The 144,179-nt window shown below is 41.7% G+C and overlaps 8 protein-coding genes, 1 long non-coding RNA gene and 1 pseudogene across 13 annotated transcripts; 2 read left to right on the forward strand and 8 right to left on the reverse strand.

The window, feature by feature from the left end:
- Positions 1–2,240: 2,240 nt before the first annotated feature.
- On the forward strand, positions 2,241–3,076 carry LOC132998875 (uncharacterized). Its single transcript, XR_009678009.1, has 3 exons — positions 2,241–2,317; positions 2,697–2,798; positions 2,890–3,076. It is a non-coding gene; the product is annotated as an uncharacterized LOC132998875 (long non-coding RNA).
- A 14,767-nt stretch (positions 3,077–17,843) lies between these two features.
- LOC132999015 (up-regulator of cell proliferation-like) lies at positions 17,844–31,048 on the reverse strand. The gene is made up of 2 exons (XM_061068784.1): positions 31,012–31,048; positions 17,844–22,530 (listed from the first exon to the last, which is right to left on the reverse strand). Exons 1-2 carry the CDS (start codon positions 31,046–31,048, stop codon positions 17,855–17,857), a joined length of 4,713 nt encoding a protein of 1,570 aa, XP_060924767.1. The 3' UTR covers positions 17,844–17,854.
- Positions 31,049–31,089: 41 nt separating this feature from the next.
- Positions 31,090–36,920, reverse strand: LOC132998653 (uncharacterized). Of its 2 annotated transcripts, XR_009677995.1 has the most exons (3): positions 36,850–36,920; positions 31,417–36,552; positions 31,090–31,119 (listed from the first exon to the last, which is right to left on the reverse strand). XR_009677995.1 is itself a non-coding variant. In XM_061068382.1 (2 exons), the coding sequence occupies exon 2, from the start codon at positions 36,381–36,383 to the stop codon at positions 31,692–31,694; it is 4,692 nt and encodes a 1,563-aa protein (XP_060924365.1). In that variant the 5' UTR covers positions 36,384–36,552; positions 36,850–36,920; the 3' UTR covers positions 31,202–31,691. The 2 variants fall into 2 exon arrangements, 1 of the variants encoding a protein (XP_060924365.1); XM_061068382.1 differs by lacking the exon at positions 31,090–31,119 and having other exon boundaries at positions 31,202–36,552.
- Positions 36,635–42,529, reverse strand: LOC132998654 (uncharacterized). Its single transcript, XM_061068383.1, has 2 exons — positions 42,283–42,529; positions 36,635–41,985 (listed from the first exon to the last, which is right to left on the reverse strand). Exon 2 carries the CDS (start codon positions 41,814–41,816, stop codon positions 37,125–37,127), a length of 4,692 nt encoding a protein of 1,563 aa, XP_060924366.1. The 5' UTR covers positions 41,817–41,985; positions 42,283–42,529; the 3' UTR covers positions 36,635–37,124.
- Positions 42,530–46,736: 4,207 nt separating this feature from the next.
- Positions 46,737–60,744, forward strand: LOC132998983 (up-regulator of cell proliferation-like). The gene is made up of 2 exons (XM_061068742.1): positions 46,737–46,773; positions 56,060–60,744. Exons 1-2 carry the CDS (start codon positions 46,737–46,739, stop codon positions 60,742–60,744), a joined length of 4,722 nt encoding a protein of 1,573 aa, XP_060924725.1.
- Positions 60,745–75,104: 14,360 nt separating this feature from the next.
- On the reverse strand, positions 75,105–82,414 carry LOC132998461 (ras association domain-containing protein 7-like). 4 transcript variants are annotated; one of them, XM_061068119.1, is made up of 7 exons: positions 82,308–82,414; positions 81,466–81,503; positions 78,548–78,673; positions 77,041–77,682; positions 76,522–76,793; positions 76,227–76,394; positions 75,105–75,170 (listed from the first exon to the last, which is right to left on the reverse strand). In XM_061068119.1, exons 3-6 carry the CDS (start codon positions 78,648–78,650, stop codon positions 76,242–76,244), a joined length of 1,170 nt encoding a protein of 389 aa, XP_060924102.1. In that variant the 5' UTR covers positions 78,651–78,673; positions 81,466–81,503; positions 82,308–82,414; the 3' UTR covers positions 75,105–75,170; positions 76,227–76,241. The 4 variants fall into 4 exon arrangements, with proteins under 4 accessions (XP_060924102.1, XP_060924103.1, XP_060924100.1 ...); XM_061068120.1 differs by lacking the exon at positions 81,466–81,503 and having other exon boundaries at positions 76,522–76,790; XM_061068117.1 differs by lacking the exon at positions 81,466–81,503.
- Positions 82,415–84,815: 2,401 nt separating this feature from the next.
- Positions 84,816–91,364, reverse strand: LOC132998460 (up-regulator of cell proliferation-like). Its single transcript, XM_061068116.1, has 2 exons — positions 91,328–91,364; positions 84,816–89,509 (listed from the first exon to the last, which is right to left on the reverse strand). The coding sequence occupies exons 1-2, from the start codon at positions 91,362–91,364 to the stop codon at positions 84,834–84,836; spliced, it is 4,713 nt and encodes a 1,570-aa protein (XP_060924099.1). The 3' UTR covers positions 84,816–84,833.
- A 6,618-nt stretch (positions 91,365–97,982) lies between these two features.
- Positions 97,983–106,021, reverse strand: LOC132998786 (up-regulator of cell proliferation-like). The gene is made up of 4 exons (XM_061068532.1): positions 105,910–106,021; positions 104,070–104,144; positions 98,278–102,974; positions 97,983–98,036 (listed from the first exon to the last, which is right to left on the reverse strand). The coding sequence occupies exons 1-3, from the start codon at positions 106,019–106,021 to the stop codon at positions 98,302–98,304; spliced, it is 4,860 nt and encodes a 1,619-aa protein (XP_060924515.1). The 3' UTR covers positions 97,983–98,036; positions 98,278–98,301.
- A 1,644-nt stretch (positions 106,022–107,665) lies between these two features.
- LOC132998788 (up-regulator of cell proliferation-like) lies at positions 107,666–115,693 on the reverse strand. Its single transcript, XM_061068535.1, has 4 exons — positions 115,582–115,693; positions 113,742–113,816; positions 107,950–112,646; positions 107,666–107,708 (listed from the first exon to the last, which is right to left on the reverse strand). Exons 1-3 carry the CDS (start codon positions 115,691–115,693, stop codon positions 107,974–107,976), a joined length of 4,860 nt encoding a protein of 1,619 aa, XP_060924518.1. The 3' UTR covers positions 107,666–107,708; positions 107,950–107,973.
- A 28,149-nt stretch (positions 115,694–143,842) lies between these two features.
- LOC132998789 (up-regulator of cell proliferation-like) overlaps positions 143,843–144,179 on the reverse strand; it is a 5,003-nt pseudogene continuing 4,666 nt past the window's right edge.

Genomic DNA, 144,179 nt, shown 5'->3' on the forward strand with positions numbered 1-144,179 from the left:
CCCTATGGAAGACCTCTGGTGCCAGGTTCCGAGCTGGTGTGTGGTATGGTCCTGACAACAAACCCTGTTTGCCAAAACATTTCTTCCCCCATTATGTTAAGTTAGCTCGGGGTAAAGATCACACATCAAAAGTGGGCATGTTATCTATGATCACAGAACATTGGTTTACGAAAGGTTTTTCCACCTTAGCTCAAAAACTGTCAGGCATGCGTAATCTGCGGCACACACAATGTTGGCAGGCCAGTGGCTGTAACCAGCCAGGCAGCGCACCCACCACCTGCATGACCTTTTGAACATCTGATGATGGACATCATAGAGCCATCACCATCAGAAGTTAAATCTCACTGCTTAGTGATGGTTGACATGTGGTCAAAATGGGTTGAAGCCTTTCCTGCCTTAAAACAAAGTGCGTTGTGGTCACCAAGCCAGTGGTGGAGCTGTGGAACGAGAGAACGGCTCGCTCAAAAACTAAGCTCGCGGAGTGCTGTGAAGACACAGGTCTCACATGGACAGAGGTCCTGCCTCTGGTGCTGATGTACATGACACTGCATGAAAAGAAGTATTTGTGTCATTAAGTGTCATGGAAATTGTTGGCGCATTTTCCAGTTAACAGCTTTTCACACGAATCTGCAGCCAGCAAAGGAAACTCTCCTGTCTCCTGCAGTTTTCAAGCCTGAGATCTGTTGTGAGGTGACCCCCCTGCTCCTACGCCTAGAGGAGGCTTTCACATGCAAATGACAATGCTCTGTGCTTCACAAATGCAAATCAGGATACTTCCCCTCAGAGCAGATAACACCTTTAGAGGCACCAACTAAACTATCTGGCTGAGTACACCAGGCTTAAAATATATATAAAACATGAAATTGTAAATTGTTCTTAAATAAGTAAGTGTGCTATAATGAATTACATTGTATACCACGAACAAAGGTCAATGCTGTCAAATGAAACAATGCACTTTATTTCAAAATTTTATTGTCATGCAAAACAATCCTGAATCTCAACAACTGTACAGAGTGGCATGATTACAGTCACTTTTTCAATTGTGCTGGTTAAATGCACAGAGGATTTGTTAACCACACATCTACCAGCAATCTGCTCAACAGCAAGAAATGATGCTGGGTATGATGTGTCTGTGTCCTGTAATCTCCAAACTTCTACCGGCTTTCCATAAAATTATCTGTCCTCCCAAAATACTGGCATCATATTCACATGTCAATGGCAAACTAAGCTGTTTTCCATGAATTATAAATGCTACCTTTTCACCACTACTTTCAAAATTGCTACGACACATTCATTGATTTAATGATTTATTTTTTCAGTGTTATATTTAATCCCCCATGGACTGCACAGTGACAAAACACAGCAGCCGGCTGTTTGGATACAACATACATCTCCACTCAGTTTGATTATTATTGATTTAAATATAAAGAAGACACAATATAGAGCTGAAATTCCTTCATAATTTGAACTTCAATTGTCTTTTTGTTGTTATTAAACTTTCTCAGTATTCCATTAAAACAGTCAACACTTTTATCCAAAGCGACTTACAATAAGTGCATTCAACTATGAGGGTACAAACACATCACAGCGAGAATCATGTATGTAAATTTACTTAACACCAGAAGGAATAAACTGGGCCTCAGTCACATACTCATCCCATATGAAGTAACCGCTGCTTTAATATGACAAGGACAGTTGTGGAGATTTACTGTGAAAACCTCACGTCCCCCGCTTGCGTCATCACCTGATGGGCTCGTCCAATCACAGCCTCGTAAATGCAATGCAGCGTCGAGTGTCCCGCAGACATGAAACCTCCTGCTCGTGTTAAGCTTGTTCTGTCCGAGTGACTCTGTTTTCGGGGTAAATAACTTGCTGAAGTCGACACGACGCTTTTCCCTGGAGGAGAAGATGAGTGCGTGTGTAAGCAGAGCCGCTGGCCCGGTGTGGACGAGTCGAGGCGGAGAAGACGGACGCACAGTCCCTGAGTTAAGGTAAGAGCTAAGCTAGGAGACGCCATTGCTAACTGCTAAGCTAACTCGTTCATCTGAAAAGCACGCCAGCAACTTTGGGATAGCGAGAAAGTTGCTAAAATACGAATACAGCATCGAGTGCTTTAGCAGAACTAGTGCATGTGTAAATATGTATGAATTACTTAGATGTAACGGTTTGTTCTCGTTAAGTTTTTTCATCAACGTGACTTTTCTCTATGTTTTCTCAGCCCCCCCCCACACACACACAAACAAAGAGGCGGCCACTGCGCGTTAGGCTGAGACGCTGAAAGTCCGGATTTAAAGTGCAGAAAATTAAGCCATTGAATGTAAGTAAGTGTTTATGAATTGTTTTGGTGTTTTTTTGCTGTGGATCTTCTAATGGTGATGCAGCACGGCTATTTCCGTTTATTAATAATAAAATCATGTTACTCATGTTGTTACTTCACTTTTTGTATATTTTTATTCAGAAATCTTTATCTCGAAATAAATGTTACTTTGTATAAATATTGGTAAAAAGTGAGTAAATAAGAAGTAAACAGTGAGTAAACATATACTGGTTTCCCATTTTTTATTGCTCTCCTATGCATGTTGTATTTATTGCGTTTTTATGTTTCTATGTTCATTGTTTGCACCAATAACTAGAGCAAATCCCTTGTATGTGTGAACGTACTTGGCATTAAAATACTTCTGATTCTGATTTTCCAGCTGCCTGTCCATGACGTAGTAAGACGCACTATGAGCCAGTTTGATCCAACAAGACCTTACATCAGCATTGAGGAGTTCAGGAGTTGTCGGAGAAGAAAGAGGGTAAGGTTATATTCATTAAATAATTTTCCAGTTACATGTTAAGGTGTATGTTGTCATTGAACTGTGCCAATTTTACTGAATGTGTTTACAGCTGATTGAAGCGGGACAGATGACATGGATCCATCCTTCCACAGCCAGGAGTGCACCGACCTGTGTCCCACACTTCATATAAGACTGGAAGCTACACTGATCTCACAGCTACACACCACAGACGTCTACACACTGGAGAAGATTCAGACAGAGTCCCACAAAGAAGTCGTGACCCAGAGGCTGCAGAGAAACATTTCAAGCCTCATCTGAGTTTTTGTACAATATTTTTGCTGTGTGTAAATACAGCTTTGACTCCACATGTACCTTGTTCACATTTGTTCCCTGTACAATATGTTCACCTATAACATCAAGCATCACATGAATGTATAGTTTTAATTAACTGCAGTGCTTTTGGTAAAGGCTTACTAGTAAATAATAATAAATATTAATATATACATTTTTTTTATTAATATTGTGTGGGAGGGGCTTACCTCACGTGTGGAATGCTGTGACCCCACGTGTGCACTGCAATGACCCATAGGGTGACCAATAGCAACACTTCTACCAGCCAATCACGTGTGACTTCGTTTCAAGGGTCTGTGGTTTCCTCCAATGGTGAGTAGAGAGAGGCTCTGGCCAGCGGCCTGACTCCGATTCATATGCTAATTAGATCACACGTCGCGATCGGTCCTTTGTTCTCCATATCCCCCTTAAGGTTCGCAAACGCCGCTTGACTCAGCTTATTGTCACTGGCGAACGCCGAGGTAACTTCATGAAAAGAGGTTCCCTGTGACAATAATACTGCTTTTCGTCTAGTGTTTACCAGGGATACCACAGCAACCTGAGCATCACTACTTCCAGCTTCCATTTCTTGAACAGGGACTTGACTCTGAACTAAAACCAGGCTCCTCCCATCAAATCAAATCAGACTTTATTGTCATCTTGCCAGACATACAACAGCAGTGCAGGCAGAATGAAATGGCGTTTCTCTGGGATCCCTCGATAAGATAAAGAAACTAAAGGAGATAACACGTACAAATACAGAATTAAGAACACACATTGTCACACTCCAGGCAAGTTGTGTGTGTGTGTGTGTGTGGGGGGGGGGGGCTGTGCTGATTGGATAAATTGGAGATGTGCCTTGGGTGCCCCCGTGGCTGTTTTACCTCAAGTGGCAGGTGAGTGATGCTGCAGAGTTTCCTGTGTGTCCCACCATGTTGCATCAACAGCGGATACAGACTGAATGCAGAAAGCTAACCAACATGATTTTCATGGTATCATATGATAATTTATGATTCAAATATTGTTTATAGCTATTTTCTTTATTTCAAAACATATTGTTTTATTTCATATGTCCTTTTACATAATATCTCTACTCATTATGCAAAAAACATTTGTGATCAGAAAAAGTCAAACACAAACTGAGATCAACTGAATCATTTATTGTAGCTTGTAAATTTGTCACATTATCAAATGTCATTCGCTTATTTAGTCGACATCTAAACATGAGCAAAAAGTCCCAAAAATAAGAAATGTAAAAAGTCAATTTGTGCTTCATCATCATTGTCTGTGGTAGTACTGTACTTATCATTTAAAACGGAGTATGTAAATAATGGAAAAAAACATTTTAAATCAGAATAATATGAATCAAAAATGAATCCTTAACAATATGTGAATAACAATATTTCCTTGAGCAAACTTAAACAACTTAAAAAATAAAAGTAATGATATAAAGGGCAGTATATTACAGAATATTTCATCACATGGTCTTAGTGTATTGTACATCACCATTGTTTAGTTTATAGTCATTACATACATAGAGATAATACATTCATAACTTAATTATCCACATCACCATGCACATCTGTTTCTCTGCCCTGAACTACGTAAAGTTACATAAAAGATAAGTCATCATATACATTTCTCGTTTATCTATTTAGGGCCCGAGCACAGACATCAAAGGTGTCTGGTGAGACCCTATTGAAATTGTAAGGATTATTATTTCTTTCTTATTATTATTCAGGCAAATGAATTGGCTTTTTGAGGGCTTTAACATGCTCAACTTCTTACCAAAATTTGCAGAAAGTTAGAAAGTGGTGAAAATTTACGTATTCTGAAGGAATTTTAAATGGGCGTCGCAAAATGGCTCAACGGTGCCCCCCGAGACCCCCGGAAGGTGTTCCCATTGACCTATCTTCACAAAAATCGATACACAGGTGTATCATGACCAGACAAACAAAAAAGTCTCAGATGCAATTGGAAAAACAAAACAGGAAGCCTGCTATTTTGTATTTAGTGGCCATTTGGGCCATATTCCACATTTTTTCTTTGATACACTTGTACCAGGGTTTTCATCGAATCAACTTCAAATTGAGATGAGTGTCATCACGACAAGATGGAGATAAAAACTGACTGACGGATTTTTTTTTAATCACACGGTGTGACCGTGGCGTGGCGTCAAAGTTTGATTACACGCCATGAAAACACGATGTCCTGGATATTAAAACACGATGTTCTGTACATACATCAACCATGAATCCTTTGATGCTGAGCCGGTCAAATATCAAAGGAATCTTTGTTTTTTTATTATTTTCAGGCAAAACGCATGCAACGCTTCAAAATGCATGTGCTCGGGCCCGCCCAGTGCTGCTTTGCAGCCCTAGAAATTTTACATATTTTGATACTGTATTTTTGCTATCATATTTTTATTTTGATGTTGGATCTCTAGGAATAATTTTATTTTAAATCACTTTTTTAAGGTAAAAATCCTATAATAATAACTGTGCTTAATCCCAGGATTCCTTATTGTCATTATTACAGCAGTGTTTGTCTTCCTTTGTTTGCAGGTGTTGGTCTCGGCCCCACAATGGACTTTGTCATCGCCATCCATCCGATGTGTGTGAAGCTACTCAGTGCACATGTGATGTTTTGAGGTTGTGTACAGGTCCTAAGGAAATTAGTGTCTTTACTGAGAACTCACAGTTTTTCTGGTTTGTTTCTCCTCACCTACATTGTGACGGCTTTCCTCTGGACCTCGGTGATCTTTGTCTGCTTCACCTTCAGCGCCCTGTACGCCAAGCGCAGGAGCTACCTGTTCCTGGGAGGTAAATCACCTTCTCATGGTTGTGACCTTGTACAAATCATCTTTTAATGTTTTATTTTGTAAATAACGCTTTTTTTGTCCACCAGAGAAATTATATTTTTGGTCAAACATACGTGAAGGCAAAGTGAATATCGAGGACCGGCTCTCATGTTGGATTTCTTCTCTTCTTTATGTTTTTGTATGAACCTGTTTTTTCCTCTCAGTCACCCTGATGTCTGGTCTCTCCCTCCTGTTCCTGTTGTCCATGATGAATTTGTTCGACGGAGATTTGATGCTGTTAAAGGTTGTTAGATCTCACCCACACTGAAGCTTTGATGGGTTGTGTGTCACAGTGGACGTGTCACTAACGTGTGTTTTTCTTTGGGACAGGTTCACATGTACGTGGGGCTGACCACCATCTTCATCCTCATGGAGCTTGACGCTCCCATCGAGGAGGAGGCAGAGAGCGGAGAAAAGGACTGCGTCTTGTGAGGATTTATACTTTATCATCAACACGTCTGGTTGTATATTATTTCTTTAGAAATAAACTGATCTTGGTTCTTCCCTATCCCATAATCGCAGCCTTCCACCACGTCCTGTTGTATCTGTGCAGTGTTTTTTTGTGTAATGCATAAACATGACTGAATGCCTTGTAAAATTCCTGGTTTATTTTATACTTTAATCACATATCGGCAAATTTAAATGCAAAAATCCTGTTTTATCAAAGTTCTCAGAAAACAATCCTGATGACTTTGTTGTAACTCCTCACATTGACTGAAATAAAACAGCAAAGAGGATCAAGCAAAGCAAAGTATTCAGTGTCTTATCTTCAGGCTTGTGAAAGCTCAGTTGACTTGTTCTGCTTGTTTGCAGAAGCTCTGTGAAATCATTTTCAACATTTCCTTCATGCGCAATTGTTGCAGTAGTTTCAGAGACTTCAACACACTTTCTTTGAAATTGTGGCCAAAAAGGTCCTTACCCTGTTTTTGTTTTTTTTAAATCACACAGTAACTTCTGTGTGATGAAGATTGCTCCAGACCACTATCTCCTGTATTTAATTTCACAGCCTACTTATTTACACTTTACTCAAACAACCACTTCATAGACTGTGACCCCCCCCCTGCTCTCACCGATGCTCCCATGATGATGAAGACATGAACGTCGGACTGATGGAACTCTTCATCTTCATGTAGCTCCTTCCTTAGCTCCCCAAACACCTCAGAGCGAGAGAGAGGGATGCCACTCATTTTCTCTACAAGCAGAAAAACAGAAAATGCAGTTTCACAAGTTAAAACCACCTTACTGTTGGGATTTTTAATGTTAGCTTCTCTGTGTGTGTGTGTATGGCAATAGAACTGTACTTAAACAAAATAAAGGAGGGTGGGGGCAGGAGCAGTTTGGGCCAGATATATGGCCTTCACGCCATGACTTATGATAACCTTTGCTGCTTAGTGTTAATCTTGAAGTTGGCTAGAAATGTTTGTGCGTCACATCGCTGGTCAGTCTCACACCTGTCTTGATAAGAGGTCTGATAAGCTAAATTGTAATTAGCTGCACCTCCATAAATGCCTCAAACAGTAGGAAATACAGATTGCAACAGCATTGTTTGAAAAAATGATTTGTAAATGTGCAAAACCAAACCATTTCCTTCTTTACTTCCTCCTTCATTATCCAACATGTGAAGATAAGGAAGGAGGAGGACATATTCAGTTTAGATTTACCTTGAGTCACTTAAAATTAAAGATAGCCTGAGCGTAGCATTTATTTCAATACTAGACTCAATTGGTTTTAGTCAGTGTGTGCATCAACCTACTCATTGTTGTAACCACACACTTGACCTTGTGTTATCATACGGTGTCAAAATTGAACATTTAACAGTACTTCCGTGCAATCCAGTACTATCAGACCATAATTTAATAACCTTGATTTTTCACTATCTGAATATATGCCCCTAATAAAAAACTCATTTTCTAGATGTCTACCTGATAGTGCTGTAGCTAAATTTAAGGAAATAATTCCGATTACATTTAAACCCGTATTATCCGTCGACGTAAACAACAAATTCTTTAAAAACCCGAGCTCTATTGAGATTGACCACCTCGTAGAAAGCTCTGCAGACTCATTACGATTAACATTAGACTCAATAGCGCCTCTAAAAAAGAAATGTGTAAAACATAGTAAATTAGCTCCGTGGTATAATTCCAAGACACATGAGTTGAAACAAATATCAAGAAAACTAGAAAGGAAGTGGCGCTCCAGCAACAGTGTTGAAAATCTCCTAGACTGGAAGAGTAGTGTTACAGAATATAAAAAGGCTCTCCACAAAGCAAGAGGTGCCTATTATTCAAAACTAATAGAAGAGAATAAAAACAACCCCAGGTTTCTCTTCAGCACTGTAGCTAGGCTGACAGAGAGTCACACCTCCACCGAACCCAGTATTCCTCGATCCCTAAATAGCAATATCTTTATGACCTTTTTTAATGATAAAATTCTAACTATTAGAAATAAAATCAATCATCTCCTGCCCTCAATTGGCACTAATACCCTCCCAACAATAGAGATCTCAGAAACAGCTGAGAATCCTTCCCATTACTTAGACAGCTTCTCTCTGATCACCCGTGATCAGTTTACCAAAATAGTCTCAGGTTCTAAACCAACAACCTGTATCTTAGATCCGATTCCAACTAAATTACTTAAAGAAATTCTGCCCCTAATAGATAATTCGTTACTTAACACAATCAATCTGTCATTATCATCAGGTTATGTACCACAGTCTTTTAAAATAGCTGTAATCAAACCCCTACTCAAAAAACCCACCCTAGACCCAGAGGTTTTAGCAAATTACAGGCCAATATCTAATCTCCCCTTCCTATCTAAAATCTTAGAAAAAGTTGTAGCCAATCAGCTGTGTGAGTTTCTCCAGGAAAATAATATATATGAAGACTTTCAGTCTGGGTTTAGAACCAATCACAGCACAGAGACAGCCCTGGCAAAAGTCACTAATGACCTTCTAATAGCTTCAGATCAGGGACTTGTGTCTGTCCTCGTTCTGTTAGATCTCAGTGCAGCATTCGACACAATTGACCATCAAATTTTATTAGAGAGACTAAAACAGTTAATTAACATTGAAGGAACGGCCTTAAACTGGTTTAAATCTTATTTTGCTGATCGCTCCCAATTCGTTCAAATCAATGATGAGTAATCGGTGCGCACCAAAGTTAACCATGGTGTCCCACAGGGGTCTGTGCTCGGCCCAATTTTATTCTCATTATATATGCTTCCACTAGGAAACATTAGGCGCTCGAGGCACGAGGCACTCACCCAACTAACTTCAGTCTCATCTTTCTTTTGAAATGGAATCTGGTGAAGTAAACGTTGTGAACAGAGCTGGACCACGACCGACCATCGCCTCTTAAAACCACCTGAAGCTCCAGATCCTTCACAGAACACCGGTTCTCTCTGGATGTTCCTGAACTCACCACGAAGAGTGAATGAATCCTGAAAAGACGTGAGATGTTCTTCTGCACGTTTCACAAACCACTCGAGCTCAGCTCCTGAATATTCACTTTCAAGTTGATGATCGGTGTCACCAACCGCTGCTTTAATCAAGTGAGAGTGTCACACACACACACACACACATACACAGACACACACAGACACACACACATACAGACACACAAACACACACACATACAGACACACAAACACACACACACAGACACACAAACACACACACACAGACACACACATACACACACACACACAGACACACGCACACACACACACTGACAATGACTTAATGTTTAATTACTAATTGGAGTTTGGTAAAATTGTTTAAAATTCAATCTGACTTAAAAGAAAACTTTTGTTGTCGTGACCTCAGACCTTGAATCTGTTTTATTTTTAAATGTCTTGACAGAAGTTTTTAACAGTGCAGCCTCTCGTCATCACCTCGATCAGAGACCCCTGCTGTGCACGCTGCTCTGTGCGCATGCGCGTTCCCTAACCGAGCAGCTGTGACAGGATGGCCCAGCACCGGAAGTTAGAATAACTGGCCTTCAAAATAAAACCCCAGCTTTCTGACAACGAAAAGACAAAGCCAAAGGGAGGATTGATACCAAGTTAAAATACGTAAAAATCTGAGAACGAGCAGAACAGAAACATTTTCGTTCATCCATATTCATAATGTAATTATTATGATTGTGTATTTATACTTTATTAATTCATAATTCATAATATATATATATATATTTGTGTTCAGTAAACTGAGTTAAGACTTGTAAAGACATTATCAATTTTAGATTATAGGACTAGATGTTAGAGGAGTTAGCAGGAGGGCGGGCTGTTCTAACTCGTCACACAGACATAGAAGATGTGAAGAGAGTTTGTGAAAGGCAGCAGCGGAAGTGGTGGTGGACACAGACTCGCACTGACGGAGCAGCAGAGTCCTGTCCCACATCCAGCTCCAGCTCTCATCCCGCACACGTCCTCATCATCTTCATCATCTTCACCTTGACTTCCTCATGAGTCATTTTGGTGAAGGAACAATCTGCTCAGCTCCAGTTTAAGGTGTCGTCAGCAGAGATGGTTTCACTGGTTTCACACGTTTAGCCACTCGCTCTCTGTGAATCCTCTGGACATTCACCTGCTCTATTCTCACATGGACTCACCCAGAAACTTGACTTGACTCAGACTTCAGGTCTGGAAACAGAGACAATGATGTTTAGTCAAAGTCCTTTATTTTCACACATGGACTCAGTTTAATTTACAGTGAAGTTTAATCCTTTATACTTTATACTAGTCTTCTCTGGACTGGACGACTGTAACTCCCTCCTCTCTGGCAGAAGCCAAAAGTCTCTCTCCTGCCTCCAACCAGTTCAGAACGCAGCAGCTTCTCACTGGTATTAAACATCAACATCACATTTTCCTAATCCTCGCTTCTCTCCATTGGCTCCCTGTCCGTTTTAGAATTGATTTTAAGATTTTACTGATCACTTTTAAAGCATCTGGCCCCAAACTACATCACAGAATTATTGAGCCTGTATGTTCCTGCACGCAGCCTTAGATCCTCAGGTGGATCCTGCTGTTCCAAAGTCCAGGTCGAAAACTAAACCGTGACCGTGCTTTTACCATCATCAGGACACACACTGAGCTCTTAGCGTGTTCATTCCAACACGTGAACATGAAGCAGAGAGGAAGCTGCTCCACCTCTGAACAGGACTGAAGTCCCTGCTGCTCTTTCTACTGGATGAGCTGCATCACTGACTCACAGCTGATGAAGTGAGTCTCTGGAAACACTGATGTCTTCTTCTCTCAACAGGTGGGTAGAGTCTTAGTGGACGTGAGTGTGAAGAGGACAGTGTGTGTGGACGGAGGCTGAGCTGTGTCCTGAGGATCCAGAGGCTGAAGCAGCAGCAGCTTGTGTGTAGAGCGGCTCTGACTGGGCCTTGTTGCTGGGAGGCAGAGTGGAGACAGAGCTCCAGAGGAATCAGAGCTGGTTGTAATATGTAACTTCACCACTAGATGGCCCTCCACACCAGTTTTTCTCAGTTGTTAACACACAAAAAGCAAAAATTCGGCACAATTTGCACAACATTCACTTCATGTACCAATAGCTTAACCCAATTTGGCACTACTTCACACTCCCTTATCTCATTAGACTCTGACTTTCCTTCTTTACACTCTGATTTCAATTACACATCACCTTGTTGTCAAAACACTACACACAATGTTCAGTTGTTGCACACACTTCTCAAGTAAAATATCAAAGCATCAACCTACAACACACAAATACTCAAATCTCTAAACATTCAGGTCTGTTGAGCAATTTGCAATCAGGACTGCAGCATAAAAGTGTCTTCAGCCTCTGTTTTGTTTGATGAACAATGGAATAGAATAGAATACAGTGTGCTCACAGTATTTATATTTTGCAGGACTGAAAGAGAACCACACCGTGGAGGAAGAACACGCATGTTCACAGCCGAACAGGAGACTGAAATTGTAGATATGGTTCGTGAGAACAACTCTATCACACTCACAAAAATAAAAACAAAGATCCTGGCTGACCATGCTACATTTAGAAACGTCCATACCGTCAGTTCCTCTACATTGGACCGTATTCTTCATAGGAATGCCATGTGGATGAAACATGTGTGTACTGAAATAAACCTTTTTTTGCTGCATATTTGTGTGCTGTTTTATGTTTGACTATGAAAAAGGAGGCCTACACTGAGACAGTTTACAAAAGGAGAAATGGCTAATCTCCAGAGTCATTGTCATTCATATGGTGTGTTCCATTCCGATGATTGTGTTTTCAATTTTGCACTTCAGTGTGCTGTAAATGCTTGGAAGTGTGCAAGCAAATGCTTAGTTGTGTGTAATCAATAAATGGTATGTGTGTGTCATTTGAAAATATGGCTGTGTGTACCAAATGGTAACACAAGGTCTATTTTGTGAACAGTGAAGAGATTTGATGGCAAAGAGCCATCTTGCAAAGGGAGTGTCAGGTTAGGGTTAGGTTTAACATTTTGTGTGTGAGGTTTTGAGTTTTCTGTGTGCATTTTTGAAAAAAAAAACTGTAATTCTGTTTGAACCAGTTACTCACTGCTGCTGCTAACCTATAACCTAACGAATATCAGACAAGCAGAAAATTCTGTATCCAGTTCAGGTTTCAATGAGGACTACCTGAGCCTGGGGCCGGAGATCGTAAACCCTCCACCGCCATGCAGAGAAAAACTCTTTGATTGGGTTTAGAGAGGGAGAGTATGGTAGAAGGTATAGTTCTGTAAACTGTGGATGGTGTTGAAACCAGTTCTGGACCAGAGCAGAGCGGTGGAATGACACATTGTCCCAGATGACAACGTATTGCATCTGGTGCATGTGGTTTACTGCTGTGGCGATGTTGTGCAATCAGTCCAAAAATGTGAGAATGTGAGGTGTGTTGCAAGGGCCCATACTGGAGTAGGCCGCCTTTCTGTGTAATGGCAGCACAAAGGGTGATTTTACCCCCACGTTACCCTGGGACACTGATTATAGCCCCGTGGGCAATGATATTTCTGCCTCTCCTTCTTGCTTTTGTCAGGTTGAAACCTGCCTCATCTATATATATGAATTCATGCAGGATTTTCTCAGCATCCATCTGTCTCAGAAATACAGTGAAAGACAAGATTGTGTAGTTCAGCTTAGGTCTGGAATACAGTACATTTACATTATAAAGGTTACGTGTGCAGTATGCAACATCACAGTGCTAAAGAGAACAATACATCCCTCAACATACTAATGCCGCAGCCTTCTCCTCCTCTGTGGATTCCCCCTCTCTCCCTCACTCTTCTTATTCTGACTCCTTCCATTTTGGTTAAAGTCAGGTGAACTCATCTGCTGCATTTGTATAGTTCTTAAACCTGATCGGTGTGTCTACAATTAAGAAATCATGTGTTTGAGAACCTGATGGCTGTTGAACCAATCGGCTAATAGGGGGGGGGTCATTTGACAGGCAGTGCTTTGGAATTGCAAGGAAGTGACATCTTGATATACTTCTGTGTCTAATGCAGAGGTCTTCAACAGGGGTCCGCGAAGGTACTTCAGGGGGGTCGCGAAATCTTTGGTTGATAAGACAATTTAAAAAAAAAAATGAATTAAAAAAATTGTTTTTATTCATTTTCAAACCAATTTTTTTCCCACAAGTTTAAATGTCTTTAAACACACATTAACATGCATCCAACATATTGTGAGGCTGATTTGAACCTCTGCCTCACAACCTCCATCCGTCCAAGGTTAGATAAGTGGTGTGCTGCCTATCAGGGTCCGGTCCGACATCTCACTAATGTGGGAGTATATCCACTCCCACATGCGCTATCCACAGATGGCTTGAGGATTCACTGTCTCTTCTACATGTATGTTTAAAATAAAAACATACATCATTTGAATTACTTTATTAGCTCATTGTTGTATGCAAGAATTATGTTTATAAATGTCAATGGCATGGCCACCCTGTACCTTGCACATGTTTAAATTAAAAACATGAATATATGAACCTGTGTAATATTTGAATAGCTAAGTATTGAATGCACAATAACAGGGTAGCTATGTTTATACATGGCACTATGCCCAGTTTAATATAAAACACAATTTTATACAATATATATATAGTAGGGAGTCCCTGCTCCATCTCTCCACCAGTTTGGGGGTCCTTGGCCTGAAAAACGTTGAAGACCTCTAATGTATACAACTGTGTTTAGTGTTTTGCAAATCACTGTGTGTATTGTTTTGCAAAAAGTGTGAGGCTGACATTGTGCTTATAGTGGTGCAGATCTGGGCCCATGATTTGCTCCCTGAGTGTAAGGTTTTGATAATTGTGTTATACTTTGGATTTTAGTGTTTATGCAATCGAAAACTGTAGTACTTGAACCCCCCCATACTGGTGTTGTGCAATAACACATCAATACATTTGGTTATCAAAATAAAATATTGAATATTAATATAAAATATATTAATATTAAATAATAACTGTAATTGATTCAAGTTACCTCGGGGCACCACCTTTCAAAGGCAGGGAAAAGAAAGACAATTTATTGATTTAGTCTCATGAAAGTAAAGTAACAACAATTTGGAACTCTGATTAACAATTCAATTAATAACGATAACCTTGTCCTCATTAGTGTTTGATTCATGTTGACAGCTTCTGCATTTTGCATTGACCTCAAACAGTTTTCTTAGAAAACACCAGGGCAGTTTCTCCACTGACGCTCCAGGTTCTTCATAGAAGCTGTTTTTGTTGATCTCCAAGAGAAAGTGCAGAGTGAGCTTGCTGGGATAAAATCTCTCCAGTCCCACTTTTGACAGAAAGTCCAACAGGTTTTTAAAGATAAGAGCATGTTTTAATATAGACAAAAGGTGTGTGTGTGTGTGTGTGAGTTTGTGTGGACAGAGACTGTGTGTGTGAGAAAGACTGTGTGAGTGTGTGTGCGTGAGAGAGAGAGAGAGAGTGTGTCTGTGTGTGTGTGTTCCTCTTTTCAAGTTGTGAAGGTCTAAAATGATCAGGATCCTTTTCTGTGATGTAACGATGAATCTAATAAGTCGTCCTCTTACTTGTTATATTTAGTGACTTATTATCACCACTCACTGACACAATTCTGCTGCTCTGTTGTGTGTCTGCTGCTGCACAGAGACTGTGGAAGTGATATCCTGAACCTACAGGATCTCTGGGTGCAGGGTATTTTTTATGGAGTTTATTTTTATCAGACGTTCCACTTGAACAAATTCCTCGTGGAGAATAATCAGATCTCAGATTGGGTCTGTGACTGCTAGCATGTCTGCGGTGGCACAGCGAAATTTGATGCTGCTCCATGGAACTGGTAAGTTGTTGTAACTTAAATGATTGTTGTCCATAAGGGTTATCAAATTTGAAGTGTAGTGTTTAGTATGTCTCATAAAGAGAAATAAACAGTACCTCAGGGGTGTACCTTTGGCTTCTGGTCTTGTGTCCATTGAACATGTGGTCTGACTCAGGCCTCATTCATTAAATGAAATATGTCCTGAAACAAATCAACTGTTGTTTATCTCAGAAACAGGAATCAGCAGTGAAAACATTTCCTTCAGTTTAACTCTGTTCCTTCCAAACGTGTGACAGGGCAGTTAGAGAGGAGCTGGAACACTCACCTGTGGATTCGAGCTTCTCTCAGTTTCATTGATGATTTTCCTCAGCGTCGGGAGCTCAGTCTGGAGAGCGGCTGGGACTCGAACCCTCCTCCTACCGACACACTGCAGCCAGGGAGAGGAGTGAAGCTGAGGAATGCAGCTCTTCTGGATCCACCTCCTGACAAGTGATGACGCTCAGTTGTGGGAGGTAATTAAAAGCATTTAACCTCAGTAGGATTTTGAGTTTTGTGCTTTCATCATCCTGAGAGGAAGTTATTGTTCATCTCCTTTTATCTTTCTTACTGAATCTACGTTTCACATTTAGATTTTACCTTTCAGTGAAGTAAGTGCAGAGAAAATCACAGAAATCACCTTTTTCTTTCCTTCATTTCTTACATCTTTGTTTTTACTTCCCCTCATGACATTCGCACCAAACTGGAAAAATTAAGTTTTCACCTCGGCCCAACAGCTCTATGAAGCTGCACCACATTACACACACTCATAGATGTCCATTAAAACACTCAGGTGAACAGTAATAAAGAAGATACTTTTTAATTTGATGAAAAACATTGAGCATAAAATCTTCAGTGCAGATAAACCAGGTAGGATGAACACAAACTATAAAAGTGACAGAATATAAGAGTTTGACGACTCAGGAATAATTCTGAAGAATCAACACAGGACAAGAGAACACAACATTACAGACACACATCTGTACTATATAATAAAACAAAATAAAATAAAATATAAAATAATATAATAAAATACAATACAATATAATATAATATAATATAATTAATACAACAAGTCACTCTCCAGGTAGATTATTTTTTTATTATTCTACTTGACTTATACACAGTACATATATTCAGCACATTTATACAGTAATATACAGAATACATATTTACAGTATACAGTAATATTCTGCTCTCATCAGATAATAAATTCATGGTATCATATGATAATTTATGATTCAAATATTGTTTTTGCTATTTTCTTTATTTCAAAACATATTGTTTTATTTCATATGTCCTTTTACATAATATTTCTACTCATTATGCAAAGAACATTTGTGATCAGAAAAAGTCAAACACAAACTGAGATCAACTGACTCATCATTTATTGTAGCTTGTAAATCTGTCACATTATCAAATGTCATTCGCTTATTTAGTCGAAATCTAAACATGAGCAAAAAGTCCCAAAAATAAGAAATGTAAAAAGACAATTTGTGCTTCAACATCATTGTCCGTGGTACTGCACTTGTCATTTAGAACAGAGTACGTAAATAATGGAAAAAAACATTTTAAATCAGAATAATATGAATAAAAAATGAATCCTTAACAGTATGTGAATAACAATATTTGCTTGAGCAAACTTAAACAACTTAAAAAATAAAAGTAACGATATAAAGGGCAGTATATTACTGAATATTTCATCACATGGTCTTAGTGTATTGTACATCACCATTGTTTTCTTTATAGTCATTACATACATAGAGATAATACATTCATAACTTCATCATCCACATCACCATGCACATCTGTTTCTCTGCCCTGAACTACATAAAGTTATATAAAAGATAAGTCATCATATACACAAACATACGACAACATAAAGGAACAAAAATACAGGTACATAATATACATATATACATTCATTTTTACATTTCTCTTTTATTTCTTCTATCATTGTCATTTCATTCAATCAAGTCGTTCTGCTGGAGGGCGAGTGTCTGTTGACACCGTAAAAAAACGACCAAAAAATAAATCATCGAAGAGTCGCAAAGAAAAGAAAATGCACAGACGTCCAAACTAACTCTGTTGTTATTTCTTAATTTTCACCGAAACAAATTGGTTGTTTAGTCACATTAACAAGAAAGATACACAAGAGTAAAACAAACCAAACAATAATCTCTTGCCCAGATTCCCCCAAAAATAGTAATCTTTCCTGAAGCTGAATTAGTCTGAAGACTTGTAGTTCTCTGAATTTGCTTTCAGACCTGCACGGAGGTCCAGACATGTTCCTGAGACTTTCTGGAGAGGCTGTAAGTGAGAACGTAGAGAATGTGAGAACACAGCAGGAAAATGTCCTGAACATTCACAGAAAGTGATTGGGCGTGTTGATGACGTTTCTAATGTAAGATGTGAAACTGGAAGAAAACAAATACCTATAATCAAAGTCTGGACAATTTTCAGAGTCTATGTAAAAAAATAGTTGAGTAAAGGTAATATTTCATCCAAGTAAATGTGAATCTATTGCTGAATATTAAATTGGACTGAATTACCTGATGGGTTCAGTTGTACTTTGTTCACTTCATGTTGAAGGCGTCGTTCAAACCCTTCAGAGCTTGTTCCTTTGTGAGTCTCCTCCAGGCCTCTGGGACATCAGCTGGTTTGACTTTGTATTCTTCAGCAAATCTGTCATTGTATTGCACCAGGACGTACTTCCAGTAGTCAGATGCCTCTGTGGTGCGGTCTGGAGGAATGATCCAGTCTGGATAGTACTTGTTGTAGTCCTTGTAAGGATGCCACTCCCCTTTGGTGTCTGAGTTTCTGAATGAACGATCACTGTGAACTTCAGTTGTACACAGTGAATTAACCAGCCTCCCACCTGACTCATACTGGTGTCTGCCAAGACCTTGTGGCCGATGAATGGCTGCATGATGCTGCTTGTGTTCTTTGCCACCGGCCTCACAGGGAGCCTTACAAAATGGACACTGTCGTCCACAACCAAACACTCGCTTGAAAAGCTGATCCTGTGGTTTGATTGGAAGCTTGTTCAGAGTCTCAGTGATGTCATCAGAGTTTGAGAACTCCTCTTCCAGTTGGTCCTTCAGCTCCTTCATTGAGTCCTTGAGACACTTGATGAATGAATGACATGAGCTTTGGATTTGAAATAAGGGTTTTTTTTCATCCTCCACTGAAACTGAGATGTCTTTGACCAAATGTTGGCGCATGTTGCTGATTAGCTTTGAGATGCTTTCCTTGTTATCTGGCAGCGGAGCACCATCCTCTCCTATTGCTGCCCGATCTATCGCTTCTGATATTTTTTTGTAGATGACTTGTAGATTGTTGTTCTTCAGTTTGTACAAAGTTTTGTCCACTGACATCTTTTGCAGGATTTGCTGAAATATCCAATCCTTAACATATGTTTCATAGTTAGCAATGTACCTGACAAACCTCTTGAAATCTTCCTGTTGCAGCAACTCTTTCAGAATGTTGTACTGGAAGATTGTGCGAGAACTATACTCTGCTGAATGGGAACCTGTCAGAATCTCATCCACAATGTTTACTCCCAGAGATCCACAGATGAACTGTTTCACAGCAGGTTTGATACAAGACTGGACAAAATCTTTTGCTTTGCGTTGGCAGGGATCTTGGTTTTGGTATAAATCAAGAAAATCTGACAGGTACTGAGTCTTGTATTTTTCCAGCTGAGTGTGAGGATTATTATCTGACAAGAATCGTTTGTGCATTTCGCCAAATTCCCTTGCAGCAATTCCACAAATGTGAAGTTTCAGGTCAATCTCAAACTGTATATTTGTTTTGTGATGGTCGTAACATTGTTTAAGGGATTCATCAATTTGTTCTAGAAGATCCTTTGTGAAAGAGTCCTGGTAATCTCCATCGGTCTTTACCTTATCTCGTACAAACCTTGTACAAGAGTCAATGATTCTGTCTGCAACGCTCTGCAAATCTTTTTTCCGCAGATGTTGGAGCTTCTGCATAACAGTGTCTTCGTGATCATGTCTAGTTTCAAATGGACCTGTCCCCATTTCCTTTAGGTCTGTTACTTTCTTCAAAGCCTCATTGACGTTTCTATTACAGAAGTCTTTCCTCAGCTGCTTCAGGACGCATGCTGCAATGTCTCGCTCTTCCAGGCCGGACACGTTTCCAGTGGCTTCAGCCCACATCTTTTCAAACTCTTGTGTCAGATCTTCCTCAGTCAGAGTTGACGCGTTGCAGTCACTCAGAAGCTTCATGACCTTCTGTTCAATCACACCTTTGTATTCTCTCTGAATGTCCTGAAGTTTTATTGAACTTAGTTTTAGGTCATGGATGTCATCCAGTTTTACCCACACAGAATGTTTGATTTCATCTGCAAGGCCTTTGACACTGTTTAAAAAGTCCACTTTGTATTTCTCTATCAGATGAACTTGTTTCTCTGTCATCTTGTAGAAGTCGAAGATTTGTTTCCTCCTTTTTGTTTGTTGGTCTGTTATTTTGTCTGACACCTCAGATTTTTTTCCTCCAACTAATCTGTTCCAAGTTTCTACCTCAGATTCTTTGTCAGCATTCAAGATTTCTACCTCTGCTTGTGTTTGCCAGGTCAGAATCTCTTTTCTGAACTCTAATTTCCACTGATTGAACTCTTTGCACAAGTTGTCATAGGCTTGAGCCACAAGAGTGTTTCTGAAACTAAAGATGAAGTTCTCATATTTCACTGCCTTCCAGAGACTCTTCATCCATTCCAAAAACTCTGGGATCTGAGACACTTCATTGCACTGGTCCTTCTTCACTGTTTGCAAAAGGTTTCTCTTGAAATCTGCTACAGCTTCACTGTAACCTGTGTTCACTGGGGCCATTGGTGGAGTTCCATGCCAGAGTCCTGGGATGTTCCAGTTGTTCTTGTCCATGTCATAGTCCAGCACATCTGTGAACTCTTTGATAGAAGGTTTCTTTTCCATTTCAGCTGCGATTTGAGTCATTTCATTGAGTTGGTCCAGGAGATGTTTTCTTTCTGTCATGGTCTTGGCATGAGCTGAAACTGATGAAACATTCTGGTGAACAAAATGACAAACTGGCTTTTTTCCAATTTCCTTCATCCTCAAGAATGCGTGCACTGCAATTTGCAGGACATCTTTCATTTCTGCTGAGTTTTCCATTGCGATGTTGATGATGGTGGCATCACTCAAGCCAATGACAAAGGTTGCTAGCTGGTTGTCGTGCTCGTAACTGTCCTCTAGTTGTGCCAGATCAGGAGCCTTAAGACCCTCTGTGTCAATGAGGACAATAAAATCACAGTTTAACTCGCTTTTCAAATCCTCTCCAACTTTGAGGAAGAGCATGAAAGCTCCTCTTGTGCATCTGCCGCTGCTAACAGGAAACTGCACACCAAACATGGTGTTGAGGAGCGTTGACTTACCGCTGCTCTGAACACCCAACACAGTCAGTACCAACAGTCTGCTCCTCTGTCCAACCTTCTTGTGAAGCTCCATCAGTACGTCTGTCACCCATCTCTCTGGGACGTTGGAGGCATCTCCGTCCAAAAGCTTTAAAGGATATCCATCCAACAGCATTTCAGCTGCCAAACCAGGGAGCTGGGATATTTCATCAGCTGTTGTTGAGCTGCTGGTTGAGAACTCGTAGATCAGTCCCATCTCTCTCATGTAATGCTCTGTTCCTAAAGAGCTGTCCACCAAAGCTTGGTGTAACTCTGCTATGAGTTTGGTGTCTTTCTTCTCGCATTGCTCTTTGAATTTGTGACGTAACTTAGAGAGTTCGACTCGTGAATGTGTATTAAACTTCAGTTTCATCCACTTCAGGAAAACATCTCTTTTTTCTTTGTCATTTGTAGATAAGCACTTGATGAAAATCTTCATTCCTTTGGAGGCGTCAGAATTTTGTTGCTTCTGTCTGATTTGTCTTTTTTCTTCCTGTAGTTGACATTTATATTCTTCAGGGCCAGAATCACCAGATGTCTTCAGTCTACACTCTTCCTTTTCTAACTTTGACAACCTTTTCCAGTTCGCTCCTTGCAAACTCAGATTTTGTTTTTTATAGTCTGGTATACTTCGCACTCTAATGCCGTCCATGATCTCCTCAGCTGCTTTTCTTTGTGCGACAGTTTTGCTTTCGTCCACAGACAGACCAAATTCAACAGCTTTTCCAACCATATTTTCAATGCTCATGGTGTCTTTCATATTTAACAGGGATGCCTTGATGACCTCACAAAGTTTCTCTGAGAAATCTGCCACATTAAGCCTCTGGTTTTTTACCTTCACTCTGTTCTTTGGTAAACCTAACTCATCCACCAATCTCTGCACAGACATCATCTCCTCACTGGCATTCCCTCCCTTTCGATTAATGACAAAGAAGAGTTTGGATTTCACATCTTGAAGAGACGATAGATTCCTGTGCTCACTCTCTTCAACACTGTCCAGGAACACAAAGGTAGCTGTTGATACTTGAAAGAGAAAGTTGAATTGTGTGAGTGATTCACTAATGTCCCCTCGCAAATTTGCGAAGGCTACTGGCCCTGGGAAAACATCTAAACTTTCATTACCGCAGGGAAGGTACCAGCTAACCTCAACAAGCCCATCTGCAATTTCTCTTTTGACTGCACCCCCTTTCACATCTCTGTGTATGAAGATGTTGCAGTTCTGTTGCCCTCTGCTGAGGACATGATTCAAAATCTGGGACTTGGATAAACTGCTGTTCTTCAGCCTCACAAAGGAGAAGAATGGTATTTTTGCTTGGACAATGTTGTCTTCAACAAACCCTCTTGATTCAGACATATCATGTGGACGCCACTCTTTGACGATATCTCTCAGAGCCCACAGCATCAGGGTACACTGACTCTTGTGGCCATAGGGCAACAGCAGTGGAAGAGAAAACTGGCACATTGACATCTTGAGGGCCATTTCCTGCTGCAGGAAGCTGTCAGCGCAATGGAAGAGAGCGACTATGAGGTCGAGGGGGTTAACCTCATCGTCTCTAGAGTCATCATCGCTGTCAAGGTCTTCATCAAAGAGATCATTGTCTTCCTCAATGTTTTCTTTTGGCCTGATTGATGATTTTATTGAGCTCCTGCATTCTGCATTCATTTGCAACAGTTTTCTGAGGAAACTCCATGGTATTTCCTCCAGTGATAAAACAGCTTTTTCCTCAATATTATTTTTGTTGATCTCAAAGAGAGACCGTAGATTGAGCTTGTTGGGATAAAAGTCCTTCAGTCCAAGTTTGACGAGAAAGTTCAAAAGGGCTGTCAAAGAGAAAGAGAACATACATTTTAGAAATTCACGACTGGCACCACCTATTGGGTTGTATATGGATTAACTGGCGCGCCGTAGAGAAAGGTTGCACTTACAATGACTCCGCATGCACTACGCAGTTTTATGTTTCCTATTATTATTTTTTGTACACACTGCACTGTCGCTAATACGGTATGATCGACTAACCCTTTTGAAATACGTTTGCGCTAAATACAGAGTTTTTGACCGCCTCTCTGTTTACCAATACCTCGCCGGAGGAGAAAGAAGTGAGGGAAGCGCGCCGGTATCTGCTGTGTGCTGGCGTTCACTGAGACCTGGCTGGATCCTATGGTGCCTGATTCGGCCGTCACTCCGGCCAGTTTTTCCATCTACCGGCAGGACAGAACCTCTGAGTTGGGTAAGAGCAGAGGTGGAGGGGTATGCTTGATCGGAACTCTCGCTGGGGCTCGAAAATTTTTGCGCTTTCAGCACACTGCTCACCAGACCTGGAGCTGCTATCGGTAAAAGTCTGCCCTTTTTACCTTCCCCATGAGTTCAGCTCCGTTATAATCACAGCTGTTTACATTCCACCGCAGGCAGACAAAACGTGCCCGTTAGGGGATCTGTACGGATTTATTAATGGACTTGAGGATGCACACCCTGAGGCAGTCTCTATTGTTGTTGGTGACTTCAATAGGACAACCACACATCCTCCTCACTGACCCTGAATACCGGGGCCCCTCAGGGCTGCATACTCAGTCCCGTCCTGTACTCCCTGTTCACGCAGGACTGTGTGGCAACACACAGTTCCAACATCATCCTCAAATTTGCAGACGACACTACCATTCTGGGTCTCATCTCTAACAATGATGAGAACGCCTATTGTTGAGATATCTATGATTTGTTCTTTATCTTATGACTATATTTGACCAATATCTTGTGAATTAATATTAGCTGTATAGTCTATAGAATCAATAATGCTACAACTGTTTCTTTTAATTGGAATGATGATCTTTTTGACTCAGACGCAGGGTCAGACACAGAGCACAACCACAGAACCATGCACATGTTGGGGAAGAGGCCCCAGTGATCTGAGTTTCCAACAATGAGTCATAAAGCGTGACACTAGCCTAGGGAAACCCCTCACAATAAAATTCCAGCATGGAGATCTTATCTCCATGTGAGAGAAAATCAATTCCTGGGTCCCCCACTGTAAGCCACTCCCTGAGACTTGACTTCTGACCTTTCAATTGGCCGAAGGCCACACTGACCCCTGACCCCTCCTCCCAGGGGGGAGTCACCTGGAACATGACTTAAAAAGGCTGAGCTCACAGAAACCTTCCTCTCTTCACTCAGATGCCCAAGCGACAACAAGGCCCCTAGGGGTTTTACTAGTTAACTCGGTATTTTTTTAAGAGACTCTCTCTCTCTCCACTGCTCAAGTCGTATTCGACCTCCAGAGGCCGAACTACACGACTCAGCAAGCTAATGGAGGCGATAAGACGTTTGTTTTATTCATTTCATTTCATTTCCTTTATTCTGTTATCTCAGTCGACAGTTTATTTTGAAAGGACATTTTCCTGTTTTAACTTGAAAAGACCAAACAGGAATCTCACTTGCGAGACGAGTGAGACACGGACTTTACTATTCTTCTTTTTCCATACGAGCTACAACGGCTACAAGCAGCTGCACATCCCTGAAGAAGAAGGACGACGTCATCCCGTCGAGGCAGCAGGAGAAAATCCGCTCTTTTTCAGTCCTGCGCGACGCCCGCTGCTCCAGGCGGAACAGCGGGAGCCCGCCTAAGAGACTACGAGCTATTCACTGGACTTCCGGGCTATTCGCGCGGAACGCGCACGCAACCCACGAAATCACAGTCACAGTAAGAGGCTTTATTGTCTGGGCAGATGTTAGTTAAATACGTAGCGTATTATTTAATACTTGAGTATATTTGTTTTGTAGGAGACCGCTGAGTCTCCAGTGTTTGGCTACTCCGAGCCGCTACTTCCGGTTCCGGTTTGACGGAAATGTTTTGTGTTACAGTGAATAGGGCCGCGAGGAGCGCTTCCGGCCGCACTGTTAACGTCTGTGTGCCCACAACGTTCGTTTGAGGGCTGAGTGGTTAAATCACTGTTAAACTTATCTACGGCGTATTTTTAAGAGCTTTGTTCTCTCTCTCTCGCTCTCTCTCTTTCTCTCTCTCCTTCTGAACCGACCTATACACCTGTTCCGATCTGTATTTAGAATACAGTTCATGTAACATAGTTAAATCTATATTTAAAGGGCCTGAACGCATCTGGCCGCCATTTTGAAGCCAAAACTAAACTAGAACAAAGAACCCTTTTGTTCTGCCTCCTCCTTGTGTCTCACACGTGGTCTGGCGGCCATTGGAGAGAATTCATCTCTAGACCCGCCCTCAATTCTGGCTCTAAATTCATAACGAACCCGCCATTTTGTTTTGTAGTTTTAAGCCTAACATTGTCGGCCTCCATCTTAGATGTGATGTCACTACGTGACTGCGTCATCGCCACGCCCCCTTCTTTTTCTCTCTCTCTCTCGCACACACACACACACACACATACATCCACACACACACACCCACACAGACACTTTGATAGACACAGACAGATGCACACACACACACAGATACACATAGATGAATACATGTGTTTTCTAAATTGTGATAAATGCTGCTGCTGTTGTGATCTTTGAAATATGGGAGTTTGTTAAGATGATGAATCATTAAATAACACTAACTTTATTTCAAACACACATAGACACATACACACAGAGAGACACTTTGACACAGACACACACACACATAGAGACAGACATACATAGGTAGACCGCAGGTTACATGTATTTTCTGAATTGTGATAAGTGCTGCTGCTGTGTTTATCTTTGAAATATCGGAGCTCGTTAAAATGATGAATCATTGAATAACATTATAACTTTATTTCCCCTTTTTAATAAATGCTTTTGTAATTAAAGTATCTGTAGTCTGTGATTATTTGTGCATAAGTGTGTGAATACAGCTGGATTATGATTGCCTGTGCTCGAACTTAGAAGCCTTCACTGTTTATTAAGTAATCAGAAAGCGCCCCCTCTCTTTTTATCTTTATGACTGCTTGTGTGGCTGTAGTGGGGGGGCAGAGGGGGACATTTAATAATGTGATCGGTAAAATTGGTAAAATTAAAACTCCAGGACAACAGAAGGGGAATACAAACTATGGGATGCATATTTGATCATTTATATCATATAAAATTTGTCATCAATATGGTTTAAAATCATTTTTTGCTGTGTTTCCCGGAGCGATATGCTCGCGTCAAGCGCAAAAAATAGACTCGACGCCGAAACAATCGCTGCACTGCGCGAGGCTGCCTTGGCGCAGCGCTGCACTTCAGCGTCCTGTGGGACCGACACAGAGGATTAACCTGGGAGTGGATGGGAGTCAGCTGTTATTTAAGGCATGGCGCTGCGCTTACGCAGTAAACCCGGCGTGAGGAGACTCAAGAAGTTTGGCATGGCTGCAAAAACACTGACAAACTTTTACAGGTGCACCATTGAGAGCATCCTCTCAGGCTGCACTACTGCCTGGTATGGTAGCTGCTCTGCTGCTGATCGCAAGGCCCTGCAGAGCATATGATCGGCTGCCATCTCCGGAAGATCATCAAGGACCACAGCCACCCAGGCTGTGGAATTCTCACACTGCTGCCGTCTGGCAGACGTTACCGGAGCATCCGAGCACGGACCACCAGACTCAAAAACAGCTTCTTCCCCCAGGCCGTAAGGCTTTTGAACAATCAACACTGACCCTCGGAACAGTTACCATTCACATTCTGCTCCACCACCCATACAAGTACACTTACTACGTACTTACTACACATATATTCATATTATTTAATTTAATATTCCCCACTCCTTCACCCGGTAAACTGCTGCTTCCTTTTGCTATGTTATATGTTATTTGTTAGAGGTTATATGTTATATGGTCTGTTATTTTTTTATTTTTTTTTATTTTGTATAGCCCGTCTACTAAGTAGATGTTGCCTGCCAGGTCACAATATCACAGGTCACACTTACTAGGTACTTACTACACATATAGTCATATTATTTAATTTAATATTCCACACTCCTTCACTCTGTAAACTGCTGCTTAATTTGACTATGTTATATGTTATGTCATTTTTTTCATTTTGTAAAGCCTGTCTACTGCGTATATGCTGCCTGCCAGGTCACAAGAATTTCACTGCTCCGATGACGCTGTCATTGGTGCATGTGACAATAAACTTTGATTTGATTTGATTTGGTTTGGTTGTTTGGGTATGTGTTATTTTGCAGTTTTTCACACTGTAAATCTTTCTTGTGAATAACATTTGGGAGCAAGACTTAATTTACATGAAACCAAAACTATTTATTGTTACGTATAGGAATCCCCAGATGTCTGAGCAACATGGGCCTGAAGGGACATGTCCTCCTCGAGCTGCCTCTCTCATGTCTTGTAGTGGAGTTTAAATTCACCAAAACAAGGCTGGAGACTCTCTCAGAGTCCAGAGACAAATACATATGGGCTGTTGAGCCATCATTGACAACAGGACAGAAATGGAAACCAAAAGAAGCAACCCAACAGGTAAGAGCAGCACTCAAGCACACTGAGATTGCCGGTCACGTTAAACAGGGAAGAGGAGGTTTGGGCCTAAGTCAGATTAGTCCCCTGTGGAACAAGGCAACTCCTTCAGAGCGGAGACAATTGGTAGTCCTGGAAATCTGGCATCAGGAAGAGGCAGCAAGATGTGTGAAGGCTGTCACTCAAGCAAGACAGGGGAAGTGGATGAGATGGGACCTCATAGAGAAAAGACAGATTAGCTGTAAGGACCTGTGGGGAATGGAAGCTAGCAGTACGCTACCCTCATCCTCACTGGTTGTAAAATAAGTCTCTCCTAAAGGTATACGTGGAGACACAACCAGGTACTCACATGCCTTGCAGCAACCATAGACACAAAGATAACTGCTACCAATGCCTTGACATCAAAAACATCAAACACATTTCCAAGGAAAACATTTGTCTGTGAGGGGGAACAGGGACAGAGAGGTTCTCCGTCATCTGACCAGAAATGGTCAGATAGAGCAAGCCAGAGACTGGAAGATGTTGATGGACGTGGACCAACGGCTTATAGTCCAATCACATATTGTTACTACCACTGTAAGACAGGATCTGATACACTGGTCCAAGCTCATCGTCTACTTCGTAGAATTAACCCAAGTTTTTAACGTCCTCAGCTGGAGGACAGACTTCAGTATAAATTTGGTAGCTACAGCTTTGTGCCCATTCACGCAACAAGCATACAGATCTCAACATAATGCTTTGTAAGCTCTCTGTGTCCATACACAAATAAAAGCTGAATGAGTTACCTGCAAGCTCTTCACTTTCTGGTTCTGTTGTAGACATGGTCAAAGCCTTCCCTTTATTCCTCTGTGCGTCAAAATCTGGAGAAAAATATATATTAACTCGTAAGTTTAACAGAACAATTGTTTACAGAATCAAACAGTTTATTTTTGGATTAGTTTGTGGCCAAGATGTTTTAGAATTGAATTGATTTTGGTTACCAACTACAGGTGGAAATCACAAATCACTTTGTCCATTTCAAAGATTAATTGTCCGACTTGCAGCACTGACCCAGATTGTGTTTATTTGAACATGTTGCTAGTCTAAACCATAAAATTAAGTTCAGTACATAACCACAAAAATATTTCTCATTGAACTATCTATTGTATAGTGACTTTCGTCATTTTCTTAAGAATGTCCTGTATTGTACGGATGGACCAAGATTCTGTGTGACCTGCACCCACTGAGCCTGTTGTGAAAGCCAACCTGCACTGCCCACAGAGAATTGTATTAATCTGTGACCTGAACTGAATAGAGTTTTTGTGGTGACAGTAGACTTTATGAAAAGATAGACAACATGTCTCCACTTCCTCCCATTGTGAAAAACTGAGGCCAAAATATCTTCGGTGCTATGGAATCTTACTCCTGATCATTTCCGCTGCTTATGTATTTATTTAATTATTTATTGAGATTCATGTGATTCTAAAGGCCTTGGGATCTCATTTATAAAGCAATGCGTGGGATTCATACTAAAAGTGTACGTGCGCACAAAAGCCGGAAATGGAATACAAAAAAGACAATTCATAAAACCGTGCGCACGTACACCTGAACGCAATGTTCACTTTATAAATCCCAGTCCACCTGGAAACGTTCGTACGTGGATCCGCCTCCAAATCCGCCCTCCACTCGCCCACTTTCAACCATAAATGGTCAATGCAAAGCCCGGCATGAATATTAAATGATGCTGCTGACCAATGGGTTTCCACCGTGAGTCCTGACGGAGTCACGGCATCAAGCGATGAGAAGAGGAAGTGAAACTTTCTGACACTGACATCAAGGTGTTTGTTCGTGAGGTGGAGGAGAAGAGCGACTTTATGGGACAGTAGTGATGTCACTAATAAAGAAAATACACTGAAACTCTGCTGCTGCTGCTGTGGATAACACACTGTGTGAGAGTGAAGATGAGAGAAAGAACCGAGCTTGAAATAAAAAAAAGATCCAATTCAAAAGTGGAGGCAAAAATAATTTAATCATCCAAAACTGCAGGATTATTAAATTCAGAGACTGCTGAGATTTCTTCAATCTTTAAAATTTAACAGAATTATTATTATATGCTCGTGTTTGTACTGGGATGGTTTGGATCTGTGTGATACTGGACTCATTTCAGCACAAAGTTCACAGATCACAGATCAGCGGAATCTATGTTAGCTGATCAGACCTCGCTTCCTCCTCCTCCTTCTATTCACCTGCACACATGCACAAGTGTCAAGCAGTATTTCATTATTTAGAGCAGTGGTCACCAACCTCCTCGAACCCAAGATCACCAGATCTACCACCCTGATATCTTCCAAGAAACCAACTTAGGAGGGTCAGATTTATTATTATTATTTTTTGCAATTTGTGTTAAAGGCTGAATATACAAGAAATACATATACACAAAGAGAGGCAGTTATGCAACTTTTTCTATTCAATTCCCAATATTCAAATGAATATCTATTCATAGTTACAATATGTAGCTTCTCAGTTCCACATCATGTTCTGCAGAGGAGCTGCTACTGCAGCACAATGTTTTTACAAATAGGCTTTAGTTGGATATGGCCACAAATATGATTATTGCCTTGTATGAAAGAAGTCCCTTGTACTCAAATAAATACCAGAACTACGCAGTCTGTAGCTGTGCATCTTCTGCGCTTGCAAATATTTCACAATAAAACATACTTTTTAAACAAGGGAATGGATTCCATTAACAGAAACGCTGGAGTGCTTTTATTTTGAAAAGACATACAGAAAGTGTTGCAACCATTTGTTTGAGACATAAATTCATCAGAAAACATTAAAACTCTGGTGAAAGATCATTTTCTCAGTTTATTCTTCTGTGAACCAACATGTTTATCTGTTTATGACACAAACGTATTCACATCACTTCCCGAACACGTTTCAAAGTGAAAGCACTCCAGGATTTCACATTCTGAATTCACTTATTTGTTCCAACAGGGCTTTGATTGTTATCAACAGACCGAAAAATGCGCATCTTCATACCTGACATTTAGTTTGGTACATAAACCAACTTGTTCTTGAAGGAAATGCTGAGATAAACCAGCAGCTCAGACGCCAGCAGGCGGACACACAGCGCGTGTGAAAAACAGACAACCGACACACAGAGGATCTGCGCAGCGACGACAGCCAGTGAGTCCAGAGAGTTGGGGGATCGACAGTGAAGACTGGGAGGTCTCGATCTGCGGGTTGGCGACCGCTGCTTTAGAGCATCGGACCGATTCCCTCACATCAGTGGATCATCACCTCCTCTGGGATATTATTTGGAAAGTTGCTTCATTTCCTGTAAGTAATCTCCTGTGCGCTCTGTGCTCCTCGTGGCACAGTCACGTTCACTGCAGCGATCTGATGATACACTCAGTGTTAGAAGTTATTATTAAAACCTATTAATGACTCAGCTCCGTAACTCCGCTGTTAAATGGAATCTGAACATAATTTGCTGTAAGTTGTTTTATATATATTTTTTAATTGAAAGGCTCGTGTGGAGCAGATAGGTCGCGCGAGCCAAACTAAGCTGTTGGTTTTAATGTAAATTAGGAATTGGATCTATGATCTGGCTTCAGTTCACCACCTCACGTCTGCATCGCCACTTTCCCGTCTCCAAAACGTTCGTACGCATGGGTCAGAGTTTGAGCGGAAAGACGCAAATTTTCCCGTCAAGTTTGTTTTTATAAATCCCTGCGTTGGCGTGAGAAGTGGCGTCCTCACGTTTCAGGCCCCGTTTTGTGCGTAAGCAACGGTTATAAATGAGACCCCAGATCTTTCAAAGTCCTATCATAGCTAAACTGATATTGCACTAAATTATGCATGTAAGTATTCAAAGGAATTTACCTGTAAGCGCTCCTTCTGCCGTGTTCATTGCGGACATGGTCTGACTTCTCCTTGTCGTCCTTGACTCCCTTGTGCCTGTTACGGCTCCAGGATGTTAGCTTGCTACGTCTAGGGGGGGAGTAGGGGAACCATAACACATGTTACTGTTAGGCTGACTCGGAGAACAACAAAACAGGGCACAACAGCAAACTGGATCAGTAAGTGTGTTTTATTTAGCCAGCGATCCGCCAAGGGGAATAGGGAACTATAAGCGGAGCCAAAGCAAAGAAAACAAGATAAAGTGACAACTAACTAGTGCACACATACAACCTAGCTAATACATACAGAGGGTGGCCCCGCTCCTAACCTGATGTGATAACAGAGTATGGTCTACGTGAGGGCAGTGTAAACCCAAGGGTGTCTTACCTATTCACCTAAACCCCGGTGGCATCTCACAAACAAAAAGCAACAGCTCCACACAGCCCACACACAGGCAGACAATGGCCTCCTTCCATGGAGACAAAACAGGTGCAAGTTATCAAGGCCTGACGACACTAATTGGCCAACAGACAGCTCCCAGATTGGACAGGGGGTTGGACGATGGTGGAGGAACAGCCAATGGTGTGAGACCTGCAGAGAATGAGAGGGGAGACACAGGAAAACAACCACACACGTAACACCCCCACCCATAAGAGCAAACATCACACACGAGAAAGGGCATCCGCACACATATTCTCGGAGCCCTTCTTGTGACGAATCACCAGGTTGTACCCCTGCACAATCAGCGCCCACCGCATGAGGCGCTGGTTCTGATTATACATCCGGTGGAGAAAAACCAGCGGATTGTGATCCGTGTAGACCACAATTGGCCTAGAACTCGATCCCAAATAAACTTCAAAAAACTGGAGTGCCATCAGCAAAGCCAGAGCTTCCTGCTCAATAGTAGAGTACCGTGTCTGGCACTCATTGAACTTCCGTGAGAAGTAGCAGACCGGATGGTCCAGCCCGTTGGAATCCTCCTGGATAAGAACGGCACCGGCACCTACATTGCATGCGTCTACCTCCATCTTGAATGGCTTCTCAAAGTCAGGAGCCACCAGAACAGGGGTACTACATAGCAGAGTCTTAACAGAAACAAAAGCGTGTTGACAATCTGGAGACCACGCAAACGGGACCAAGGGGCTCAGCAGACTAGTCAGAGGGGCGACAACAGAGGAAAAATTCCTACAGAACCCACGATAATACCCAGCCATACCCAAGAAGCGGCGCAGCTCACGCCGGGTGATGGGCACTGGGAAGGCAGTGATAGCAGTCACCTTAGCCTCCACGGGGCGCACCTCACCACCCCCAACCTGTTTACCAAGGTAAGTAACGGTAGCCCTACCAAACTCACATTTTGCCAAATTCAGCGTCAAGGAAGCCCTCGCCAAACGCTGGAACACTGTTGTCAAGGTATCTACATGAGCAGCCCAATCAGACGAATACACAACTACATCATCGAGGTAAGCAGCACAGTGTGGGACGTCAGCTAAAACAATATTCACTAAGCGCTGGAAAGTGGCAGGTGCATTCCGCATCCCAAACGCCATCACTGAGTACTGCTGAAACTTGTCTGGAGTGACAAATGCGGAGATCTCCGAAGCACGAGCAGTAAGTGGGACTTGCCAATATCCCTTTAACAGATCCAGCTTTGTCACATACCGGGCAGACCCAATGGTGTCCACACAATCATCAATACGCGGCAACGGGTACGAGTCAGGAACCGTGACTGCGTTCACCTTCCTATAATCCGTACAGAAACGGAACGTGCCATCAGGCTTGGGTACCAAGAGGCATGGTGAACTCCAAGGACTAGAGCTCGAAGACGCCAGACTATTCTCTACTAAATAAGACACCTCCTGCGACATGATCAACCTTTTCGTAGCGTTAATGCGGTATGGATGCTGCTTGATAGGTGCTGCACCTCCCACATCTATATCATGCTTCAAAACGTTGGTCAGGGAAGGAACATCACCGAACAGACAAGGGAACCCACGTATTAGGGCTACCATGTCAGCCCTACGTTCCTCATCCAGATAGGCCAGATGCGAGTCCAGAGATGACAGCATCCGAGAGTTCAACAACCGAGGGGTCTGTTGAGGAGCACTCCGCAACTCCAATCCATCCTCGTCACCCTCAGGAACCTGGTAGGAGCCTGGAACCAATACAGCTGGAACGGCAGACTTGACTGTGGGACCCGTAGACCCTTCTACGGAGTCCTCAGGAGGAGTAACTTTTGCATGATACAACTTAAGCATGTTAACATGGCAAACTCTTGTCTTGCGCCTCCGATCTGGGGTCTGTATCACATAATCTGTGTCACTCAACTTCCGTCCCACACAATAAGGACCGGAGAAACGGGCAGAGAGGGAGGATCCGGGAATGGGAAGCAGAACTAGAACCTGGTCACCCGTCTGCAGTGAACGTGGGACAGCCTTCTCATCAAAGTGACGCTTCATCCGCTTCTGTGAGGCGGACAGAGCTTCCCTAGCGAGGGCACAGGCACTGTGCAACCGTTCACGGAACCGGCTCACATAAGTTAACACATTTTGAGAAGAAGCACTACCCGAGATAAGCTGGTCTTTCAGAACTCTGAGAGGGCCGCGTACCGTATGTCCAAAAACAAGGTCAGCCGGACTAAACCCTAAGGACTCCTGAACGATCTCACGAACCGCAAACAAGGCAAAAGGAACACCCTCATCCCAGTCTCTCCCGGTCTCGAGACAGTACTTTCGCAGTATGGATTTAAGCGTTTGGTGCCAACGTTCGAGAGCACCCTGAGACTCAGGGTGGTAGGCACTGGAAACTCTGTGTGTAATAGACAAAGATGTCAGCACCTGCTCAAAAAGGTTAGAAAGGAAATTACTTCCTTGATCAGTTTGCACCACTTTCGGGAGCCCAAACGTCGAGAAAAACTTAACCAAAGCCTTGACCACTGCCTGAGCAGTGATTTTCCGAAGGGGAATAGCCTCAGGATACCGTGTAGCAACACACATAATCGTCAATAAAAACTGGTTACCAGTCTTAGACTTAGGCAATGGGCCAACACAATCAACTAACACGTGCTCAAAAGGTTCACCTAACGCGGGTATCGGACAGAGAGGAGCGGGTGGAATAACCTGGTTTGGTTTTCCTGTGACCTGACAGGTATGACAAGTACGACAGAATGCAGCTACATCACGTTTCAGTCCAGGCCAAAAGAAGTGCCTTAGAATCCTGTCATAGGTTTTCGTGATACCTAAATGACCAGACCATACGTGACTATGAGCAAGTGATAGAATATCCTGTCGATATGCAACAGGCACTACAATCTGATAGATCACACTCCAGTCACGTTCTGAATCAAGAGATGAAGTCCACTTACGCATGAGAAGAGCATTATCTAGGAAGTAACCCACCTTACCGTCGATATCCCCACCCGGAGTAACAGCCTTCCCATAACACTGCTCCAGTGTAGAATCTATCTTTTGCATAGCAACCAGCTTATCACGAGTTATCGGTAGAGGCAATGGGTCGAGACTAAGGCCAGCACTCTCAACGGCACTGTTCTTATCAGGCTGTGGAGGGGGCACAGAGGTAGAACCAGTAACCTCATTTACGTCCCCCACTGGGACAAGAAAGGAGTCAGACAGGTCAACCACATTACTCAATGGTCGGGACTGCGCCCGTGTAACAGCCCCCACCGGAAAAATCCCAGGGAATCTCTCGGCTAACTCATCCTCAGCGTTAGCTTCGGGACAGTCCAATACCTCCAACATAGGCAGCACTCTGCCTCCAGCAATATCATTGCCCATGATAAACTGAACGCCTTTTACCGGCAGGTTATGACATACCCCGACTTTGAAAATTCCACTGACTAAATCACATTTTAAATGTATCAGGTGCAAGGGGACTGGCACAAATCCCATCTCTATGCCCTGAACCAAAACACTGGAACCACAGAATGAATCACCTGACAATGGCACTGCATCAGAGAGGATAAACGACTGGGCCGCCCCAGTGTCACGGAGAATCTGAACCTTTTGCTGTTCCTTTGGATCACCGGTCAGTGACACAAGACCACTCAAAATGAATGGTTTGTAGCTGGGGTCAGGAAGGTCAGAAATGCACACATTCGGCATAACTGCCACAGAGCGAGAAACTGTACTTATCAACCCAACCCCCTTTTGTTGTTGAACGGGCGGTGGATGATTTCTCATACGAAGCTGACAGTCAGCAATTAAATGGCCAAATTCATGACAATAATAACACTCCCGTTCCTCCCTAGAACGTAAAGGTAGCGAAACTGACCTGCGAAACTGAGTGGTTGGAGAGGTAGAGAACGAATGAGCGGGCTTGTGGGTGAGTACAAACTCGTCCGCTAATACAGCTGCCTGGGACATTGACACCACTTTTTGCTCATTCAAGTATGTTACTATACGTTCTGATACACTATTCTTGAATTCCTCCAGCAGGACTAATTCTCGAAGAGAGGAAAAATCTGTAGTTTTAGTGGCGGTGCACCACCGATCAAACAAGGTGGCCTTCTCTCGAGCAAACTCCATGAAAGTACGATCAGGAGACTTTTTGCAACTCCTAAATTTTTGTCTATATGCCTCAGGTACTAACTCATACGCACGAAGAACAGTGGTTTTAACAATTTCGTAATCTAGACTGTCCGCCAACGAAATGGACGCCAACACCTCCTGAGCTTTACCAGTTAGTTTACACTGAAGCAAGAGGGGCCACACCTCTTTAGGCCACTGCATAGAAACTGCGATGCGTTCAAACACACCAAAATAAGAATCGATTTCCGATTCCCGGAACTGCGGAACCAACGCCATTTGTTTAGTCACATCCAATGTGCAAAATGAGCTAGCTAGTGGAGAAGAGAGGGTGGTTTGGGGTGAACGTGCTGCACTTGCAGCCTCCAATTCCAACCTCCGTAGTTTCACCTCCTTCTCTGCCTCAATCCGTCGGATCTCCAGATGGTGCTCACGCTCAGCTTGCCTCTCTCCACGCTCAGCCTCCATTTGCAAGCGGGCCAACCTTACTTTCAGACGGGCGTCCTGAGACGACATTAATAAAGTAGGTGACAACGGATTAAAGCGTGGTAAGGTAGCGGGTGGCTTAGCCTCTGCCCCAGCCTGCATGTCCTCCCTATCATCACTACAAGGAGAAGCCGCATTCACACCAAGCACCTCCTTGCCCACCAGCATATCCACGACACACTCCTTAAGTCTCGCTTTGAGCAGGGTCCCCTGAACTGGAAACTCAAAATGAGCCGCTATGGCATATAAATCAGCCTTCCGGCATCTGTCAATTCGATCCATAGACGGATCAGCCAAAAAGACACCCAAATCAAAAGCCTCCATAACGAGCCCTACAAAAACAACTACTGCCTATCTTATACACACAAACCAGCTACACTATGTGCACACCTGCATCGAACACCTCTAAGCCAGCCCGACGTGGAGTCCTACAATGAGGATCCCGGACGAGCCCCCAAATATGTTACGGCTCCAGGATGTTAGCTTGCTACGTCTAGGGGGGGAGTAGGGGAACCATAACACATGTTACTGTTAGGCTGACTCGGAGAACAACAAAACAGGGCACAACAGCAAACTGGATCAGTAAGTGTGTTTTATTTAGCCAGCGATCCGCCAAGGGGAATAGGGAACTATAAGCGGAGCCAAAGCAAAGAAAACAAGATAAAGTGACAACTAACTAGTGCACACATACAACCTAGCTAATACATACAGAGGGTGGCCCCGCTCCTAACCTGATGTGATAACAGAGTATGGTCTACGTGAGGGCAGTGTAAACCCAAGGGTGTCTTACCTATTCACCTAAACCCCGGTGGCATCTCACAAACAAAAAGCAACAGCTCCACACAGCCCACACACAGGCAGACAATGGCCTCCTTCCATGGAGACAAAACAGGTGCAAGTTATCAAGGCCTGACGACACTAATTGGCCAACAGACAGCTCCCAGATTGGACAGGGGGTTGGACGATGGTGGAGGAACAGCCAATGGTGTGAGACCTGCAGAGAATGAGAGGGGAGACACAGGAAAACAACCACACACGTAACACCCCCACCCATAAGAGCAAACATCACACACGAGAAAGGGCATCCGCACACATATTCTCGGAGCCCTTCTTGTGACGAATCACCAGGTTGTACCCCTGCACAATCAGCGCCCACCGCATGAGGCGCTGGTTCTGATTATACATCCGGTGGAGAAAAACCAGCGGATTGTGATCCGTGTAGACCACAATTGGCCTAGAACTCGATCCCAAATAAACTTCAAAAAACTGGAGTGCCATCAGCAAAGCCAGAGCTTCCTGCTCAATAGTAGAGTACCGTGTCTGGCACTCATTGAACTTCCGTGAGAAGTAGCAGACCGGATGGTCCAGCCCGTTGGAATCCTCCTGGATAAGAACGGCACCGGCACCTACATTGCATGCGTCTACCTCCATCTTGAATGGCTTCTCAAAGTCAGGAGCCACCAGAACAGGGGTACTACATAGCAGAGTCTTAACAGAAACAAAAGCGTGTTGACAATCTGGAGACCACGCAAACGGGACCAAGGGGCTCAGCAGACTAGTCAGAGGGGCGACAACAGAGGAAAAATTCCTACAGAACCCACGATAATACCCAGCCATACCCAAGAAGCGGCGCAGCTCACGCCGGGTGATGGGCACTGGGAAGGCAGTGATAGCAGTCACCTTAGCCTCCACGGGGCGCACCTCACCACCCCCAACCTGTTTACCAAGGTAAGTAACGGTAGCCCTACCAAACTCACATTTTGCCAAATTCAGCGTCAAGGAAGCCCTCGCCAAACGCTGGAACACTGTTGTCAAGGTATCTACATGAGCAGCCCAATCAGACGAATACACAACTACATCATCGAGGTAAGCAGCACAGTGTGGGACGTCAGCTAAAACAATATTCACTAAGCGCTGGAAAGTGGCAGGTGCATTCCGCATCCCAAACGCCATCACTGAGTACTGCTGAAACTTGTCTGGAGTGACAAATGCGGAGATCTCCGAAGCACGAGCAGTAAGTGGGACTTGCCAATATCCCTTTAACAGATCCAGCTTTGTCACATACCGGGCAGACCCAATGGTGTCCACACAATCATCAATACGCGGCAACGGGTACGAGTCAGGAACCGTGACTGCGTTCACCTTCCTATAATCCGTACAGAAACGGAACGTGCCATCAGGCTTGGGTACCAAGAGGCATGGTGAACTCCAAGGACTAGAGCTCGAAGACGCCAGACTATTCTCTACTAAATAAGACACCTCCTGCGACATGATCAACCTTTTCGTAGCGTTAATGCGGTATGGATGCTGCTTGATAGGTGCTGCACCTCCCACATCTATATCATGCTTCAAAACGTTGGTCAGGGAAGGAACATCACCGAACAGACAAGGGAACCCACGTATTAGGGCTACCATGTCAGCCCTACGTTCCTCATCCAGATAGGCCAGATGCGAGTCCAGAGATGACAGCATCCGAGAGTTCAACAACCGAGGGGTCTGTTGAGGAGCACTCCGCAACTCCAATCCATCCTCGTCACCCTCAGGAACCTGGTAGGAGCCTGGAACCAATACAGCTGGAACGGCAGACTTGACTGTGGGACCCGTAGACCCTTCTACGGAGTCCTCAGGAGGAGTAACTTTTGCATGATACAACTTAAGCATGTTAACATGGCAAACTCTTGTCTTGCGCCTCCGATCTGGGGTCTGTATCACATAATCTGTGTCACTCAACTTCCGTCCCACACAATAAGGACCGGAGAAACGGGCAGAGAGGGAGGATCCGGGAATGGGAAGCAGAACTAGAACCTGGTCACCCGTCTGCAGTGAACGTGGGACAGCCTTCTCATCAAAGTGACGCTTCATCCGCTTCTGTGAGGCGGACAGAGCTTCCCTAGCGAGGGCACAGGCACTGTGCAACCGTTCACGGAACCGGCTCACATAAGTTAACACATTTTGAGAAGAAGCACTACCCGAGATAAGCTGGTCTTTCAGAACTCTGAGAGGGCCGCGTACCGTATGTCCAAAAACAAGGTCAGCCGGACTAAACCCTAAGGACTCCTGAACGATCTCACGAACCGCAAACAAGGCAAAAGGAACACCCTCATCCCAGTCTCTCCCGGTCTCGAGACAGTACTTTCGCAGTATGGATTTAAGCGTTTGGTGCCAACGTTCGAGAGCACCCTGAGACTCAGGGTGGTAGGCACTGGAAACTCTGTGTGTAATAGACAAAGATGTCAGCACCTGCTCAAAAAGGTTAGAAAGGAAATTACTTCCTTGATCAGTTTGCACCACTTTCGGGAGCCCAAACGTCGAGAAAAACTTAACCAAAGCCTTGACCACTGCCTGAGCAGTGATTTTCCGAAGGGGAATAGCCTCAGGATACCGTGTAGCAACACACATAATCGTCAATAAAAACTGGTTACCAGTCTTAGACTTAGGCAATGGGCCAACACAATCAACTAACACGTGCTCAAAAGGTTCACCTAACGCGGGTATCGGACAGAGAGGAGCGGGTGGAATAACCTGGTTTGGTTTTCCTGTGACCTGACAGGTATGACAAGTACGACAGAATGCAGCTACATCACGTTTCAGTCCAGGCCAAAAGAAGTGCCTTAGAATCCTGTCATAGGTTTTCGTGATACCTAAATGACCAGACCATACGTGACTATGAGCAAGTGATAGAATATCCTGTCGATATGCAACAGGCACTACAATCTGATAGATCACACTCCAGTCACGTTCTGAATCAAGAGATGAAGTCCACTTACGCATGAGAAGAGCATTATCTAGGAAGTAACCCACCTTACCGTCGATATCCCCACCCGGAGTAACAGCCTTCCCATAACACTGCTCCAGTGTAGAATCTATCTTTTGCATAGCAACCAGCTTATCACGAGTTATCGGTAGAGGCAATGGGTCGAGACTAAGGCCAGCACTCTCAACGGCACTGTTCTTATCAGGCTGTGGAGGGGGCACAGAGGTAGAACCAGTAACCTCATTTACGTCCCCCACTGGGACAAGAAAGGAGTCAGACAGGTCAACCACATTACTCAATGGTCGGGACTGCGCCCGTGTAACAGCCCCCACCGGAAAAATCCCAGGGAATCTCTCGGCTAACTCATCCTCAGCGTTAGCTTCGGGACAGTCCAATACCTCCAACATAGGCAGCACTCTGCCTCCAGCAATATCATTGCCCATGATAAACTGAACGCCTTTTACCGGCAGGTTATGACATACCCCGACTTTGAAAATTCCACTGACTAAATCACATTTTAAATGTATCAGGTGCAAGGGGACTGGCACAAATCCCATCTCTATGCCCTGAACCAAAACACTGGAACCACAGAATGAATCACCTGACAATGGCACTGCATCAGAGAGGATAAACGACTGGGCCGCCCCAGTGTCACGGAGAATCTGAACCTTTTGCTGTTCCTTTGGATCACCGGTCAGTGACACAAGACCACTCAAAATGAATGGTTTGTAGCTGGGGTCAGGAAGGTCAGAAATGCACACATTCGGCATAACTGCCACAGAGCGAGAAACTGTACTTATCAACCCAACCCCCTTTTGTTGTTGAACGGGCGGTGGATGATTTCTCATACGAAGCTGACAGTCAGCAATTAAATGGCCAAATTCATGACAATAATAACACTCCCGTTCCTCCCTAGAACGTAAAGGTAGCGAAACTGACCTGCGAAACTGAGTGGTTGGAGAGGTAGAGAACGAATGAGCGGGCTTGTGGGTGAGTACAAACTCGTCCGCTAATACAGCTGCCTGGGACATTGACACCACTTTTTGCTCATTCAAGTATGTTACTATACGTTCTGATACACTATTCTTGAATTCCTCCAGCAGGACTAATTCTCGAAGAGAGGAAAAATCTGTAGTTTTAGTGGCGGTGCACCACCGATCAAACAAGGTGGCCTTCTCTCGAGCAAACTCCATGAAAGTACGATCAGGAGACTTTTTGCAACTCCTAAATTTTTGTCTATATGCCTCAGGTACTAACTCATACGCACGAAGAACAGTGGTTTTAACAATTTCGTAATCTAGACTGTCCGCCAACGAAATGGACGCCAACACCTCCTGAGCTTTACCAGTTAGTTTACACTGAAGCAAGAGGGGCCACACCTCTTTAGGCCACTGCATAGAAACTGCGATGCGTTCAAACACACCAAAATAAGAATCGATTTCCGATTCCCGGAACTGCGGAACCAACGCCATTTGTTTAGTCACATCCAATGTGCAAAATGAGCTAGCTAGTGGAGAAGAGAGGGTGGTTTGGGGTGAACGTGCTGCACTTGCAGCCTCCAATTCCAACCTCCGTAGTTTCACCTCCTTCTCTGCCTCAATCCGTCGGATCTCCAGATGGTGCTCACGCTCAGCTTGCCTCTCTCCACGCTCAGCCTCCATTTGCAAGCGGGCCAACCTTACTTTCAGACGGGCGTCCTGAGACGACATTAATAAAGTAGGTGACAACGGATTAAAGCGTGGTAAGGTAGCGGGTGGCTTAGCCTCTGCCCCAGCCTGCATGTCCTCCCTATCATCACTACAAGGAGAAGCCGCATTCACACCAAGCACCTCCTTGCCCACCAGCATATCCACGACACACTCCTTAAGTCTCGCTTTGAGCAGGGTCCCCTGAACTGGAAACTCAAAATGAGCCGCTATGGCATATAAATCAGCCTTCCGGCATCTGTCAATTCGATCCATAGACGGATCAGCCAAAAAGACACCCAAATCAAAAGCCTCCATAACGAGCCCTACAAAAACAACTACTGCCTATCTTATACACACAAACCAGCTACACTATGTGCACACCTGCATCGAACACCTCTAAGCCAGCCCGACGTGGAGTCCTACAATGAGGATCCCGGACGAGCCCCCAAATATGTTACGGCTCCAGGATGTTAGCTTGCTACGTCTAGGGGGGGAGTAGGGGAACCATAACACATGTTACTGTTAGGCTGACTCGGAGAACAACAAAACAGGGCACAACAGCAAACTGGATCAGTAAGTGTGTTTTATTTAGCCAGCGATCCGCCAAGGGGAATAGGGAACTATAAGCGGAGCCAAAGCAAAGAAAACAAGATAAAGTGACAACTAACTAGTGCACACATACAACCTAGCTAATACATACAGAGGGTGGCCCCGCTCCTAACCTGATGTGATAACAGAGTATGGTCTACGTGAGGGCAGTGTAAACCCAAGGGTGTCTTACCTATTCACCTAAACCCCGGTGGCATCTCACAAACAAAAAGCAACAGCTCCACACAGCCCACACACAGGCAGACAATGGCCTCCTTCCATGGAGACAAAACAGGTGCAAGTTATCAAGGCCTGACGACACTAATTGGCCAACAGACAGCTCCCAGATTGGACAGGGGGTTGGACGATGGTGGAGGAACAGCCAATGGTGTGAGACCTGCAGAGAATGAGAGGGGAGACACAGGAAAACAACCACACACGTAACAGTGCCTCAGAACCTGGAAGAGAAATACATGTTGTTTCTTTAGTTTCAGAACCACTGTTAATATCAGACATTCAAATCAGATCAATCAAATCATTAAACTAAGTTTCCAGCATGTAAATTAAAACCTACCTGACATCGTGTAACAGGAGAGTGTGCGGCTGCTCGTGTCAGCTCTGCTATTTATACTAGACAATCAGAACCGAAAGCATTTGATGCACTGGAACAACAAGTTCATATAACTTATCTTGTTCTCTCCTATCTGTTAAATATGTCACCTTATCTTACTTGAGGGTCAAAATGTCACTAACTGATCCTCACAAAGATATCTGTACAGGAGCACACACGCACACAAAATCACTCACTGACTTATCAGCGATTTCACCAGTTATTTTTGTTTCCATGCACTTGTTTTGCTCATAATGTTGTTTAATTTGGTAACTAAGCTCAGTGGGAGGGGCTCAATGTATAAAAGGGAAGCTTCAAGCCCCTGGCAGGAGTGTGAAGCCGGGTTCACAACGGACGGGAAGCGCAGCGCCAAGCCAGAAGGCCACCTGGCTCCCATCCACTCCCATGTTAAACTTTTGTGCTGGTCCCACCGGACGCTGAAGCGCCGTGCTGCGATCGTTTCGGCGTCGAGTCTATTTTTTTCGCTTGACGCAAGCGTATCGTGCCAGTAAACACACTGAAAAATGATTTTAGACGATATTGATGACATATCTTATATGATATAAATGATTAAATATGCATTCCCATACTTACCTTTGGGGTGGGGGGGGGGCACAACGTATTCTCCACATAGGCTTAAGTGGAGAATACGTAATTTACCCTCCAAACCCGACATTGAACGTAGCAAACAGCTGAGAAGTTCTTGAGGATGGATGACATTAAATTAATAATTGAAGTGGAGAAGCACAGTGAGTTGTATGATCCTAAGCACATATTAGGAAAAAAGGCACATGTTGGGACGCTGTTGCACTTAATGTTGGAGCAACAAGTAAGTATATGCTTCAAAAAAATGATTAAATGCCGTTTTTACTGCAGGCTGATAACAGCAAAAGTATGTGATATTATTAGCACGGCGCGTCGCTTCGGCGTAGCTTCCGCGTCCGGTGTGAACCCGGTGTGAGTCTGACAGAGCAGGTAACATCAGAGCTGATGTGTGAGTTAGGGATGAAGTCTTGGTGTTTTTTTTGTTAACATCAGTATTTTTTCTTCCTCTGTTTTTGATTTCAAATGATTTGTTTTTATATTCTTGTAAATATGTCCACGTGCATGTCGGGAGGCCGGCTGTAAATTAATCGAAACCACCATAATTTTTTGACTACGCATGTGTTTTCACAACTTTATGAGCAGGTTGCATGGTTGGAGGAAGTAAATCATTCACTGAAATTTTGTCCACAGGTCAAGGATGCGTCAAAAAAGGATCCATGAGTCCAACGTTCATTTTATTAATACTTGAACTACCCATACCGGTTAGTATAAAACAATAACTGGAGCCGAAACAAGCAATTATCAACAATGGATGAATGTTAACTTTGTTTCACACAATAATCAGACACAGAAAATGTTAACAAATAGGACAAAATTTCAATTTTTTTCAACCTTCTGTTATCTTGTCTGAAATCTGTCAGAGGCCAAAGTCTTTTCTTCTGTTCCACTGATATACATATACCTTCCTTATAAACATTACACATTGATGTCTATATTAATACTTCAACATCATGATGTAAAGCGTCAGTGTCATGATCTTTAGTACTTAGGTACAGGGCTGTATAGCAAAGCAAATTCTTTTTTTAGATACATGAAGTACTTCCAAAGTACCAATATGTCAGGGATGACACAAGTTTTTCTAGCTGTTACTTGTTAAACATGAAGTGGAAATTTATCTTAATGTGAAATAAAGAGTTTCTCAGACCGGAGTTGTCTTTTAATTGTGAGCTCTGCAGAGGGTTACACAGTCAGCAACAACTTGTTAGGCTGCAACAACGAATAGTTAAAAAGGAAGGTTTTTATACATTGTAGCAAACAGGAAACATAACAGAGAGTCAGACAGGAAACATCTGCAGTCTGGCAGCACTCCTACAGAAAGAGGAATCAAACCGTCTTACGGGTCCTATTCATAGCTGATGTCGGAGATTAATTATTTGTAAACATCAGTATTTTTTCTTCCTATGTTTTTGATTTAAATTAATTGTTTTTATATTCTTGTAAATATGTGCATGTCGGGAGGCCGGCTGTAAATAAATCGAAACCTCCATAATTTTTGACTACGCATGTGTTTTCACATCTTTATGAGCAGATTTTAAGAGAGCCCCACCGCAATGTGTTCTTTTATGGTTGGAGGAAGTAAATCATTCACTGAAATGATGTCCACAGGTCAAGGATGACTACAGGTAAAGATCAACAGGAGGCGAAATTACCAAGTAAGGGCATGAAATTTGAGGTTGCATCCGCTAAGTGCACAAATAACAGTCAAACCAGTGGTAAGACATTGATCAGTGGAATTTTCCATTACAAACATTACTGTTAAAAAAGGTTTGTTACCATATTAAAGGATTTATGACACATAAAAGTAATTTTCATCAACATATAAGTAATTGAGGTTTATTTACTCTTTATTTTTAAATGTCAGACAACAAAGAGTTGAGCAGTGAGGAGAATTTTGTGGTCGTCTCACTCCTTCCAATCCTGAGAAACCATCAGGAACAAGGAGAATTTCCTCTTCTGATCAAGTTGCTCCTGTCTGATTTGACATTTCAAAATAAAGAACAAAGGACTTTAGGCTTTTGACTTCACATGTAGGCCGAACGGTAGTTCACAAATACCAGGTCCCAACTCCGGCTATTATAAAACAATAACTGTAGCCGAAATAAGCAATTACCAACAATGGATGAATATTAACTTTGTTTCACACAAAAATCAAACACAGAAAAATGTTAACGAATATGACAACATTTTCACATTTTTCAAAACTTCTGGGATCTAGACATGAACCACATGACAGCTAAAATAAAAAGTTAAAATGACGCTGTCCCACTGTATATTTAAACTTTTGGTTAAACTTTGGTCCACCTTTAGAGCACTAGTCTACAAACTTCTTGCCGAGATGTGGCCGCGGGTGTTCTTCATCTGATTTAATCTCAACTGGCTTTATCCATCACTAACCCTTGCCTTAAACTGTACTTCATATGTATCAATTACTTAAATGTTTTATTTTTTATTATTGCTAATTTTGCCTGTTTATCTATTCATACCCTGCACACAAAATGCACAACAAATCAAAGTTTTGATACATATAGACATCAATATGTGACGTTTATATAGAAGGTATATGTATATCAGTGGAACAGAAGAGAGCACTGTAGCCTCTGACTGATTTCAGACAAGATACAAGAAGGTTTCTTCATATTTGTTTACATTTTCTGTGTTTGATTATTGTGGGAAACAAAGTTTATGTTCATCCTTTGTTGGTAATTGCTTATTTCGCCTTCAGTTATTGTTTCATAATAACCGGTATGGGGGGGTTCAAATATTAATAAAAGTCACAAAATGCACCTTGGACTCATGGATCCTTTTTTGACGCATCCTCGACCTATGATTATCATTTCAGTCAATAATTTACTTCCTCCAACCATAAAAGAACACATCGCGGGGGTGTTCTCTTAAAATCTACACATCTTTATGATTATGGAGGTTTCGATTAATTTATAGCCGGCCTCCCGACATGTGTATTGTTTGTATGTGTGTGTGCTCCTGTACAGATATCTTTGTGAGGATCAGTTGGTGACATTTTGAACCTCAAGTAAGATAAGGTAACATATTTAACAGATAGGAGAGAACAAGATAAGTTATATGAACCTGTTGTTCCAGTGCATCAAATGCTTTCGGTTCTGATTGTCTAGTATAAAGAGCAGAGCTGACACGAGCAGCTGCACACTCTCCCGTTGCACCATGTCAGGTACGTTTTAGTTTACATGCTGAAAACATGTTATAACCTTGTTCTGGGTTTTCATTTAAATATGTTGCGGTAACCACATCCAATCAGTGACAGACTATTTATACTTAGTTTAATGATTTGATTGACCTGATTTGAATGTCTGATAATAACATTGGTTCTGAAACTAGAGAAATTTATTTTTCTTTATTTTTCTTCCAGGTTCTGAGGCACAAGGGAGTCAAGGACGACAAGGAGAAGTCAGACCATGTCTGGAATGAACACGGAAGAAGGAGCGCTTACAGGTAGATTCCTGTGAATACTTACATGCATATTTTAATGCAATATCAGTTTTTCTATGATAATAGTTCTTTGAAAGATCTAGGGTCTCATTTATAAGTTCCATTCACCTGCACACATCGAGCAGAACCCCGCTCCACTGTCACGGCAGTATTTATTTATTTAGAGCATCGGTTCGATTCCCTCACATCAGTGGATCCTCACCTCCTCTCTGGGATATTATTTGTTAATAAGTTTCTTCATTTCCTGTGATCTCCTGTGCGCTATGTGTTCCTGATGGCTCAGTCACGTTCACTGCAGCGATCTGATGAAACACGCACAGTGTTAGAAGATATTATTAAAAGATTATATATTTACGTGACACAGGTGCATGATTCTGCGTGATGTGTGCAGGTGAATGGAAGGACGAGGAGGAAGCGAGGGTTCATCGATGTCTGATCAGTTAATATAGATTCTATTGATCTGTGATCTGTGATCTCTGAGCTGAAATGAATCCAGTATCACACAGATCGACCGACGGAACCGAACTATCCCAGTACAAACACGAGCATATCATAATAATTATGTTAAATTCTATAAATTGAGGACATCACAGCTGTCTCTGAATTTAATAATCCTGCAGTTTTGGATGATGAAAATACGAACAGGAGATACAACAAGTTCCCTCAAAATCTGAGAGGGTGTTTTTTTATTTTTCTCCACCTTTTAATTTAATCATTTTTTTATTTCAGGCTCGGTTCTTTCTCTCTTCTTCACTCTCACACAGTGTGTTATCCACAGCAGCAGCGGCAGAGTATCAGTGTATTTTCTTTATTAGTGACATCACTGCTTTCCCATAAAGTCGCTCTTCACCTCCACCTCACTAACAAACACCTCGATGACAGTGATAGAGAGTTTCACTTCCTCTTTGCATCGCTTGATGCGGTGACTCCGTCAGGACTCACAGTGGAAACCCATTGGTCAGCAGCATCATTTAATATTCACGCCGTGCTTTGCATTGACCATTTATGGTGTAAAGTTGGCATGTGGAGGGCGGATTTGGAGAAAGATCCACGTACAAACTTTCCAGGTGAACTGTGATTCATAAAGTGAACATTTTGTTCAGATGTGTGTGCGCACGGTTTTATGAATCGGAATTTTCTTTTGCGTATTCCATTTCCGGCTTTTATGGGCACGTACACTATTGGTATGAATCCCACCCACTGTTTTGTAAATGAGACCCCAAGGCCTTTAGAATCACATGAATCTTAATAAATAATTAAATAAATATATAAGCAGAGGAAATGATCAGTAGTAAAATTCCATAACTCGCCGTACATTCCAACAAATGCAAAACAGGAACAGCAACTTACTGTGGTAGAAACGTACAGAGCTTCAATCAATTACATCACAACAAAGATATTTTGGCCTCAGTTTTTCACAATGGGAGGAAGTAGAGACAAGTTGTCTATCTTTTCATAAAGTCCACTGTCACCACAAAAACTCTTTTCAGTTCAGATCACAGATTAAGGCAGTTCTCTGTGGGCAGTGCAGGTTCGCTTTCATAACAGGCTCAGTGGGTGCAGGTCACACAGAATCTTGGTCCATCCGTACAATACAGGACTTCCTTAAGAAAATGATGAAAGTCAAAATACAATTGATAGTTTAATGAGAAATATTTTTGTAGTTATGTACTGAACGTAATTTGACCGTTTAGACTAGCAACAGGTTCAAATAAACACAATCCTGGTCAGTGCTGCAAGTCGGACAATTAATCTTTGAAATGGACAAAGTGATTTGTGATTTCCACCTGTAGTTGGTAACCAAAATCAATTCAATTCTAAAACATCTTGGCCACAAACTAATCCAAAAATAAACTGTTTGATTCTGTAAACAATTGTTCTGTAAAACTTAAGAGTTAATATACATTTTTCTCCAGATTTTGACGCACAGAGGAATTAAGGGAAGGCTTTGACCATGTCTACAAGAGACCCAGAAAGTGAAGAGCATGCAGGTAACTCATTCAACTTTTATTTGTGTATGGACACAGAGAGCTTACAAAGCAATATGTTGAGATCTGTATGCTTGTTGCGTGAAAGGGCACAAAGCTGTAGCTACCAAATTTATACTGAATTCTCTCCTCCAGCTGAGGACGTTAAAAACTTGGGTTAATTCTACGAAGTAGAGGACGAGCAGGATGTTGGAACAGTGTATCAGATCCTGTCTTACGGTGGTAGTAACAATATGTGATTGGACTAGAAGCCGCAGGCCCACGTCCACCAACATCTTCCAGTCTCTGACTTGGAGAACCTCTCTGTCCCTGTTCCCCCTCACAGACAAAAGTTTTCCTTGAAAATGCGTTTGATGTTTTTGATGTCAAGGCATTGGTAGAAGTTCTGTTTGTGTCTATTGTTGCTGCAAGGCATGTGAGTACCTGGTTGTGTCTCCACCAGTGTTGTGAAAGTTCACACCTCTCATGAACTAGTTCAAAGTTCAGTTCATACAAGTAAACATGAATAGTTCACGTTCATTTCATAGTTTTAAGGTGGAAAGTGAGAAAGAAAGACTTGTTTTTTACAGAACTGTATCCATCGCTACCCCTTGCCTTTACTGTCGGAATCTTTATCAGACAGTGTGTAAAGATCCCTCAGATAATAATAAGGTGCATCGGATGTAGTTGCTGAGTCTGCGTCTCTTTCTCTTGCCATTTGTATATGAGACCGAGAGCTGTTGTGTTGCAGGTGTGGCCTGCCCCTTTAAGGAAAGTGTGTAGTGTGTGACGTAGTGCACCTGGGTATTGTGGGAAAAGACGCTCAAAGTGTGTGTATAACAAGAAGTGACGGACCACCTAAAGGGGATGCGAGTGTTGGTCCTGCTGTTTATCCGAGAAATAAAGTGGCCGCATTCCAAGTAAAGAAACTTCTCCTCCTCTTTATCCACGGAGCGGTATCGGACGGCTGGTTACCGACAGACAGCGAGCCAAGATAACCAGTGAGCTGAGCCCCCCCACTACGCCTCTGAGCCGAGCCACTGGCCAGAGAAGAAAACACTTGGAATACGTCGCTTGTTTGGTCTACATGTGTGTGGATGAATTATGGGTAACGTAGTGCGAAGTCAATCAATCAATCAATCAAATTGTATTTGTATAGCCCATATTCACAAATCACAATTTGTCTCATAGGGCTTTAACATGGTGAGACATCCTCTGTCCTTAACTCTCAGCAAGAGTCAGGACAAACTACTAAAAACCCTTTTAACAGGTGAAGACACGTAGAAACCTCAGAGAGACACATGTGAGGATCCGTCTCCCAGGATGGACACAAGTGACACAGATGTGTAGAGGAGAACATCATCAGGAGAAAGGTTTCAGCAGCAATGATGAGGGGAAACATGTTGAAGGATAACTTCAATACTATATGTCAAGCAGTCCTGCTGCATCATAGTCTCTGGTCAGCAGCCAGCAAGATCACGATCCAGCATCAAGATGGGATCCACTATAGTCGACAGTTATTGTCCACTGCCGCCAGTTAGGATCCGTCATCAGCTGCCGCCTCTGTCGTGGTCCCTCATCATCCGATGCCAACGCGACAAAGGATCCTCCATTAGCACTACGATCAGCTGACACGATACAGAATCCACCAAACTGGATCCACCATTGAGACCTCTGACGCGCGATCCACAATCATAATCCATGGTGCGGCCCCAGCTGTGGCCCTGCATCTGAGGGGGATAAGGCACAGAAACTCCGGGAAAAGGGGTCAAGTTAGTAACATGTACTGATGAGATATGAATTACTTTGATGTGATAAGTATGGAGAAAAGGAAGGAGAAGCTGGAAAGAGAAGCTCCTTGTGTCTTGTGTCATGAATTCCCTTTGCGCTTTAGCGTCATCAGGGGTTTTTGCCTTGTAATCAATGATACAATGATACAGGCCGAACTTGAGGCTACACTGAGGCTCAAGGTAAATCTGACTGGTTACTGGTTTGTATGGTAGTACGATGAAAACCATGTGGCCCACTCAGTAGATCAGATATTAATACCTCTATGCCTATTTTAGAACATAGGACAAGTTACTTTCTGCCGCACTAATTAGCTCTAACTATAAGCTTTATCAAAAAGGAAGGTTTTGAGTCTACTTTTAAACGAACAGAGCGTGTCTGCTTCCCGAACTGAAAGTGAGAGATTATTCCACAGCAGTGGGGCTTGATGGCTGAAAGCTCTGGCTCCTACTCTACTTTTAGAGACTTTAGGGACAACAAGTAAACCTGAGTTCTGGGATCGGAGTGCTCTAGTAGGTTGATATGGAACTAACATCTCTTTACGGTAAAAAGGCGCCATATCATTAAGGGCCTTGAAGGTGAGGAGGAGAATTTTAAATTCTATTCTAGATTTAACAGGAAGCCAGTGTAGCGATGCTAATACTGGAGAAATGTGCTCTCTTTTCTTAGTTCTCGTCAGGACACGTGCTGCGGCATTTTGGACCAGCTGCAGAGTCTTTAACGACTTGCTGCTGGAGCCTGATAATAGTGAATTACAATAGTCCAGTCTCGATGTAACAAAGGCGTGGACTAGTTTTTTTGCATCTTTTTGCAAAAGGACATGTTGAATTTTTGAGATATTACGCAAGTGGAAAAAGGCGGTCCTAGAAATTAGTTTTAAGTGACTATTAAAGGACAAATCAGGATCGAAGATCACTCCCAAGTTCCTGACTGTGTCATTGGAAGCAAGGGCAATGTCATCTAGCGCAGCTATATCATTAGATAATGTATCTCTAAGGTGTTTGGGGCCAAGTATTATAACCTTAGATGGCGTCTCTCCTGAGGAGAAAGTATTGAAATGTCATGAGGGTCAGTGAACAGGTCGGGGTGGGGCACGTGACAGTTCTAGGCCAATGGCTGTAGGGCAGGGGTGCCCTACAGCCATTGGCCTAGAAGCGCTGCTTCGGTGTCGATGTGACACCGAAGCGCCGCGTTAATCCCTAGATCACCGGCACTTGGCTGTTCACACCGGACGCTGAAGCGCTGCGCTAATAATATCACATAATTTTGCTGATATCAGCCTGCAGTAAAAACGGCATTTAATCATTTTTTCAAGCATATACATATATATATAGCCTACTTACTTGTTGCTCCAACATTCAATTAATCAATCAATCAAATTTTATTTGTATAGCCCATATTCACAAATAACAATTTGTCTCATAGGGCTTTAACATGGTGAGACATCCTCTGTCCTAAACCCTCAACAAGAGTCAGGACAAACTACTAAAAACCTTTTTAACAGGTAAAAATATGTAGAAACCTCAGAGAGACACATGTGAGGATCCGTCTCCCAGGACGGACAGAAGTGCAATAGATGTCAAGTGTAAGAAAACATTTTTTAGCAGCATCGATGAGGGTAAACATTTTTCAATACTATATGTGAAGCAGTCCTGCTGCATCATAGTCTCTGTTCAGCAGCCAGCAAGATCCCGTTCCAGCATCAGGATGGGATCCACTATAGTCCACAGTCATTGTCCACCGCCGCCAGTTAGAATCCATTATCAGCTGCCACCTCGGTCGTGGTCCACCATCATGCGATGCCAATGCGACAAAGGATCCTCCATTACCAGTACGATCATCTGGCACGATACAGAATCCACCAAAGTGGATCCACCATTGCGACCTCTGGCGTGCGATCCACAATCATAATCCATGGTGCGGCCACAGCTGTGGCCCTGCATCCGCGGGCGCTAAGGCACAGAAACTCCGGGAAAGGGGTCAAGTTAGTAACATGTACTGATCAGATAAGAATGACCTTGATGTGTTAGGGATGGAGAAAAGGAAGGAGAAGCAGGAAAGAGAAGCTCCATGTGTCTTGTGTCATAAATTCCCTGTGCGTCTTAGCATCATCAGGGGTTTTTGCCTTTTAATCAATTTTAGAACATAGGACAAGTTACTTTCTGCCGCACTAATTAGCTCTAACTATAAGCTTTATCAAAAAGGAAGGTTTTGAGTCTACTCTTAAACGAACAGAGCGTGTCTGCTTCCCGAACTGAAAGTGAGAGATTATTCCACAGCAGTGGAGCCTGATGGCTGAAAGCTCTGGCTCCTCCTCTACTTTTAGAGACTTTAGGGACGACAAGTAAACCTGAATTCTGGGAGCGGAGTGCTCTAGTAGGTTGATATGGTACTAACATCTCTTTAAGGTTAAAAGGTGCCATATCATTAAGGGCCTTGAAGGTGAGGAGGAGAATTTTAAATTCTATTCTAGATTTAACAGGAAGCCAGTGTAGCGATGCTAATACTGGAGAAATGTGCTCTCTTTTCTTAGTTCTCGTCAGGACACGTGCTGCGGCATTTTGGACCAGCTGCAGAGTCTTTAACGACTTGCTGCTGGAGCCTGATAATAGTGAATTACAATAGTCCAGTCTCGATGTAACAAAGGCGTGGACTAGTTTTTCTGCATCTTTTTGCGAAAGGACATGTCTGATTTTTGAGATATTACGCAAGTGGAAAAACGCGGTCCTAGAAATTACTTTTAAGTGACTATTAAAGGACAAATCAGGATTGAAGATCACTCCCAAGTTCCTGACTGTGTCATTGAAAGCAAGGGCAATGTCATCTAGCGCAGCTATATCATTAGATAATGTATCTCTAAGGTGTTTAGGGCCGAGTATTATAACTAGAGATGAGCCGGATACTCGGCTGAAACGAGTATCCGGTACGGATAAAGCACTTTTGCCGAGCACGAGTATTATCCGAGTAATACTCGTCAATATCTGTGCTCGGACTGAATGAAAATCCTCACACAGCATCACAGCGCTCCTCCCCTTCACACACGGCTCTGCTCACTCACTCACAGAACAGCTCTCTGTCTCTCAGTCACTCAGGTTCCACGGGTCTTTTCCGTTAACGTTTAGGGTTTCTTCAGCTTGACGTTTGTTTTTATTTCAGTTTGTACTTACTTATTAACCAGTAGAGTTCTGTTAAACGTGGGTTCGTTCAGACGTGGTGCTGGTAGAAGCGACTCGCGTTGCGTCTCTGCCTGTCGGAGATTTTTTTTTTTTTTTCCGCTGCATCGCTCTAGTTCACATGAATGTGATTATACCGTGTTTGTCTTAATTATCCTCATCCGAAGCAGGAGAGACCCGCGTCTCCTGTCAATCTTGTCCCCGGGAAATAGCAAACAGCATCGGACACAGTCTCCCCGCCCCCCTGTCTCTCTCTCTCTCTCTCTCTGTCTCTCTCTTACTCACTCATACACACACTCACACACACACACACACTCACACACACACACACACACACACACCTGGTGTGGAAATAAATTTAAAAAAAATAAAAATAAAAAAATCATAAAAAAATTTCAAAGTAAAAAAAGAAAGTTATGTTTAACCAGCCCACTTCCGGGTTAAATCACACCCACTTCCGGGTTAGGCCCCGCCCACTCCGAGTACGGATACGGATACGGATAATTCATATGGTTAACAGATACAGTTACAGATACAGATAATGCTGTACTCGCTCATCTCTAATTATAACCTCTGTTTTATCTGAGTTTAATAAGAGAAAATTGCAGGTCATCCAGGTTTTTATGTCCTTGAGACATGCTCGAAGTTTAGTTAATTGATTACTTTGATCGGGTTTTATTGACAAATATAACTGGGTGTCATCCGCATAGCAGTGAAACTTTACCGAGTGTGTCCTGATAATGTTTCCTAGTGGAAGCATATATAATGAGAATAAAATTGGGCCGAGCACAGACCCCTGTGGAACACCATGGTTAACTTTGGTGCGCAAAGATGACTCATCATTGATTTGTACGAATTGGGAGCGATCAGCAAAATAAGATTTAAACCAGTTTAGGGCGGTTCCTTTAATGTTAATTAACTGTTTTAGTCACTGTAATAAAATTTGATGGTCAATTGTGTCGAACATTAACTGCAACACAGCCCAACATGTGTATTTTTGTCTCATATGTTCTGAGGATCATACAGCTCACTGTACTTCTCCACTTCAATTATTAATTTATTGTCATCCATCTTCCAGAACTTCTCCGCTGGTTGCTCCGTTCAACGTTGGGTGTAGAGGGTAAATTTACGTATTCTCCACTCAAGCCTATATGGAGAATAAGTAGCCAACCCTCCCTCGCAAAAAAGAAGAGGGGACACTGGAGCGTCCACGTGACTGCCTCTTGTCCAGTCGTGCAATCGACCCAGACTGCCTTCGCGATCGACGTATTGGGCCCCGCTGTAGGGTTTTGTGGGAGGACAGGCTCTCATCGGCTGATGAGTTGGCGTGTCAAGGGTGAATGAGGAAGCGGAGTGAAGAATACAGTGATGGATGATAGGAGTGTCGGAGTTACGAACAAGAAGTGTTTCGTGTTCGTTGGACTTTAATAAAGATACACATAAAGAGAGAAGTTCCCTGTCGTCTATAAGCGAGGACGCTACAATATGAACGTGTTCACCGTTCAAATTCATTATTTGTCACTGAGTTGCGTTCAGTTCATCGTTCTCATAAAAGTGAACGTGTTCAATGAATCGTTTTTTTGCGTTAGTTCATGCACAAAACTGGTCTCCAAGTATACCTACCTTGGGAGAAACTTATTTTACAACCAGTGAGGATGAGGGTAGCATAGTGGGCAGGATGGATCTTCGTTCAGCCACTGCTGTAGGTTTTTGGGTGAGGGAAGGACGTCATAGGTTGGTCGAGGCAGGAAGCTAATCCTGCTAGCTTCCTTTCCCCACAGGTCCTTCCAGCTGATCCGTCTTTTCTCTATGATTTCCCATCTCATCCACTGCCCCTGTCTTGCTTGAGTGACAGCCTTCACACATCTAGCTGCCTCTTCCTGATGTCAGATTTCCAGGACTACCAATTGTCCCCGCTCTGAAGGAGTTGCCTTGTTCCACAGGGGACTACTCTGACCTCGGCTCAAACCTCCTCTTCCCTGTTTAACGTGACCCACAATGTCAGTGTGCTAGAGTGCTGCCTTTATATATATATATATTTGTCTCTGGACTTTGAGAGAGTCTCCAGCCTTGTTTTGGTGAATTTAAACTTCTCTACAAGACGTGAGAGAGGCAGCTCGAGGAGGACATGTCCCTTCAGGCCGATGTTGCTCAGACATTTTGGGATTTCTACACGTAACAATAAGTAGTTTTGGTTTCATGTGAATGAAGTCTTTGCTCCCAGTTGTTATTGACAAGAAAGATTTACAGTATATAACACTGTAAAATAACACATACCAAAACAATCAAACATACATATACAACCAATAGGTGGTGCAAGTCGATACTTTCTAAAATGTATGTTCTCTTTCTCTTTGACAGCCCTGTTGAGCTTTCTCGTCAAACTTGGACTGAAAGACTTTTATCCCAACAAGCTCAATCTACAGTCTCTCTTTGAGATCAACAAAAACAGTATTGAGGAAAAATCTGTTTTATCGCTGGAGGAAATACCATGGTGTTTCCTCAGAAAACTGTTCAAAATAAATGCAGAATGCAGAAGCTCAATATTATCATCAATCAGGCAAAAAGAAAACATTCAAGAAGACAATGATCCTTTTAAAGAAGACCTTTACACTGCTGATGACCCTAGAGACGATGAGGTTAACCCCCTCGACCTCATAGTTGCTCTCTTCCATTGCGCTGACAGCATCCTGCAGCAGGAAATGTCCCTCAAGATGTCAATGTGCCAGTTCTCTCTTCCACTGCTGTTGCCCCACGGCCACAAGAGTCAGTGTACCCTGATGCTGTGGGCTCTGAGAGACATCGTCAAAGAGTGGCGTCCACATGAAATGTCTGAATCAAGAGGGTTTGTTGAAGACAACATTGTCCAAGCAAATATACCATTCTTCTCCTTTGTGAGGCTGAAGAACAGTAGTTTATCAAAGTCCCAGATTTTGAATCATGTCCTCAGCAGTGGGCAACAGAACTGCAACATGTTCATACACAGAGATGTGGAAGGGGGGGCAGTCAAAAGAGAAATTGCAGATGGCCTTGTTGAGATTTGCTGGTACCTTCCCTCTGGCGGCGAAAAACTTGACATTTTTCCTGAGCCTACTGCCTTCGCAGATTTGCGAGGGGACATTTGTGAATCACTCACACAATTCAACTTTCTCTTTCAAGTATCAACAGCTACCTTTGTGTTTCTGGACAGCGTTGAAGAAAGTGAGCACAGGATTCTATCTTCTCTTCAAGATGTGAAATCCAAACTGTTCTTAGTCTTCAATCGAAAGGGAGGGAATGCCAGTGAGGAGATGATGTCTGTGAAGAGATTTGTGGAGGAATTAGGTTTACCAAAGAACAGAGTAAAGGTCAAAGACCAGAGTTCAAATGTGGCAGAGTTCTCAAAGACACTTTGTGACGTCATCAAGGCATTCCTGTTAGATGTGAAAGACACCATGAGCATTGTAGATATGGTTGGAATAGCAGTTGAACTTGGTCTGTCTGTGGACGAAAGCAAAACCAACGCACAAAGAAAAGCAGCTGAGGAGATCATGGACGGCATTAGAGTGCGAAGTATACCACACTATAAAAAACTAAATCTGACTTTGCAAGGAGCGAACTGGAAGAAGTTGTCAAAGTTAGAAAAGGAAGAGTGTAGACTGAAGACATCTGGTGATTCTGGTCTTGAAGACAAGAAATGTCAACTAAAGGAAGAAAAAATAAAAATCAGACAGGGGCAACAAAATTCTCACGCCTCAAAAGGAATGAAAAGTTTCATCAAGTGCTTATCTACAAGTGACAAAGAAAAAAGAGACGTTTTCCTGAAGTGGATGAAACTGAAGTTTAATACACATTCACGAGTTGAACTCTCTAAGTTACGTAACAAATTCAAAGAGCAATGCAAGAAGAAAGACGTCAAACTCATAGCAGAGTTAGAACAAGCTTTGGTGGACAGCTCTTTAGGAACAGAGCATTACATGAGAGAGATGGGACTGATCTACGAGTTCTCAACCAGCAGCTATACAGCTGATGAAATATCCCAGCTCCCTGGTTTGGCAGCTGAAATGCTGTTGGATGGATATCCTTTAGAGCTTTTGGACGGAGATGCCTCCAACGTCCCAGAGAGATGGGTGACAGACGTACTGATGGAGCTTCACAAGAAGGTTGGACAGAGGAGCAGACTGTTGGTACTGACTGTGTTGGGTGTTCAGAGCAGCGGTAAGTCAACGCTCCTCAACACCATGTTCGGTGTGCAGTTTCCTGTCAGCAGCGGCAGATGCACAAGAGGAGCTTTCATGCTCTTCCTCAAAGTTGCAGAGAATTTGAAAAGCGAGTTAAACTGTGATTTTATTGTCCTCATTGACACAGAGGGTCTTAAGGCTCCTGAACTGGCACAACTAGAGGACAGTTACGAGCACGACAACCAGCTAGCAACCTTTGTCATTGGCTTGAGTGATGCCACCATCATCAACATCGCAATGGAAAACGCAGCAGAAATGAAAGATGTCCTGCAAATTGTAGTGCACGCATTCTTGAGGATGAAAGAAATTGGAAAAAAGCCAGTTTGTCATTTTGTTCACCAGAATGTTTCATCAGTTTCAGCTCATGAGAAGAACATGACACCAAAAAAACTTCTCCTGGACCAACTCAATGAAATGACTCAAATCGCAGCTGAAATGGAAAAGAAACCTTCTATCAAAGAGTTCACGGATGTGCTGGACTATGACATGGACAAGAACAACTGGCACATCCCAGGACTCTGGCATGGAACACCACCAATGGCACCAGTGGACACAGGTTACAGTGAAGCTGTAGCAGATTTCAAGAAAAATCTTTTGCAAACAGTGAAGAAGGACCCGGGCAATGAAGTGTCGCAGATCCCAGAGTTTCTGGAAATAATGAAGAGTCTCTGGAAGGCCGTGAAATATGAGAACTTCATCTTTAGTTTCAGAAACACTCTTGTGGCTCAAGCCTATGACAACTTGTGCAAAGAGTTCAATCAGTGGGATTGGGAGTTCAGAAAAGAGATTCTGACCTGGCAAACACAAGCAGAGGTAGAAATCTCAAATGCTTTCAATGAATATGAGATAGAAACTTGTAACAGATTAGTTGTAGGAAAAAAATCTGAGGTGTCAGACAAAATAACCAACCAACAAATAACAATGAGGAAACAAATCTCCGACTACTACAAGATGAAAGACAAACGAGTTAATCTGATAGAGAAATACAAAGTGGACTTTTTAAACAGTGTCAAAGGCCTTGCAGATGAAATCAAACATTCTGTGTGGGTAAAACTGGATTGCACCCTTCAACTAAAACTAAGTTTAAAAAAGGTTCAGGACATTCAGAGAGAATACAGAGGTGTGATTGAACAGAAGGTCATGAAGCTTATTGGTGACTGCAACGCTTCAACTCTGACTGAGGAACAGCTGACACAAGAGTTTGAAAAGATGTGGGCTGAAGCCACTGTCAACGTGTCCGGCCTGAGAGAGCGAGACATTGCAGCATGCGTCCTGAAGCAGCTGAGAGAAAACTTCTGTAATCGAAATGTCAATGAGGCTTTGCAGAAAGTAACAGACCTAAAGGAAATGGGGACAGGTCCATTTGAAACTAAACGTAAGCATGTAGACACTCTTAAGCAGAAGCTCAGACATGTATTGATAGGACAGTGGATTGGAGATTTGCAGAGCTTTGCAGACAGAATTGTTTACTCTTGTACAAGGTTTGTACGAGATAAAGTAAAGACCGATGGAGATTACCAGGACTCTTTCACAAAGGATCTTCTGGAACAAATTGATGAATCCCTTAAACCAGGTAACAACCTTCACAAAACAAATATGCAGTTTGAGATTGACCTGAAACTTCACATTTGTGGCATTGCTTCAAGGGAATTTGTCAAAATGCACAAAAGATTCTTGTCGGATAATAATCCTCACACTCAGCTGGAAAAGAACAAGACTCAGTACCTGTCAGATTTTCTTGATTTATACAACAAGGAAGATCACTACCAACGCAAAGCAAAATATTTTGTCCAGTCTTGTATCAAACCTGCTGTGAAACAGTTCATCTGTGGATCTCTGGGAGTAAACATTGTGGATGACATTCTGACAGGTTCCCATTCAGCAGAGTATAGTTCTCGCACATTCTTCCAGTACAACATTCAGAAAGAGTTACTGCAACAGGAAGACTTCAAGAGTTATGTCAGGTACATTGCTAACTATGAAATATATGTTAAGGATTGGATATTTCAGCACATCTGGAAAAAGATGTCAGAGGACAAGACTTTGTGCAAACTCAAGAACAACAATCTACAAGTCATCGACAAAAAAATATCAGAAGCGATAGATCAGGCAGCAATAGGAGAGGATGGTGCTCCGCTGCCAGATAACAAGGAAAGCATCACAACGCTAATCAGCAACATGCGCAAACATTTGATCAAAGACATCTCACTTTCAGTGGAGGATGAAAAAAAAACCTTGTTTCTTATCCAAAGCTCATGTCATTCATTCATCAAGTGTCTCAAGATCTCAATGAAGGAGCTGAAGGTCCAACTGGAAGAGGAGTTCTCAAACTCTGATGACATCACTGAGACTCTGAACAAGCTCCCAATCAAACCACAGGATCAGCTTTTCAAGCGAGTGTTTGGTTGTGGACAACAGTGTCCATTTTGTAAGGTTCCCTGTGAGGCCGGTGGCAAAGAACACAAGCAGCATCATGCAGCCATTCATCGGCCACAAGGTCTTGGCACATACAGGTGTCTGTCAAGTAAGAAGCTGTTTGATTCACTGTGTACAACTGACGTGCACAGTGATCGTTTATTCAAAAGCCCAGCCACCAAATGGGAGTTGCAACCTTACAAGGACTACACAAAGTACTATCCAGACTGGATCATTCCTCCAGACCGCACCATAGAGGCATCTGACTACTGGAAGTACGTCCTGGTGAAATACAATGACAGATTTGCTGAAGAATACAAAGCCGAACCAGCTGATGTCCCAGAGGCTTGGAGGAGACTCACAAAAGAAGAAGCTCTGAAGGGTTTGAGCGACGCCTTCAACATGAAGTGAACAAAGTACAACTGAACACATCAGGTAATTCAGTCCAATTTAATATGCAGAAATAGATTCACATTCACTTGGATGAAATATTACCTTTACTCAACTATTTTTTGACATAGACTCTGGAAAATGTCCAGACTTTGTTTATAGGTATTTGTTTTCTTCCAGTTTCACATCTTACATTAGAAACGTCATCAACACGCCCGCTCACTTTCTGTGAATGTTCTGGACATTTTCCTGCTGTGTTCTCACATTCTCTACGTTCTCACTTACAGCCTCTCCAGAAAGTCTCAGGAACATGTCTGGAGCTCCGTGCAGGTCTGAAAGCAAATCCAGAGAACTACAAGTCTTCAGTCTAATTCAGCTTCAGGAAAAAATTACTATTTTGGGGGGAAACTGTGCAAGATATTATTGGTCTGTTTGTTTATATTTGTTTTACTCTTTTTGTTAATGTGACTAAACAACCAATTTGTTTCAGTGAAAATGAAGAAAGAACAACAGAGTTAGTTTGGACCTCTGTGCATTTTATTTTATTTTCGACTCTTTGATGATTTATTTTTTGGTAGTTTTTTTTACGGTGTCAATAGTCACTAGCCCTTGAGCGATAACATAAATAATTGAGAAATGTCAAAATAAATGTATTGATATTTTTTACCTGTATTTTTGTTCCTTTTTGTTGCCGTATGTTTGTGTATATGATGAATTATCTTTTATATTACTTCACGTAGTTCAGGGCAGAGAAACAGATGTGCATGGTGATGTGGATGATGAAGTTATGAATGTATTATCTCTATGTATGTAATGACTATAATGAAAACAATGGTGATGTACAATACACTAAGACCATGTGATGAAATATTCAGTAATATACTGCCATTTATATGGTTACTTTTATTTTTTAAGTTGTTTAAGTTTGCTCAAGTAAATATTGTTATTCACATATTGTTAAGGATTAACTTTTGATTCATATTCTTCTGATTAAAATAAGTTTTTCCATTATTGACATGCTCTGTTCTAAATTTCAAGTACAGTACTAAGGACAACGATGATGCTGATGATGATGATGATGATGATGAAGCACAAACTGTCTGTGTCAGTTTTTATTTTACTTTTTTGCTCATGTTTAGATTTCGACTAAATAAGCGAATGACACTTGATAATGTGACTAATTTACAAGCTTCAATAAATGATGAGTCAGTTGATCTAAGTTTGTGTTTGACTTTTTCTGATCACAAATGTTTTTTTGCTGATAGTTGCATAATGAGTAGAGATATTATGTAAAAGGACCATCTGAAATAAAATAATAATATGACAACAATGTTTTGAAATAAAGAAAATAGCTATAAACAATATTAAAATCATACACTATCAAATGATAACATGAAAGCCATTTTGGTTAGCTTTCTGCATTCAGTCCGAATCCGCTGTTGATGCAACATGGTGGGATACACAGGAAACTCTGCAGCAACACATCACTCACCTGCCACTTTGGTAAAACAGCCACAAGGGGGCACCCTAAGCACATCTCCAATTTATCCAATCAGCACAGGCCACAGGGAAACCAGCTGAACACACACAAACACACACGCACACACAACTTGCCTGCAGTGAGACAAGGCGTATTCTTAATTCTGTATTTGTATGTGTGATCTCCTTTAGTTTCTTTAAGTACTTTTATTATTAAAAGTATTTTCAAAACAACAACAAGTTAATCTGTAGTTTCACTTGAGAAGATTTTAGCCTTTGTATTTGTACTTTTGCTTTAGTCAAATATTTGAGTTCCCCTCTCCACCAGTGATCTTTAGAATGACCACAAACCTACACTGTCACAGTAACAACATGTATTATTATATACTTTGGTTCCAGTGCCGACAGTCAATGTCTCAGGTGATCGTTTTTTTCAATTAACCAACTTCAGGTCACTTTTTGGGGATTTCCAGCTTCAGTGGAGTTCAGCTGATAAACATAAGTACTTAGTTAATGATCAGAGTTTGGTTCACCGAAACCTGGAGTGTCAACAGTGAGAGTAAAGAATGTTTGCTGATGTGTCAGGTGGTTTAAAAACAGGCGTCTGTTTGTCTCGTGGTCTCACACTTGTCTTTTTGTTGCAGACTGATGTAGACCTGGACACTGACACCATGAGAGAGTGATATTTCACACTGGTCTCCTCTCTCTGATTTTATGAACGATTGGATAAATATTAATGTCCATAAGTGAAACATCTATATGGATATTGTTTTGCAAAGGATCCACTAGGTGGCATCATCTAATAGGGTAGATCGTATGTGCACATCAACAGAAATGTACATTTGAGTTTCACATCTCATTGAAAACTTCACTTGATCACAAACACAAAACTTGATCCGACACAAACGTGTTGTTTCCGTTTTGTGTAACTTTGAAAACAATATTTAACCCTGTGTAACGTGTACACAGTCATATTTGTGGCTCGTGTTGAATCAGTTGTTTATTTTATTCTAAACAGAAGTGGAGCTTCCCTCTGATTTCAGTGAAAAAGCTCAAATAAGTTTTCTGCTTAGCTTTCAGTTGATATCAATATATCAACAACTGTGATGAGAGCAAACTTTACCAGGAGGCGGAGCTCAAAGGAAAACAGACAAGATCATATGTGTTCATTAGAGACACGTTCACAGCTTCACAGGTTTGAAACCAACAACCCACCGAGACTACAACAAGTCTGACCTTCGCTGAGCAGATCAGTGCCCAGAACTATTCAAAAAAATAATGTTAATAAGAGTTTTAATCATTTTACTTTCCACTAAGATAATAGAAGACTTATGTTTCTGCTTCTATATGCTGTTGTGTGTTATATTGATATTTTATATGTCATATAAGTGCTTTACTATGTTTATTTGTGTGAGTCTTAATTTTTGTACTTTTGTATATTTGTCGTGATGGTTTTCAACACTAGTGCCCAAACTGAAGAGGACCTGCATGAAGCCATCTGAGTTTTAATAACTGTATCTAAAAGATCTGAGTAAAAGGAGAAGCAGCAGAACCCTGACAGATAAATAGGAAATCAGATAGAATGTGCGGCTGCATGTTGTGAGTGCTGTTAGTAATTATGGTCTTTTGCCAATTTAATTGCGGCGCTGTAATCGAAATGAGTTTACGGAGCTTCGCTCTAAATTAGCAGTTTTATAATTACCCGTGAACTACACTCGTCTCACTGCACCCCCCACTTAATTACCAACAATGAGCCTCCGGATGAGCTATTGTGAAGCTGCGGTTATCTTGGACACAAACAGACGGTTTGACTCCGGTTCCACAAAGTGAAACCTGCATTCTCTCTCTGACCAGCAGGGGGCGCTACACAGCTGATAATAGTGTTAACCAGAGTAACTAATCAGAAACCCTGTGAGTTCAGCTTCAGTTGTTAATGTGTAAACAACACTAACTTATATTATAACGTCTTGCAAAAACAACAATGGCCAAAGCCGACAAGAACCACAGCTTTAAATTGAACATCGAACCTTTTTTAATCTACATAGATTAAAACTCCTGTCGACTAAAGCAGCTGCAGCTCGCTTCAGATTATTACAGTGAAGATTTGTGTTTATTACTTTTGGATAAATTAGCATTTTGAGACGAGACGGATCCAGAAGGCAAAGAAAATAATTATTTGAAACTGGAGAGAAAACTCTAAACATGAGGTCATGAGTTCAAATTGACAGTAAATGTGATAAAACTGTAAATATTATCTGTAAAGAAAATTGTATTTATACTTTGAGGCTTTGTTTCAGCTCCAGTTGTAAATTCAGCTTTAATTATAAAACCTCGGAGCTCGGTTAAAACAAAATAACTGAAATAGTCAGATTCCATTTTTGCACTAATGAGGCTTTCAGGGGAAATATTGAGCCTCATCACTTCTCCACTGATGGAAAATATATTCAAATGAAGCGAGCGTTCATTTCCCTGATTAATGTTCTGTTCTTCAACACTGATGCTCCTGTAAAATACACCTTTACAGGACGTTTCTTCTAAAACCAACAGGGACCTTCTCCTCTCAGGGTTCAGGACAAATCCTCTAAACCTCATCTCTGCGATTCGCTCTTTATCAGTCTGCTGTCAGAGGAAATGTTCTCTTGTTTGGCTTCTTTGCCTTGAAATGTGTGTGAGTGTGTGTGTGTGTGTGTGTGTGTGCGTGTGTGTGTGTGTGTGTGTGCGTGTGTGTGTGTGTGTGTGTCTGCATTATCCTGCCCTGCTGCCACAATAGGGCTGACTAATGCAGAAATAGACTGCAGGCTAAGCTTCTTTTTTACAGAAATGTCTTGAGAGTGAAGGACACGTTCTGCTCCTGCAGCGTTTAGATCTGCTGAGGAAACGTCATCACGCTCAACATGAGCTGAAAGATAGACCACGATACATGAGCAGGCTTAAAGAAAAACACAAATCCATTCAATGTAAACAATCATATCATATAAAAAATATATTTTATTGGTGTTTGTGGTTCTTCTTTTCATTTCATTCACTGATCTTTCTGCTTGTTATTGCTGCTCTATGATTTTTACTTTATGTAATTTCACTATTTTTTCAGTTGTATTTTCAAGCTTCTGGTTCCAGCTGCACTCAAACCAAACTAACTTCAGTCTCATCTTTGAAATGGAATCTGGTGAAGTAAACGTTGTGAACAGAGCTGGACCACGACCGACCACCGCCTCTTAAAACCACCTGAAGCTCCAGATCCTTCACAGAACACCGATTCTCTCTGTATGTTCCTGAACTCACCACGAAGAGTGAAAGAACCCTGAGAAGACGTGAGATGTTCTTCTGCACGTTTCACAAACCACTCGAACCAGAGACTGTGACTCAGCTCCTGAATCTTCACTTTCAAGTTGATGAGCTGGTGAAATGAAACGATCTAAATGATCCAAAGTGCTTCACTCTGTTGAAACACTTCAGCCTCAGTCGCTGATGCTGCGTTCAACTCCCACGTGGTCTCAGATGATTCTGCACTTATCTCTTGTGTCTGTGATTCTGGTCCTTTACTTCGGATGGATCGCCATGACAACCAACACACAGTTGAGTCGTGGGTGTGTCCAGGATCGTCCCGGTTTCACCCAGATGCTAGATACTAAATATGGTAGCGCTCATATCTGAGATATTTTGTCATCATTTCTGGATGTTGGGAGGAAATGGAGCCGTGTCGTCCATCTTTGTTTCCAGCCTGTGGTCCATGTGTGTTTGTGCAGATCTACACCTGTTGAAAACCATGTTCCTCTTGCTGAATCGTCTCCTGAGGAAGTTGTGGCGCTGGTTATGATCTGGTCCTCCTCTTCACCATATCACGCTCAGCTGTTGACACGTGGGCGTCGGCCCTGCGGCCTCTCCTCGGCGCCCCGGGTGATTATAGCAGATTATTCCACATGGAGGTGATTAGGACGCCGCTCCGGCTTCGTGGCCGCGGTGCCGTTCACAGCTGTCCACCAGGCGGCGGCCTCCAGGGAATCAGACGCCAGAGATCGGGGGGGGGAGAGCTCGCCCGGTGGCGTGAATCTAGAAATGTCATGATTGATCCACGGGCGGGGGGGTCATCGCCGCCTCCTGTGTCGTTGATGGAGGGCGGGGGTTTTACATGAATTAACAGGAAGTAATTTAGCGGTAAAGCCGTCACATGGCAACCAGGTCCCCCTTGAATCTGTTTTATTTTGAAATGTCTTGACAGAAGTTTTTAACAGTGCAGCCTCTCGTCATCACCTCGACTCGATCAGAGACCCCTGCCGTGCACGCTGCTCTGTGCGCATGCGCGTTCCCTAACCAAGCAGCTGTGACAGGATGGCCCAGCACCGGAAGTTAGAATAACTGACCTTCAAAATAAAACCCCAGCTTTCTGACAACGAAAAGACAAAGCCAAAGGGAAGATTGATACCGAGTTAAAATACGTAAAAATCTGAGAACGAGCAGAACACAAACATTTTTGTTCATCCATATTCATAATGTAGTTATTATGATTGTGTATTTATACTTTATTAATTCATAATTCATAATATATATATATATATATTTGTGTTCAGTAAACTGAGTTAAGACTTGTAAAGACATTATCAATTTTAGATTATAGGACTAGATGTTAGAGGAGTTAGCAGGAGGGGGGGGGCTGTTCTAACTCGTGACACAGACATAGAAGATGTGAAGAGAGTTTGTGAAAGGCAGCAGCGGAAGTGGTGGTGGACACAGACTCGCACTGATGGAGCAGCAGAGTCCTGTCCCACATCCAGCTCCAGCTCTCATCCCGCACACGTCCTCATCATCTTCATCTTCTTCACCTTGACTTCCTCATGAGTCATTTTGGTGAAGGAACAATCTGCTCAGCTCCAGTTGAAGGTGTCGTCAGCAGAGATGGTTTCACTGGTTTCACACGTTTAGCCACTCGCTCTCTGTGGATCCTCTGGACATTCACCTGCTCTATTCTCACATGGACTCACCCAGAAACTTGACTTGACTCAGACTTCAGGTCTGAAAACAGAGACAATGATGTTTAGTCAAAGTCCTTTATTTTCACACATGGACTCAGTTTAATTTACAGTGAAGTTTAATCCTTTATACTTTATACAAGTCTTCTCTAGACTGGACGACTGTAACTCCCTCCTCTCTGGAAGAAGCCAAAGGTCTCTCTCCTGCCTCCAACCAGTTCAGAATGCTTCTCACTGGTATTAAACATCAACATCACATCTCCCTGATCCTCGCTTCTCTCCATTGGCTCCCTGTCCGTTTTAGAATTGATTTTAAGATTTTACTGATCACTTTTAAAGCATCTGGCCCCAAACTACATCACAGAATTATTGAGCCCGTATGTTCCTGCACGCAGCCTTAGATCCTCAGGTGGATCCTGCTGTTCCAAAGTCCAGGTCGAAAACTAAACCGTGACCGTGCTTTTACCATCATCAGGACACACACTGAGCTCTTAGCGTGTTCATTCCAACACGTGAACATGAAGCAGAGAGGAAGCTGCTCCACCTCTGAACAGGACTGAAGTCCCTGCTGCTCTTTCTACTGGATGAGCTGCATCACTGACTCACAGCTGAGTGAGTCTCTGTGACACTGATGTCTTCTTCTCTCAACAGGTGGGAGGAGTCTTAGTGGATCTGAGTGTGAAGAGGACAGTGTGTGTGGACGGAGGCTGAGCTGTGTCCTGAGGATCCAGAGGCTGAAGCAGCAGCAGCTTGTGTGTAGAGCGGCTCTGACTGGGCCTTGTTGCTGGGAGGCAGAGTGGAGACAGAGCTCCAGAGGAATCAGAGGAGCTGGTTGTAATATGTAACTTCACCACTAGATGGCCCTCCACACCGATTGTGTTTATTCACATGAAGAATGTGTTTATTGAAATGACACAACACAAGCAGAATATATTAACCCTCTATAAAGAGTCACATACAGTGGGTTTAAGTTTGTCTTTATTATTGTCCACCTTTGTCCCTCAGTATGTCTCAATGTGTGTAGAACCACATTCTGTGTATATGTTTGTTTATGATCTAAAAGTTCCTGGATTCACGTCACAAATTGATTTAGTTCAACACAAAGTTCAACACATTGAAATCACTTTGAGTTTAAAATCAGAGTTCTGTCTTTGACATAAAAGATCAAAATTTAAAAATGGGACGTTTTCATTTCAGCATCAGGTGCAGAGCGGTGGTGGCTTTTCTACTTTTGACCCACAGGTGGCGCTGCAGTATAACAGCAGCACATCCCAGTCAAAGCCATTATATTCAGTCTATGAGTCAAACACATGGATCATTTCCTCTGTGACAAACCAGATGTAACGAGAAGAAAAACATCTCAGAGAGAAAAGTTCTGTTTCTACTTGTCTCTGCTTTAATGCTCAATAAACATCCTTCCACCGACTTCACTGGAATCATGACTCAGCGTTTCTTTCCTCTTCAAACAAACAGGTGGAAACATCTCGTCCTTGGTGCAGGTAGAACAAAATCACCAGTTTGACATAATGGAAACAACCAGAACAAAAGTGAATGAGACATTTACAGAATGAAGAAGAGTCGATGAAGAGCAGAGCATCTTTAAGTCTCTGAGGAAACTGTTTCATAAACATTTTACCATATTTAATAGAAAACTGACTCGAGGACGTTTTATACAAACGTAGATGAAGATTCTTGTTGTGTGTTCTCGAGCACCACCTCAGAACAACCACCAGGGGGAGACTGTAGCAGCCTCTGGGAACAGCTGCATGCTGGGAAATAATTGATGATGGGAGGTTCCCAGCAGAGACAAGGGACAGAAAGTGTCTGAGAGATGATGTCCTGAATTATGACCAGAGACTATGAATGCAGCAGGACTGTTTGACATATAGTATTGAAGTTATCCTTCAACATGTTTCCCCTCATCGATGCTGCTAAAGCCTTTATCCTGATGATGTTTTCCTACACTTGACATCTGTGTCACTTGTGTCCGTCCTGGGAGACGGATCCTCACATGTGTCTCTCTGAGGTTTCTACGTATTTTAACCTGTTAAAAGGGTTTTTAGTAGTTTGTCCTGACTCTTGTTGAGGGTTAAGGACACAGGATGTCTCACCATGTTAAAGCCCTATGAGACAAATTGTGATTTGTGAATATGGGCTATACAAATAAAATTTGATTGATGATTGATGACTGAAGACAGTGGACATGTTGGGCCTGTTGTGTTGAACAGTTTGTGTTATTTTGTGAAGACTCTTGTCTCAACATGATGATTTCACTTCATTTTCAAGTCCGTCTCAGTTCTTTGTGACTTCAGGACAAGAAATGTTTGACAGAGTCAGTTCCTGATAGATGGATGGATGGATGGATGGATGGATGGATGGATGGATGGATGAATGGACGGACGGACGGACGGACGGACGGACGGACGGACGGACGGACAGACAGACAGACAGACAGACAGACAGACAGACAGACAGACAGACAGACAGACAGACAGACAGACAGACAGACAGACAGACAGACAGACAGACAGACAGACAGACAGACAGACAGACAGACAGACAGACAGACAGACAGACAGACAGACAGACAGACAGACAGACAGACAGACAGACAGACAGACAGACAGACAGACAGACAGACAGACAGACAGACAGACAGACAGACAGACAGATATATAGAACAGATGGTGGTGGGAGTGAAGAGGACAGTGTGTGTGGACGGAGGCTGAGCTGTGTCCTGAGGATCCAGAGGCTGAAGCAGCAGCAGCTTGTGTGTAGAGCGGCTCTGACTGGGCCTTGTTGCTGGGAGGCAGAGTGGAGACAGAGCTCCAGAGGAATCAGAGGAGGTGAGCTGCTCTGAGATCAGCTGTCACACAGTGTCCAGTCCACCGTCCTCCCTGTGTGTTCCTGTGGATGTGACACACAGTGTTGCCACAGTTACTTTGAAAAAGTAACTTAGTTACTTTACAGATTACTTGATTTAAAAAGTAACTTAGTTAGATTACAAGTTACTTGATTTTAAAAGTAACTAAGTTAGATTACAAGTTACTTTATTAGTTACATTTAGAAACTGCCGACAACACCCCCGTCGCCTCAACATAAAAATGACAGGTTTTGCCAACACTCACTTTATTAGAAGTGCATTTTTAACAGTAATGTACACAACAACAATGTACAATGTATCTCCTGACATTTTTAGTTGAACTTAAAAACTATTTCCTAAAAAAATACATGTTTTTATAAAATAAAAACATGTCTTTCATGTTTTATGAACATTGAACCTGTTGTTCACAGCATTAGAGAAGCAAGGAGTGGTTTTACAAAACAAAACAAGAGTATACCACATGTAGGCTGATATCATGTCTACATTTGTAACCTTGGCCTAATCTTAAGAAGTAATCGCATGTTATGAGTGAAACAGTGGAGTGGTCCGCACCAGTTCTCAGTCAGCTGCTAGGCGCCAGCCGAGGCGCACCGCCGGGGGGGGCCCGAGCGAAGGGAGGGTTCCCCAAGCGGGCGCCGTAGCTGAGGTCATCCGCGAGAAGGGCCCGACACGCGGCCAGAGTCGCCGCCGCCGACCGCCGTACCTGGTCCCCTCCAACGGCCCGCCTTCCGCACTGCGACGGACACCATCCCGCGGTCCAAGAGAAAGAAGGTCCCGCACCAGAGACGCCGTGAGCGTAAAAGTGACATTATATTTACTGGTCGGGACGTGAAGCTGTGAGCAGTCGCTGTTATAAATAAATTACTGCTAAGTTCAGACAAGCTTCTTATATTTCTCTTCAATCCACAACGTGATCAACTGCAGAAGAATCATTTATATACAGTCTCTGATCGTACTTCACGCACAGACCTCACTACGTCCAGGACGTGATGTCATCACTTGTAACTGTCGGATGTCAAGATGTTGTGTAAACTCCGACAGGACGTTATAATGTGTTATCAATGATTGTTGATTTTTCTGAGTATGATCTCATTCAGGTTAAGTTTATCAGAAAATACAGTTTATACATCAGTGTCTTATTCAGATTATTGTTCTAATCTGGTTGATACCAGAATATTGTATCCATGGAAACGTCCAGCGGTGATTGGTTGGTGAGCGACATGTCGTCTGTTACGTCTCACAGCGACAACACAGAGAGAATTAGTGATTCAATAATCAACTGAACAGACTCATGGAGGAGGCGGGGTTTATGACCTATACTGCAGCCAGCCACCAGGGGGCGATGCAGATAATTGGGCTTCATGATTATTTACTGTCTAAATGTTACCTATTTTATTTTACGGTGTTTTATTGAATCACGTCAGATAAGATCTTCTCTGTAAAGTCGCAGGTGACGGATCTGACCTGAGTTTGAGTTTCTCACTTTCCATGTTTCACTGTTTAACGGTAGAAGGTCGAAAATCTCAGCTTCAAATGATTTAATTCAACTGCTGCAGGAAAACCACGAAATCCAGTTTGATCATCACAGAAACGTCTCTTTCAAACCTCAGGTTGTTTTATTCACTTGTAAAATCTTGTGCCTGCTTTGTTGACATGAATCATTTCTTTATTTTTACATGAAATAAACAGTTTCCACTTCATTAAACTTTAAATTCTCTGACATCACATGACTCACTGAGGAGGCTGTGGCAGCGTCTTGTCATGAGGGCGAAGGGGCGAACACACATTTACACGATGGATCAGACACATGGCACCGTTTGGTAAATGAGGCCCGACACTTATTGTGTAGTGTCACTGTGTCGTGTCAACACTGTTTACAACGATTACATTTATTTAACATCTATTTAAACAAGTTCCTTGACAGTGAGTCTCACAGTATAACTTACACACAAATAGTACAAAAGTTACTAATGCAATGGCATGAGACATGTAATGAGTTGAGGGGTTACATTCATATTCCAAAGTGTCCAAAGAAATACTACAAATAGATACAATATGTTCACTTTGCTGAAAACCTTATGACAGACGACCATTTTTCTGATAAAGGTCCATCCTGAATTGTAGTTTCGCTGTTCGCTGAGTCTTTGGGTCCATTGGTCCAAGGTAGGTGGCTGGGGTTCGAGCCAGTTCAATGTGATCATGTTGTGGGCTGTTAACACCAGGGCTCTGCAGGGCTGCTCCAGCTCAAATCTTCTCTTCCCAACAACCGGAGATCAGAGGTCTAGCTTCCAGCTCAAGGAAACCTCCTCGCCCTTCAAGCTCTACCAACTCCTAGCAGCGACTCGCTGTCCTGCAGAACTTTACGACCACAAAGCCAGGAGACCCGCACAGCAACTTTCACCCTTTCTAAGGACTGGTAACATGCTGGGCTAAATATTTATACTAGACTAAGCAACACTGTTTATTCGATTCTGTGTGGTGTATATAAGTTTGATATGTCTTGTGTTATTGTGGTTACAAGTTATTTGAAAGTTAAAGGTTAGATACGCTCTACACAGACTCTTCCATTATCTAATTACCAATCACACAGACACCTCGCATATCTCTACCTACTTACCCACTCCCCCACTCCAGAAGAAGGGGGGGGGGGTGCTATCTTAGGGGGTCAACCGCCATTTTGAAAGCATGCTGAAGAAGGTGTGAACTTTTGGTCAACCATCATTTTTGAGAGTCCCTCATTCACATACACACACTCACACACACATCTTTGTTAGTTAGTATGTTTTGTTAGTAATTTGTGTTTTTATACTTTATTATGTTCATAATAAATGTTTTCTTTCATTAATGTTGCATAAGTGAATTTTGCCAACCTCTACAACGGGGGTGTCAAACTCAAATACGCAGTGGGCCGAAATCAAAAAATTGCTTCAAGTCGAGGGCCAGAATTTCAACGTTTATTGAAAACTTATTGAAAGAACCTTAGTGCACATATTGAACCTGGAACTAACAAGGCCTATAGAGTATTGCCGATAAAACAAGATTAATTATGAAATAAATGAAATACAAATAATAAATAATACATAAATAAATCTAAAAGTAATAAAATCAGTTTCATTAATTGCTTTCTGGCTCTATCTGCAGTATTTCCAGAGTAATTTCCAGTGAAAACATTTTCTACAGGCAAACAACAGCCAAAAATAATTTACTTCAAAGAAAAATCAAATGTCCTGTAGTAGCAAGAGAAAAAACAAGTTTCCCTGCAGCAGCTGCATCTCCCACAGGCGCAGCTTGGTTTTAAAGCCCTCACTGTAGCGTACATGTCAGTGATGTCACGCCCCCCCCCCCCCCCCCGAAGCTGCAGGTTGAGCGCATTCAGGTGGCTCGTGATGTCACACAGAAACGTTTTATTTCGGAGCTCTGTTGTGCCTTTCCCTTTGCTTTCAATAAACTCACAGGTACCCTCACGCAACTGGAAAAATCTTTCCAGCAACTTTCCCTGGTTCAGCCATCGCACCTGTGTGTGATAGTGCAAGTCAGCATATTCTGGATTTAACTCCTCCAGAAAAGACCCTAGAACTGGCGGTGATTTAAACCTTTGGCTCTGATAAAGTTAACCGCTAATGTTATGATGCTCATCACATGTTCATTTTCAAGGCTTTGCCACACAAAGACTCCTGGTGTATGATGCAGTGATAAGCTGTCAACTCACTTTTTCCTCACTTTTTCCTCACTTTTTCCCTCCTTCATCTTTTCTCCGATCCACCCTTTACATCCGCAAACGTATACTCTGCCTCCCACCTGTCTTGAAAGCTCCGGTTTTCAAATGCCACCTTTCTTTTTGCCATTTTTGGGAGCGGGATAGTTGAAAGTTGTCACAAGTGATATGTGATACAGACTGTGAGGCGCGCGTTCGCGGGACCGTGATTGACGTGCCGACACACGGGCAGTGCATTGTGGGATCTGTCATTCACCTCAGCCATTGGTCTAGAACTGTCACGTGCCCCATCCCGACGTGTTCACTGACCCTCAGGAATTCTCAATACTTATTTTGTATTGAGAACTTGCAAAATAGTAAATAGATTTTATCATGCGGGCCAAATATAATTCATTGTTCACATTTGGCCCGCGGGCCTTGAGTTTGACACATGTGCTCTACAAAGTCAAGACCTTCATAAACCTTCACTGTTCGTTATATAATCTTTAATAGTAAATATTGAGGTTTCTAATTGAACTAGATCTAAATGAGACTGATCTTAATCAATACATTGGCTATCTTTTCCCTTCTGTGAAGGGTGGTGCCCGAGAGAACTTTAACAAGCTAAAGTAATGATTTAATATTAATATTTTAAATATTAATGTTTTATATTTTATTTTGAAACCCAAAGTTCTTATGGTATCACTCCTAACCATTATTGCACAACAAAAGATACCCATGGGCTTTTTCATTTCAAAACTAAAATTTGTCGGCTGAGATTTCCTTGTTGGTGTGTTTAATATCCACTCACCCAGTTGTGGGCTTCACTGGACCTGTGTTACGTGCACAAACCTTAAAGGAATAGTTAACCCCAAAACTAAAATTATCTACTCACCACGATGCTGATGGAGAGGTGGGCGATGCCCCATAATGCCTTGGGCGTGGATGAGTAGTGAAAGTTTGCTGTTTTACATCACAAAATGCTAAATTTACCTTTTATCTGTCCTCATTCTAGTGCTGCTCTATAACCGTTAGCAGGTTGTTATATTTATACCAGATTATGTTTATAAAACCATCCAGTTGAGAATCTTCCAGCTGTAACATGACTACCTTGAATTTCTTTTACTTGAACCTGACATGTCTGAATTTGTTCAGCTTTATTATGCTAAGCTAAGTTTATCCAACCAGACATATCCCACCTCTGCTGTCATGTGACTGAGTAGCGTCCACATGAAGTCAACAACAAAACAAGCAAAAATACCTTTGTTCTTTATCAGTGGCCTATCATTTATTTGATAAATTATCAAGACTAACACGCACACACACACACACACACACACACACACACACACACACACACACACACACACACACACACACACAAACACTGTAGGGTCTGCACCATGTTTTCTTCCTTCATGTCCTGCAGTAGAAAAAGAGAAAACAACATTGTCATGATTTGTTTTCTCTTTATTTGAGCATGTAATCATCAAAACTGGAGTTTTTGGAGCTTTATGTTAAATTAAACCATCGACTGAAGATCAAGATGTAAAGACGTCGTGTCTTCACTTCCTTCCACTACTGACAAACGAAGCCAAACTATCCCTGGACACGAAAGCTGCCATCTCGTCCATTTGGAGTCACAGTCGGTGCAGTAATGGAGTCGTGGTATCGAGGTGTCGCTGATACATACGCTCACTCATCAATCATGAGTCCGTCTCAGCCAATTTTATATCATCAAATAACTAATTAAAACTGATCAGAAACATGAACACTTTAAAACAGTCAGATAAGAACTAAAATGACAGAAACCATCTTACTACTGTGGATATGTTTCAAATACAATATTTCAAACATCCATGCCCGGCCACTAGGTGGTGATAAAGTCTACATCAACCATCTGCCAGAGACAAATGTGAGCTCACTCAGTGATCTAATTCTCCTGTGAACCAGTGTACAGCCGCCATTCCTGTTATAGATTCTGACTCATGCTCATTACACATAGCAACATGTGTGAGGTGAGCTGTGATGTCATTGTTTCCATGGATACCCAGATACAAGAGTTTATGAGTTTGTGAAAATCTCTGGCACCAGGCACCAAAGGAAGATGAATATCTGCATTAGTGTTGACGAGGTGTATGTTTGGTCCATGTCCTATCTGCTAACATGGAGGAGGCAGGGTTTGTGACCTATACTGCAGCCAGCCACCAGGTGGAGAGTGAGACTCTTCTGGTGAGTCGTACTCTCGTCCGTCTTTATTCACAGTCTCTGAATATAGTTTATAAACATTTGTTTTATTGTTGTTCTCATTTGAGAGAAATTAAAACATTTTCACCTCAGCGACAAACTGAGCTTTAGTTTCACTGCCAATATGTTTTCTTTTATGCGACAGCAATACTAAAATAAGAATAAGAATAACAACTATTATAGCTATGTTATGTCCTAACACTGATATATAGAAAACATGGTGCTGAGGTACAGTGGCAGCGTTGTGTTACTGGATAACTCCGGCGCTGCTGAGGTGAAGGTCAGGGACGAGCAGGGAGTTTGTCTGCTCAGCTGGTGGAGCTCCGGTCTGCTGGATGAACTGCTGCAGATTACACTGTCTCAGCTCCTTGTTCAGCTCCTCCACCAGCTCCCATCTGTCCTACAGGAAGCAGACAATAGGATTTTATCAGCATGTACTTCTTCAAATTCTCTTCTTGACATTGTAAACCATACATCCACTGATTACTGTAGTTCTGCTGAAGTGAGATGAGATGGAGGTGTTTTACCTGTAGCATGCTGTCTGCAGCGTGGAGCTGCCTCTGTGTCCCTGACAACGTTGCGTCCACTTCTTCTGCGTGCTGATGGCGGTTGTGAAGCTCCTCCCTCAGGGGCCCGAGCGCCTCCTCCTGCTGCCGAGCGGCTTCCTGCGAGCTCTGTCTGTCGGCCGTGAGCTGAATGTCGTGCTCCAGGTGTGCAGAGTGAGCCGCGAGCTCTTTGATCTCATGACTTTGATCAACCACTGACGAGTGTATCTGCTGTAGACGTCTGTGCATCTCTGCTGACAACAGTGAATTCAAGTTCATTGTTTTAGAAATGTCACAGAAGTCTTTCATTCATTCATTCATTCCGGATTAATGTAGTCAGCATATTCAATTCCCGCAAGAAATTTGGTACAAAACAATAACGCAATTGATAAAAAAACTGAGCAAATATGTAATTAAACATAAGTACGTCTCAAATTTGTGTTTATCGTCATGTTTTTCAAACATGTTTGAAGTGGCAAAGTGACGGATTTCAACACGTACCTTGTTCTCTGTCTGTCTCTGTCTGTAGCTTCTCATCCCAGTGTCCTCTGCTCATCAGCTCTGCTTCATTCTGCCTCAGCCTCCACTGCAGCTCCTCCAGTTCCTCTGCAGCGTCCGGACTCGGACATGGAACCGGAGACGGCCCCCCCCGCTCCCACCCCTGTGTCTCCTTCTCCAGAGCTTGAAGCTGAACCTCCAGGTCTTGTAATCTTCTCTGTTGCTGAAGAATCTTCCTGAACACATCCTCTGTGGAGGCGTGAAGGGAAACAGCGTTCAGGGGGTCGGGGGCGTCTAAGAAAGAGACGGGGGAGGCCCGAGGTTCAGGGGACGCTCTGTGGACGCTCCTGTTTGGTTTGGTCCCCTTGGAATAAGTTGCGTGACCCAGATTAAAAGTGAGAGACTTTTGTGGCTCCCTGCGTCTGAGGGTCTCTGGTTCTGAGGGTCTGGGTAGGGGAAGGCGTCTCTCTGTGGTTGGCGTTTCCTGACCAGCGCTGAGACTGGGGCCGGTCCTCCGCAGGATGAACTGGACCTCGGCAGCCAGCTGTCCCAGATGGGCCAGATGCTGCAGAGGACAGTCGTCAGCTACCAGCTGTCTCTCATTCCCTCGGAACTTTAAGATGAGGATGTAACGACCTGTCTGACCTACCAGACAAAAACAAACATGAACAACTCATATCCAGAAGCACAAATATACACTTTAAACAATGATTTCAAATTCAAAGAAGGTAAAATACAAAGTAAGATTGTAGCCTATAAAAAAAACACAGACATAATGCTCCACACTAAACTGCAGTGGTGTCTGTAGACAGTCAATCCAATGGACATGGACTCCAGGTTGGGAAAGTGAAACCAATAAGGAACTCCCTGAAACCTGTGTTCTGTGTAGTGACCAGCAGGGGGCGACTAGATTCTATAGAAGTCTATAGAAAGTGACTCTACTTCTCTCAGGAGTTTATGTCTCAGTCTCTAGTTTCAAGTCTTCTTCAAACAGCTGATGTTCATTTAGTGAATTATGATAATTTAGAGTCAAACAGACCATAAAGCAGCGGATGTGTTGGGGGGGGGTGGATACCACAGTGTGATTGACAGCTAGTACCGTCCAATGGGTGCAGGTGAAAGATGTAGGTGGGCGTGCCGGTGGATTGACAGGTGGTGGTATGTAAATAATCTTCAGCAACAGTTTACCCTGTGCACCCCATCATAAAAATCTCCAGGACAACGTGTACAATATTCTGACGATGTTACAATTTGAAGACCTTAAAGTCAAGATGAAAATATACAGATTGTCTGAGATGTCAGTCCTCATGTCCAGAACCATCCCACAGTTAGCCTGCTCAGCAAGTATTAAACTAAAGAGTCCATGTTCATAGAATCCAGGAAGTACAGTGTTCCTCCTCTGGAGAGCAGGAATACTCTCAGTGAGATCAAAGTACTTCATGTCTCCACATTCAAAGAACCAGGATTACAAAGTGTGTATCACGTGCTGAATGAAAACGGACAGACTCACCAATCGCTTGTGCCAGAGTGATCACAACCTCCTGACAGGAAGTGTTCAGTGATAGACCACACACCACCCTGACCACGCCCTCCACCCACACCTTCAGCTCCATCACTCAGCAGCACCAGGCTCCACCTGCAGGGGGCGATACATGGACACATCACTACGCTGTACCTCTATGTAACCCCTTGGTTTATACATAGTTTATACATCGTATAAAACCTCCAGAATAGATACATAGCAGAAAAACTATAGATAACCTACATCAGTATAAATCCTACCATAACTACAGTAAAAGCTGTGCCAGTCTTTATTACGTATATAAGTGTATAAGTACGTGTTCCTTCAGCTGATTGGTCCTACATTTGTTTCCATTTATATCAGTAGATGGAGGTAATGCACCTTGATGCTGGTTACCACCCACCGCTAAACCAACGAAGAAGAAGAAGAAGAAGAAGAAGGAGGAGGAGGTGAAGAAGAAGGAGAAGAAGAAGAAGAAGAAGATTGGTTAAGGGGCGGGACTAACAGAGAGGAGAGGAAGTGTAAGTGCTGTCACTCAGTATGTAGCGTGTGGAGCTAACGTAGCTAACAGCTACTAGAGTAAACCAGGTATTGAGATTAATGTCTCTAAAGTTCTCTTGATCATTAGTAAGAAGTTTTTTTTATAGTGTTTTTAAATGTTTAGGCAGTTAATCGACTGTGTTAGCTGTTAGCCAGCTGCTAGCCGTCTGTGATCATCTCGGCTGGCATGGTGCTAACGTGGCTAACGGCTACTCAAGTAAACCAGGTACTTATATTAATGTCTCTAAAGTTCTCTGGCTCATTAGTGAAAAGTCTGTGATACGTCTGTTCGGCATTTCGACTGTTTTAGAGAGTTTAGGGAGCTAATAGCTACTATGCTAGCTGTTGGTTTGTCCAGTTTGGGCTATTGTAAAAAACATGGCTGCTCCATATGTAAATATAAAGTATTTCAATAATAAAGGCTCATTTTACTGTAAAGAAAACAACATTCTGTACAATTTAGATTAAACACTACTATTATTTTCTATTCACTTTCTGCCAATTGATCCTTTCACCCAAATCTTACACTCAAGTGTTCGAGCTAAATGGTTTGACCTCAGTTGTGCGACTTGTCATTGGTTAGGTTTTTTGTAAAGGTTTTATTCAGAGAAAATAATTGTGTTTGAGAAATCCTTAAAGATGAGAGATACATTTTGTAAAGCTGCCTTAAGTACATTCTGTTAGATTAAAAGATACTTGTGCAATTTCAGGTTCATTTGTTTTGGCTGAACAAAAGGTGATTGGACATTTTTTGGGTTTAACTAAAATGCAAATTTTCTTCAAAAGATCTTTAAAATCTCATTTAAATTTAATTTATTACATGTTTAATTTCATTAAAAGACATTTAATATTCCTTTTTGTCGTATTTATAACTGCAACTGTTTAGAAGTAGAGGGAATAAAATCAAAGGGTTAAAATTACACGTTCTCATTAAGATTTACACAAGTTTTTATCATTAAAGGGAAACATGAGGGAAGTTATGAAGTCAGTCTTTATGTGTAGAACCTGAGGGTCTGTATCTCATGCTACGTGATACATAGAGAGTGATTGGATTAGATGATATACAGATGCTGTTAGGTCATATAAAGTAGAACATTTAAAACCGTGGTATTTCTTTTTAGGTGATGTTATGAATCAGTAGTAATCGGCTCAATGTTTTTCACGCTGTGCAGTAACCTGACACTTAAACCAGAGAGAAGAGACGTGTGTGAAATATCACTCTCTCATGGTGTCAGGGTCCGGGTCTACAACAGTCTGCAACAAAAAGACAAGTGTGAGACCACGAGACAAACAGACGCCTGTTTTTAAACCACCTGACACATCAGCAAACATTCTTTACTGTTGACACTCCAGGTTTCGGTGAACCAAACTCTGATCATTAACTAAGTACTTATGTTTATCAGCTGAACTCAGCTGAAGCTTGAAATCCCCAAAAAGTGACCTGAAGTTGTTTAATTGACAAAACTGATCACCTGAGACATTGACTGTCGGCACTGGAACCAAAGTATATAATAATACATGTTATTACTGAGACAGTGTAGGTTTGTGGTCATTCTAAAGATCATTGGAGAGGGGAACTCAAATATTTGACTAAAGCAAAAGTACAAATACAAAGGCTAAAATCTTCTCAAGTGAAACTAAATATTAACTTGTCTACTTGAGTACAAGAAAGTACTTTCTTTTGAAAATACTTTTTTTAAATAATAAAAGGACTTAATGAGTGTAGCCTATTCCCTAATGCAACTACACCATTAATTGTGGCGTCTGTATATTCTGTTTAACAAGGAGAATACAGACGATACTGAAGACACTGAGTGTTTCTGCTGCTGCTGCAGGAGGCGGGGTCTAACACTGCCTGTCCGCTCTGATTGGATCAGTGAAACACTTCCCCTCTTCTTATTGGTTACTTTTAAAAATATAAATCAATGTGAACCTGTTACGTAATGCCTTGTAAAAATGAAGTGAAGTATAGAGTACAGACATTTGCGGATGAAAAAAGAATAAATGAAGTACAGATACATGAAAAAGGACGAAAGGAAAAACAGCCACATTTTCCATTGGTTCTTTCAAAAGTTGATTCATTGTTTAGTTTGTAAAATGACAGAAAGGTTTGAGTGAAAAGGTGGAAACGCTACTGATGTTTAAAATTGTTATTTAAGTTTCTATTAATTCTCTGAATAACTTTTGGCACAAGATGAAAACAACAGTTTTTTCTTTCACTTTCTTTAAAATTGTGATTTTGTCCTTGATTTCTCAGAGAACTCAGGCCCTGTTGTAAAGTTGTGTATCTGTAATGTTGTGTTGTCTTATACTCAAACTCTTATATTCTGTCACTTTGTATTGTTTGTGTGCAGAGAGCAGCTTATTGGGCAGAGTGAAGTTCACCAGCAGCCAGAACTGTGACCTGGAGAGGACACACAACATTGACAACTGATGAGCATGTGTGACTGGAGGCGACGTGAGAAGAGCCCCACAGGTTTGAAGTTTGAAATGTGTGTGTCTGTTGTGTTTGCAGCAGAACACACACAGATTTGCTGAAGGCAGGAATGTTGCAGAACAAGCTGACATTCCTGCAGGACTCTGACTCCACCCACACATACGTACATACCTCAGCGGTGTGTTTACTATTCTCCACTGTTCAAAACCACGTTCAGTATCAGCCTCACTCAGAAAAAACACACATCCTCAAAACCCTGGAAGCTGATTACAAAAGAAAGGGTCATTTTTGAAAATCTTTTGAAAATCTTTATCTCCAAATCACAACTGTTTTACTTAAATACAAAATCTGAAACAATTTTGTTTCCTTTTGCTTTTTTTTGACACAAGAAACCTAGATTTCCAGGAATCATAAAAAACAAACTATATGCAGCTGCACTTGTGAATTAACTGAAAATATTTTAATTTCCTTAGGAAGTGATTCAATTATAATTTGAGGGTTTTATGAGTGACCTGTTGCACAAAACGTTTTTAACCTCATTCAAGTACTTTTGTCATTGAAGTAAAGAAGCTCCAGTGACATCATGTTCAACACGGTACTGTTGATGAATGAAGACACATGAACTTACTGATGAAATGAAATATGTCCACAAACAAATCAACTGTTGTTTATCTCGGAAACAGAAATCAGCAGTGAAAACATTTCCTTGAGTTTGACTCTGTTCCTTCCAAACGTGTGACAGGGCAGTTAAAGAGGAGATGGAACACTCACCTGTGGATTCGAGCTTCTCTCAGTTTCATTGATGATCTTCCTCAGCGTCGGGAGCTCAGTCTGGAGAGCGGCTGGGACTCGAACCCTCCTCCTACCGACACACTGCAGCCAGGGGGAGGAGTGAAGCTGAGGAATGCAGCTCTTCTGGATCCACCGCCTGACAAGTGATGACGTTCAGTTGTGGGAGGTAATTAAAAGCATTTAATCTCAGTAGGATTTTGAGTTTTGTGCTGTCATCGTCCTGAGAGGAAGTTATTGATCATCTCCTTTTATCTTTTTTACTGAATCTACGTTGCACATTAGATCAAAGTTTTCACCTCGGCCCAACAGCTCTAAGAAGCTGCACCACATTAAACACACTCATAGATATCCATTAAAACACTCAGGTGAACAGTAATAAAGAAGATTCTTTTTAATTTGATGTAAAACATTGAGTATAAAATCTTCAGTGCAGATAAACCAGGTAGGATGAACACAAAGTTTTCTAACTTAACTCTCAACACAAACTATAAAAGTGACAGAATATAAGAGTTTGAGGATTCAGGAATAATTCTGAAGCATCAACACAGGACAAGAGAACACAACATTACAGACACACATAAAATAAAATAAAATAAAATAAAAAAATATATAATAAAAACAACAAGTCACTCTCCAGGTAGATACTTTTTTTAAGATTCTACTTGACTTGTGTGTATCCTTGGCTTAAAGGCGCCCTTCCTTGTACTATATGCACAGTAGATATATACAGTACAAATATACAGTACAAATATACAGTACATATTCTGATCCCATTCAGATAATAAATTGAGGAACAAGCCTCCTGCTCCTCATCATCAACAAGACAGGGTCAGAAATGGTTGTAACCAGCCAGTTACAGTAAAGTGTAGAATTAAAATACAGAATTAACAACACACATTGTCACACTCCAGGCAAGTTGTGTGTGTGTGTGTGTGTGTGTTTGTGTGTGTGTTCAGCTGGTTTCCCTGTGGCCTGTGCTGATTGGATAAATTGGAGGTGTGCCTCTGGTGCCCCCTTGTGGCTGTTTTACCCGAGTAGCAGGTGAGTGATGTGAAGCTGCAGAGTTTCCTGTGTGTCCCACCATGTTGCATCAACAGCGGATAAGGAGTGAATGCAGAAAGCTAACCAAAATGGTTTTCATGGTATCATTTGATAATCTTTGATTAAAATATTGTTTATAGCTATTTTCTTTATTTCAAAACATTGTTTATCATATTACTATCTTATTTCATATGTCCTTTAACATAATATCTCTACTCATTATGCAACTATCAGCAAAAAATCATTTGTGATCAGAAAAGGTCAAACACAAACTGAGATCAACTGACTCATCATTTATTGTAGCTTGTAAATTCATCACATTATCAACTGTCATTCGCTTGAGTCGAAATCTTAACATAAGCAACAAAGAACCAAAAATAAAAACTGACACAGAAAATTTGTGCTTCATCATCATCATCATCATTGTCTGTGGTAGTACTGTACTTGTCATTTAGAACGGAGCATGTAAATAATGGAAAAACACATTTTAATCAGAAGAATATAATCAAAAGTTAATCCTTAACAATATGTGAATAACAATATTTGCTTGAACAAACTTAAAAAACTTAAAAGTTACGATATAAATGGCAGTATATTACTGAATATTTCATCACATGGTCTTAGTATATTGTCCATCACCATTGTTTTCATTATAGTCATTACATACATAGAGATAATACATTCATAACTTCATCATCCACATCACCATGCACATCTGTTTCTCTGCCCTGAACTACGCAAAGTAATTTAAAAGATAATTCATCATATACACAAACATACGGCAACAAAAAGGATCAAAAATACAGGCAAAAAATATACATACATACTTTATTTTTACATTTCTCTTTTATCATTGTCATTTCATGGAAACAAGTCGTTCTGCTGGAGGGGGAGTGACTATTAAAAAACGACCAAAAAATAAATCATCGAAAGGTCGTAAAGAAAAGAAAATGCACAGAGGTCCAAACTAACTCTGTTGTTATTTCTTAATTTTCACTGAAACAAATTGGTGGTTTAGTCACATTAACAAAAAAGATACACAGGAGTAAAACAAACAAACCAAACAATAATATCTTGCACATTTTTTCCCAAAAATAGTAATTTTTCCTGAAGCTGAATTAGACTGAAGACTTGCAGTTCTCTGAATTTGCTTTCAGACCTGCACGGAGCTCCAGACATGTTCCTGAGACTTTCTGGAGAGGCTGTAAGTGAGAACGTAGAGAATGTGAGAACACAGCAGGAAAATGTCCAGAACATTCACAGAAAGTGAGCGGGCGTGTTGATGACGTTTCTAATGTAAGATGTGAAACTGGAAGAAAACAAATCTATAAACAAAGTCTGCACATGTTCAAGAGTCTGTCAAAAAATAGTTGAGTAAAGATAGTATTTCATCCAAGTGAATGTGAATCTATTGTTGCATATTAAATTGAACTGAATTACCTGATGTGTTCAGTTGTACTTTGTTCACTTCATGTTGAAGGCGTCGTTCAAACCCTTCAGAGCTTGTTCCTTTGTGAGTCTCCTCCAGGCCTCTGGGACATCAGCTGGTTCGGCTTCATATATTTCAGCAAATCTGTCATTGTATTGCACCAGGACGTACTTCCAGTAGTCAGATGCCTCTATGGTGGAGTCTGGAGGAATGATCCAGTCTGGATAGTACTTGTTGTAGTTCTTGTAAGGATGCCACTCCCCTTTGGTGTCTGTGTTTTTGAATTTACCATCACTGTGCACGCTAGTTGTACACAGTGAATCAACCAGCTTCCCACTTGACTCATACTGGTGTCTGCCAAGACCTTGTGGCCGATGAATGGCTGCATGATGCTGCTTGTGTTCTTTGCCACCGGCCTCACAGGGAACATAACAAAATGGACACTGTCGTCCACAACCAAACAATTGCTTGAAAAGCTGATCCTGTGGTTTGATTGGAAGCTTGTTCAGAGTCTCATCGATGTCATCAGAGTTTGAGAACTCCTCTTCCAGTTGGTCCTTCAGCTCCTTCATTGAGTCCTTGAGACACTGGATGAATGAATGACATGAGCTTTGGATTTGAAACAAGGTGGTTTTTGCATCCTCCAATGAAACTGAGATGTCTTTGATCAAATGTTGGCGCATGTTACTGATTAGCTTTGTGATGCTTTCCTTGTTATCTGGCAGCGGAGCACCATCCTCTCCTATTGCTGCCCGATCTATCGCTTCTGATATTTTTGTGTCGATGACTCGTAGATTGTTGTTCTTCAGTTTGCACAAAGTCTTGTCCTCTGACATCTTTTGCCAGATGCGCTCAAATATCCAATCCTTAACATATATTTCATAGTTATCAATGTAACTGAGAAAACTCATGAATTTTTCCTGTTGCAGCAACTCTTTCTGAATGTTGTACTGGAAGATTGTGCGAGAACTATACTCTGCTGAATGGGAACTTGTCAGAATGTCATCCACAATGTTTACTCCCAGAGATCCACAGATGAACTGTTTCACAGCAGGTTTGATACAAGACTGGACAAAATCTTTTGCTTTGCGTTGGCAGTCGTCTTCCTTTTTGTATAAATCAAGAAAATCTGACAGGTACTGAGTCTTGTACTTTTCCAGCTGAGTGTGAGGATTATTATCTGACAAGAATCTTTTGTGCATTTTGACAAATTCCCTTGAAGCAATGCCACAAATGTGAAGTTTCAGGTCAATCTCAAACTGTATATTTGATTTGTGATGTGTGTTACGTTGTTTAAGGGATTCATCAATTTCTTCTAGAAGATCCTTTGTGAGAGAGTCCTGGTAATCTCCACTGGTCTTTACTTTATCACGTACAAACCTTGTACAAGAGTCAATGATTTTGTCCGCAACGCTCTGCAAATCTCCTTTACACAGATTTTGGATCTTCTGCAGAAGAGTGTCTACATGCTTATGTGTAGTTTTAAATGGACCTGTCCCCATTTCCTTTAGGTCTGTTATGTTCTTCAAAGCCTCATTGACATTTCGATTACAGAAGTCTTTTCTCAGCTGCTTCAGGACGCATGCTGCAATGTCTCGCTCTTCCAGGCCGGACACGTTTCCAGTGGCTTCAGCCCACATCTTTTCAAACTCTTGTGTCAGCTCTTCCTCAGTCAGAGTTGACGCGTCGCAGTCACCCAGAAGCTTCATGACCTTCTCTTCAATCACACCTCTGTATCCTCTCTGAATGTCCTGAGCCTTTTTTAAACTTAGTTTTAGGTCATGGATGTCATCCAGTTTTGCCAACACAGAATGTTTGATTTCATCTGCAAGGCCTTTGACACTGTTTAAAAAGTCCTCTTTGTATTTCTCTATCAGATTAACTCGTTTGCCTTTCATCGTGTAGTAGTCGTAGAGTTTTCCAGTCATTTTTTTTTGTTGGTCTGTTATTTTGTCTGACACCTCAGATTTTTTTTCTGTAACTAATTTGTTCCAAGTTTCTACCTCAGATTCATTGTCAGCATTCAAGATTTCTACCTGTGCTTGTGTTTGCCAGGTCAGAATCTCTTTTCTGAACTCCCATTCCCACTGACTGAACTCTTTGCACAAGTTGTCATAGGCTTGAGCCACAAGAGTGTTTCTGAAACTAAAGATGAAGTTCTCATATTTCACTGCCTTCCAGAGACTCTTCATCCATTCCAGAAACTCTGGGATCTGTGACACTTCACTGCCCGGGTCCATCTTCACTGTTTGGAAAATGGTTTTCTTGAAATGTGCTACAGCTTCACTGTAACCTGTGTTCACTGGTGCCATTGGTGGAGTTCCATGCCAGAGTCCTGGGATGTTCCAGTTGTTCTTGTCCATGTCATAGTCCAGCACATCTGTGAACTCTTTAATAGAAGGTTTCTTTTCCATTTCAGCTGCGATTTGAGTCATTTCATTGAGGTGGTCCAGGAGATGTTTCCTTTCTGTCATGTTCTTGTCATGAGCTGAAACTGATGAAACATTCTGGTGAACAAAATGACAAACTGGCTTTTTTCCAATTTCTTTCATCCTCAAGAATGCGTGCACTGCAATTTGCAGGACATCTTTCATTTCTGTTGAGTTTTCCATTGCGATGTTGATGATGGTGGCATCACTCAAGCCAATGACAAAGGTTGCTAGCTGGTTGTCGTGCTCGTAACTGTCCTCTAGTTGTGCCAGATCAGGAGCCTTAAGACCCTCTGTGTCAATGAGGACAATAAAATCACAGTTAAACTCGCTTTTCAAATCCTCTCCAACTTTGAGGAAGAGCATGAAAGCTCCTCTTGTGCATCTGCCGCTGCTGACAGGAAACTGCACACCAAACATGGTGTTGAGGAGCATTGACTTACCGCTGCTCTGAACACCCAACACAGTCAGTACCAACAGTCTGCTCCTCTGTCCAACCTTCTTGTGAAGCTCCATCAGTACGTCTGTCACCCATCTCTCTGGGACGTTGGAGGCATATCCGTCCAAAAGCTCTAAAGGATATCCATCCAGCAGCATTTCAGCTGCCAAACCAGGGAGGTGGGATATTTCATCAGCTGCTGTTGAGCTGCTGGTTGAGAACTCGTAGATCAGTCCCATCTCTCTCATGTAATGCTCTGTTCCTAAAGAGCTGTCCACCAAAGCTTGGTCTAACTCTGCTATGAGTTTGGCGTCTTTCTTCTTGCATTGCTCTTTGAATTCGTTACGTAACTTAGAGAGTTTGACTCGTGAATGTTTATCAAACTTCAGTTTCATCCACTTCAGGAAAACATCTCTTTTTTCTTTGTCATTTGTCGATAAGCACTTGATGAAAGTCTTCATTCCTTTGGAGGCGTCAGAATTTTGTTGCTCCTGTCTGATTTGTAATTTCTCTTCCTGTAGTTGACATTTATATTCTTCAAGTCCGGAATCACCAGATGTCTTCAGTCTACACTCTTCCTTTTCTAACTTTGACAACCTCTTCCAGTTCGCTCCTTGCAAACTCAGATTACGTTTTTTATAGTCTGGTATACTTCGCACTCCAACGTCGTCCATGATCTCCTCAGCTGCTTTTCTCTGTGCGTCAGTTTTGCTTTCGTCCACAGACACATCAGGTTCAACAGCTTTTCCAACCATATCTTCAATGCTCATGGTGTCTTTCACATCTAACAGGGATGCCTTGATGACCTCACAAAGTTTCTCTGAGAACTCTGCCACATTAAGCCTCTGGTCTTTGACCTTCACTCTGTTGTGTGGTAAACCTAATTCATCCACCAATCTCTTCACAGACATCATCTCCTCACTGGCCTTCCCTCCCTTTCGATTAACGACTAAGAAGAGTTTGGATTTCACATCTTGAAGAGAAGATAGAATCTTGTGCTCACTTTCTTCAACGCTGTCCAGAAACACAAAGGTAGCTGTTGATACTTGAAAGAGAAAGTTGAATTGTGTGAGTGATTCACTAATGTCCCCTCGCAAATTTGCGAAGGCTACTGGCCCTGGAAAAACATCTAAACTTTCATTACCGCAGGGAAGGTACCAGCAAACCTCAACAAGCCCTTCTGCTATTTCTCTTTTGACTGCCCCCCCTTTCACATCTCTGTATATGAAGAGGTTGCAGTTCTGTTGCCCTCTGCTGAGGACATGATTCAAAATCTGGGACTTGGATAAACTGCTGTTCTTCAGCCTCACAAAGGAGAAGAATGGTATATTTGCTTGGACAATGTTGTCTTCAACAAACCCTCTTGATTCAGACAGATCATGTGGACGCCACTCTTTGACGATGTCTCTCAGAGCCCACAGCATCAGGGTACACTGACTCTTGTGGCCGCGGGGCAACAGCAGTGGAAGAGAAAACTGGCACATTGACATCTTGAGGGACATTTCCTGCTGCAGGATGCTGTCAGCGCAATGGAAGAGAGCGACTATGAGGTCGAGGGGGTTAACCTCATCATCTCTAGAGTCATCAGCAGTGTAAAGGTCTTCATTAAAGAGATCATTGTCTTCCTCAATGTTTTCTTTTGGCCTGATTGATGATTGTATTGAGCTCCTGCATTCTGCGTTTATTTTGAACAGTTTTCTGAGGAAACTCCATGGTATTTCCTCCAGCGATAAAACAGCTTTTTCCTCAATACTATTTTTGTTGATCTCAAAGAGAGACCGTAGACTGAGCTTGTTGGGATAAAAGTCCTTCAGTCCAAGTTTGACGAGAAAGTTCAACAGGGCTGTCAAAGAGAAAGAGAACAGACATTTTAGAAATTCATGACTGACACCACCTATTGGTTTGTGTTAATTAGTTTGCAGTGTTACATACTGTAAATCTTTCTTGTCAATAACATTTGGGTGCAAAGACTTCATTCACATGAGCCACCTCTCTCAGGTCTTGTAGAGGAGTTTACATTTACCAAAACAAGGCTGGAGACTCTCTCAGAGTCCAGAGACAAATATATACGGGCTGTTGGACCATCATTGACAACAGGACGGAAATGGAAACCAAAAGAAGCAACACAACAGGTAAAGGCAGCACTCTAGCACACTGACATTGTGGGTCACGTTAAACAGGGAAGAGGAGGTTTGGGCCGAGGTCAGAGTAGTCCCCTGTGGTACAAGGCAACTCTGAGTGGAGACGATCGGTAGTCCTGGAAATCTGGCATCAGGAAGAGGAAGCAAGATGTGTGAAGGCCGTCACTCAAGCAAGACAGGGGCAGTGGAGGAAATGGAAAATCATAGAGAAAAGACAGATCAGCTGGAAGGACCTGTGGGGATCGGAAGCTAGCAGGATTAGCTTCCTGCTTAGAGGAACCTATGACGTCTCTCCCTCACCCAAAAACCTACAGCAGTGGCTGAACGAAGATCCATCCTGCCCACAATGCTACCCTAGTCCTTAGTGGTTGTAATATAAGTCTCTCCCAAGGTAGGTGTACGTGGAGACACAACCAGGTACTCACATGCATTGCAGCAACAATAGACACAAAGAGAATTGCTACCAACGCCGTGATATCAGAAACATCAAACGCAGTTCAAAGGAAACATTTTGGGGGCCAGCGGCTTCTAGTTCAATCACATATTGTAACTACCACCGTAAGAAAGGACCTGATACACTGGTCCAACAACCTGCACGTCGTCTACTTCGTAGAATTAACCCAAGTTTCACACGTCCTCAGCTGGAGGACAGAATTCAGTATAAATTTGGTAGCTACAGCTTTGTGCCCATTCACGCAACAAGCATAGAGATCTCAACATATTGCTTTGTAAGCTCTCTGTGTCCATACACAAACAAAAGTTGAATGAGTTACCTGCAAGCTCTTCACTTTCTGGGTCTCTTGTAGACATGGTCAAAGCCTTCCCTTTATTCCTCTGTGCGTCAAAATCTTGAGTAAAAATAGATATTAACTCGTAAGTTTCACAGAACAATTGTTACTGTATTTCCACAAAGCCAAATATAGATATTCTACAGACTCAAGCAGTCGATTTTTGGATTAGTTTTTGTCCAAGATGTTTGTTGCTAGTCTTAACCATCAAATTAAGTTCAGTACATAATTACACAAATATTTCTTATTGAACTATCTATCGTATTGCGACTTTCGTAATTTTCTAAATGAAGTCCTGTATTGTATGGACGGACCAAGATTCTGTGTGACCTGCACCCAATGAGCCTGTTATGAAAGCCAACCTGCACTGCCCAAAGAGAATTGCCTTAATCTGCGACCTGTACTGAAAAGAGTTTTTGTGGTGACATTGGACTTTATGAAAAGATAGACAACATGTCTCCACTTCCTCCTATTGTGAAAAACTGAGGCCAAAATATCTTGGGTGTGCTATAATTGATTGAAGCTCTGTACTTTTCTACAAAAGTAAGTTGCTGTTCCTGTTTTTCATTTGCTGGAATGTACCGCGAGCTATGGAGTGTAACTCCTGATCATTACCGTGATGAGGGAATTTAGTCTTTATCCTTTTCCTCTGCTTATACATTTATTTAATTATTTATTGAGCTCCATTTGATTAAAAGGCCCAGCTCTTCTAAAGTATTCACAGGAACGTACCTGTAAGCGCTCCTTCTTCCGTGTTCATTGCAGACATGTTCTGACTTCTCCTTGTCGTCCTTGACTCCCTTGTGCCCCAGATCCTGGAAGAAAAATACATGTTGTTTCTCTAGTTTCAGAACCACTGTTATTATCAGACATTCAAAACAGATCAATCAAATCATTAAGCTAAGTTTCCAGCATGTAAACGAAAACATACCTGACATGGTGTTACAGGAGAGTGTGCGGCTGCTTGTGTCAGCTCTGCTATTTATAATAGACAATCAGAACCGAAAGCATCTGATGCACTGGAACAACAGGTTCTCTCTTGAGGCAGTGCCTTTGCTTGTTATTGGTGGATTGGAATGTGATTATTTTACTGTCCAAGCATCAACTACAAATCCCTCTAGGTGGAGCTGCACTACCTTCACTACTCTTCCCTCTTTCTTCCTTTGAGCATTTAGTTTTTGATCATCACATCCAGTTTAGCATAGAACGCTGAGTGCAGGATACTGACAACCGATCTAGTTTTTGACAACTTTTTAAAGTTCCTCTGGCTTTCGTGTTTGATTGAGTTCCTTATGCTTACGTTTGTGTTTGTCTGAAGCGACAGTGCAATTCTCTCACTCAACCAACAGTTTGTGTGTCTACAAAAGTACAAAATAAAAGAATGTCGTCCAGCCGGTGTAAACAAGGATCACTCCCAACCTTTCTCTTACACAGTCTGCTTTTCATTGTTGACTTATTTATTCATCACTTCCTTAAGCTTACGGGAACTGTTGGCTATCTTGTTGAATAACCGGTTTCCTCACAAGCCTAAAACCAGGTGAGTGCACTCATGACAAGAGGTGAATTGAGTTCATTGGTGTTCTGATGAGGATTCAGTTCTGATTCCCCGTATCAATTAGCACGAGATTTCTGTCTCATTTGATGTTTTATTAAATTGATGTATTAAATTGATGGACACAATGATAGGTAGTGTCATGATTGACAGCTGAGACTGACTCGTGATTGGTCGTGTATGTGTGTGGGAGAGGCTCTCTCAGTACTTGTTTGCTTGTGCAGTGATTTCATTTTACATTTGGCATTAGTGTGACACAGTGTACAGTTGACTTTGCTAAAATGATGAAATATTCCTACATTATATTTAAGGCTATAAAAACATTGACTCTATGGTCACTTTAAGGATACATTTTTTAATATATATTCTTCTCATGACCTGAGTTAATATATCATCATCATTACCACTACCAGTAACTAAACTGTATATCAACAATAAATCATGGAACACAATAAATGTAGCACTATTGTCAATGAAAAGAAATAGATGCAGCAAAGCAGGCTCCTTGCTGCGTTCAAAAAAGGATCCATGAGTCCAAGGTGCACTTTGTGACTTTTATTAAAACTTGAACCCCCCCATACCGGTTATTATAAAACAATAACTGGAGCCGAAACAAGCAATTACCAACAATGGATGAATATTAATTTGGTTTCAGACATAATCAAAAACAGAAAATGTTAACAAATATGACAAAATTTCAATTTTTTTCAACCTTCTTGTCTCTTGAATGAAATCAGTCAGAGGCCACAGTGTTCTCTTCTGTTCCACTGATATAAATATACCTTCCATACAAACGTTACACATTGATGTCTATATTAATACTTCAACATCATCCTATAAAGCATCAGTGTCATGATATTTAGTACTAATGTACAGAGCTGTGTAGCAAAACAAATGTTTAATGTAGAAACATGAAGTACTCACAAAATAAACAATATGTCATGGATGACACAAGTTTTTCTAGCTGTTACTTGTTAAACATTACTGTTGAAAAAAGTTAGTCAACATATGAAAGGATGTACGACACATAAAAGTAGTTTTCATTAACATACAAGTAATTCAGATTTATTCACTTTTTATTTTAAAATGTCAGACAAAAAGGAGTTTGTGGTCGTCTCACTCCGTCCAATCCTGAGTAACCATCAGGAACAAGGAGAATTTCCTCTTCTGATCAAGGAGCTGTGACATTTTTTGATTATATTTATTTATTTTAATAAGTATTCATCCCTCTGCTCCTCAAGTTTTAGATTTCTGAATGAAAAATTCTTGTTTCTCTAAATTATTTGTTGAGAAATACTTGTCAAAGTTTTGTGTTGTTCACCTAACGGTCACTGATACAACTCTGCTGCTCTGTTGTGTGTCTGCTGCTGCACAGAGACTGTTGAAGTGATATCCTGAACTCTACAGGATCTATGGGTGCAGGGTATTTTTTATAAAGTTTATTTCTATCAGTCGTTGCACTTGTTGAACAAATTCCTCGTGGAGAATAATCACATCTTAGATTGGGTCTGTGATTGCTATCGACTTTTTCAGCATGTCCGCGGTGGCACAGCGAACTTTGAAGCTTCGCCATGGAACTGTTAAGTTGTTGTAACTTAAAGGATTGTTGTCCAATTTGCCCCTGACATGACATGTTTGATAAGGGTTATCATATTTGACATGTAGTGTTTAGTATGTCTCATAATTAGTAAAGAGAAATAAACAGTAACTCAGGGGTGTACCTGTGGCTTCTGGTCTTGTGTCCGCTGTACATGTGATCTGACTCAGGCCTCATTCATCAAATGAAATACGTCCATAAACAAATCAACTGTTGTTTATCTCAGAAACACAAATCTCTGAAAAAAGTCTGGAGGGCGGCTGGGACTCGAACCCTCCTCCTACCGACACACTGCAGCCAGGGGGAGGAGTGAAGCTGAGGAATGCAGCTCTTCTGGATCCCCCGCCTGACAAGTGATGACGCTCAGTTGTGGGACGTAATTAAATGCATTTAATCTCAGTAGGATTTTGAGTTTTGTGCTGTCATCGTCATGAGAGGAAGTTATTGTTCATCTCCTTTTATCTTTCTTACTGAATCCTCGTTGCACATTTAGATTTTACCTTTCAGTGAAGTAAGTGCAGAGCAAATAACAGAAATCATCTTTTTCTTTCCTTCACTTCTTACATCTTTGTTTTTACTTCCCCTCATGACATTAATCCAAAACTGGAAATACAAAGTTTTCACCTCGGCCCAACAGCTCTAAGAAGCTGCACCACATTAAACACACTCATAGAATCAGGTAATAAATAATAATTTTTAATTTGATGAAAAACATTGAGTATAAAATCTTCAGTTGAGATAGGTCTTCACTCTGCTGTTGGGACATGGTTTTTGTGCAAAAAGCAGGCCTCTCTTTCGGCCTGGATGTGTAGTCAAAACCTGAAAGCACATGTTTCTTTGTCTTGAGAAAGCCACATGGTCTGGAGCGAACTCAATATCCCAGAGTGCAACGTGTTCTCTTTGTCCTGAGAAGGCCAAGAAACTCAGTCTCCCAGGGGGCCACAGGTTTTTTCTGCTCTGGGCATCTTCACACATAGGTGCGAAGTTCTACCAGGGTCAACTCCAATTGGTCACTCTGGTCACCTGACCTGGGTTCACTGGGCTCTATAAAAGACCAAGGCTCCCCCAACTCTCTCTCTTTCTCCAATCCCTCGGAGGGCCGAAGGCTGCTCCAGCAGCTCTTTTCTCCAGTGACCACCACCGAGGACAGCAGGCGGCCAGCCGCCTCTCCTGCAACTCCAGAGGAGGGGGGTCCAGGCTGCTTCACTCTTCTCCTCAACTCTTCAACGACAGCAGGCTGTCCAGCCTCTCCTCTCCTGCACCGCCTAGGAGAGGGCCGGGCTGCTCCAGCACATCTCCTCTCCCATCCAACAACCGGGGTAACAAAGGTCGAGCTCCCAGCTCATCTTCTGAAGGAAACCTCCACGCATCTCAAGCTTTCCCAACTCCTTGCAGCGACTCACTGTCCTGTAGGTAGGAACTAAAGATTCAATAAGCAACTGAACTGCACAGCTCAACAGAACCGCGAAAGCAGAGACCACACGAGCCAGAAGACTTCACAGAACTGAGAACTGAACTGCAACTTCATTTTTCCCTTTTCCTTGGATAGGTAACATGCTGGGCTTAATAATGAGACTAGACTAGAAGCAAGACTGTTTATTTGATTCTGTGTGGTGTTTATAAGTTTGATATATGTGGTGATATTGTGTTACAAGTTAAATCAAGGTTAATGTAAGTTGGGCTCTACACAGACCCTGCCAATTTTCTAATTAGCATTTTCACAGACACCACATATCTCTTCACCTACTTAACTACGTCCCCCGACCAGAAGGGGGGGGGGGGGTTTGCTATCTTAGAGACCATCTTAAAAGACCACAGGAAGGTGTGACTCTCTTTGTTAGCCACCATTTTGAGAGCCTCTCTCACACACACACACACATCTTTGTTAGTTCGTATTTTGTTTAGTAATTGGTGTTTTTATACTTATTATGTTTATAATAAATGTTTTCTTTTAACCTTGTCCTTTCATTAATGTTGCATAAGTGAAGTTTGCCAACCGTTACACTGTCAAGAACTCTTTAAACCTTAACTGTTCATTATATAATCTTTAATAGTAAATATTGAGATTTCTAATTGAACTAGATCTAAATGAGACTGATCTTAATCAATAATTTGGCTATCTTTTCCCTTCTATGAAGGGTGGTGCCCCGATAGAACTTAAACAAACTAACGTTATGATTTAATATTAATATTTTAAATATGAATGTTTTATATTTTATTTTGATAACCAAATTTATTGAACGCCTAAAGGCACACCAGCTTATGGTATCACTCCTAACCATTATTGCAGAACACTGCACACAAACTATAAAAGTGACAGAATAGAACAGTTTGAGGACTCAGGAATAATTCTGAAGTATCAACACAGGACAAGAAAACACAACATTACAGACACACACCTGTACTATATAATATAATATATTAAAAAAATATATAATAAAAACAAGTCACTCTCCAGGTAGACACTTTTTATCCTTGGCCCAAAGGCGCCCTCCCTTGTACTGTATACACAGTACATATATACAGTATATATATATACAGTAGATATACACTATATATATATACAGTACATATTCTGATCCCACTCAGATAATAAATTGAGGAACAAGCCTCCTGCTCTTCATCATCAACACGACAGAGTCAGAAATGGTTGGAACCAGCCAGTTACAGTAAAGTGTAGCTGAGTGCAGTAACACACAGTTACCAGGGTTACCACAGCAACCTGAGCATCACTACTTCCAGCCTCCATTTCTCTGAACAGGGATTTTACTCAGAACTGAAACCAGGCTCCTCCCACCAAATCCAATCAAATCAGACTTTATTGTCATTTTGCCAGACATACAACAGCAGTGCAGGCAGAATGAAATGGTGTTTCCCTGGGATCCCTCGATAAGATAAAGAAACTAAAGGGTTTCACACGTTCAAATACAGAATTAAGAACACACATCACACTCCAGGCAAGTTTGTGTGTGTGTGTGTGTGTGTGTGTGTGTGTGTGTGTGTGTGTGTGTGTGTGTGTGTGTGTGTGTGTGTGTGTGTGTGTGTGTGTGTGTGTGTGTGTGTGTGTGTGTGTGTGTGTGTGTGTGTGTGTGTGTGTGTGTGTGTGTGTGTGTGTGGTTCAGCTGGTTTCCCTTTGGCCTGTGCTGATTGGATACATTGGAGATGTGCCTTGGGTGCCCCCTTGTGGCTGTTTTACCCCAAGTGGCAGGTGAGTGATGTGTTGCTGCAGAGTTTCCTGTGTGTCCCACCATGTTGCATCAACAGTGGATAAGCACTGAATGCAGAACGCTAACCAAAATGGTTTTCATGGTATCGTTTGATAATTTATGAAAAACACATTTGTGATCAGAAAAAACACTCTGATCAACTGACTCATCATTTATTGAAGCTTGTATATTCGTCACATTATCAAAATGTCATTCGCTTATTTAGTCGACATCTAAACATGAGCAGAAAGTCCCAAAAATAAAAACGTACAAAGACAATTTGTGCTTCACCATCATCATCATCATCATCATCAGCATCATCATCATCGTCCTTGGTACTGTACTTGTCATTTAGAACAGAGCATGTTAATAATGGAAAAATACATTTTAATCAGAAGAATAGAATTAAGTTAATCCTTAACAATATGTGAATAACAATATTTACTTGAGCAAACTTAAACAACTTAAAAAATAAAAGTAACAATATAAATAACAGTATATTACTGAGTATTTCTTAGTGTATTGTACATCACCATTGTTTTCATTATAGTCACTACATACAAAGAGATAATACATTCATAACTTCAACATCCACATCACCATGCACATCTGTTTCTCTGCCCTGAACTATGTAAAGTAATATAAAAGATAATTCATCATATACACAAACATACGACAACAAAAAGGAACAAAAATACAGATAAAAAATATACATACAGACATTTATTTTGACATTTCTGGTTTATGTCTTTTATCGCTCGAGGGCTAGTGACTATTGACACCGTAAAAAAAAAAAAGGCCAAAAAATAAATCATCGAAGAGTCATGAAAAAAATAAAATGCACAGAGGTCCAAACTAACTCTGTTGTTCTTTCTTTATTTTCACTGAAACACATTGGTTGATTAATCACATTAACAAAAAAGATACACAAGAGTAAAACAAACCAAACAATAATCTCTTGCACAGATTCCCCCCAAAATAGTAATTTGTCTTGAAGCTGAATTAGACTGAAGACTTGTAGTTCTCTGAACTTGCTTTCAGACCTGCACGGAGGTCCAGACATGTTCCTGAGACTTTCTGGAGAGGCTGTAAGTGAGAACGTAGAGAATGTGAGAACACAGCAGGAAAATGTCCAGAACATTCACAGAAAGTGAGTGGGCGTGTTGATGACGTTTCTAATGTAAGATGTGAAACTGGAAGAAAACAAATACCTATAAACAAAGTCTGGACATTTCCAGAGTCTATGTCAAAAAATAGTTGAGTAAAGATAATATTTCATCCAAGTGAATGTGAATCTATTGCTGCATATTAAATTGGACTGAATTACCTGATGTGTTCAGTTGTACTTTGTTCACTTCATGTTGAAGGCGTCTCTCAAACCCTTCAGAGCTTGTTCCTTTGTGAGTCCCCTCCAGGCCTCTGGGACATCAGCTGGTTCGGCTTTGTATTCTTCAGCAAATCTGTCATTGTATTGCACCAGGACGTACTTCCAGTAGTCAGAGGCCTCTATGGTGCGGTCTGGAGGAATGATCCAGTCTGGATAGTACTTGTTGTAGTCCTTGTAAGGATGCCACTCCCCTTTGGTGTCTGGTTTTTTGAATGAACGATCACTGTGCACTTCAGTTGTACACAGTGAATCAACCAGCTTCTTACTTGAGTCATACCTTAAATTTCCAAGACCTTGTGGCCGATGAATGGCTGCATGATGCTGCTTGTGTTCTTTGCCACCGGCCTCACAGGGAGCCTTACAAAATGGACACTGTCGTCCACAACCAAACACTCGCTTGAAAAGCTCATCCTGTGGTTTGATTGGAAGCTTGTTCAGAGTCTCAGTGATGTCATCAGAGTTTGAGAACTCCTCTTCCAGTTGGCCCTTCAGCTCCTTCATTGAGATCTTGAGACACTTAATGAATGAATGACATGAGCTTTGGATCAGAAACAAGGTGGTTTCTTCAGCCTCCACTGACAGTGAGATGTCTTTGACCAAATGTTTGCGCATGTTGCTGATTAGCGTTGTGATGCTTTCCTTGTTATCTGGCAGCGGAGCACCATCTTCTCCTATTGCTGCCTGATCTATCGCTTCTGATATTTTTTTGTCGATGAATTGTAGATTGTTGTTCTTCAGTTTGCACAAAGTCTTGTCCTCTGACATCTTTTGCAGGATTTGCTCAAATATCCAATACTTAACATATGATTCATAGTTAGTAATGTACCTGAGAAAACTCTTGAAGTCTTCCTGTAGCAGCAACTCTTTCTGAATGTTGTACTGGAAGATTGTGCGAGAACTATACTCTGCTGAATGGGAACCTGTCAGAATGTCATCCACAATGTTTACTCCCAGAGATCCACAGATGAACTGTTTCACAGCAGGTTTGATACAAGACTGGACAAAATTGTTTGCTTTGCGTTGGCAGTCATCTTGCTTTTGGTATAAATCAAGAAAATCTGACAGATACTGAGTCTTGTACTTTTCCAGCTGAGTGTGAGGATTATTATCTGACAAGAATCTTTTGTGCATTTTGACAAATTCCCTTGAAGCAATGCCACAAATGTGAAGTTTCAGGTCAATCTCAAACTTTATATTTGTTTTGTGATGGGTGTAACCTTGTTTAAGGGATTCATCGATTTTTTCTAGAAGATCCTTTGTGAAAGAGTCCTGGTAATCTCCATCGGTCTTTACCTTATCACGTACAAACCTTGTACAAGAGTCAATGATTCGGTCTGCAACGCTCTGCAAATCTCTTATGCACGTATCTTTGAACTTCTGCAGAAAAGTTCCTACATGCTTATGTTTAGTTTTAAATGGACCTGCCCCCATTTCCTTTAGGTCTGTTACTTTCTTCAAAGCCTCATTGACGTTTCTATTACAGAAGTCTTTTCTCAGCTGCCTCAGGACGCATGCTGCAATGTCTCGCTCTCTCAGGCCGGACACGTTTCCAGTGGCTTCAGCCCACATCTTTTCAAACTCTTGTGTCAGCTCTTCCTTAGTCAGAGTTGACGCGTCGCAGTCACTCAGAAGCTTCATGACCTTCTGTTCAATCACACCTCTGTATTCTCTCTGAATGTCCTGAACCTTTTTTAAACTTAGTTTTAGTTCTAGGATGCAATCCAGTTTTGCCAACACATAACGTTTGATTTCATCTGCAAGGCCTTTGACACTGTTTAAAAAGTCCTCTTTGTATTTCTCTATCAGATGAGCTCGTTTGCCTTTCATCTTGTAGTAGTCGTAGAGTTTTCCAGTCATTTTTGTTTGTTGGTCAGTTATTTTGTTCGACACCTCAGATTTTTTTCCTCCAACTAATCTGTTCCAAGTTTCTACCTCAGATTCATTGTCAGCATTCAAGATTTCTACCTCTGCTTGTGTTTGCCAGGTCAGAATCTCTTTTCTGAACTCCCATTCCCACTGATTGAACTCTTTGCACAAGTTGTCATAGGTATGAGCCACAAGAGTGTTTCTGAAACTGAAGATGAAGTTCTCATATTTCACTGCCTTCCAGAGACTCTTCATCCATTCCAGAAACTCTGGGATCTGCGACACTTCATTGCCCGGGTCCTTCTTCACTGTTTGCAAAAGGTTTTTCTTGAAATGTGCTACAGCTTCACTGTAACCTGTGTTCACTGGTGCCATTGGTGGAGTTCCATGCCAGAGTCCTGGGATGTTCCAGTTGTTCTTGTCCATGTCATAGTCCAGCACATCAGTGAACTCTTTGATAGAAGGTTTATTTTCAATTTCAGCTGCGATTTGAGTCATTTCATTGAGTTGGTCCAGGAGATGTTTTCTATCTGCCATGTTCTTGTCATGAGCTGAAACTGATGAAACATTCTGGTGAACAAAATGACAAACTGGCTTTTTTCCAATTTCTTTCATCCTCAAGAATGCGTGCACTGCAATTTGCAGGACATCTTTCATTTCTGTTGAGTTTTCCGTTGCGATGTTGATGATGGTGGCATCACTCAAGCCAATGACAAAGGTTGCTAACTGGTTGTCGTGCTCGTAACTGTCCTCTAGTTGTGCCAGTTCAGGAGACTTAAGACCCTCTGTGTCAATGAGGACAATAAAATCACAGTTTAACTCGCTTTTCAAATCCTCTCCAACTTTGAGGAAGAGCATGAAAGCTCCTCTTGTGCATCTGCCGCTGCTGACGGGAAACTGCACACCAAACATGGTGTTGAGGAGCGCTGACTTACCGCTGCTCTGAACACCCAACACAGTCAGTACAAACAGTCTGCTCCTCTGTCCAACCTTCTTGTGAAGCTCCATCAGTACGTCTGTCACCCATCTCTCTGGGACGTTGGAGGCATCTCCGTCCAAAAGCTCTAAAGGATATCCATCCAACAGCATTTCAGCTACCAAACCAGGGAGGTTGGATATTTCATCAGCTGTTGAGCTGCTGGTTGAGAACTCGTAGATCAGTCCCATCTCTCTCATGTAATGCTCTGTTCCTAAAGAGCTATCCAATAAAGCTTGGTCTAACTCTGCTATGAGTTTAACTTCTTTCTTCTCGCATTGCTCTTTGAATTTGTGACGTAACACAGAGAGTTCGACTCTTGAATGTGTATTAAACTTCAGTTTCATCCACTTCAGGAAAACATCTCTTTTCACTTTGTCACTTGTAGATAAGCACTTGATGAAAGTCTTCATTCCTTTGGAGGCATCAGAATTTTGTTGCTTCTTTCTGATTTGTCTTTTCTCTTCCTGTAGTTGACATTTTTTGTCTTCAAGGCCAGAATCACCAGATTTCTTCAGTCTACACTCTTCCTTTTCCAACTTTGACAACCTCTTCCAGTTCGCTCCTTGCAAAGTAAGATTTAGTTTTTTATAGTCTGGTATACTTCGCACTCCAATGTCGTCTATGATCTCCTCAGCTGCTTTTCTCTGTGCGTCAGTTTTGCTTTCGTCCACAGACAGACCAAGTTCAACAGCTATTCCAACCATATCTACAATGCTCATGGGGTCTTTCACATCTGACAGGGATGCCTTGATGACCTCACACAGTTTCTTTGAGAACTCTGCCACCTTTAGCCTCTGGTCTTTGACCTTTACTCTGTTCTTTGGTAAACCTAATTCATCCACCAATCTCTTCACAGACATCATCTCCTCTCTGGCATTCCCTCCCTTTTGATTGACGACTAAGAAGAGTTTGGATTTCACATCTTGAAGAGAAGATAGAATCCTGTGCTCACTTTCTTCAACGCTGTCCAGAAACACAAAGGTAGCTGTTGAAACTTGAAAGAGAAAGTTGAATTGTGTGAGTGATTCACAAATGTCCCCTCGCAAATTTGCAAAGGCAGTAGGCTCAGAAAAAATGTCAAGTTGTTCCCCGCCAGAGGGAAGGTACCAGCAAACCTCAACAAGACCATTCGCAATTTCTCTTTTGACTGCCCCCCCTTCCACATCTCTGTGTATGAAGATGTTGCAGTTCTGTTGCCCACTGCTGAGGACATGATTCAAAATCTGGGACTTGGATAAACTACTGTTCTTCAGCCTCACAAAGGAGAAGAATGGTATATTTGCTTGGACAATGTTGTCTTCAACAAACCCTCTTGATTCAGACATTTCATGTGGACACCACTCTTTGACGATGTCTCTCAGAGCCCACAGCATCAGGGTACACTGACTCTTGTGGCCGCGGGGCAACAGCAGTGGAAGAGAGAACTGGCACATTGACATCTTGAGGGCCATTTCCTGCTGCAGGAAGCTGTCAGCGCAATGGAAGAGAGCGACTATGAGGTCCAGGGGGTTAACCTCATCATCTCTAGAGTAATCAGCGGTGTAAAGGTCTTCATCAGAGAGATCATTGTCTTCCTCAATGTTTTCCTCTGGCCTGATTGATGATTGTATTGAGCTCCTGCATTCTGCGTTTATTTCGAACAGTTTCCTGAGGAAACTCCATGGTATTTCCTCCAGCGATAAAACTGCTTTTTCCTCAATACTATTTTTGTTGATCTCAAAGAGAGACCGTAGACTGAGTTTGTTGGGATACAATTCCTCCAGTCCAAGTTTGACGAGAAAGTTCAACAGGGCTGTCAAAGAGAAAGAGAACATACATTTTAGAAATTCACGACTGGCACCACCAGTGTCACATTCTGTAAATCTTTCTTGTGAATAACATTTGGGAGCAAAGACTTCATTCACATGAAACCAAAATTATTTATTGTTACATATAGGAATCCCAAGATGACTGAGCAACATCGGCCTGAAGGGACATGTTGTCCTCGAGCTGCCTCTCTCAGGTCTTGTAGAGGAGTTTAAATTCACCAAAACAAGGCGTGAGACTCTCTCAGAGTCCAGAGACAAATATATAAGGGCTGTTTGACTATCATTGACAACAGGACAAAAATGGAAACCAAAAGAAGCAACCCAACAGGTGAAAGCAGCACTCTAGCACACTGACATTATGGGTCACGTTAAAAACGGATTAGGTAGTCTGGGCCTAGGTCAGAGTCAATTGGTAGTCCTGGAAATCTGGCATTAGGAAGAGGCAGCAAGATTTGTGAAGGCCTTCACTCAAGCAAGACAGGGGCAGTGGATGAGATGGGAAATCATAGAGAAAAGATAGATCAGCTGGGAATGGAAGCTAGCAGGATTAGCTTCCTGCTTCGAGCAACCTATGACGTCTTTCCCTCACCCAAAAACCTACAGCAGTGGCTGAAGGAAGATCCATCCTGCCAACTACGCTACCCTCATCCTCACTGGTTGTAAAATATGTCTCTCCCAAGGAGACACAACCAGGTACTCACATGCCTTGCAGCAACCATAGACACGAAGAGAATTGCTACCAATGCCTTGACATCCAAAACATCAAACGCAGTTCAAAGGAAAACTTTTGTCTGTGAGGGGGAACAAGGGCAGAGAGGTTCTCCTCCATCTGACCATTCCTGTTCAGATGGAGGAGAACCTACCACCGTAACACAGGACCTGATACACTGGTCCAACACCCTGCACGTCGTCTACTTCGTAGAATTAACCCAAGTTTTTAACGTCCTCAGCTGGAGGACAGAATTCAGTATAAATTTGGCTACAGCTTTGTGCCCATTCACGCAACAAGCATGCAGATCTCAACATATTGCTTTGTAAGCTCTCTGTGTCCATACACAAATAAAAGTTGAATGAGTTACCTGCATGCTCTTCACTTTCTGGGTCTCTTGTAGACATGGTCAAAGCCTTCCCTTTATTCCTCTGTGCGTCAAAATCTGGAGAAAAATATATAAAATATATATTAACTCGTAAGTTTCACAAAACAAGATTTTAAATCTGTGTTTGTCTGTGTATGTGTGCCTGTGAAGATGTCAATAGAACTGAACCCTAAACAAATTCAGTGTGTTATTGTTGGGGTGGGGGCAGGAGCAGTTTGGGCCAGATATTTTGCTTCACACTATGACTTATAATAACCGTTGCTGCTTGGTGTTAATCTTGGTGTAAATCTTGAAGTTGGTTAGAATGTGTGTGCGTCACATGCTGGTCAGTCTCACACCTGTCTTGATAAGAGGTCTGATAAGAGCCGCTGCCTGTTGTGGGAACTGTAAATCTGTGGCATACTATACACTGTACTTTAACTTGTTCTCATACCTAACTTTTCATATTAAAGCATATCTCCTTAGCTTAAGTCAACATCACACATAGTTCAAGCAGCTAGAAAGGCGTTGTTTTGTTTGGAGGATGCGAATGTTTACACAAACAGAACATACAGCCGATAGAACAGGAACACAATATTCTTTACTCCAATGAGAACAGCACTGACCCACAAGGCGTCAGCTGAGTCAAAGCTTGTTTATGTGAAGACTTAACACTATCAGAGGAGGAGCGAGACTGGGAGCGGCTGCTCGTTATTTCCTGATTCCAGAGCCAAGAGACTGGAACTACGCCTGCGAACCATCGAGGAAGAACCAAGACTAAATCACGGCAACCCCCCCTCGTTATTGACCAATCCTTTTCTACCTACTGTTATAAATATTACAACCGCTGTCCATGCGGTGCGACTCTCGACTGCCCGGTGCTGCTAGAGGGCCGGGGCTGTACTGTGTTGCTGTGCTGTAACTTTTCATACCTTTTCATTGCTTCTTAGTAAATACTTGTGGAACCAAACCGAGACCGGCTCTTCTCATATTTGGAATAAAAGAACACGAACATTTCCACAAAGCCAAATATCGTTATTCTACAGACTCAAACATTGTCGATTTTTGGATTAGTTTGTGGCCAAGATGTTATAGAATTTAATTGACGAATCCCTTTGTCCAATTCAAAAATGTATTTTCTGACTTACAGCAACAGGTTCAAATTGTCTTTATTTGAACCTGTTGCTAGTCTTAACCGTCAAATTAAGTTCAGTAAGTATCTACAAAAATATTTCTTACTGAACTATCCATCGTATTGTGACTTTCATCATTTTCTTAAGGAAGTCCTGTATTGTTAGCCTGACGTTGTTGTATCATAATTCTAGTCAGAATATGAGTCTGATACTGCTCCATTGGGCTGTGATTATGGGGCGTATTTCAACCGAACCAGGAAAAAAAATGCCTCTTCGCTCAATTGGATAAACCTGCAACCAATCAGAGCAACGTAGTATGTGACGTATGTTAAGCGACATTGTGAGTTATACACTAAGTCAGACAGTCAAGACTTTCTCTTACCATTTGTAAGTAGGGGTGTCACGATACCATAAATTCAGAAGTCCGTGCCAATACCAGTCAAATTACACGATTCTCGATGCCAATTTCGATACCACGGTAAAAAAAGACAACAACACAGCGTGTTTCCTCATTGAGATCTTTATTACAAGATGAACAACTCTTGTGGCAGTTAAACAGAATCCGTTCAATGGTTACACTTGTAAATATGCGCTGCTGTCCTCCTAAGCCCCGCTGAGAGAGCAGCTAGCCGCTGAGAGCTAGCTGGATCTGACGGCTCTCGACCTCTCAGTCTGGTTGTTGTAACGCCCTCACTCCCGGAACTCCTCACCAAGACCCGGGTCTGTCCGGGTTCCCATCCCCGTGGACTGACGGTCCGTGTGCTGACATGAAGACGAGCAGCGGAGGCTGAGCTCCGGGCTGCTTCCTCCAACTTCTAGCATCCTCGCTGTGCTGCGTTCAGGGCAACTCGGGTATCCGACCTCCTGCCGAATAGCAAACATGCAATAGTTTTATCGATGAAAAAAAAATCCACCTCGTCGGAGGTGGATTTTGAGCATCACTACTTCCAGCCTCCATTTCTCTGAACAGGGATTTTACTCAGAACTGAAACCAGGCTCCTCCCACCAAATCCAATCAAATCAGACTTTATTGTCATTTTGCCAGACATACAACAGCAGTGCAGGCAGAATGAAATGGTGTTTCCCTGGGATCCCTCGATAAGATAAAGAAACTAAAGGGTTTCACACGTTCAAATACAGAATTAAGAACACACATCACACTCCAGGCAAGTTTGTGTGTGTGTGTGTGTGTGTGTGTGTGTGTGTGTGTGTGTGTGTGTGTGTGTGTGTGTGTGTGTGTGTGTGTGTGTGTGTGTGTGTGTGTGTGTGTGTGTGTGTGTGTGTGTGTGTGTGTGTGTGTGTGTGTGTGTGTGTGTGTGTGTGTGTGTGTGTGGTTCAGCTGGTTTCCCTTTGGCCTGTGCTGATTGGATACATTGGAGATGTGCCTTGGGTGCCCCCTTGTGGCTGTTTTACCCCAAGTGGCAGGTGAGTGATGTGTTGCTGCAGAGTTTCCTGTGTGTCCCACCATGTTGCATCAACAGTGGATAAGCACTGAATGCAGAACGCTAACCAAAATGGTTTTCATGGTATCGTTTGATAATTTATGAAAAACACATTTGTGATCAGAAAAAACACTCTGATCAACTGACTCATCATTTATTGAAGCTTGTATATTCGTCACATTATCAAAATGTCATTCGCTTATTTAGTCGACATCTAAACATGAGCAGAAAGTCCCAAAAATAAAAACGTACAAAGACAATTTGTGCTTCACCATCATCATCATCATCATCATCAGCATCATCATCATCGTCCTTGGTACTGTACTTGTCATTTAGAACAGAGCATGTTAATAATGGAAAAATACATTTTAATCAGAAGAATAGAATTAAGTTAATCCTTAACAATATGTGAATAACAATATTTACTTGAGCAAACTTAAACAACTTAAAAAATAAAAGTAACAATATAAATAACAGTATATTACTGAGTATTTCTTAGTGTATTGTACATCACCATTGTTTTCATTATAGTCACTACATACAAAGAGATAATACATTCATAACTTCAACATCCACATCACCATGCACATCTGTTTCTCTGCCCTGAACTATGTAAAGTAATATAAAAGATAATTCATCATATACACAAACATACGACAACAAAAAGGAACAAAAATACAGATAAAAAATATACATACAGACATTTATTTTGACATTTCTGGTTTATGTCTTTTATCGCTCGAGGGCTAGTGACTATTGACACCGTAAAAAAAAAAAAGGCCAAAAAATAAATCATCGAAGAGTCATGAAAAAAATAAAATGCACAGAGGTCCAAACTAACTCTGTTGTTCTTTCTTTATTTTCACTGAAACACATTGGTTGATTAATCACATTAACAAAAAAGATACACAAGAGTAAAACAAACCAAACAATAATCTCTTGCACAGATTCCCCCCAAAATAGTAATTTGTCTTGAAGCTGAATTAGACTGAAGACTTGTAGTTCTCTGAACTTGCTTTCAGACCTGCACGGAGGTCCAGACATGTTCCTGAGACTTTCTGGAGAGGCTGTAAGTGAGAACGTAGAGAATGTGAGAACACAGCAGGAAAATGTCCAGAACATTCACAGAAAGTGAGTGGGCGTGTTGATGACGTTTCTAATGTAAGATGTGAAACTGGAAGAAAACAAATACCTATAAACAAAGTCTGGACATTTCCAGAGTCTATGTCAAAAAATAGTTGAGTAAAGATAATATTTCATCCAAGTGAATGTGAATCTATTGCTGCATATTAAATTGGACTGAATTACCTGATGTGTTCAGTTGTACTTTGTTCACTTCATGTTGAAGGCGTCTCTCAAACCCTTCAGAGCTTGTTCCTTTGTGAGTCCCCTCCAGGCCTCTGGGACATCAGCTGGTTCGGCTTTGTATTCTTCAGCAAATCTGTCATTGTATTGCACCAGGACGTACTTCCAGTAGTCAGAGGCCTCTATGGTGCGGTCTGGAGGAATGATCCAGTCTGGATAGTACTTGTTGTAGTCCTTGTAAGGATGCCACTCCCCTTTGGTGTCTGGTTTTTTGAATGAACGATCACTGTGCACTTCAGTTGTACACAGTGAATCAACCAGCTTCTTACTTGAGTCATACCTTAAATTTCCAAGACCTTGTGGCCGATGAATGGCTGCATGATGCTGCTTGTGTTCTTTGCCACCGGCCTCACAGGGAGCCTTACAAAATGGACACTGTCGTCCACAACCAAACACTCGCTTGAAAAGCTCATCCTGTGGTTTGATTGGAAGCTTGTTCAGAGTCTCAGTGATGTCATCAGAGTTTGAGAACTCCTCTTCCAGTTGGCCCTTCAGCTCCTTCATTGAGATCTTGAGACACTTAATGAATGAATGACATGAGCTTTGGATCAGAAACAAGGTGGTTTCTTCAGCCTCCACTGACAGTGAGATGTCTTTGACCAAATGTTTGCGCATGTTGCTGATTAGCGTTGTGATGCTTTCCTTGTTATCTGGCAGCGGAGCACCATCTTCTCCTATTGCTGCCTGATCTATCGCTTCTGATATTTTTTTGTCGATGAATTGTAGATTGTTGTTCTTCAGTTTGCACAAAGTCTTGTCCTCTGACATCTTTTGCAGGATTTGCTCAAATATCCAATACTTAACATATGATTCATAGTTAGTAATGTACCTGAGAAAACTCTTGAAGTCTTCCTGTAGCAGCAACTCTTTCTGAATGTTGTACTGGAAGATTGTGCGAGAACTATACTCTGCTGAATGGGAACCTGTCAGAATGTCATCCACAATGTTTACTCCCAGAGATCCACAGATGAACTGTTTCACAGCAGGTTTGATACAAGACTGGACAAAATTGTTTGCTTTGCGTTGGCAGTCATCTTGCTTTTGGTATAAATCAAGAAAATCTGACAGATACTGAGTCTTGTACTTTTCCAGCTGAGTGTGAGGATTATTATCTGACAAGAATCTTTTGTGCATTTTGACAAATTCCCTTGAAGCAATGCCACAAATGTGAAGTTTCAGGTCAATCTCAAACTTTATATTTGTTTTGTGATGGGTGTAACCTTGTTTAAGGGATTCATCGATTTTTTCTAGAAGATCCTTTGTGAAAGAGTCCTGGTAATCTCCATCGGTCTTTACCTTATCACGTACAAACCTTGTACAAGAGTCAATGATTCGGTCTGCAACGCTCTGCAAATCTCTTATGCACGTATCTTTGAACTTCTGCAGAAAAGTTCCTACATGCTTATGTTTAGTTTTAAATGGACCTGCCCCCATTTCCTTTAGGTCTGTTACTTTCTTCAAAGCCTCATTGACGTTTCTATTACAGAAGTCTTTTCTCAGCTGCCTCAGGACGCATGCTGCAATGTCTCGCTCTCTCAGGCCGGACACGTTTCCAGTGGCTTCAGCCCACATCTTTTCAAACTCTTGTGTCAGCTCTTCCTTAGTCAGAGTTGACGCGTCGCAGTCACTCAGAAGCTTCATGACCTTCTGTTCAATCACACCTCTGTATTCTCTCTGAATGTCCTGAACCTTTTTTAAACTTAGTTTTAGTTCTAGGATGCAATCCAGTTTTGCCAACACATAACGTTTGATTTCATCTGCAAGGCCTTTGACACTGTTTAAAAAGTCCTCTTTGTATTTCTCTATCAGATGAGCTCGTTTGCCTTTCATCTTGTAGTAGTCGTAGAGTTTTCCAGTCATTTTTGTTTGTTGGTCAGTTATTTTGTTCGACACCTCAGATTTTTTTCCTCCAACTAATCTGTTCCAAGTTTCTACCTCAGATTCATTGTCAGCATTCAAGATTTCTACCTCTGCTTGTGTTTGCCAGGTCAGAATCTCTTTTCTGAACTCCCATTCCCACTGATTGAACTCTTTGCACAAGTTGTCATAGGTATGAGCCACAAGAGTGTTTCTGAAACTGAAGATGAAGTTCTCATATTTCACTGCCTTCCAGAGACTCTTCATCCATTCCAGAAACTCTGGGATCTGCGACACTTCATTGCCCGGGTCCTTCTTCACTGTTTGCAAAAGGTTTTTCTTGAAATGTGCTACAGCTTCACTGTAACCTGTGTTCACTGGTGCCATTGGTGGAGTTCCATGCCAGAGTCCTGGGATGTTCCAGTTGTTCTTGTCCATGTCATAGTCCAGCACATCAGTGAACTCTTTGATAGAAGGTTTATTTTCAATTTCAGCTGCGATTTGAGTCATTTCATTGAGTTGGTCCAGGAGATGTTTTCTATCTGCCATGTTCTTGTCATGAGCTGAAACTGATGAAACATTCTGGTGAACAAAATGACAAACTGGCTTTTTTCCAATTTCTTTCATCCTCAAGAATGCGTGCACTGCAATTTGCAGGACATCTTTCATTTCTGTTGAGTTTTCCGTTGCGATGTTGATGATGGTGGCATCACTCAAGCCAATGACAAAGGTTGCTAACTGGTTGTCGTGCTCGTAACTGTCCTCTAGTTGTGCCAGTTCAGGAGACTTAAGACCCTCTGTGTCAATGAGGACAATAAAATCACAGTTTAACTCGCTTTTCAAATCCTCTCCAACTTTGAGGAAGAGCATGAAAGCTCCTCTTGTGCATCTGCCGCTGCTGACGGGAAACTGCACACCAAACATGGTGTTGAGGAGCGCTGACTTACCGCTGCTCTGAACACCCAACACAGTCAGTACAAACAGTCTGCTCCTCTGTCCAACCTTCTTGTGAAGCTCCATCAGTACGTCTGTCACCCATCTCTCTGGGACGTTGGAGGCATCTCCGTCCAAAAGCTCTAAAGGATATCCATCCAACAGCATTTCAGCTACCAAACCAGGGAGGTTGGATATTTCATCAGCTGTTGAGCTGCTGGTTGAGAACTCGTAGATCAGTCCCATCTCTCTCATGTAATGCTCTGTTCCTAAAGAGCTATCCAATAAAGCTTGGTCTAACTCTGCTATGAGTTTAACTTCTTTCTTCTCGCATTGCTCTTTGAATTTGTGACGTAACACAGAGAGTTCGACTCTTGAATGTGTATTAAACTTCAGTTTCATCCACTTCAGGAAAACATCTCTTTTCACTTTGTCACTTGTAGATAAGCACTTGATGAAAGTCTTCATTCCTTTGGAGGCATCAGAATTTTGTTGCTTCTTTCTGATTTGTCTTTTCTCTTCCTGTAGTTGACATTTTTTGTCTTCAAGGCCAGAATCACCAGATTTCTTCAGTCTACACTCTTCCTTTTCCAACTTTGACAACCTCTTCCAGTTCGCTCCTTGCAAAGTAAGATTTAGTTTTTTATAGTCTGGTATACTTCGCACTCCAATGTCGTCTATGATCTCCTCAGCTGCTTTTCTCTGTGCGTCAGTTTTGCTTTCGTCCACAGACAGACCAAGTTCAACAGCTATTCCAACCATATCTACAATGCTCATGGGGTCTTTCACATCTGACAGGGATGCCTTGATGACCTCACACAGTTTCTTTGAGAACTCTGCCACCTTTAGCCTCTGGTCTTTGACCTTTACTCTGTTCTTTGGTAAACCTAATTCATCCACCAATCTCTTCACAGACATCATCTCCTCTCTGGCATTCCCTCCCTTTTGATTGACGACTAAGAAGAGTTTGGATTTCACATCTTGAAGAGAAGATAGAATCCTGTGCTCACTTTCTTCAACGCTGTCCAGAAACACAAAGGTAGCTGTTGAAACTTGAAAGAGAAAGTTGAATTGTGTGAGTGATTCACAAATGTCCCCTCGCAAATTTGCAAAGGCAGTAGGCTCAGAAAAAATGTCAAGTTGTTCCCCGCCAGAGGGAAGGTACCAGCAAACCTCAACAAGACCATTCGCAATTTCTCTTTTGACTGCCCCCCCTTCCACATCTCTGTGTATGAAGATGTTGCAGTTCTGTTGCCCACTGCTGAGGACATGATTCAAAATCTGGGACTTGGATAAACTACTGTTCTTCAGCCTCACAAAGGAGAAGAATGGTATATTTGCTTGGACAATGTTGTCTTCAACAAACCCTCTTGATTCAGACATTTCATGTGGACACCACTCTTTGACGATGTCTCTCAGAGCCCACAGCATCAGGGTACACTGACTCTTGTGGCCGCGGGGCAACAGCAGTGGAAGAGAGAACTGGCACATTGACATCTTGAGGGCCATTTCCTGCTGCAGGAAGCTGTCAGCGCAATGGAAGAGAGCGACTATGAGGTCCAGGGGGTTAACCTCATCATCTCTAGAGTAATCAGCGGTGTAAAGGTCTTCATCAGAGAGATCATTGTCTTCCTCAATGTTTTCCTCTGGCCTGATTGATGATTGTATTGAGCTCCTGCATTCTGCGTTTATTTCGAACAGTTTCCTGAGGAAACTCCATGGTATTTCCTCCAGCGATAAAACTGCTTTTTCCTCAATACTATTTTTGTTGATCTCAAAGAGAGACCGTAGACTGAGTTTGTTGGGATACAATTCCTCCAGTCCAAGTTTGACGAGAAAGTTCAACAGGGCTGTCAAAGAGAAAGAGAACATACATTTTAGAAATTCACGACTGGCACCACCAGTGTCACATTCTGTAAATCTTTCTTGTGAATAACATTTGGGAGCAAAGACTTCATTCACATGAAACCAAAATTATTTATTGTTACATATAGGAATCCCAAGATGACTGAGCAACATCGGCCTGAAGGGACATGTTGTCCTCGAGCTGCCTCTCTCAGGTCTTGTAGAGGAGTTTAAATTCACCAAAACAAGGCGTGAGACTCTCTCAGAGTCCAGAGACAAATATATAAGGGCTGTTTGACTATCATTGACAACAGGACAAAAATGGAAACCAAAAGAAGCAACCCAACAGGTGAAAGCAGCACTCTAGCACACTGACATTATGGGTCACGTTAAAAACGGATTAGGTAGTCTGGGCCTAGGTCAGAGTCAATTGGTAGTCCTGGAAATCTGGCATTAGGAAGAGGCAGCAAGATTTGTGAAGGCCTTCACTCAAGCAAGACAGGGGCAGTGGATGAGATGGGAAATCATAGAGAAAAGATAGATCAGCTGGGAATGGAAGCTAGCAGGATTAGCTTCCTGCTTCGAGCAACCTATGACGTCTTTCCCTCACCCAAAAACCTACAGCAGTGGCTGAAGGAAGATCCATCCTGCCAACTACGCTACCCTCATCCTCACTGGTTGTAAAATATGTCTCTCCCAAGGAGACACAACCAGGTACTCACATGCCTTGCAGCAACCATAGACACGAAGAGAATTGCTACCAATGCCTTGACATCCAAAACATCAAACGCAGTTCAAAGGAAAACTTTTGTCTGTGAGGGGGAACAAGGGCAGAGAGGTTCTCCTCCATCTGACCATTCCTGTTCAGATGGAGGAGAACCTACCACCGTAACACAGGACCTGATACACTGGTCCAACACCCTGCACGTCGTCTACTTCGTAGAATTAACCCAAGTTTTTAACGTCCTCAGCTGGAGGACAGAATTCAGTATAAATTTGGCTACAGCTTTGTGCCCATTCACGCAACAAGCATGCAGATCTCAACATATTGCTTTGTAAGCTCTCTGTGTCCATACACAAATAAAAGTTGAATGAGTTACCTGCATGCTCTTCACTTTCTGGGTCTCTTGTAGACATGGTCAAAGCCTTCCCTTTATTCCTCTGTGCGTCAAAATCTGGAGAAAAATATATAAAATATATATTAACTCGTAAGTTTCACAAAACAAGATTTTAAATCTGTGTTTGTCTGTGTATGTGTGCCTGTGAAGATGTCAATAGAACTGAACCCTAAACAAATTCAGTGTGTTATTGTTGGGGTGGGGGCAGGAGCAGTTTGGGCCAGATATTTTGCTTCACACTATGACTTATAATAACCGTTGCTGCTTGGTGTTAATCTTGGTGTAAATCTTGAAGTTGGTTAGAATGTGTGTGCGTCACATGCTGGTCAGTCTCACACCTGTCTTGATAAGAGGTCTGATAAGAGCCGCTGCCTGTTGTGGGAACTGTAAATCTGTGGCATACTATACACTGTACTTTAACTTGTTCTCATACCTAACTTTTCATATTAAAGCATATCTCCTTAGCTTAAGTCAACATCACACATAGTTCAAGCAGCTAGAAAGGCGTTGTTTTGTTTGGAGGATGCGAATGTTTACACAAACAGAACATACAGCCGATAGAACAGGAACACAATATTCTTTACTCCAATGAGAACAGCACTGACCCACAAGGCGTCAGCTGAGTCAAAGCTTGTTTATGTGAAGACTTAACACTATCAGAGGAGGAGCGAGACTGGGAGCGGCTGCTCGTTATTTCCTGATTCCAGAGCCAAGAGACTGGAACTACGCCTGCGAACCATCGAGGAAGAACCAAGACTAAATCACGGCAACCCCCCCTCGTTATTGACCAATCCTTTTCTACCTACTGTTATAAATATTACAACCGCTGTCCATGCGGTGCGACTCTCGACTGCCCGGTGCTGCTAGAGGGCCGGGGCTGTACTGTGTTGCTGTGCTGTAACTTTTCATACCTTTTCATTGCTTCTTAGTAAATACTTGTGGAACCAAACCGAGACCGGCTCTTCTCATATTTGGAATAAAAGAACACGAACATTTCCACAAAGCCAAATATCGTTATTCTACAGACTCAAACATTGTCGATTTTTGGATTAGTTTGTGGCCAAGATGTTATAGAATTTAATTGACGAATCCCTTTGTCCAATTCAAAAATGTATTTTCTGACTTACAGCAACAGGTTCAAATTGTCTTTATTTGAACCTGTTGCTAGTCTTAACCGTCAAATTAAGTTCAGTAAGTATCTACAAAAATATTTCTTACTGAACTATCCATCGTATTGTGACTTTCATCATTTTCTTAAGGAAGTCCTGTATTGTTAGCCTGACGTTGTTGTATCATAATTCTAGTCAGAATATGAGTCTGATACTGCTCCATTGGGCTGTGATTATGGGGCGTATTTCAACCGAACCAGGAAAAAAAATGCCTCTTCGCTCAATTGGATAAACCTGCAACCAATCAGAGCAACGTAGTATGTGACGTATGTTAAGCGACATTGTGAGTTATACACTAAGTCAGACAGTCAAGACTTTCTCTTACCATTTGTAAGTAGGGGTGTCACGATACCATAAATTCAGAAGTCCGTGCCAATACCAGTCAAATTACACGATTCTCGATGCCAATTTCGATACCACGGTAAAAAAAGACAACAACACAGCGTGTTTCCTCATTGAGATCTTTATTACAAGATGAACAACTCTTGTGGCAGTTAAACAGAATCCGTTCAATGGTTACACTTGTAAATATGCGCTGCTGTCCTCCTAAGCCCCGCTGAGAGAGCAGCTAGCCGCTGAGAGCTAGCTGGATCTGACGGCTCTCGACCTCTCAGTCTGGTTGTTGTAACGCCCTCACTCCCGGAACTCCTCACCAAGACCCGGGTCTGTCCGGGTTCCCATCCCCGTGGACTGACGGTCCGTGTGCTGACATGAAGACGAGCAGCGGAGGCTGAGCTCCGGGCTGCTTCCTCCAACTTCTAGCATCCTCGCTGTGCTGCGTTCAGGGCAACTCGGGTATCCGACCTCCTGCCGAATAGCAAACATGCAATAGTTTTATCGATGAAAAAAAAATCCACCTCGTCGTGCGCGCCGAGTTGCATCGCCATGCCTTGATCGCGTTCCGCTGTTCCTCTTTCAAAATGAATGCGCTGTCGATGTCTTCTAAAACAGACTCAATGGCAGCTTCTACACATCTCAGCTCTCCAGCGGCAGGCATGTTTGTTGAAAACGAATTCAACCCAAGCGCTCTTTGGTGCCGTGGTTGATTACGTTAATGTTGATCATCTGTCCATCATCATATAAAGCCCTCCCTGACAATTTGATTGGTCCGAACAGCTTCTGTTCGGGCATAGTTTCTCCCCAAGCGAGCAATGCCAGACCAAACTTCCCGACCTCAAATGTTGTGGGCGGGGCTAAGTTCGTCTGGCACCCAGGCTACTGTATTGTATGTATTGTATATATATATTGTACTTATAAATCACAGTCCACCTGGAAACGTTCGTACGTGGATCTGCCTCAAAATCCGCCCTGCACACGCCCACTTTACACCATAAAAGGTCAATGCAAAACACGGCGTGAATATCAAATGATGCTGCTGACCAATGGGTTTCCACCGTGAGTCCTGACGGAGTCACAGTATCCAGCGATGAGAGAGGAAGTGAAACTTTCTTACACTGACATCGAGGTGTTTGTTAGTGAGGTGGAGGAGAACAGCGATTTTATGGCACAGCAGTGATGTCACTTATAAGGCCAATACACTGATACTCTGCTGCTGCTGTGGATAACACAATATGTGAGAGTGAAGACGAGAGAAAGAACCGAGCCTGAAATAAAAAAAATGATCCAATTCAAAGGTGGAGGCAAAAAAAACACACTCTCAGAATTTGAGGGAACTTGGTGTATTGTCTGTTTGTATTTTATTCATCCAAAACTGCAGGATTATTAAATTCAGAGACTGCTGAAAACTATCTATGAAATTTAACAGAATTATTATTATTATATGCTGGTGTTTGTCCTGGGATGGTTTGGATCTGTGTGATACTGGACTCATTTCAGCACAAAGTTCACAGATCACAGATCAGTGGAATCTATATAAGCTGATAAGACATCGCTGAACCCTCGCTTCCTCCTCCTCCTTCCATTCACCTGCACACATCACGCAGAATCACGCACCAGTGTCAAGGCAGTATTTTTATATTTAGAGCAGTGGTCACCAACCTCCTCGAATCCAAGATCACCGAGTGTAACTGTCAGCTAAACCGGCCAGTGTATGCAGACTGTTTTATTCTTTTATTTTAGGGTTGGGCTTATTTTGTTCTTATGTTCAACTACGGTTTGGATTATTTTCAGTTTTATGTTGTTGTCTTTTACACGTAGCGACTCCCCTCGCATCATTACCTGCAGCAAAGGAGCGGACGGTTTTATTCGACACACCAGATCCCTCGTTCCGCCCCAGTGCAATAAAATACCGGCCGTACAGCCCGGCACACATAGGAGCGGAAACCAAACCGGACGCCAGCTTTGAGGCATTTCTCTGACTTAAAGAACGATCCAAACAACTACAGCTTAACACCCCTCGCAAGCGGAACGAGGTAAGAAAGCTGGTCTCATTCACTTTGCTGCGGGTAGTGCGGAAGGGAGTCGCTATGTCACGCTAACGCGTCAGATGTGTCTCACGTGGTGATTTGTTTGTTTATTGTATTTTAACGTTCGTGTTTGGTTTTAATGATTAAAATCATTTGTAACTTGTAACTGTCAATACAGTTTTACGGTGTCACTACGGCAAGCCAGATGTGAAAATAAGAGCCGTGTAACATCAGTTGAAGAGACTCAGCGTTTGTATGGAGAAGCGGGGGGGCCGTTACACCGAGACCTTATTTAGAGCAGTGATCACCAACCTCCTCGAACCCAAGATCACCGAGATCTACCACCCTGATATCTTCCAAGAAACCCACTTAGGAGGGTCAGATTTATTATTATTTTTTGCAATTTGTCTTTAAGGCTGAATGTACAAGAAATCTTCTCCAGTGTTTACGGTAAGCGTGCTGCGTCATTTCGTCACTTCCTGTTATTGCCACGGGACACGGGTGGTGTAGTCGCTATCTGAATTAGCTCCTCCGCTAAACACAACTGTCTTTCTGTTCTACTACGGCTAAAATCACCGGTATATAGTTAAGGACCCTCACATACCAGCCCCTCCTCTCTGGTGCTTTGTGATTCTGTGTTCTGTTTAAATCTCACACTCATAGTTTTAGCAGCGATGTGTTCTCTCTCTCCCTCTCGCTCCACCGCTCTCTCCTGCTCCGAGTGTCTCATGTTTACTTACTCCTCCGCCTCCATTAACAGTAGTGGTAAATGTAATAAATGTAGTATGTTGGTAGACATGGAGGCGAGGCTTAGCAACTTAGAAGCTCGGCTCCTCAGCTTAGAACCCCCGTTAGCTATAGTTAGCCGGCCCGTGCTAGCCGCAGCGAAAATACCTAGCTTAGCTTCAGCTAGCAGTCCCTTGACTTGCCCCGGGCAGCCGGGAGCCCAGGGTGGCTGGGTGACGGTCCGGAGGGGGCATAGTACCACCCATAGAAAGCCCACGATTAAAGACCCACCAGCTCACGTCTCAAATAGATTTTCTCCACTCAGCGACGCACCCGCTGAGAATCAAACTCTGGTTATTGGCGACTCGGTTCTCAGAAACGTGAGATTAGCGACACCAGCGGCCATAGTCAATTGTATCCCGGGGGCCAGAGCCGGCGACATCCAATCCAAATTGAAGCTGCTGGCTAAAACTAAACGTAAATACAGTAAAATCGTAATTCACGTCGGCAGCAACGACTCCCGGCTTCGTATGTCGGAGGTCACTAAAGTTAATGTTGAGTCTGTGTGTGCTTTTGCTAAAACGATGTCGGACACAGTAGTTTTCTCTGGCCCTCTCCCTAACACTACAGGTGATGACATGTTTAGTCGCATGTTTTCTTTTAACCGCTGGCTGTCGAGGTGGTGTCCTGTAAACGGTGTGGGCTTTATAGATAATTGGCAAACTTTTTGGAGGAAACCTGGTCTTGTTAGGAGAGACGGCGTTCATCCCACTTGGGATGGAGCAGCTCTCTTATCTAAGAATATTACTAAGTCTATCACATGACAACCCAGAGTTGGGACCAGGAAGCAGAGCTGCAGTGCTAATCACTTCTCTGCGCTCCCTCTGGATCAGTCACACAACCGCATAGAGACTGTCTCTGTCTACCGTCCGATTCAATTATTTAAATTAAACAATAACAGAGCGAGAACTCACAATAATCTCATACAAATTAACACAACCTCTGGAACAACACAGGAAACTAAGACTTTCAAATGTGGTCTTTTAAACATTAGATCACTGTCCTCAAAGGCTATTTTAGTTAATGAACTAGTCTCAGACTACAATATAGATGTAATGTCCCTTACTGAGACGTGGCTGCATCCTGATGAATATGTCAGTTTGAATGAATCTACTCCCCCCAGTCATATAAATTCACACGTTCCCAGGGAACTCGGGCGAGGAGGTGGAGTTGCTGCTATTTTTAACTCCAGTCTATCAATTAATCCTAAACCTAAATTTAGCTACAACTCATTTGAATGTCTTGTTCTTAATCTTCCACGTCAATCCAGGAAACACCAACAGCCAATCATATTTGCTGTAGTTTATCGTGGTCCTGGGGCTTATACTGAATTTCTAACAGAATTCCCTGAGTTTTTATCAAACCTAGTCCTAAAGACAGATAAATTATTATTGTTGGTGACTTTAATATTCATGTTGACAATAATAAAGATAGCCTGAGCGTAGCATTTATTTCAATACTAGACTCAATTGGTTTCAGTCAGTGTGTACATCAACCTACTCATTGTTGTAACCACACACTTGACCTTGTGTTATCATACGGTGTCAAAATTGAACATTTAACAGTACTTCCGCGCAATCCAGTACTATCAGACCATAATTTAATAACCTTCGATTTTTCACTATCTGAATATATGCCCCTAATAAAAAACTCATTTTCTAGATGTCTACCTGATAGTGCTGTAGCTAAATTTAAGGAAATAATTCCGATTACATTTAAACCCGTATTATCCGTCGACATAAACAACAAATTCTTTAAAAACCCGAGCTCTATTGAGATTGACCACTTCGTAGAAAGCTCTGCAGACTCATTACGATTAACATTAGTGTCAAATAGCGCCTCTAAAAAAGAAATGTGTAAAACATAGTAAATTAGCTCCGTGGTATAATTCCAAGACACATGAGTTGAAACAAATATCAAGAAAAATAGAAAGGAAGTGACGCTCCAGCAACAGTGTTGAAAATCTCCTAGACTGGAAGAGTAGTGTTACAGAATATAAAAAGGCTCTCCACAAAGCAAGAGCTGCCTATTACTCAAAACTAATAGAAGAGAATAAAAACAACCCCAGGTTTCTCTTCAGCACTGTAGCCAGGCTGACAGAGAGTCACACCTCCACCGAACCCAGTATTCCTCCATCCCTAAATAGCAATATCTTTATGACCTTTTTTAATGATAAAATTCTAACTATTAGAAATAAAATCAATCATCTCCTGCCCTCAATTGGCACTAATACCCTCCCAACAATTGAGATCTCAGAAACGGCTGAGAATCCTTCCCATTACTTAGACAGCTTCTCTCTGATCACCCGTGATCAGTTTACCAAAATAGTCTCAGGTTCTAAACCAACAACCTGTATTTTAGATCCGATTCCAACTAAATTACTTAAAGAAATTCTGCCCCTAATAGATAATTCGTTACTTAACACAATCAATCTGTCATTATCATCAGGTTATGTACCACAGTCTTTTAAAATAGCTGTAATCAAACCCCTACTCAAAAAACCCACCCTAGACCCAGAGGTTTTAGCAAATTACAGGCCAATATCTAATCTCCCCTTCCTATCTAAAATCTTAGAAAAAGTTGTAGCCAATCAGCTGTGTGAGTTTCTCCAGGAAAATAATATATATGAAGACTTTCAGTCTGGGTTTAGAACCAATCACAGCACAGAGACAGCCCTGGCAAAAGTCACTAATGACCTTCTAATAGCTTCAGATCAGGGACTTGTGTCTGTCCTTGTTCTGTTAGATCTCAGTGCAGCATTCCACACAATTGACCATCAAATTTTATTAGAGAGACTAAAACAGTTAATTAACATTAAAGGAACGGCCTTAAACTGGTTTAAATCTTATTTTGCTGATCGCTCCCAATTCGTTCAAATCAATGATGAGTCATCGGTGCGCACCAAAGTTAACCATGGTGTCCCACAGGGGTCTGTGCTCGGCCCAATTTTATTCTCATTATATATGCTTCCACTAGGAAACATTATCAGGACACACTCGGTAAATTTTCACTGTTATGCGGATGACACCCAGTTATATTTGTCAATAAAACCTGATCAAAGTAATCAATTAACTAAACTTCGAGCATGTCTCAAGGACATAAAAACCTGGATGACCCGCAATTTTCTCTTATTAAACTCAGATAAAACAGAGGTTATAATACTCGGCCCTAAACACCTTAGAGATACATTATCTAATGATATAGCTGCGCTAGATGACATTGCCCTTGCTTCCAATGACACAGTCAGGAACTTGGGAGTGATCTTCGATCCTGATTTGTCCTTTAATAGTCACTTAAAAGTAATTTCTAGGACCGCGTTTTTCCACTTGCGTAATATCTCAAAAATCAGACATGTCCTTTCGCAAAAAGATGCAGAAAAACTAGTCCACGCCTTTGTTACATCGAGACTGGACTACTGTAATTCATTATTATCAGGCTCCAGCAGCAAGTCGTTAAAGACTCTGCAGCTGGTCCAAAATGCCGCAGCACGTGTCCTGACGAGAACTAAGAAAAGAGAGCACATTTCTCCAGTATTAGCATCGCTACACTGGCTTCCTGTTAAATCTAGAATAGAATTTAAAATTCTCCTCCTCACCTTCAAGGCCCTTAATGATATGGCACCTCTTTACCTTAAAGAGATGTTAGTTCCATATCAACCTACTAGAGCACTCCGATCCCAGAACTCAGGTTTACTTGTTGTCCCTAAAGTCTCTAAAAGTAGAGTAGGAGCCAGAGCTTTTAGCCATCAAGCCCCACTCCTGTGGAATAATCTCTCACTTTCAGTTAGGGAAGCAGACACGCTCTGTTCGTTTAAAAGTAGACTCAAAACCTTCCTTTTTTATAAAGCTTATAGTTAGAGCTAATTAGTGCGATGTTCCAAATTTGATTAAATGGCAAAAACCCCTGATGATGCTAAGACGCACAGGGAATTTATGACACAAGACACACGGAGCTTCTCTTTCCTGCTTCTCCTTCCTTTTCTCCATATTTATCACATCAAGATAATTCTTATCTGATCAGTACATGTTACTAACTTGACCCCTTTTCCCGGATTTTCTGTGCCTTAGCGCCCGCGGATGCAGGGCCACAGCTGTGGCCGCACCATGGATTATGATTGTGGATCGCGTGTCGGAGGTCGCAATGGTGGATCCAGTTCGGTGGATTCTGTATCGTGCCAGCTGATCGTCGTTGTAATGGAGGATCCTTTGTCGCGTTGGCATCGGATGATGAGGGACCACGACCGAGGCGGCAGCTGATAATGGATTCTAACTGGCGGCGGTGGACAATGACTGTGGACTATAGTGGATCCGGTCCTGATGCTGGATCGTGGTCTTGCTGCTGGCCAGAGACTGTGATTGCAGCGGGACTGCCTGACACATAGTATTGAAAAATGTTTAGCCTAATGGATGCTGCCAAAAAATCCTGATGATGTTTTCTTACACCTGACATCTATTGCACTTCTGTCCGTCCTGAGAGAGGGATCCTCACATGTGGCTCTCTGAGATTTCTACATATTTTTACCTGTGAAAAGGGTTTTTAGCAGTTTTTCCTTACTCTTGTTGAGGGTTAAGGACAGAGGATGTCACACAATGTTAAAGCCCCATGAGACGAATTGTTATTTGTGAATGTGGGCTATACAAATAAAACTTGATTGATTGATTGATTGAAATAAATATACACAAAGAAAGGCAGTTATGCAACTTTTTCTATTTAATGCCCAATATTCAAATTAATATTACATTACATTACATTTCATTTAGCTGACGCTTTTATCCAAAGCGACTTACAATAAGTGCATTCAACCCTGAGGGTACAAACCAAGAACAACAAGAATCAAGACAGTAAAATTTCTTCGAAATAAAGCAAAACTACAGAGTGCTATAAGTAAGTGCCATTTTAGTGCTACCAAAGTGTTAGTTTTCAAAAGTGGTTAGTTTTTTTTTTGTTTTTTTTTTATTCAAGGTACAGTGGGAAGAGGTGTGTTTTTAGTTTTCGGCGAAAGATGTGTAAACTTTCAGATGTCCGGATGTCGAGTGGGAGCTCATTCCACCATTTAGGAGCTAGGACAGCAAACAGTCGTGATTTTGATGAGTGTTTAGCAGTGAAGGAGCAACGAGTCGATTAGCTGAAGCAGAGCGGAGTGAACGTGCTGGTGTGTAGTGTTTGACCATGTCCTGGATGTAAACTGGACCTGATCTGTTTACAGCATGGTATGCGAGTACTAGTGTTTTGAACCGGATGCGTGCAGCCACTGGCAGCCAGTGTAGGGAGCGGAGGAGCGGAGTAGTGCGAGTGAATTTAGGTTGGTTAAAAACCAGTCGAGCTGCTGCATTCTGGATGAGCTGCAAAGGTCGGATGGCAGTAGCAGGTAGACCTGCCAGGAGGGAGTTACAGTAGTCGAGGCGTGAGATGACCAGGGCCTGGACCAGAACCTGAACCAGAACCTGAACCAGGGCCTGGACCAGAACCTGCACCGCCTTCTGAGTGAGAAGGGGGCGTATTCTCCGGATGTTGTAAAGCATGAATCTACAGGACCGCGTTGTTGCAGAAATGTTGGCAGAAAGGGAGAGTTGGCAGTCGAGTGTCACACCCAGGTTCCTAGCAGTCTGAGTGGGGGTCAGCACGGAGTTGTCAAAGTTAATAGTCAGGTCATGGGTGGGAGAGTTTGTCCCTGGAAGGAAAAGTATTTCAGTCTTGTCAAGATTAATCTTCAGGTGGTGAGCGGTCATCCACTGAGAGATGTCAGTCAGACAGGCAGACATTCGTGCTGCTACCTGTGTTTCTGATCGGGGAAAAGACAGGATTAGTTGGGTGTCATCAGCATAGCTATGGTAGGAAAAGCCCTGTGAGTGAATGACAGAGCCAAGAGTGTTGGTGTACAAAGAAAAGAGGAGAGGACCCAGGACCGAACCTTGAGGGACCCCAGTAGTGAGAGGACAAGGTTCAGAAACATCCTCTCCAAGTTACCCGATAAGTGCGGTCATTGAGGTAGGAACAGAGCAGGGAGAGAGCAGAGTCTGAGATACCCAGGTCCTGAAGGGATGAGATCAGGATCTGGTGGTTCACTGTGTCAAATGCAGCAGAGAGGTCTAGAAGGATAAGGACAGTGTGAAGCTGCTCAGAGACAGCAAGGAGGGCAGTCTCAGTTGAGTGACCTGCCTTGAAACCAGACTGGCGAGGGTCAAGAAGATTATTGTGGTTCAGATAGGAGGAGAGTTGATTAAAGATTGCTCGCTCGAGAGTTTTGGAAACAAAGGGAAGAAGAGAGACAGGTCTGTGGTTATTTACTGCAGATGGGTCGAGGGTGGGTTTCTTCAGGAGAGGATTTACTCTTGCCTCCTTCAGAGAATTAGGGAAACAGCCATTTGAGAGGGAAGTGTTGATAAGATGAGTAAGAAAAGGAAGAAGGCCAGGAGCAATAGACTGGAGAATGTGAGAAGGGATGGGGTCAAGGGGGCAGGTGGTCGGGCGGGCAGAGGTTACCAAGGTCAGAACTTGATTGGGAGACAGAGGGGTGAAAGAGGAGAGCAAGGGGATGAAGATGAAGTTGATGGAAGTGTGGTTCTAGAAGGAGGATCAGAAAAAGAAGATCGTATGTCATCAATCTTTTTTGTAAAGTAGTTGACAAAGTGGCTTGGTAGAAGGGAGGAGGGAGGAGGGGGACTGGGGGGGTCGAGGAGGTTTGAAAAGATGGAGAAGAGTTTTTTGGGGTTAGAAAATGAGGATTGAATAGTAAATAGAAAATATCTATTCATATTAACAATGCACAGTATGTAGCTTCTCAATTCCACATCATGTTCTGCAGAGGAGCTGCTACTGCAGCACAATGTTTTTACATATAGGCTTTGATTTGAATATGGCCACAAATATGATTATTGCCTTGTATGAAAGAAGTCCCTTGTACTCAAATAAATACCAGAACTACCCAGTCTGTATCTGTGCATCTTCTGCTCTTGCAAGTATTTCAAAATAAAAACATTTTTTTAAACAAGGAAATAGATTCCATTAACAGAAACGCTGGAGTGCTTTTATTTTGAAAAGGCATACAGAAAGTGTTGCAACCATTTGTTTGCGACATAAATTCATCAGAAAACATTAAAACTCTGGTGAAAGATCATTTTCTCTGTTTATTCTGCTGTGAACCAACATGTTTATCTGTTTATGACACAAACATATTCACATCACTTCCTGAACACGTTTCAAAGTGAAAGCACTCCAGGATTTCACATTCTGAATCCATTAATTTGTTCCAACGGTGCTTTAATTGTTATCGACAGACCGAAATATGCGATCTTCATACCTGACATTTAGTTTGGTACCAACTTGTTCTTGAAGGAAATGCTGAGATAAACCAGCAGCTCAGACGCCAGCAGGCGGACACACAGCGCGTGTGAAAAACAGACAACCGACACACAGAGGATCTGCTGAGCGACGACAGCCAGTGAGTCCAGAGAGTTGGTGGATCGACAGGGAAGACTGGGAGATCTAATGGTTAGCGACTGCTGCTTTAGAGCATCGGACCGATTCCCTGACATCAGTGGATCCTCACCTCCTCTGGGAGATTATTTGGAAAGTTTCTTCATTTCCTGTAAGTGATCTCCTGTGCGCTCTGTGCTCCTCGTGGCTCAGTCACGTTTACTGCAGAGATCTGATGACAAACGCACAGTGTTAGATGATATTATTAAAACCTATGAATGAATCGGCTCCGTAACTCTGCTGTTTAATGGAATCTGAACGTAATTTGCTGAAAGTTGTTTCAAATTTTTTTTTTATCAAAACTAAGCTGTTGGTTTTAATGTAAATTATGAATAGGATCAATTATCTGCTTCAGTTCACCACCTCATGTCTGCGTCGCCACTTTTCCGTCTCCAAAACGTTCGTACGCATGGGTCAGAGTCTGCTTGGAAATACGCAAATTTTCCCATCAAGTTTGTTTTTATAAACCCCTCCGTTGAGTGAGAAGTGGCGTGCACACGTTTCAGGCTTGTTTTGTGCGCATGCAGCGGTTATAAATGAGACCCCAGATCTTTGATCATAGATAAACTGATTTTGCTCTAAATTATGCACGTGCGTATTCATAGGAATGTACATGTAAGCGCTCCTTCTTCCGTGTTCATTGCGGACATGGTCTGACTTCTCCTTGTCGTCCTTGATGCCCTTGTGCCTCAGAACCTGGAAGAGAAATACATGTTGTGTCTCTAGTTTCAGAACCACTGTTATTATCAGGTGTGCAGAAAGCTAAATACTGCATATCTGAACTTTGTGGCAAAAATATATTTTATTTTATATGCAAAAAGCGTGAATGTGTGTGTGAATAAACGAGACTCACAAGCATTATAGTCTTGTTTTGGAGTCATTTGATTCGTGTGTGTTTCTGTCTGTGAGTTTGCTTTGTGAAGCTTCCCTCTTGCCGTACGTCTCTGCTGTGGGCACACAGGGGAAGCTGCAGACCAGTGCCATGGGAGCACCAATCAGCGTGAAGCACACAGGCCACTGTTAACATTGTAAGGTAGTGATTATGCAAATGGGCCCCACGATGTTTCCCAGAGAGCTACGCGACTCCAGCGTCAGCGTCACCCGGAAACAGGCTGACGCTCCGGTTCAACGTCACCTGAGCTAACAGGCTACCTCCGTCAGTGAACACCACCCGGGTCTGTGGAGAGGTTCACTCACATCGGATGAATAATACGTTTTGAAGTTCTGCTTGTTCTCCTGGCAGAGAGGCTAAAGACGTGTGAGCTCCCGTTTCTGAGGTGAGGTTTGTCAAGTTTAGTATTTGTATTTATCTGTAAAAGTAGTGCTTCGGTACCTGCTGTACTGGGTGTTAGCTTAGCTCGGCTAGCCCGCAGACATGCGGGCTAGCCTACGGAGTTATTGACCCGACATGAAGCCACATGATCCGGTCCACCCAGCAGAGATAGTTAGTTTATGAGGATGAGTGTGTTTGGAGAATAAGCTATGAAATACTAATAATGTGGAAGAACTCCACACAGTACCTGCATTGTCTTGGTAGTGCACAGTTTAATCCAAAACCATATTCAAAATCAGTAGTTGAATATCCACAGAAAATAAAGATATAAACTTTGTGTAACACTTCCTCTACAATAATGCCATATTTTATGTTTCCTATCATTTTATTAGGTACGGACGAGCCTGAAGGACACAGCTGTGCTGACCGTGTTCTGTCTCTTATGGCAAAGAAGAAAAAGAAAACACTGGGTTCTTATCTAAAGTGTATCAAATAAGAAGCAAAAGATAAACATTGTTCTAATAAGTGTTCATTTGAATATATAATATATAATGAATATAGAAATTAACTCCATTATCCATGACATTTAGGAATGACATTCAGCCCATGGTATCTCTCCCTGGTCTATATAGGCCTACTGCTTATAATAATCAGCTACCTCTATTTTTGTGACAGTGACATGACGTCATACAAAATTGCCCCACCAGAAATTTCAGGCTAAAATCGCCACTGCATTCAAATCAGATCAATCAAATCATTAAACTAAGTTTCCAGCATGTAAACTAAAACGTACCTGACATGGTGTTAGGAGAGTGTGCAGCTGCTCGTGTCAGCTCTACTATTTATACTAGACAAGCAAAACCGAAAGCATTTGATGCACTGGAACAACAAGTTCATATTACGTATCTTGTTCTCTCCCTTCTGGAAAATATGTCACCCTATCTTACTTGAGGGGCAAAATGTCACCAACTAATCCTCACAAAGATATCTGTACAGGAGCACACACGCCCACACCAGTTACTTTTGTTTCCATGCACTTGTTTTGCTCATAATATTGTTTAATTTCGTAACTAAGCCCAGTGGGAGGGGCTCAATGTATAAAGGGCAGCTTCAAGCCCCTGGCTGGAGTCTGAGTCTGGTTACAGAGCAGGTAACATCAGAGCTGATGTGGGAGTGAGGGATAAACTCTTGTTGGTGTTGTTTTTGTAAATATCAATATTGTTTTTGATTTCAAATGATTTGTTTTTATATTCTTGTAAATATGTCCACGTGCATGTCGGGAGGCCGGCTGTAAATAAATCGAAACCTCCATAATTTTCCGACTACACATGTGTTTTCACATCTTTATTAGGAGATCTTAAGAGAGCCCCGCTGCAATGTGTTCTTTTATGGTTGGAGGAAGTAAATCATTCACTGAATTGATGTTGACAGGTCGAGGATGACGACAGATAAAGGTCAACAGGAGGTGAAATGACCAAGTAAGGGCATGAAATTTGAGGTTGCATCCGCTAAGTGCACAAATAACAATCAAACCAGTAGTAAGACATTGATCAGTGGAATTGTCCATTACAAACACTACTGTTTAAAAAGGTTTGTTACCATATGAAAGGATTTATGACACATAAAAGTAATTTTCATCAACATACAAGTAATTCAGGTTTATCTACTCTTTATTTTGAAATGTCAGACAACAAAGAGTTGAGCAGTGAGGAGAATTTTGTGGTCATCTCACTCCGTCCAATCCTGAGAAACCATCAGGAACGAGGAGAATTTCCTCTTCTGATCAAGGAGCTCCTGTCTGATTCGTTTTTTTTCTTCCTGTAGTTGAAATTTCTTGTCTTCAAGAATCACCAGATGTCTTCAGTCTACACTCTTCCTTTTCTAACTTTGACAACCTCGTCCAGTTCGCTCCTTGCAAGGTAAGATTTAGTTTTTTATAGTCTGGTATGATTTGCTCTCCAATGTCGTCCATGATCTCCTCAGCTGCTTTTCTCTGTGATTCAGTTTTGCTTTCATCCACAGACAGACCAAGTTCAACAGGTTTTCCAACCATATCTACAATGCTCATGGTGTCTTTCACATCTATAGTCCAGGCAAAGTAACTCATTTTGGAGCCAAAAATCACAATTTTTTTTCAGCATAGATCTTTTCTATGAGGTGTCCAGAACAACATACTCAAAGTCCTAAGAAATCCTAGTAGAGGAAATATGTTTAATTCTCATCAGTGTGTGACAATAAGGCCAGGCAACAATACACCCCAATGGGGTTTCCTTTACTCCTATCAAAATGAAACTACCCATGAAAAGTAAAATTTTTTGTATTACAAGTTTCTTTGAAAATGAATTTTAATATGCAAATGAGCTTATCGAATATGCCCAAAATACACCCAAATAGCTTAATTTTTTGCTTTACTCCTTCCACAATAAAACTTTACATGGTAAAAGTATACATGAAAAGTAACTTTTTTTGTATAACAAGTTTCTTTTGAAATGAATTTGAATATGCACATGAGCTCCACACTTATTGAATAATAATTTGCATAGGCAGAAACACCATTCATAAGTATGACAAATACATCGGCCCAATCCCCATCCAATCATCCCATTGCCAATGGGTGATGGCAAAGGTGCTTTTAGACTGGCCTCCAACCTGAAAACTGCCTGGTTTGGTGGTACCTGCCAGTGTTATAACCCCCCACACACACACACACCTTCACTCTGTTCTTTGGTAAACCTAATTCATCCACCAATCTCTTCACAGACATCGTCTCCTCTCTGGCATTCCCTCCCTTTAGATTGGCACCTAAGAAAATTTGGATTTCACATCATGAAGAGAAGATAGAATCCTGTACTGGTTCCCACTTTCTCCATGTGCTGGTGTGTGTGTATGATGAATGTGGACATTGCTGTGTGAGAAAGGAAAATGCAGCAGGAGCTGGTCTGTTTGGTCTAAATTAAAGGGACTCTTACCTTTGTTGCATTTTTACACTTTTTGTGGATAAGGTTAAATTGGTATTAATAAGGTAATGACACTCTAAAATGCAAGACAGACCCACCAGGAGTAAAAACAAACAATTATTTCACTCTCATAATATTTAGTGAAAACTTCAACCAATAAAATTCTTCGGACCGAAGGACCTTATTGGCCGACAGACCTGTCTGTTTGCTGCATGGACATGCAGGTTTTCCGTCTGCTTCTTGTGGCGCATTCGGGCCGCGTCATCAAGGCAATGTATATATCTTACCGGTGCTTCTGAATCTGAATCCATTGCTTTGGTAAACAAAAACTCATGTGCGTGCGCGGAGGCAGTAGGTTGTAAGTGTAAATAAAGTTTGTTCAAAAAAACACCGCGGATGGGAACGAGGGGGTGGGGCATTGGAGGAAGGCGGGATGATTTGAATGTGCTGTAATTCTCAAATGCAACAAAGGTAAGAGTCCCTTTAACAAAAGGTTTTATGATTGATTAAATATATATATGTTGTGGTTACGAACGGGAAATTTGATAACTTATAAGGACAGATATTTTGTTCTCTGTATTAAATAAAACAATTAGCCCCATTTGGGGGACACAATACATGAGTCTGTCTTTCCCTGTTGCCACAGCCCCCACCTTTCTGGTGTGTCTGTGTGTCTCTCTTGTGTAAACATCCCTCTGCACCGCTCCCATTTGGAGCAAGGAGGGGAGTTTAGAAACGTGAGGGGAGATTTTCACTGTGATAACAATCTCTTGTGGGTCACAGCGACAGACTCACACATTTTAAAAGAACTCTCTCTCTCTCTCTTTTTCTCTCTCGTGTAATAAGAAAAAGATGAAATAAAGTGTGGGGTGAGAGTTTTAGGAACTCCTTTAACAAATAACAGGAATTACACTTATGCGTTTTGCAACAGAGATCTAAATAGACTCTCAAAACAGAGGAGAGAGAGCTGTTTAAGGTAATCAGATAACTTTAACATCTGTTTAAAATGTTAAAGGAACTTTGACTATTGAACAAGTCAGGGTTTAAATTAGGAAATGTGTGATTGTTGGCTAACTTAAACAAAAATCACTGATAGAGACCTCTCCTAAGTTCCCCTGAGAGAAAAGCATCTGTTCAGAGAGGGGGAATGTGCATGCCAGGGGAGTATAATAAATCTTCTAAAACTTTAGTGCAGTGACATGAGGGGAGATCTTTAAGGTCTCACCTCTGTATTTTACACCTTCTGTGAGACACAGGAAAAAGTCACAAGAATTTAAGAAAACAACTCTTTAATGGGGTTTTAGTTTAAGCTAAAAATTATAATTTGTTTGTTTGTTTCTTTATGATAAAGCGAGACTGTGCAGACAGTATAAGGAAATCAAATTGCTTGTTTAAATCAGCAAGATTGGATATGACTGTAGTTCTATACAAATATTTTACCGCTTGAACTTTTTTGTTTTATTTGGTTTTCATTAACTTCAACAATACTTAGTTAAGGGTTTACTTTGGGAAAACAAATTGGGTTCAATTTTACATTTTGGATTTTAAATAATAGATAAAGATAATTTTGATAAACTGAGTAATTGTTTGCATTGGCTAGAGAATTCAAATGTGTTAGTAACAAAAATGTCAAAAGTTACACTATGGGCTGGTGGAGACTCAAACAGTTAAATTGGTTTACAAAAGGACTGTTGAGTTTTTATACAGCCGTGAATAAATAATAAACTATTCAGAACTTTAAAGATATAAATAGAACAAGATAAACTAAAGTGTACATTGATGATGCGTTGTATGCAATTACAACTGGTGTTTAAAGGAGAAAAAACATCTGTTGACCTGAGTGCTGACAGATAACGTGTGCAAGTGTGATGCTCACATTTTTAATAATGGCCCAGAGCGAGTTCAGCAGCAAAAACAGCGACTGGCCAGTCACTCTCTGTCTCAAACTTTCTCTGATAATAAAAGTTAACGCATGGGATGAATCATGTTTAGAAAGGATGTTGGCTGAAATTTTTACAGCATTGATTAACAAAGGCGCATAACTGTGTCCACAACAACAGCAGTTTGTTTTCTCCAACAGTATTATAGTTGATGCATCTTTAATACATGTGACATGATGTATAGAAAAAAAAAATTAACTGAGTATGGTTGAGACCTATGTCGTAGATGAGGGGTAGATTTCTTGATCTGTATCTACATACATACATAAACTGTCCAAATAGTCTATGACCTGGACTGTTTTAATGGTCTGAGCTGTGCATGACCTGAAAGCTCTTGGATCCTTTTATTGCTTGTTCTCCCTCGAAAGAACTATTTTGATGATGATTATATTACTAAGTTTCCTATTTTGCTCCTTACGATAACGTTTTGGAGATTGATTGAAGACTTATGGTAACTAATGCTTAAAGTGAAGAATTTCTATAAATAAGTAAATGAAAAAATATAAGATTTGGACATCTAAATAGTCCTAATATGCACTGCATGTGAAGGACCTAATACAACACTAAGACTGATAATCATATTGAATCACCTATGATGCTGTTAAAAGGACTTAATGGTTTCATAAAGATACTAAATCACTGTCTGTTTCTTTTCCCTTACGATGAGTGGGAATTGCGGTGGACAGATGAGAAGACAACTGGCTGGTGCAACACGGCCTGAGGCTGGATGACATGTGCATGTGCAGCTCCTGGCTCCAGACTGATCAAGGGGGGTACAGTTGATACACAAACTCTTTAGCAAAAAACTGCATTTACATATTTGTATATGTTCTCACTTATAGTTATCTTGCTGATACACATTTTAACCTGTTTTCATTTGTGAGCTATTGTAAGAATATTAATAGAGCACATTCATTTGTTTACATACTCATGACAGACTATATGCTTTAGTAATTCAAAACAAAAAATATATAAGGCTTGGCAACAGACTGACCGGTTAATGCATTTGATTAATTACTGGAATAGAATTGTTTGGTCTAAGCTCAGCTTAGAGTTGCAGATTTGAGTTTCATTGTTTGTGCGTGTTTTATTCTGATCTTAGTTGTGTTGGAGCACATTTGGTGACAGTCAGTCACTTGTGGGAGCGCGTGATCTTTTTGTCAAACCTTATAAGCGGATTTTAAGTTCTGGTATAACATTAATGAGCTTTTGATTCCTTTAGAGTTGGAAAGTTAATTTCATTTTTATTGTGGCTGTGGTGAATAAGTGGTTTTGTCACATGAATGAATGGATTTGTTGGTTGATTTGTTGATTTATTGATTGAAAACAACAAAGGGGGGAGGAGTAATCTAAATAGCTTTAAGTAACTTTAAAATCTTAGCGATTACATTTTTAAATTTACAATAAGGGAACAAAAGGAAGCTGCTACTATGGGGGAAAAGAGCACTGAAAGTCCAGAGGTAATTACTCCTGTTAAGGTAGTACAGCAAAATAATCCTTTAATCAAAGACATCAACATTGCAAAAATATCTGAAAAGTGGCAGAAACGCTGGCCTGAATTTGACCAACCATGGCCGGTAGAGGGGACTTTCAACCCAGATGCAATTAAAATAATTCACTTACTTGCGTCCACATACAAGGTAGGACAAAAGGAGGGAAAAAAGGGACAGAACGCAGAGAAAAGAAGGAAGTGGAGCTCGGCATTCTCCAGTTGTTTGAAAATGAGGGACAAAAACTGATTAAAGCTGCAAACGATAAGAAAGAGAGGGACTTAAAAAAGTACAAGACAAACAGAAAGACAAATAACACTGAAGAACCAGGTAGAAGAGTTGCAGAAAGACCGTTCACAATCATCAGGTTTGCAAAATTCTTTGCACTCAGGAAAACAGTTGAAACTCATGAAAATGTTTCCTGTGTTTGTCCGAGGGCAGAATTTGGAGTATAAGCCTTGGCAGACTACAGATATGTCAAGCATTATTGAAAAGTTACCTACTCTTCAAGATGGAGCACATTCTTGGATCTCCAAGTTGGAAGAGATTACAGTGGGAGAACAACTTGCCATGGGAGATATTAAGAGAAGCTTGGCTAATCTCCTTGGAGTTCATGCTATGGGAGATATTTTACAGAAAGCTGGACTTAATCGATACGTGGGAACTGCTGTGAATGACTCAGAACTGTTTTCTGCAAACAGAGGTCGAGTGTATAGAGCGCTGAAAAAGACATTTCCGACAAATGTACATCCCGACAATATTCTAATTGAACCACTGGGAAAGGAAGAAAACCCGAGGGCCCATGTGTCCAGAGCTCATCAAGTGTGGAGAAATGTCACAGAAAATGACCCTGATTTGAATCAAATGGAACAATCAATTTTGCGAGCCAAAATACAGAAGGGGTTGCCCCTACCAGTGAGAAGCAAACTGGCAGAGGTGTTTGGTCTGGGAAGCATGGAAAAAGGTGTTTATACAGATCATTTAGCCCATCAAGTGATGCTGTGTAGGAAAAAAGAACATGACCAGCAAGAACAGGACGAAGAGGTCCTTAGAAAACTCAATCAAATACAACTGGTGGACAATAAGAAAATTAATAAGTAAGCTCTGGTTATACAGAATCAGGTTCCACTAGATCAATCACTACTACAATCACACCTGAACCAGGTTCAGGTTCCTGTCATCTCCTACCAAGAGTCAGCATATGACCAAGCGCAGACCTGGAGAGGAAGGTTTAATCCTAATTTTCAAAAACATTTAGAAGAATGTTATAATTGTGGACAATTAGGTCATTTTGCCCGTGAGTGCAACAGGTCAAGAGGAAGTTTCAGAGGAAATTTCAGAGGAAACTTCAGAGGAGGATTCAGGGGCCAATCAGGGCCACCCAGGGGACCGTTGAACCCTTACAGGAGCCCAGAACCAGGATTCTAGAGGTGCCCTGAAGACTCGAAAGGGGGGTATCCAACAAGAGAGAGATCCAATAATAGAGGTGAAAGTGAATAATCGACCATTGGGAGTGATGCTGGATAGCGGAGCTGCTTTTACCTGTATTCGGCCTGAAGATGCTATACCTCTCCCCATGTCCGGTCAATGGATTCCGAAAATCACCAATTTACCCTGACTTCAGGCCCTGACTGACCTCTCACCCAGGCAGTTTATGAGAAAGGGGGGCTACATGACATCAGTGCTACTCCCACATCATGCAGGCAATAGGAGACCTGTAGCAGTGAAACTTGATCTTGTTGGTGTGTGAAAAATATTCGCAGAAGCCTATAGGAGATGCGTTTGGCCTGTCGGAAAACGCTGGATGGTCTGCAAATCCTAAGTTATTTCATAGCTTCTTATTACATTAGTGATGTGTTTCCAGGGGGGAAATGGAAAATGTGACTTATAATTTCTCATTCACTTATAGAATGTTAATCTGTATTGATGTTTTAATTTGTTTTGTATGCAAAGATACTGGTTTTCTTTTCTTTCATTCTAGAACATATTGGGGGGCGATCACTATGAGGGTGGATTGATCAGGGACTCCGATGTGTTGAATGGACGCTTCAAACATGAACAATACGAATGGACTGAAGGACTCTGGACAACAATACAACATCCAGATTCAAAACGTCATCGATACTACAGCTGGGAGTCAATGCTGCTGAGAACCTGCAGTGTTATACATTCTTATGTCTTACATATATTGCATGAGTAATATTAGTAGTGAATTATATTCTTTGTGTGTTAATTACCTGGGAAATTATGTTTTCTTTTATTAGGTAAATATACTGGGACCTCAGATGTTTTCTTTATTTTCTTGACGCTTAGGGACAGTGGGGCTAGGCAGGAAAAGGTCCATTGGAAAGATCGATGGGTCGACCAGCTTGACCTTGGACATTGTTTTGTTTTTATTTGCTGAGAGTTCCATATGTATTTGCTTAAAGTAATTCCCTTCCACAATTACTAAACTTCCTCATTTCGGTGGTATAGGAGTACTATGTATGGTCGCCCGAGGCAGAGGGGCAGTGAGAGAATTTTCCTGTCTAAATTGTTTGATGGATATTTCAAGAAAGATAGCTGCCTGACGGGTTTTTCACTCTCATTCCTAAACTAATTAACTGTTGCTATGTTGTTAAAATTATGCGGTAGACAGATTGTTATTTTTGTCATGATCATAAACCTTTATGTTTTGTTCGTGTATTCGTTAGAGTAGAACATGTTAGTATGTGTTCAAAACATAATGATAGGCTTACGTTTATGATACCTGCCTTCTGGACTCTCGGACATTCTCAGGTTGTCCTCCAAGTGTTAACTTTAGAAGTTGTCTCCCTTTCGAAATGATCCTTGACTTTGGGAATGACCTCTGACTAGCTAATGGATGGGTGTAGAAGGAATGTTCTTGACCAATGTGTCTTCATGTTCGGACACAAAAACTTGTCTTTCTTTAGTCAGAAATCCCATGGGGGACGGCATTTACCTGAAGTCATGGGTGGAACCACTCTCTCTATATATACTGTGCGTCCGACCCCTGCAAGTCAGACTTTCACTATTGGCTTGTGATGTCTCCGGGTATACCATGGTATCCGTCCTGACCTGTGAAACTTCTGTGTAATAAACATTATTATAATTGTAAGTACTGGGTCCGCGTTGCTTTCCTTCACCATCAACTTCAACAACCACATCAACCTCTCGGCTGACCATAATATACTTCAGAAGCTAGCAGGATTAGATTCCTGCCTCGACCAACCTATGACGTCCTTCCCTCACCCAAAAACCTACAGCAGTGGCTGAACGAAGATCCATCCTGCCCACTATGCTACCCTCATCCTCACTGGTTGTAAAATACGTCTCTCCCAAGTAGGTAACCGTGGAGACACAACCAGGTACTCACATGCCTTGCAGCAACAATAGACACAAAGAGAACTGCTACCAATGCCTTGACATCCAAAACATCAAACGCAGTTCAAAGGAAAATTTTGTCTGTGAGGGGGAACAAGGGCAGAGAGGTTCTCCTCCATCTGACCAGGAAGATGGACCAAGCACTCTTTAATTTGTTGAAAGGGTGGTTTCAGGGCCTGGGAGAGGTATTTTCATTTGGTTTGTACATTTATGGTCCGAAATATTCTGTAAAAAAAGAAGCTATACACAACCTGTTAAACTTTGTCTCTGGTTCTGCAAAGTTAGCCATTTGGCTGACACGTAGGAACCAGGCACTGGACACTGGTAGCGTGCATCCGGCACCAAGGCTGGTTGGAATTCTGAGAGCCAGACTCAAAGTAGAACACGCCTACTACAAGATGATGGACAATGTGCTGAAATTTAGTCGCCGGGACGGGAAACCGGGCATCTTCCTGGACTACAATCGCAGCAAAGGCGTGGACAACCTAGACTAGGTTATTGGAGCATACAGCTGCGGGAGGATGACCGCGCGCTGGCCCCTGGTTGTCTTTCACAACATTATCGATGTCTCTTCCTACAACGCCTTAGTGATATGGAGAGAGATAAACCCAGACTGTATGCTGGGCAAGCTGAAAAAGCGGAGGGTGTTCCTAGAGCAGCTGGGAAAGGATCTCGTGACTCCGTTCATCGAACGAAGGGAGCGTATCCCCGACACAGAAGAGCAAGCCGAGAGAAGATGTTGGTGGACGTAGGCCAGCGGCTTCTAGTCCAATCACATATAATTACTACCACCGTAAGACCTGTCCTGATACACTGGTCCAACATCCTGCACGTCGTCTTCTTCGTAGAACTAACCAAAGTTTGTAACGTCCTCAGCTGGAGGACAGAATTCAGTATAAATTTGGTAGCTACAGCTTTGTGCCCATTCACGCAACAAGCATACAGATCTCAACATATTGCTTTGTAAGCTCTCTGTGTCCATACACAAATAAAAGTTGAATGAGTTACCTGCAAGCTCTTCACTTTCTGGGTCTCTTGTAGACATGGTCAAAGCCTTCCCTTAATTCCTCTGTGCGTCAAAATCTGGAGAAAAATATATATTAACTCATAAGTTTCACAGAACAATGGTTACTGTATTTCCACAAAGCCAAATTTAGTTATTCTACGACTCAAACATAGTAGATTGTCGCCATTAGTTTGTGGCCAAAATGTTCAAATTGTCTTTATTTGAACCTGTTGCTAGTATTAACTGTCAAATTAAGTTCTGTACATAACTTCACAAATATTTCTTATTGAACTATCTATCGTAAAGTGACTTTCATAATTTTCTTAAGGAAGTCCTGTATTGTATGGATGGACAAAGATTCTGTGTGACCTGCACCCACTGAGCCTGTTGTGAAGGTCAACCTGCACTGCCCACAGAGAATTGCCTTAATCTGCGACCTGAACTGAAAAGAGTTTTTGTGGTGACAGTGGACTTTATGAAAAGATAGAAAACATGTTTCCACTTCCTCCCATTGTGAAGAACTGAGGCCAAATTATCTTGGGTGCTGATGTAAGTGGTTGAAGCTCTGTACGTTTCTACAACAGTAAGTTGCTGTTCCTGTTTTGCATTTTTTGGAATGTATAGCAAGCTATGGAGTTTAACTCCTGATCATTACCGCGATGAGGGAATTTAGTCTTTATCCTTTTACCACTGCTTATAAATTGGATTTATTATTTATTGAGCTACATTTGATCTAAAGGCCCAGATCTTTCAAAGTATTCACAGGAATGTACCTGTAAGCGCTCCTTCTTCCGTGTTCATTGCAGACGTGGTCTGACTTCTCCTTGTCTTCCTTGACTCCCTTGTGCCCCAGAACCTGGAAGAGAAATATGTTGAAAAATGTTTCTCTAGTTTCAGAACCCCTGTTATTATCAGATATTCAACACACAAACACAAACACATACACACACACACACACACACACACACACTATTCAGAGGTTTTACCAGTTATTTTGTTTCCATGTATTGGTTTTGCCCATCATGCAGTGGTGGGAAGTAACGAAGTTACGATGGACTGGTCCATTACTTTTTAACTTTGGTACTTGTACTTTTACTTTTGATACTTAAGTACATTTCAACACCAGATACTTTTGATACTTAAGTACATTTAATATGATCTACTTTAAGACTTTTACTCAAGTCATTTTTTGAGTACTTTATACACCACTGCCATCATGTTGTTTAATTTGCTATCTAAGCCCAGTGGGAGGGGCTAAATGTATAAAGCTTCAAGCCCCTGCCAGGAGTCTGAGTCTGGTTACAGAGGCAGTGCCTTTGCTTGTTATTGGTGGATTGGAATGTGATTATTTTACTCTCCGAGCATCAACAACAAATCCCTCTAGGTGGAGCTGCACTACCTTCACTACTCTTCCCTCTCTCTTCCTTTGAGCATTGTGTTTTTGATCATAACATCAAGTTTAGCATAGATCGCTGAGTGCAGGATACTGAAAACCCCGACCTAGTTTTTGACAACTTTTTAAAGTTCCTCTTGCTTTCTTTTTTGATTAAGTTCCTTATGCTTACGTTTGTGTTTGTCTGAAGCAACAGTGCAATTCTCTCACTCAACCAACTGTTTGCGTGTCTGCAAAAGTACAAAATAAAAGAATGTTCTCGTAAACAGTCTGCTTTTCATTGTTGACATATCTATTCATCACTTCCTTATAAGCTTACGGGAATTGTTTGCTATCTTGTTGAATAACCGGTTTTGTCACATGTCTAAAACCAGGTGAGTGCACTCATGACAAGAGGTGAATTGAGTTCATTGGTGTTCTGATGAGGATCCACTTCTGATTCCCGGTATCATCAAGCATGAGATTTCTGTCCCATTTGATGTTTTTATGAAAGTGTTGTATTAAACTGATGGACACAATGATAAGTAGTGTCATGATTGACAGTTGAGACTGACTCGTGATTGGTCGTGTATGTGTGTGGGAGGGTCTCTCTCAGTACTTGTGTGCTTGTGCCATGTCTTCATTTTACATTTGGCATTAGTGTGACACAGTGTACAGTTGACTTTGCTAAAATAATGAAATATTACTACATAATACTTAAAGCTATAAAAAACATTGACTCTATAGTAGATTTAAGGATACATTTTTAAATATATATTCTTCACATTACCTGAGTTTATATATCATCATCATTACCACCACTAGTAACTATACTGTATATCAACAATAAATCATGGAACACAATAAATGTAGCACTATTGTCCATGAAAAGAAAAAGATGCAGCAAAGTAGGCTCCTTACTGCGTTCAAAAAAGGATCCATGAGTCCAAGGTGCATTTTGTGACTTTTATTAATACTTGAAACCCCCCCACACACACACACACCGGTTATTATGAAACAATAACTGGAGCCTAAACAAGCAATTACAATAAAACTTTGTTTCCCACAATAATCAAACACAGAAAATGTTAACAAATATGCCAACATTTTTTATTTTTTCAACCTTCTTGTCTCTTGTCTGAAATCAGTCAGAGGCCACAGTGTTCTCTTCTGTTCAACTGATAAACATATACCTTCCTTATAAACATGACAAATTAATGTCTATATTAATACTGCAAAATCATCCTATAAAGCATCAGTGTCATTATCTTTAGTACTAATGTACAGAGCTGTGTAACAAAACAAATGTTTTCTGTAGAAACATGAAGTTCTCACATAATAAACAATCTTTAAGGGATGACACAAGTTTTTCTAGCTGTTACTTGTTAAACACTACCGTTAAAAAAAAGTAAGTCAACATATGAAAGGATATATGTCACATAAAAGTAGTTTTCATTAACATACAAGTAATTCAGATTTATTTACTCTTATTTACTCTATCATACATGTTTTACTTTTTATTTTAAAATGTCAGACAAACAAAGAGTTGAGCAGTGAGGAGACTTTTGTGGTCGTCTCACTCCGTCCAATCCTGAGTAACCATCAGGAACAAGGAGAATTTCCTTTTCTGTTCAAGGAGCTGCGACATTTTTTGATGGGCATCGATATCATATTCATTTTTAAACAAGTGACACTTCTAGATGAAAAAAAACCGTACTTGGTGTACAAAGTATTCTTTTCATCAGTATTCATCTCTCTGCTCCTGCAGGGTTTATTTCTGAATGAAAAATGTATATTTCTCTCAATGATTTGTTAAGAAATAGTTTAGAAAAAAGTTTTGTGTTGTTCACCTAACGGTCACTGATACAACTCTGCTGCTCTGTTGTGTGTCTGCTGCTGCACAGAGACTGTTGAAGTGATATCCTGAACCCTTCAGGATCTCTTAGTGCAGGGTATTTTTTATAAAGTTTATTTCTATCAGTCGTTGCACTTGAACAAATTCCTCGTGGAGAATAATGAGATCTCAGATTGGGTCTGTGATTGCTATCGACTTTTTCAGCATGTCCGCGTTGGCACAGCGAACTTTGACGCTTCACCATGGAACTGGTAAGTTGTTGTAACTTAAAGGATTGTTGTCCAATTTGCCCCTGACATGACATGTTTGATAAGGGTTATCATATTTGACATGTAGTGTTTAGTATGTCTCATAATTAGTAAAGAGAAATAAACAGTAACTCAGGGGTGTACCTGTGGCTTCTGGTCTTGTGTCCATTGTACATGTGGTCTGACTCAGGCCTCATTCATCAAATGAAATATGTCCATAAACAAATCAACTGTTGTTTATCTCAGAAACAGAAATCAGCAGTGAAAACATTTCCTTCAGTTTGACTCTGTTCCTTCCCAACATGTGACAGGGCAGTTAAAGAGGAGATGGAACACTCACCTGTGGATTCGAGCTTCTCTCAGTTTCATTGATGATCTTCCTCAGCGTCGGGAGCTCAGTCTGGAGAGCGGCTGGGACTCGAACCCTCCTCCTACCGACACACTGCAGCCAGGGGGAGGAGGGAAGCTTAGGAATGCAGCTCTTCTGGATCCACCGCCTGACAAGTGATGACGCTCAGTTGTGGGAGGTAATTAAAAGCATTTAATCTCAGTAGGATTTTGAGTTTTGTGCTGTCATTGTCCTGAGAGGAAGTTATTGTTCATCTCCTTTTATCTTTCTTACTGAATCTACGTAGCACATTTAGATTTTACCTTTCAGTAAAGTTAGTGCAGAGAAAATCACAGAAGTCATCTTTTTCTTTCCTTCATTTCTTACATCTTTGTTTTTACTTCCCCTCAGGACATTCGCCCAAAACTGGAAAAATTAAGTTTTCACCTCGGCCCAACAGCTCTATGAAGCCGCACCACATTAAACACACTCATAGAATCAGGTGATAAATAATAAATTGTAATTTGATGAAAAACATTGAGTATAAAATCTTCAGTGCAGATAAACCAGGTAGGATGAACAGTTTTCTAACTTCATTCTGAACACAAACTATAACAATGACCGAATATATTACTCAGGAATAATTCTGAAGCATCAACACAGGACAAGAGAACACAACATTACAGACACACATCTGTACTATAAAATAAAATAAAATAAAATATAATGTATTAAAAAAATATACAATAAAAACAACAAGTCACTCTCCAGGTAGATACTTTTTTTATGATTCTATTTGACTTGTGTGTGTCCTTGGCTCAAAGGCGCCCTCCCTTGTACTGTATACACAGTACATATATTCAGCACATATATACAGTACAAATATACTGTACATATTCTAATCCCATTCAGATAATAAATTGAGGAACAAGCCTCCTGTTCTTCATCATAAACAAGACAGAGTCAGAAATGGTTGGAACCAGCCAGTTACAGTAAAGTGTAGCTGAGTGCAGTAACACACCTTTACCAGGGTTACCACAGCAACCTGAGCATCACTACTCCCAGCCTCCATTTCTCTGAACAAGGATTTTACTCTGAACTGAAACCAGGCTCCTCCCACCAAATCCAATCAAACCAGACTTTTTCATTTTTGCCAGACATACAACAGCAGTGCAGGCAGAATGAAATGGTGTTTCCCTGGGATCCCTCGATAAGATAAAGACACTAAAGGAGATCACACGTACAAATACAGAATTAAGAACACACATTGTCACACTCTAGGCAAGTTGTGTGTGTGTGTGTGTGTGTGTGTGTGTTCAGCTGGTTTCCCTGTGGCCTGTGCTTATTGAATAAATTGGACATGTGCCTTGGGTGCCCCCTTGTGGCTGTTTTACCCCAAGTGGCAGGTGAGTGATGTGTTGCTGCAGAGTTTCCTGTGTGTTCCACCATGTTGCATCTACAGTGGATAAGGACTGAATGCAGAAAGCTAACCAAAATGGTTTTCATGGTATCATATGATAATTTATGATTCAAATATTGTTTATAGCTATTTTCTTTTTTTCAAAACATATTGTTTTATTTCATGTGCCCTTTTACATAATATCTCTACTCATTATGCAAAGAACATTTGTGATCAGAAAAAGTCAAAAACAAACTGAGATCAACTGACTCATCATTTATTGTAGCTTGTAAATTTGTCACATTATCAAATGTCCTTCGCTTATTTAGTCGACATCTAAACATGAGCAAAAAGTCCCAAAAATAAGAAATGTAAAAAGCAATTTGTGCTTCTTCATCATTGTCCGTGGTACTGTACTTATCATTTAGAACAGAGTATGTAAATAATGGAAAAAAACATTTTAAATCAGAATTACATGAATCAAAAATGAATCCTTAACAGTATGTGAATAACAATATTTGCTTGAGCAGACTTAAACAACTTAAAAAATAAAAGTAACGATATAAAGGGCAGTACATAACTGTCTTAGTGTATTGTACATCACCATTGTTTTCTTTATAGTCATCACATACATAGAGATAATACATTCATAACTTCATCATCCACATCACCATGCACATCTGTTTCTCTGCCCTGAACTACGTAAAGTTATATAAAAGATAAGTCATCATATACACAAACATACGGCAACAAAAAGGAACAAAAATACAGGTAACAAATGTACATTTATACTTACATTTCTCTTTTTTTTCTTTAATCATTGTCATTTCATGCACTCAAGTTGTTCTGCTCGAGGGCTAGTGACTATTGACACCGTAAAAAAACGACCAAAAAATAAATCATCGAAGAGTCGTAAAGAAAAGAAAATGCACAGAGGTCCAAACTAACTCTGTTGTTCTTTCTTCATTTTCACTGAAACAAATTGGTTATTTAGTCACATTAACAACAAAAAATTTAACAAGAGTAAAACAAACATAAACTAACAAAACAATAATCTCTTGCAGAGTTTCCCCCCAAAATAGTAATTTTTCCTGAAGCTGATTTAGACTGAAGACTTGTAGTTCTCTGAATTTGCTTTCAGACCTGCACGGAGGTCCAGACATGTTCCTGAGACCTTCTGGAGAGGCTGTAAGTGAGAACGTAGAGAATCTGAGAATACAGCAGGAAAATGTCCAGAACATTCACAGAAAGTGAGTGGGCCTGATGATGACGTTTCTAATGTTAGATGTGAAACTGGAAGAAAACAAATCTATAAACAAAGTCTGAACATTTTCCAGAGTCTATGTCAAAGAACAGTTGAGTAAAGATAAT

Source organism: Limanda limanda, chromosome 3 (genome assembly GCF_963576545.1).
Source record: "Limanda limanda chromosome 3, fLimLim1.1, whole genome shotgun sequence".
In the NCBI taxonomy this organism is placed as follows: domain Eukaryota; kingdom Metazoa; phylum Chordata; class Actinopteri; order Pleuronectiformes; family Pleuronectidae; genus Limanda; species Limanda limanda.

Bases quoted from the DNA above. Each gene is read 5' to 3' on its own strand.
- LOC132999015 (XM_061068784.1), bottom strand. From the start codon at position 31,048: ATGTCCGCAATGAACACGGCAGAAGGAGCGCTTACAG. The intron at 22,531-31,011 runs GTAAATTCCTTT...TCTCTTTGACAG, and splicing joins GGCAGAAGGAGCGCTTACAG to CCCTTTTGAACTTTCTCGTC.
- LOC132998653 (XM_061068382.1), bottom strand. From the start codon at position 36,383: ATGGAGGCTTTTGATTTGGGTGTCTTTTTGGCTGATCCGTCTATGGAT.
- LOC132998654 (XM_061068383.1), bottom strand. From the start codon at position 41,816: ATGGAGGCTTTTGATTTGGGTGTCTTTTTGGCTGATCCGTCTATGGAT.
- LOC132998983 (XM_061068742.1), top strand. From the start codon at position 46,737: ATGTCTGGAATGAACACGGAAGAAGGAGCGCTTACAG. The intron at 46,774-56,059 runs GTAGATTCCTGT...TCTCTTTGACAG, and splicing joins GGAAGAAGGAGCGCTTACAG to CCCTGTTGAGCTTTCTCGTC.
- LOC132998461 (XM_061068117.1), bottom strand. From the start codon at position 78,650: ATGGAGCTGAAGGTGTGGGTGGAGGGCGTGGTCAGGGTGGTGTGTGGT. The intron at 77,683-78,547 runs GTGAGTCTGTCC...TTTGTCTGGTAG, and splicing joins CACTCTGGCACAAGCGATTG to GTCAGACAGGTCGTTACATC. The intron at 76,794-77,040 runs GTACGTGTTGAA...CACTGTTGTCAG, and splicing joins AGAGACAGACAGAGAACAAG to CAGAGATGCACAGACGTCTA.
- LOC132998460 (XM_061068116.1), bottom strand. From the start codon at position 91,364: ATGTCTGCAATGAACACGGAAGAAGGAGCGCTTACAG. The intron at 89,510-91,327 runs GTACGTTCCTGT...TCTCTTTGACAG, and splicing joins GGAAGAAGGAGCGCTTACAG to CCCTGTTGAACTTTCTCGTC.
- LOC132998786 (XM_061068532.1), bottom strand. From the start codon at position 106,021: ATGCTAGAAGTTGGAGGAAGCAGCCCGGAGCTCAGCCTCCGCTGCTCG. The intron at 104,145-105,909 runs GTGAGGAGTTCC...ATTTTTCTCCAG, and splicing joins CCGGACAGACCCGGGTCTTG to ATTTTGACGCACAGAGGAAT. The intron at 102,975-104,069 runs GTAACTCATTCA...TCTCTTTGACAG, and splicing joins AGAAAGTGAAGAGCATGCAG to CCCTGTTGAACTTTCTCGTC.
- LOC132998788 (XM_061068535.1), bottom strand. From the start codon at position 115,693: ATGCTAGAAGTTGGAGGAAGCAGCCCGGAGCTCAGCCTCCGCTGCTCG. The intron at 113,817-115,581 runs GTGAGGAGTTCC...ATTTTTCTCCAG, and splicing joins CCGGACAGACCCGGGTCTTG to ATTTTGACGCACAGAGGAAT. The intron at 112,647-113,741 runs GTAACTCATTCA...TCTCTTTGACAG, and splicing joins AGAAAGTGAAGAGCATGCAG to CCCTGTTGAACTTTCTCGTC.